Genomic DNA, 143054 nt, shown 5'->3' with positions numbered 1-143054 from the left:
AACCACCCTAAACTATCTCTCGTTTAGTGAACGCATTAAAATCTTTTTTTATATAATTTTGGAATCTTCTAAGTAACTTATAAATAATTATATTTTGGAACTGGGAGAATATGGTATTTTTCCAACAGAGAAAAATGCCAAGTCGACAGCAGCTTGCCATTAATTATCTCAGGTCAACACAATTAGGTTGAGGATCGGCCGGCTCTGCCAGCTCGCCTGCAACTGGATGTGCATATGACCTTGCAAGTTGCAGCGACAGACATAGTATTTCCTTTATCTAATCGTAAGCCTGCAATATAATTTTTAGTCAATTATTGGTTCATCGCCCCTTGCTATTAGCATGTCGATGTAACCCATTAAACTAATAAATCCTAGACTAAACAGATAGAAGATGCTCGCGATGCTACCACACCCCCTGTCATCACCATATTTCCTTTGGACAAGTGGACTAACAAAATCATTTTATTTTCTTTCGAAGGGTCCAATTAATGTAATACAAGTGGAACCAATTGTCTTGTCAAGTGGGATATACTTCCTCCGTCCCTAAATAAATCAACTTGTAGAATTCAAACTTTGTCCCAAAATAAATCAACTTCTATCTTCTCATCGACACTCGGTTCGCAAATCGAAAAATTTTGTTCCTTCAATACCTCTACCTCCCTATCCACCAATACTAATTTGCTATTAATAAGTGATATTTTGGTCATTTATCCTCTTTTTTAATTTTGCATTGTGAAGCTAGAAGTTGCCTCTTTTTAGGACAGAGGGAGTATGTGTTTATCACTGACGTTGACATTTTGTCCTAATGATTCTCTCCGTTTCATATTAAAGTCATTTTGACTTTTTCATAGTTAAACTTCTTTATCTTTATCTTTGATTAAGTTTATAGAAAAATATAGTAGCATTTTTAACACTAAACAAATATATTATCAAAATATATTCAATACTAGATTTAATAAAATTAATTTTATGTTTAAAATGTTGCTAAATTTTTATGTAAACTTAGTCAAACTCCGTTCGAGGTGGCTGTTGTTTGGATGTCCTCGAATAGAGTTAATAGTAGACTCTAGTACTCATCGTATCTTATCTTCTAAAGCCGACGGAACCGCCGTAATTTGATTGGTACAGGTGATGCAGTAATTCACAAATCGAGTTAGCGCGAGACTCTCTCGTGCAGTAACCGTCCCGATGGTTCGGCCTCTCGACCCATCTGGAGCTCTGGGCAATACTTGGCATCAAGCTGGGCTGCATAGCCTAATTACGTGCGCTTAGGCCAAGCAAAATAGGAGGAAAGGAAAAAAAAATAAAAAAGATATACATAAAATCACTGCTGCAGAAAGGGGCATAAGTCCCGATTGATAACCCCCCTATAGTCCCGGTTGTGCAACCGGGACCAAGAGTCCGGTATTAAAGATATCCATCTTTAGTTTCGGGTGAAATAACCGGGATTAAAAATCCATTTTTAGCCCCAGTTGGTGTTACTAACCGGAACTAAATATCGAACCAGGCCAGATCCATTTGCTAGATTTTTCCTTTTTTTCATTGTTTTTAACATCGAATATTGATTTCACTTCATCCCCAAATCGTGAAATCCTAAATCGATCATCACAGATCATAGATCAAAAGGATATCTCCAAATCCTTAAATCGATCATATCCAAACACATCACAAAATCTTAAAAAAATTACATCACAAGTTCTAAAAAAATCATCACAAATACATCACATATTTACATTACACACAAATCAAATACATCTCAGATCTGAATCACAAATTCTCAAAAAAAAAACATCTCATATCCTGTAGAAGCGCAGGCCGCCGCCCGCCGCCACGCAGGTCGCCGCCTGCCGCACGGCCCCGTCGCTGGTTGCCGCCTTCCGCCAGTCACCACCCTCCATGCGGCCAGCCACCGCCTTTCGCCGGCCTCGCTCGCTCGCTCTCGCTAGGTCTGCTCTCGCGATAGAGGAGGAATAGAAAGGAGAGGATAAGGATAAGACAGAGGAATAGGAAGATGAGGAGTTTGGGAGGATAAGTCCTAAGGATTATATATTGTATATGGATTTTTAGTCCCGGTTGGTGTTAAAATGCCCAGCCCCCTAACAGCCTCGTACAGAAAATGAACCGGGACAAAAGATCACCTTGGGCTGATAGAGTTTTAAACCGGGATAAAAAAATCATCTTTAGTCCCAATTTCTATTCAAACAGGGACTATTGTGGCTTTTGTCCAACCCATTAAAGATGGTTTCTCATTAGTGAATATATTTTGATTAAACTAGAAAATGAAACCTGTATCCTGGCCACATATGCTGATGATACTATCAACTTTTTTAGAGTATGATTTACAGAAAGCTAAAAATATAAAATTGATTTTAGCTACTTTTGAAAAATTATCTAGCTTGAAGATAAATTTTCACAAGAGTGAATTATTTTGCTTTGGCCAAGCAAAGAAATGTCATGAGCAATATTCAAATATTTTTGGGTGCAAACTAGGAGATTTTCATGTTATATATCTTGGCATTACTATGTATTTTAGAAAGCTTAGTAATAAAGATTGGTTAACAATTGAACAAAGAATTTAGAAAAAAACTTAGTAGTTGGAAGGGTAAACATATGTTTGTAGGTGGGAGATTGGTTTTGATTAACTCTGTGTTATCAAGTTTAGTTATGTTTATGATTTCGTGTTTTGAGATTCCAAAAGGGTTCTTCAAAAAAATGATTATTATAGATCCCATTTTTTTTGGCAAGGTGATGAACATAAAAAGAGAAATATAGATTGACGAGATGGGAAATTATTTGTCAGTCTAAATATCAAGGGGAACTTGGTGTTCATAATTTACAAATCCAAAACCAATGTTTTTTAAGTAAGTGGTTGTTTAAATTAATAAATAAATAAGGTGTGTGACAAGATATTTTGGAAAGGAAATATTTTGTACTAAATCTATAACTCAAGTCAAGAGGAAATAAGGGGATTCCCATTTTTTGTCGGGTTTGATGAAGGTTAAAAGTTCTTTTCTAAATATGGGTTTTTGGGTTATTAATAATGGTGAGCATGTTAGATCTGGGATGATAAGTGATTAGGTAATTCATCTTTAAAGGACAAATACCCATCTTTATATTCTATAGTTAGAAAGAAAAATACATCGATTGCAAGGGTTATGAGTGCTGTTTTAATGTATCTTTTATGAGAGCGTTAGTTGGTCAAAACTTGATTAGATGGCACAATTTGTGTGCTTCAATTGTGCATGTTAACTTAACAGAGGAGGATGATATATTTAGATGGAATCCTCGTCAAAGTGGTCAATTTTCAGTTCGAAGTATGTATTTGGCTCTAATTAATAATGGGTATATAGACAGAAATAAGTTTATTTGGAAACTTAAGCTGCCTCTTAAGATTAAGATTTTTATGTGGCTAAAAAATCTGGATTTCCTTGTCGCTTTAGAATTGGTGGTTCTTACTTGACGGTTGGCCGCCAAGATATATTGCCTTGGCGGTTTTTAGATTACCCTTGACAGTTTTTGGCCACAAAGAAAACTACGGATTCTTGTAGTATGTACATATTGGGCTTACTGGTGTCACCTTTGCTATACTAGCACTTCTCATTGGGGCCATCATTTTGGACATGAACTTAAGGTAAGATGTAGTACGGGCTCTTAGTTAAAACTAGTGGATACCCTATGCTTTGCTATGGGATGTGTGGATGAGTGCATGTTATTATTGATGTGAAAACACGGCAGCTTGGAAGATCTGCTTAACTCCAGTGCAGGTCCAAGGCTAGCCTGGAGTGTGTCAAGGGCATACCAACTGATTTGATCCTGCAATCAGCAAGAAAGAATAAAAACAGAACCAGTTGCCCGATAGTCGATCGGCCGATAGGCCGATAGCATATCATTGATGGTGTCAGCCGATAGAGTTAGACCAAATCGGCTATGGACTGGATATATCAAAAAATAATAAACTCTAAACACGCCCAATCGGCTATAACACTATCTATAGAGTTTAACAAATTGATTTAAAACAATATTATGAAAGTAGCCGATGTACTTATATTTAGAGCAAGAGAGATACCGTACTAGCTAATACTCTAGTACAAACTTATATAGACAAATTGATCCATATAAACATATCGAACATAAATCAAGCATGAAGGTGTAGAAATCTAGCCGATATGCTTATACAAAACAATCTATCTATGTAAATGGCGAATATACATGAAACATGGGATGAGACATGCATATTAGGTAAGATCGACTGAAAGCCCGATACTATCCTTATTATGCCTAATTGTAGGCTAGTTTGCATAGTTCTAAGCACGACTAGGGATGATGCATCTCAAAGTATGAAAAAAAACATGCAGTCTAGACAATCAAGCAATTATACACTTTTCAGGATGGTAGATGCCTTAGATAATCTAATCTAGCAAGATAATTTAATCGAACCCAGCATAAACCCTAAAGCGAGCAGTAGCTGATAGAGCTAAATTGAGAAGCTAATAATATATTAACTAAGACATATGATAGCAATGACTCACGATATCGAGCCTAACAAGTCTAAAACGGCATGTTAGCCCCAGTAGCACGAACCATTGAGACGAGTTACCTCTTACGAAGAACTCACCGGAAAACAAGAAAAGTAAAATGGGTGGCGATGCATTGAAGCTGTATTTGAGTTGCTCCCGTATTACAATGCTATGGGGTTCATATTTATACCCCGAGTATAAACTTAGTCCTTTATGGACGCACTACAACAAAAACCTTATATAAAGATACTTTTGTAAAGATGTTTTGCAAATTGCCTCTTAGATCAGGAGTTTCATATTGTAAAGACATTTTATAGAGGCACTTTTTAAATTGCCTAGAAAACTTTTACTATATAGACATTTTAGAAATATTTTTAGCACATTTATTAGATTTTATCTTGTAGAGACATTCTTTTGGCACTTTAAACTATGTCTGATATGTAAAGACATTTTCTTGAGACACTTTAAACTCTGTAAAGACACTTCTTAGAATAAAAATATATACTAAATGACTAAATATAAGTATCTCAAGGCAAAAACATACAAGTAATGACTTGTGGTTGAGTAAGTTATTGCCTTGAATATAAGAATGATTTGTGCAATTGATCATGAGTTCAAGGATTGGCAAACACAAGAGAAAATATTTTATTTTTTTACATTGGTTACATATGGTTGTGGTACAATTTAATGTCTCTATAAAATGACTCTACCATCTTATAGACATTTTATAAAATGCATTTTTGTTTGTAGAGACAATTCACCGTAAGGCACTTATTAGGCATATCTAAAAAAAATTAGGCATTTTTTAAAATACCTCTATAGTATCGTAAAGGCATTTGAAAAGTGTTTCTATATAGTACTAGAAAAATGTCTCTACAAAGCATTTTTCTCTGTAGTGACACGACTCAAACCTTACTAAAGTTAAGATACAAACAAGACCATATACGACGGTCTCTTACCAAATCTCTAACAAACCAACTCAATATCTTAATTAATAAATACAATTGCCTTAAACGAGCTCTATCTCTTATTGGCAATGACGGTTATCCCAATCTAGACCCATGCTGAGCCCAAGTCACTTCATATCGGCCGCATCGGCCATCGGCTTCATCAAGCTTCAACCAGCCTCGTACTCTGTTTCGGCCAATATGGTATCCAGTCGATGTGCAATCGGACTCCAAGTTCGGTTCGATTCAACACCAAATCCGCTTCGATTTTCTTCCTTCTTTTCCGAATCTGATGCCAAATTCCGTTGTTAACAGTTATACATTATAAGAATGGTAGATTTATATGTTTAAATAATGTGAAGATAATGATTTGACATTGCTTGCATATTGAGTTCTAAAAACATAACAAAACTGTAAATGATATATGATGTTTGCATGACATTTAAAATAATTGCTAGTGGGTAATGATGTGACATAATTGCGTATGATTTAAAATACTCTAGATAAGTAATTGCTAGTAAGTGAGCGATGTGACGCACTTACATGTTAAACTTTAGTAGGTAATGAGCATCTTATAGTAAGATAGAATATGTCACTTAGAGCAGGTACAAGAGCAGGCTATAAGCTAGTTATAAACATATTTTAAAGAGATAAAATAGGAGAGAGAAGAGCAGCGGGCTACAGATCTATAGTCAACTGCAGCACGGACTCCAAAACGTAATGTGTATATGATAGGTGGGACCAGGTATTAATAGTATAGTAAGCACTATTGTATGAATCGACTATTAAATTGGTTATAGATAAATTGGAGCTTGTAGTTGGCTATAGTATTAAACTTGCTCTTAGATAATACTCTTGCACTCATTGAGACAACGAGACGTTGTAGTCATTAATGTACCAATATTTTTTTATTATTATCGTTAGTTCTTTTTCTCTACAACATGCAGCAAACTTGTATCATGTATACTTGCATAGCAATGATATTTTCCTTTTCTCCCTTCTTTCTCTTTCACGTCATATATGATAATAGAGAGAGGACGCTAATAAACAATTAATGTTACATGTGCTAATGTTCAAAGGTGAGGAATAGAGCAGTCACATGAAAAGAAGGTATATATAAAGTTAACCAAAAGGTTGTCTTGAGGCACAGGCTAAGCCCATATAATTAATGGATGCATAAAAGATTAAAAAAACTGTAGTCTGCTTGATTTGGCAGAATAGGATCATTAAGAGTACTATAATGCGGCATATGTTGCCTCTAAAAATGCCACATTAGATTAAGTGATGAGATGGAGGAGAGAAGTAAGGAGAGAGATAATGAGCCACCATTAAATCAAGAAGCAACCTCCACACAAATAAGACTTAGGGAAAAAAGAATTTGGTGGGTGAGAGTTGACTGTGAGCTTCTTTCAAGTCTTTAAACTACAGGAAGAAAAGCATCGACAACCAATAAGACACAGAGAAATAAAAAAATTGATAATGGAGGAGGTTACAATAGAAGCAAATGAAGGCGTTGTACCTATTTTAGTTCTAACCATGCACTGGGGATTGTACAATACCAAAACAAAGAGAGGAGAAATAGCAAAGAGGCATGCAATCGATCTAGACTGTTTGGTGAAGACAAGATGGATATTTTCCGCGTCGTTGAGTCTATCCTTACGAAGATGTGCAGTGTGATTGACCAAGATTGGGAGCTGGGAGGCAAATTGAAGAATGATCTGATATGCATCAAGGAAGAAATGGGCATGATGAATGCCAGCATCGAGCAATGGGAGGGGAACATCCAAGGGCCGGTGCAGCAGCAATGGGTGCATCAGCTTCAAGACTTGGCGTATGATATCGAAGACTTCATTGATGGCCACCGGATTGGACCTCAAGAGCCGAATCACTTCATGCCTCGTGCTGCGCGCATGATTTTTGGGACGGATCGACGTCCTCAGCAAGTCCTGGACGTGAAGATCTTGAAGGAACGTGTGGCCATCTTACAGAAGTGGCAACAAACGTTTGGATCTACTCAAGCCGTCGGCGGTGCAGGCAACGGTAGCCCACCATCCGGTGGCTTCGGAGGCTGTGAGGCTGATGAGCAGCTTGTGGGCATCGACAACGCCAAAAGGGAGCTCCTATCGCTGCTATCGGCAGCCGAATCCCAGCCAGATCAGCAAAACAAGCTGAAGGTTATATCCATCCTGGGAAGTAACGGGATCGGAAAGACTACCCTCGCCCGAAGAGTGTACGACGAGGGCGATATCGTCGAGCAATTCCATCGCCGTGCTTGGGTTGCGTCCTGGGCGTGTGAAGACTCGGCTAGCCTCCTGAAGGAGATAGTCAGGCAACTTACAAGCGAGGAAGACGGTGCGCAGGGATCAACTAGTTCTACCGAGCAGGCCGGTGGTGCCGGTGCCCCCAATGTTCGAAATCTCCGACAAGATGTCGCGGCACACCTGCAATCTCACAGGTGAGCTTTTTACCAGAGCAATAGTTATTCGCCTACATATGCAAGCTAACATATGGAGATCTGATCTTTATCTATTACTTCTGGGCAAAATGTAAGTATTTGCTAGCTAGTTGTATACTAGTATCTTGATCTATAAACATAAGTAAAACGGTCGTTTATCTAAATGTAGACTTTTCTTCTTTCAAAACGAAAATGGACTCTGCATTTTAATGCTTAGATTAACAGGAAAACAAAAACTTTGAGGTGTACAATGATTTTTTATTTTGTATCTGAAAGTTTAGAATTGGAGCTGTAAAAACTACCGGTTTACAACAATAGTTTGGAAGCTTTGAGGTTGACAATCATATTTGACATTTGATTATTTAGACTGTTATTGAACCATATATATAGGACCTAAATCTTTTTTTTTACACAATCAAGCAAACTTCATGTTCATTTTTTTTAATCTTATGTTTTTGTATGTGAGTAATTTTACAGTTCTTAAGTATCTTAAGATATCTAAAATTTACACTAAGAATTTTGATGCCTTGAGATACCTAGTACTGCAGGTATCAAGTTCTACACTTGAAAAATATGGTACCTCATAATATCTTCTAAAGAACAGTAAAATTATCCTTTGTGCGTTGTGGAATATCCATTGATATATAGTTTTCCATGTCTGTTAGGTACTTAATTGTAATTGATGACCTGAAGAAAGTTAAAGTATGGTCAGATATAGCATCTGCATTTCCAGAAAATAACAAAGGCAGTAGAGTAATTGTTACTACAAGTATTCTGTCCATCGCTACTACATGTGCTTATGGCAGTTGGGTGTACAAAATGCAATGTCTTCAAAAGGATGATTCTGAAAATTTGTTCTGGAATGAGGTTTTCAAGGGTGCAAATAGAATACGTACACCTGACTTGGATAGAGGTTCAGTAACCATTATCGACAAATGTGATGGGCTGCCGCTTGCACTGGTTAGCGCAGCCAAATATTTGAATTGCAAGCGACATGCTCTTAGCGGGAGTGAGTGCAAAAAGGTTGGTCTCAATCTAGGTAATCACCTAGCAAGTGAAGGTTCTTTTTTTAAGGAAATTAAGAGAGTTCTTGCGGAATGCTACGACAGTCTACCTGACCATGGGCACAGGATGTGCTTGCTATCCATAAGCATGTTTCCGAGGGGCCACCGGATAAGGAGGAAAAGTCTGCTTCGCCGATGGTTAGCGGAAGGATTAGTGGTCAGCCAGATCCAGTTGAATGAGGAGGATGCAGAGGATCGTTTCAAGGAATTTATTGACCGGAACATAATTGAAGCAGTTGACATTGGCAACGAATTGGAAGCTAAGCACTGGCGAGTTCATGGTGTTATGCTGGAGTTCATTTCCCATAAGTCCATCTCCGATAACTTCATTACATTCATTGGAAACGACCGGTCCACAATGAGCAGTAATGGCCGTGTGTTACGTCGACTTTCCATTTACAATAGAACTGCTAAAGACACAACAACTGCAGAGAAAATGGAAGTTTCTCGTGAGGTCTCTGACAATACGCAATAGCAGCGTTCCGAACTTGAAAGAATACAAGTCACTGAGAGTACTGGATCTTGAAGAATGCAATGGCATCGATCAAAGGGTTGTCAAGAACCACATATGTGAGTTGCTCTTTCTGAAGTACCTGAGCCTCAGGGGCACTGGTGTTCGCCTTATTCCGAGCAAAATAAAAAGGCTACGGTATTTGGAGACGCTAGACCTGCGGGAGACAGAAGTGGAAATGTTGCCCCTGGAGGTCCTTAAGCTGCCACGTTTGGCCCACCTGTTTGGTAGTAAGCTCGAGATGCCTCAGGAGCTCTCTAACGATGCAGACCTCGACCTGCAGAGGTTTTTCCAACACGAATCTGAACTGCAGGTTCTGGCAGGGTTTGTCATGGAGGATAACAAGGCGTTTGTACATGTGATTCGTCACATGAGCAAGCTTAAAAAGGTCAAGATATGGCGCAAAGCCAACGCTGCTCCTGCCAAGGACCTAACTGAACATTTAGTCGTCTGCATTCAGAGGCGTTTACAGGGCAGCAGACCCCTTGAATCCTTGTCAATTGACTTCGGCGATCTCTCCATAGACTTCCTTGGTGATCTGGCGCCGCCCTGTGCCCTCGAGTCCCTCAAGTTGCGAGGGGCTATGAGCAGCTTGCCTGCCTTCTTCACATCACCGGAGAATCAACTAAGGGAGCTGCACCTTTGGTCAACTGGATTGAGCGGGGAAGCCCTCTCTGCCCTACAAAACCTGCCTTACCTTGTCTATCTGACGCTAAAAGAGGACCGTCGTGGATTTTGGAGCGACACCTTTGCTGTGCAGAGCGGCGGATTCCCAAGTCTTCGGCGGCTGCGCTTTCAGGCCGCCATGCTTCCAAAAGTAGTATTCGAACAAGGATCCATGCCCGATCTCGCCGATCTTCACCTGCTTTGTCCAGAAATTTGCAGCTCCATTTTTTTCTATCGTTCTTTCGATATGCCAAGGAATCTAAGGCTTGGTGTTTGGCACATCGAAAACCTCGTCAGTCTTAACGACGTGGTACTCCATCATTCTGCTAGTGAGCAACAATTGACGGCTTGGAAAGATGCAGCAAGCGCACACAAGAACAGGCCCAATGTGAGGAGGCAACCGCAATAAGGGCATTCCTAGATATTTGCTACTTTCTCTGTTTCACTTTAATACGTTTTGGGTTTTGAATACGTTTATTCATGGATCCATATATATATATGTGTTTCATATATGTATTCAAATTAATATGGATGTTAGGGAATATAGACGAGGGATGGAAATGTCAAAATGTGTGAAACCAATCGTGGTTTTGGTTTATTTGTGATGGAAAATTGGCAGACATTGAAAGTCTTATGAGATTTCTGTGAAAATTTTGGTTTGAAATGTTGGCGATTGTCGGCATGAGTGAGTGCAACTAACGTGGGTTAGGTTGTGATTTTTTGTGCCCAGAAGAGGTTTGCTTGGTCTATGTGGGTGCAGGTGATTAAAGTCAACCTTAGTGGATAGCGAGGACCAGGAAGGAGTAGATGTCTATGTTGGGATACGCGTAGGCTACGATAGCATAAATCAAAATTTTCTATCGCGTAAATTAGGAACCATGCAAGTATTAGATCATAGATCGTTACCACTCGACGCGCTGCGCGGCGGAAGAAAACGCTGAGAAGTCGAAGGAACTCTCGCGAAGTAGCGCGCGTCGATGTAGATGAAGTAGTCGATCGCACCCGCTCGACCTTCTCCTCCTCGTGCATTCTCCTCGCCGTACTCCCACACCGATCAGCACCGCAAACCAGCGGCGCCTCTACCGGTATCCACACGTACAGGGACGGAACGCCACGCGCAAATGTGCTAGCACCCGCGCGCAGCTAGGGTTTTGCTCGAGGAGGGAAGTGACGGCTAGGGTTTCTCACGTGATGCAATGCCTCCGCCGGTCACACCCCTCACGAATATATAGGATCCATCACTCGGGCCTCCAAGGCCCGTAGGACTCCTATTCGGATCCCTATCCGAATTAAGCTCATATTGGATCTCTATCCAATCCCCTTATTCCGACCCATTAAGCGTGCGACCCTGTAGGTTCATATATACTCGATCGGCTGTAACCCGAAAACTCCTTTTCGGTCCACGCGTCAACAGCGGCCCCTAGCAGAATGTATTGACCCACCGGGCATACATAAAGATCATATCGGTTGAACCTCTAGTGTATACTTGTATGAACCCCTTTGCTTCACGATATCGATTAAGCTCAAGGCTAGATATGTGCCATCCTCTAATAGCTCAATCATTCACTCGAACCTGTTGATAGATTATATAACTTATGATTGGCTCATCAATCACCTTTGGCATGGCCATGCACTTCCATAATCTACAACATCGAGGGGCCCAGAGATATCTCTCCATAGGAGGGGCAAATCCCATCTTGATTATTCATATCCCACTACATGTTTCATAGCATACCCGAAAACTACTTTTATAACTACCCAATTACGGAGTAGCGTTTAGCCACTGGTGGAGAAAGGGTTTTTACTCCCGGTTCGTAACCCCCCTGTAGTCCCGGTTTTTCAACCGGGACTACGAATCCGGGACTAAAGATCTTTAGTCCCGGGTGAAAAAACCGGGAGTAAAAATCCATTTTTAGTCCCAGTTGGTGTTACCAACCGGGACTAAAAAGACTAGATCCGGTTGCTCTTTATTATTTTCTTTTCTTCATTGTTTTTAATCAAAATCACAAATCAATCCCGTCCCCAAAATCACAAATCAATCATTCTTAAATTGCTTCCAAATCCACAATCGATCATCTCAAATACTCAAATACATCACAAAATTTCAAAAAAAATTACATCACAACTTCTACAAAATTATCAAATATTCACATCACACACAAATCAAATACATCACACAACAATCAGATCCAATCAAATACATCACACAACAATCTCAGATTCTTAAAAAAAAATATCCGCCGCCTCGCCGCGCGCCGCCGCCTCGCCGGCCGGCCGGCCCTCCGCGCCCCGCCGCCCTCGCACCGGCCGCCGCTGTAGGCTGCCAGCCGCCGCCGTGCCGGCTGGCCAGCCTGTCGCGCCCCGCCGCCGCGCGGCGGCGGGGCGCCGCCTCACTGCGCGCCACGCCGGCCGGGCCTCCGCGCCCGACCGCCCTCGGTCTGTTAGAGAGAAGGAGAGGAGAAGGAGAGGAAGATAAGGTTGAGGAGATAAGGTTGAGGAGAGGAAGAGATAAGGTTGAGGAGAGGAGGAGAGAGGAGTTAAAAGAGAGAAGGAAATATCTCGATCCGATCGCGCATGCCTATCCGATCTCCGCGTCGATCTTTTTTCCCGGTTGGTAACACCAACTGGAAGTAAAGCGTATGGCGATCTTTTTTCCCGGTTGGTAACACCATCCGGGACTATAAATAGATCTTTAGTCCCGGTTGGTGTTACCAACCGGGACTAAGGATTGAAAAGTAGCATGGAGCTTTCAAACCAGGACTAAAGATGTTTTTAGTCCCGGTTTTTAATACAACCGAGACTATTGTGAAATCTGGTCGACCGACCAAAGATGGTTTCTCCACCAGTGAGCAGTCCCTAAGTAAGCTACTACACATGTTGAGAATCATGATAATCTCAGGTCTAAGGATTCAACACCAACACACAATGAGATCACTGATGACACAACACATATGGCTCTTGTAGTGTCTCATGTTGGGTCTATCCAACAACATGTTCACCAACATGTGTCCACACTATTAATTTGGTATCTCTATACCATGATCCATGAGACATGATCATCAATTAATACATGTGCTGATCATATAAACATATTTGTTCCACATATGATATTTGATCAGGGATCCTTTAGAAATAGTAACAAACAACATAAAGAGTCTCTTGAAAGAATCACATATTCATTAACCAATAAAGAGTTATCTATTTCAAGGAACAATGTCGGATAAATATGTAAACATAGTATGTGATACAATCATCTCTATGATTGCCTCTAGGGCATATCATTAACAGTCTAGCACGGTCAGGATGCCATATGACAAGCACTACTACGGAAACCATCTTTCGACCATCAATATAACTAAAATAAATGAGAACTAGCTATGCTTGCAATGTATATTTATTTTAGAATAATTTATTTCCACTTATACTTGGATTTTATTTGACTTTAGGAATTGAGCAAATAAAATAAAGAGAAAATGATAAAACCTCACTCCTAAGCAAGCTTATGGATAAGATGCCACATGTCAGGTATAACCGTCCCGGAAACCGTCATAGGGACCCACATGTCAGCGCCCCGGAGAAGTTTGGAGGCTTGCAGGGCCAGCCCAGGTTCGGCCAAGACGCGTTGAGTGCTCACTCGTCCGTCGACATCGCAATGGAGGATGCAGAGTTCACACCAAGATTGTTGAGTGACTTCGACCTCGACCTCACTGGTGACCAGGAGATGCAAGCCTACCGGATGCTCAAGGACTGGATTTGTTGGAGGTATGTCACGAGGGCCTTTGGCCAATTCTTGAAACCATTAGAGTTATCAAAATGTCGGTTAAGTCCCTTGGGCGAAGCCGTTGGGCAAAGCCGAAGGATGAGGACCACTGGGTTTGCCATCAAGTTTGGGCGAAGCCAGGTAGTGAAGACCGGTGGATTCGCATGTTAGGGAACCTTATGCATCTAGGTGATTGATATTTGAGATATAGTTTAGATGAAGGAAATTCTTGTGTTCTATCTCATGGCAATTGGGGATTTGTTTTTAAAATCAAAAATTCATTTGAAAGCTTAATCCTCATATGACTTTATTCCTACCTACCAAGGTCATACACCAAAATATTAATGATGAACCTTATTAATGTGTATGACTTCCTGTCATTATATTGAGCTTTACCAAATTATTGTGACTCGTGTTAGATCTCTCTCATGCTCTCTCGATCAAGGTTGCACAACCATTATGCTAAGCTTCTACATTGTAAGTTGGCACCATTCCATCCATTTCCGTTACCACTGAAAAAAATATGATGAATAAATTCTCCATCCAATTTATGCCTTCTTCTCCTAGAAAAATCCTTGGAAAAGAAAAAGTAACAGAGGGGAATGCATGGCTATGAAAAATATTGCTCTTTCAAAAATATGGAGCAACATTGAAAAAAAATTAAAAAAAAGAAAGTTTACAAAGGAGAAAATTGGAGAAGAAGGCATATACAAAGGAGAAGCATCTTCTTTATTTCCCATTTTTTCACATATATCATACACTTTCCAGGTGCAATCCTTGATCCGAGAGTATGATCGACTATCTTCTTGAGTCCATTTATTTGGTTTTGCAATATATATATATATATATATATATATATATATATATATATATATATATATATATATATATATATATATATATATATATATATATATATATATATATATATATATATATATATATATATATATATATATATATATATATATATATATATATATATATATATATATATATATATATATATATATATATATATATATATATATATATATATATATATATATATATATATATATATATATATATATATATATATATATATATATATATATATATATATATATATATATGATGCAGGTATGTCCCGAAATTATCCCTACCAAACTCCACATAAACGGCCTTCAGATTAGGGAATAATTTTGGCAAAATATGCATTGGTAAGGATCCACAGACATTGCAAAATATTTGAGTGATTGAGGGTAAGTCATTATGAGGAGAAAAGCTGATTTGTGAAAATTTACAAAACCCAAAAGTCTGAGATGGAGTATGAGAAGGACCGGATTCAAGACTGTTGCATTTTTCAATCGCCCAAGATGGTAAGTCGGAGTAATTCCAGAGTTGTTGGTAATCCTCTTCTTATTTCTTTTGCTCTGTTAATTACTCTGATTATAATAGAAATATCTTTTGATTAACTTAGTTTTGCTTCATGAGAATTATCTCTTGGTTAGTTCCTAATTAGCATGCAGGATCATCGTTCACTATAATCCAGTAAAATATAGTGATTGCTTTAGTGTGTAGCTAACATTAAAGTAAGTTATTAACTGCGTAGACACAGTGTCTAGGTAGTTGATTTTCGGTGTTTGCTCCGCATCCCACGGTAGGTGTGAGGTGGGTGTAGAGGTGGTGATAGCCCTCGAGATCACTGAAGTCCTCCCTGTCCGGGTGCGTAATAGAGCGATATCTGGGAGCGGCGAGCTGGCCAGTGCCCGAGCAGTGGTTCTACACGAACCGGGTGACAGTTAACACCTGGGACAGATGCTCCACCACGTTCCTCTCCAAATAATTCCCAATGGGCAAAACTAACGCCCTTCGCGAGAGAATATCAAGTTTCCAGCAGACCAGGGATGAGACGTTTCCCGAAGCGTGGAAACGTCTGCAGGAGTATGGAGCCGCCTGTCCTCATCATGGGATGGATGACTGGCTCATCCTGTAGAGTTTCTACAATGGACTCACTCCCCCGTCCATGGATCACCTGGATGCTACTACTTCGGGTGCTTTCTTCTCAAAGACTGATACGACCCCTGTAGGGGGATGTCCCGATCTTCACGGTGTAGGATCAAGAACCGATAACTAGCCTCAAAGAGACCAAGATAACTAGCTGCAAACAGCCAAGATAACAGTGCAACCTAATGATCGTACTCGAAGCCAACCACCGTCTCTATTACGGCAACTTGAATCGAGAGTTTTTCCAACCACACTCTAAGTTACCAACCAACACAACCTGGAATCAATCAAGGAAAAACCTCGAAGGGACCAGGAGCACCAATTGGGGGGCGTCGAACGCCACTTCTATAATCTCACAAGGAAATCACAAGAGCAAAGGGGTAGAGATCTCTCTCTGAATTTGTTAGCACACAGCTGAACAAAAGGGGTTCATATTCTCATTGTCAAAAGTCTTCCAAATGATAAAACATAGGGGATATTTATACTAGGAAAGCCCCTCCTAGATGGGGATAAACATGGCTTTTGAAATTCAAGGTAAGTGGGCTAGCTCAAGTGTCTCCATGAGTCATTCCCGAGCAGGTTCAATAGAGCCTTTCAGCTTTTGTGCAGCCTCCACTAAAATAGACATTACTCTCTAATAGGAAGTCGAAACGATGAGCCGTTTATTGGAAGTGAAACTAGACTTGATTATCTTTCGAACCATATATATTATGCATGGAGGAATTTGACTGGCTGGGTCACACACCCCCTTAGAAGTTGAAGCATCTATGCATAACCGGTCTGCTCGTTGTCGTTAACCATCTCCACTTGAGTGAGTGCCACTCCATCTTCTGTGCAATACATCTCATCCTTTATGCAATCATTCATTGTTGTAGTAGCGAAATGATCCTCGGACATAAACCTTAAAAATGCAAATGTACACCATTTAGATAGTATAAAATTCTCATCAATAGTAAAAAACCGATAGCACATCCATGACTCGCATGGAACATGAATAATTGAAGCCGGAAACAAAGAACTAAATTGAAACCATATTGCACATCCATGGCAAGCATGGAACTTGAATTATTTAACCATAACCAGAATCCGGAATATTGATACAAGAATAACGTCGTAAACATAAGATAAACTTGAAATCTAAATGGCATGAACAACCGTTTGAACATAAGCGGTCACATATCACATAGAAATATAATGGAAATAGATAGATAGAGCAAACAATCCATGAATCACACAATTAATTCGTCATGCACTTGCCTTTTAACCTCGACGGCAACCCGACAGACCACCCTCCACACCAGATATCTCCACACCTATGGAGCAAAACTACAAATAAACCATTATATTCAACTAATGATAGTTGCAAGGGATATTTACTAAAACCGAAACCTAGAACATAGAAACTTTGACTGATTTGTATTAAACAACCTACAGCAATTCTGTTACTGTTTTATACATAACTCACAAACAGTCTAACGGAATCTGGCAAATAATACAACTCCGATCATCTAGAAAAAAATGTCTACAACTTTCATGATGGACGAAAAATCAGATTAAGCCTCTGAAGGTCTTAGATTAAGGAAAAACGAATTGATGTCCTCGTTTCCAGACCCGGCCAGCAGTACTGTTGATTCAAACCTTTATATCTCGAAATATATACATTTTGGAAATCGACAGAACAAGACCTACAACTTTTATGTAGAAAGCATATTTTTATTCTGCCATTTAGATGGTCTAATTTGCGCTTGAATGCAAACTTCAGAATCTGCCCAAGAATTCAGACTATCCAGACTAAAACAACCATAACTGGAGTTCTACTCGCCCAATCAAAGTGTACTTTAACAATATGGAAAGCTAAGAAAAACCTCTACAACTTTGTTTATAGGCAGCCTGACTAATTCCGCTATTTAGCCCCTCCGAAAACAGTTCAATCTACTACTATCTAGATTATGAAAAAAAAACAACAGTCATACTAAAAAAATTCATATCGCCTAAACCACTTGAGATAAAATAACTCCCTTTGGTCAAAAGATAGATCACTACATGATCTACAACTTTTATATGGACACTTTGATCAGAATAAATCATTTTGACCACGAAATTGATGGAAAACAGAGGCGCTATAAATCTTCCCACGCCCAGAACTACCCATCCGAATCACAACGCCCAAAACGCTTCTCTAACCCTCCTCAACCACAAATTGAACCACTAAAACCACCCTAGAACAACGGATACATCAAGGGGAAAAGCCTCACCTAGGGTTTGCTCGGAGAACTTGTGAGATTATGATGGGAACGCCAACCCACCACTCCTCCTGCTTCCCTCGTCTTCCTCGATCCGTTTTTCCAATCAGATTCTTGATTAGGGCTATGGTTCTTGGAGATCCATGGAGTAGGGTTACCAGGGGAGAAAAGAATATGTGAGTTCCATTGGTGCCAAGGGGGAGGGTGTGGCGGCTAGGGCCGCAGGAGCGATCCCCCCCTTTTTTATGTTGGTTAAATAGAGAGGCTACTAAAGATCGAACGAACCACATTAATTCAATCCCCGGAACTTCGTTCGGACTCCGATTACTATAAGCTTATAGTCTATTTCGCACTACATGATGAGCCCTACGCATCCACGGTTCCTGATCGCCTATTCGAACAACGGTTTAAAAGTTGAACTTTTGCGCGTTTGTTCTAATTTTTCCCAAAATACACTAACTCGAAACTCGGGGTATTACAAATGTTAACTTGTATATGCATATTTCCCTTCTTGCATGTTTCCTTTCCTTGCATATTTCCTTTCATGCATTGCATTTATAACTTGAAAACAACATAAAAATTTGCAAAATAGAAACTACCAAAAAATATAGGATAGATTTTATTATGCTAGGTAAGACAACCTAGTTCTCCATGTTGAAATGATGAATAGTTGCTCTGTTTTATATCTTTAATGTATGTGTTCATAGTTAAGTACTATCTCAAGTTTTAAGTGAAATTAGCCAACAATTATCCGGGAACCTGAGAGATATGAGTTGCACATTGCGCGATCTAAGCCTAAGTTATTGAGAGATATGAGATAATGAAATAGAGTTGCTATAATCTTGATCCAAGCTTGATATAAATTCCTGATGATTTGTTCTTCAAAATGATAAATTTGAAAGTTCATTATTTGATATAAATTCCTACCATAGCCAAATATAGATTTTACTATTGAAACCTTATACTTGGTTGCTTGTATTTCCATTGAACTTTGTCAAATCTTGTGACTTGTGTAGATGCTTTTCATACTTTATGATCAAGATCATACACCCACATATACACACATGCTAAGCTCCTACATTGGAAGATAGCATCCATGTCATCCACCATATCCATGTCATTATCCACAAATAAGCCCTACATTCATTCTTCCTTTCCAAAGAAAAATCCTTTGCAAAAGCAAAAGAAAAAGGAGGGAAAGGTATGGCTATAAATAAAAAATAAAATAAATAATAAACTCTTGCTCTTCCAAAAGTGGAGCATGATGAAAAAAAATATATAGCCATACTCTCTCTATGAAAACTAAAGGATATTTTGGAGGAAAAGCATAAGCACAAAGGAGAAGCATTTTCTTTATCCACATGTCATTTTGTACCATATATTCCACACACACTTTGCATGATCTTGATCTAAGTATGACTTGCTATATGCTTTAATCTAGATTTTTAGCTTAGTGATATATGTGACTACAAGTATGCCTCATTTGATCCTTACCAAGCTCCACATATTCAACCTTAGTATAGGAATCAAAAGGCAATTTTTTTGGTGATGAATAAATATTCAACCACTTTTGAGTGATTGAGAGAATCACTTGAGGAATATAGTTTTAATTTGCAAAATTTTTGAAAACCATCCGGAATGAAAATTAAGCAGGGAGATAGAAAATGGTACTCTATGATTTGTTCAATTTCTCAATCTCTTAAGGTGGTGAGAAGCGTGTTGTCACGCCCAGAAATTTAGCCCAAATTTCTAGACTATTTTGTGTATTAAATCCCTGTCTAGGACCAGCCAGGGTAGACAAAACGACAAGTAATATATAGTTCCAAACGTACATAAAGCGTAAAATACTTACAGGAGAGGCTCTTAGTCCTCGCACCGAAAAGGAACGACAGCAGCGGAAAAAGGCGATCCTAGCGGGGCTTCAGCTCCACTCCACAGGCAAAACTCAACTGGGGTCTGAGCCTTGGGCTTCTAACTTTATCTTCAACTCAGAAGCACTACACTTCTGAAAAGGGGAATAATAGCAAGGCTGAGTACAACCACCGTACTTAGCAAGCCACACCAACGATGCAGACGTGCAAGGGGATACAAGGATGGCTTGAGGCTATTTGCATAAAGGCGGTTGTAAAACATTTTATTGAGCAAAACAGTAAAGCTATTGAGTAATTAAGGTAACATTAAATCTCCACTGATCAACGCTACACCGCGTTGAACAGGCCCAACCAACTCACCTGAACTACAGTGCATTGAGTCGATTTATTAAGGTGAGACTAATCACGGTGAATCTGGTCGATCGCCCATAACCGCGGGCACGGCTATTCGAATAGTTTTACTCTGGCCAGAGGTGCACAACTGTACCCACAAGACACAATCCACCGGCATGTCACCGTGCCCGGCCGGACACGCCACCATGTCGAGTGATTGTGACAAGACCCTTCATATAACCCGCTCTGACCAAGCACACCACACCTCAGGTTTCACCCCCGCCCCCAGCAGGCAGCGGGCAGTCCCCTCTCCTGCCTAGATGAATCCGGAAGCGATAAAGACCGTCGCAGGGCCCGCCCCGCTCCATCATGCCCACCCTTGCCAATACCGGCAGAAACCCTAAAGCGAGAAGCAGCCGATAGAGGTAAATTGATATGCTAAGACTAGATTAACAGAGACATATGATAAATAGGTAGACAATTATATCATCCAAACCGGAGCAATCCAAGAGGTCGAATGTACTGATGCAGCCTTGAACGATGCTGATGTAGATTAGACAATTGCCTGGGCCGACGGAACATTGGACTTACCCTTTAGCCGGAGATTGAACACTGATGCAGCCCCGCGTCAGGTGCCAAGTCCCGCCGGATGATAAAATAAAGTAGAAAAGGTAAAAGGTGGCGATGCGCCGAATTGTATTGATCGTAGCGATAGATTACATAGACCTAGAGTGTACATATTTATACCCATGGGTTGATACAAGTCCTTGTCAGACAAGAAAGAAACTTTCCTAAAGATAAAAGGAAAAGATAAAGTCCTTATAGGACACTAAACACACTTTTCTAAAGATAAAAGGAAACTAACAAACTATTCCTAATTAATATATAACTTGCCATGCCGCATTCTCTTTGAACTCGGTCTTTTCTGGATAAGCTTCCTTTAGTAGATCAATTTCCTTAACCGAATATAGCAAGAATCCGACAACTGACGACATGACAACTCTCATCGGCTAATCTCAGGACTTCGAAGCCGATGCTGACTCTAAGCCGATGACTACTCTGGGCTTACCAAATTTCACTGTTAACAGGCCCGTCCTCCGCCTACTCTTTATTCTAAAAACAAACATAACTATCGTTGGAATTTATTTTTTATTTTCTAAAAGTCCCATCAACCGTCAGCGGCTCTGCAACTATACTACTATACACCCGCCGGCTGCTTCTCCTTTTTATTGTCATTGACATTTTAAAAATTGAATATGATTATCATTGGGGTTTACTTCTTTTTTACTTTCTAGAAGTCCCGGCAATCGCCTTCCTCATTTGCTTCACGGCCTCCTGTTGTCCCTCCTTTTAAACATCATTAGGATTCTATTCGGTGTTTTATTAACAATTTTATATGTTGTATCAACAGCCACTGCTCTACTCCTCTGTAGGCCATTTACTTAAGTTATCTCGTCATGTGTTTTAGATGGTCTTTTCTTTCAATAGTATTTATTTTTATCACAAATTTTAGCTATTTATAAATTGTATTCCTAATTGAAATCTTATTTTTCCTTTTCTAGTTTCATAAATTTTTTTTCAAATTTTAATTAATACGTATTGTGCTCTTTTAATATTTTTATTTTTTATTTTCAATTTCAGTTGTTTCAAAATTATATTCCTACTTGAACTCTTTTTTAATTTTTCTAATTTTGGGTATTATTTTATTTTTTTCTGAATTTTAATTAATCTCATATTGGGTTCTTATATGGATTATTTTTTTAATATTGCTTATTTTTAATTCCGAATTTCAGCTAATTTTAAATTGTATTCCTACATGAACTCTTCTTTTATTTTATTTTTTTGGCTAATTTTGGATTTTATTTTATTTTTATTATGAATTTTAATTAATCTCATATTGGGTTCTTATATGGAAACTTACTTATTTTTAATTTCGAATTTTAGCTATTTTTAAATTGTATTCCTACTTGGACTCTCCTTTTCTTTTCTAATTTTGGATTTTATTTTATTTTTATTTTGAATTTTGATTAATCTCGTATTCGGTTCTTATATGGAAACTTCTTTCAATATTGCTTATTTTTAATTCCGAATTTTAACTATTTTTATATTGTATTTCTACTTGGACTCTCCTTTTCTTTTTTTTCTGTTTCTCTGATTAATGTGGGAATTTTTAGCCCCCACAGCGAACATGGTACCTCCTTTCAAAGTTATTTTAATAATATAATAGATAGATACTCTTCTTTATACATCTTCGGTACTTTGTTTAGTATGAGTAATGTTCTTATTTTATATTTGTGTCATATTGATTGTGTGGGTAGCCTACCAGAGAGGTGCGGGTTTAATGTCTGATTTATCAGTTGCTCTATGTCATGTGCACGGGTGTAGAGTAATATTTAGTAATGTAAGCATGGTGCTTAGATTATTAAATATCATTAATTGGGCATATATATTGCGGGACAGTAGAGGTGGGCTGCTGATGGTGACAACTCAGTACGAGTATTCCTCCACGTTAGTATATATTCTTAAGACAAATTCCTAGGGAGGGTACTCCTTTGTATTTAGCCCCGGTTGGATGGCCATAACAGGTTGTCGTAAGGAACTCGGCAACCCATGGTGGTCTCTCGAAGTACCAGGAGGACACTGTTAGGGGGTATTGGCCACACAATTGTATACTAGCAGATGTAAACTAGGATTTGAGTGTATATCAGAAGTATAGGAATTGAGTGCTTTCTAATTCTTCTTCCACTTAGTTAGAATTACTTTATTATGAGGATTTGATTAGCTTTGTTTCGTGTCACTCTACCCCTATATATTAAACTTAACTCATACTTAGACTTTGACAATTACAAGTAATATATGTATAAAATACGTTAGCAAAGTCCACTCTTATTATCTTCCCTTGGGATTAAAAATACGATACCTTAGAATACTTCCGGGTGAAATGCTACAATGGTATATCCGTGCGCTCGCGGATTACTTCTGTAATCATAAATATACCAGGACTATTTCTGACGCCATTGCTGGGAATGAATATCTCTAGTAATATCGTTAAGAAATACTAACAGTGCACTAGATGCTAGAAAGAAATGGTGACATAGTGATTTATACTGGTTCAGCCCCTCGGGATGAGGTAATACCCTAGTCCAGTTGTTTGGTGCCTAACCCTCCAGGGGTGTTGCCAATACCCAGAGGATGCGATATCCCTTATAATCCGGGTACCTGCCATCCGTCATGATATGACGGAATAGGTTTCTATCTCTCTATTCTCCGCTACTTATAGTAACAGATTATATAGGCCTGGGCCCATATCACGCAAGAGATCCAGCCTCCGAGTACCATGATGGGCTATCCTGGTACGATAACTTCCACACAACCATCGGAGGGAGCAAATATCACGAGTGTATACAGTCCTCAACGACCAAGGGCGTCCGCACGTGGACGCAGTCCTCAACAACGTCCGCATCTGGACGCTATAAGGAAGAGCGTCCTTCCTATTTCTTTAATTTTGAAACTATGTTTACTACTTATTTAATTTTAGAGTTATTAATTATTACAAATTTACAATTAATTTTCTTGTTATCCATCGATACGTAATGGGCAGTGCTTCGAACTTTATTTAAGGAACTGTCTATATGAGATTCATATGATTTTTTAGGCTTCCATCATGCACTGTCTCAACCTTCCCATTTATTTAAGCAAACTCTGGAATGAATTACATTCGATGCACAGCATAACGTGGCTTAGTAGGTAGGGTATGTATAAAGGTAGAGTCTAATATAAGCTCTCTATACTAATTAATATTACTAGAGATTATCTATAATAGTAGAGACAATAAGATTTCTATAAACCATTAATGCACCAAATATTTTTATTATTATGCTTATTTCCTTTTCTCCACCCTCATGCAACAAATTTTCCATTAATAAATGCTAAGAGTCGACTTTGAGCTGTTATCATGCGTAGTAACGATGTTTCCCATTACTTCCCCCTCATTCTTCCACGTCACTAAATTTATTTGAATGACAATGAAGAGAGCCCGTTATTAGATACTACCATTTGTACATGCCCTAAGCTTATTTATCGGGAAGCTTATTTATCGGGAAGACTGTAAGCCTTCTTAGGCTGCGTTCGGAGATAACTCTTTCTCTCCGCACGGAAAACGGAATGATCCATTAACGCGTGATTAATTAAGTATTTGTTAATTTTTTTTCAAAAATGGATTAATTTGATTTTTTTAAGCAACTTTCGTATAGAAATTTTTTGCAAAAAAAACACCGTTTAGCAGTTTGAAAAGCGTGCGCGTGGAAAAAGAAGGAGAAGGGTTGGAAACCCTGAGTAGCAAACACAGCCTTAATTAATGTCAAGTTGTTGTCCTACAATACTCCCTCGGTCCCTCCCACCTATCGTTGACCTTTGTGATTACTCTATGGTAATGGCACACTCCAACACTCCATTATATTATCGGTCTGATGAGGATGAGGTGTTAGCTTGTTCGTCTCACCCATATCATTTCTTGTTAGGGGAGAGAATCAGATGCTAAACTGTGCGCTTCAACGGGGATGATGAACTCCCTTATACGGAAGCTCGCCACTGTGTCGAGCGAGGACATCGATGTGAGACCCTTGGAGAGGAAGATCATCAGAATTAACTCTGATCGCTTGTTGAAGGTGATCCATCATGTGGGGGACGCCCAAGCCATGGAGTGGATGCGGCAAATCCTGGAGGTGGCCTACGACGTGGAGGATTGGATTGATCTGTGCATCCATCTCCATGGGCGCGTTAGAGCAGATCAACTGGAACGGATAGAAGAATTCATTGTCCGGATAGACAACGTGGAAGAACGTCTGAGCAGGTATAATCTTTTATCATATATTGGACGAATTTGAACCCTATTCTGATTATCCTCCTCTGAGCCAATCACCCATCGGTGATAATCCTCACATGCTCTATGCGATGGAGGAAGACTTGATCCATCACTGTGAACGGAAAGTCCGGCTGAGAAGGGACCTTGTCTTGAATTTGATGGATAAGCTGGTGGTGGATTCCGACCAGCAGCTGAAGGTGCTTTTCATTCTCGGGGATAGGGGTATTGGTAAGACTACACTAGCCAGCCAGATTTATCATCGTACAATTGAAGAACGATTTGATTGCCGAGCTTTCGTTTCTGTTGGTCAATATAGCCTGTCAGATCAACCATACTGAACTGTACATCAAATCAGGCGGCGATGAGCACCAAGTCATTGATAACTTCAGGAATTTCCTCAGAAATAAGAGGTAACTGTTTCACGACTTGTTTTCAATCGGGTCAAATTTTCTCCTTTTTTTTTCTGCTTTCTAAAATTTTCTGCAGTTCTAACAATGAAATCTTACCGAAGATTTGGGTTTGTGGGGTGGGTCCGTGGGTGGTGCTGGACTGCTGGTGGTCTGCCGGGGTGGGTGGGGGTGGGGTGAGGGGCGGTTATATGTGAGGGGATCATTTTTTTCTATAACGCAACCCATGTGTAGTATAGCATGGATGTCAGTGAATCTAGTCGAGGGATGGAGAGGTCAAAACGCCTTATAATGTGAAACGGAGAGAGTAATTGATTTTTCTCTAACCCTTAACCCAAAAGCAGCCTTATGTTGATAACCTAAACCAGTCTTAAGGAAGCCTCCAACCTCGCAATCACCGCGTGCTTATCTATCCTATCAGTGCCATCTCGATCATGCAGTCCTCACTGCCACTACCCACGCTACTTCACCAACCCCAAGCCCCCACTTCCCTCTTCAGCCCCTCATGGTCGCCACCATCCTCGATGCCCTAGATGGCCAGCTCCTACCAGCCAACATTCTGGCTCAAGTCGCCACCACCACCACTGGCCAGTACTAGGGCATTCCTCTCACTAGGCGGAGCTTCACACGTGTCGGCAACACCAGGTCCGCACTCTGCAAGAACATGCCACCACGTTGAGACCACACTCCTTCAAGGAGCTCGTCGCAGCGGAAACTGTTGGATTTCAAATCCTCTCTGCGCCATCTACCAGCTCACAACGCCTTCAAGACGACCTTTACTCACCCCAGTCAGAGCTCAACCTGAGCTTCTCCCCGCGCATCACCTCAGCACCAGTTCTACTCCATGGCCTATAAAGCTAGCCCGGTGAAGGGGATGGAGATGCGACACATCCAAGGTACTCCTGCCACGGATGACTTTAATTACTCCACTCGAACCTGTGTGGCATCATGTAAGAGTGCGCCATTGGTGGCGTCGGGCAACGCATTCAAGCGAGCTCGACCGCCCAAATTCAAGTTGATGGGATCTGAATTCAAGGCGACCCTCCCCGCTCCTTGACAACGCCTTCTATGGCCCATGCCCCCAAATGCCCCCCGGCTGATCTCCACGAATCCCCACGCCTTTCGAAACGTGCATCTCATGGAAAATGAGGACAGGATCACTTGGAAACTAATAAATCAGAACAAGTAAATGGCAGCGTTGGCCTACAATGCACAATTCCTATGCTCAAGAAAGTACAATTTCAACGTCATCATCTGAAAACCTTGGGCACCACGAAAATGCAAGATCTTCACATGGTTAATGATTAGACATGCTCTCAACTAAGGGATAGCCAAACAACTCTCTGTCCCACCTATGCCACCGAACACAAGAGACGGCCCTACACCTTCTAGCGGAATGTAGATACATAAGGAGAGTATGGGGGGCATTAGCAGAATGGATAACATGTCATGACCTAAACCCCACCCAGTGGGAATATGCTACAATGGTGTAGGAGTGGTGGGAGGTAACCGCAAACATGAGAGAAATGCCAAAGCAAGTAGTCCGCAGCTTAACATTGCTAGTCAACTGGGAGATTTAGAAGGAAAGAAATCTGAAGACCTTTCAATACAAGGAGTTCTCGATGATTGGACTAATCGCTAAAAACAAGGAGAAGGCCAAAACGTAGGCCCTAGTGGGGCCTAGAATGTTAGCCGATTGGCTGCCTAGTTCCTAGCCAACCTTCTGGTCCTAATTGTACATTCTTTCTTGCTCCTTTTTCTTTCCGTATAATTTCCTCCCGTTCTATCCAATTTTGCTCATCGATTCATTTAAAAAAAACAAAAGTAAGAACAGATCAAAATTGTACTAAAATCTCCAACAAAATCACTCTGCAACTTCACGCCATAATATTTTTTTCTCTATGACACTGTGAAAGAAAGGGGGATTGATAAACTCATATTCAAAATATGTGAAAATGAAATAAAAAAGGATTGTGATTCACATCAAAAGATGCAAGAACCACCCTATGCATTTTTTTTATTTTACTCAAACTGTTGATGTTTCTGCACAATTTGGTGCCTAGCCAGATTTAAAAAGGTTGAATTGGATTTTTATACCAATCCTACCATTTGTCGCATTACAGCTGCATTTTGTATACAACTATAACAATCAACATGCATCGCTATAATTTGAATTCACTACAATTTCAGTGACATGTGATTCAAGTCCACTTAATCTGAATCTACTCAAAGGATAAAAAGTGACCAGAAAGTGCAGAGATGAATAGTGTCCGTTTTATAGTTTATGGATTTTTTACCAAAGTGGCATAATACTTAGATTTTAACAAGTCAGATTGAATTTGATGTAAAATAATTGTTCTGTTCATTCACAAGAATAATTATATATTGTGGTTGTGGGAGAGCAATATAATTATTCCTATACTGATACTTTCATCAATTCATTAGGTACTTCATTGTAATTGATGATATTTGGACTACAACGGCATGGAAGGCTATCAAATGTGCTTTCGCTGACAACAAAAATGGAAGCAGAATAATAACAACGGCGCAAATCGACAAAGTATCCAGATTATCTTACAGGCATCACACTGATTTGGTCGTTATGCTTGGGGGTCTCAGTGAGGAGGAGTAGAGAATATTATTTGACAACATAATATCAGCCAGTCAAAGATATTTGTTGCCTCATTATCAGTTACATATTGGATTTAATGCACATAATGATATGCTAGGATGCACGCCTTTGGCCATAAGGATTGCAGCTGGTCTGTCACTGTCAGCATATCCTCCTCCTTATTCATATACTTCAGCTTTCAAGCAATATCCCCTCTTACAAGGGATAAAAAGGATGCTGCACATCAGTTATGCTTATCTGTCTTTGCCATTGAAGTCTTGCCTTTTGTACTTGAGTCTCTTTCCAGAAAATTGTACCATCTCGAAAGGTCGGTTGATACGGAGGTGGGCAGCTGAAGGTTTTATTGATGAAAGAGATGAAGGTAGCATCTGGGAAACAGGGGAGAGTTATTTTAACGAGCTTACCATCAGGCAATTGATTATGCGGGAGTTTATTGAGGACAAGACTAGCAACAATATTGATCTGGAAGATGGTAGTGGATTCGCAGTGGGCTGCAAAGTTCATGGTCTGGTTCATGATTTCATTGTGTCCTTGTCCAGTCGAGAGAATATGGTCACATCTGATGCAGAGCTAGGATCCATGCAGCGTGGTGTCATTCGGCGTCTAACCATAAAAAACGACTTCAGCAGTATCCCAAAAGACAGCACCCAGCCGTCAGGCTCAGGCACCATGGATGTACAATCCATAAACAGAGCACTTGCTTCCGCTCAAAAAGGGAAAATTAGATCACTTGCTTTTCTCGGGAATTCGAGGCTTCTCTCTGACGTCGTTGGATTCAAGCTTTTGAGGGTGTTGGATCTGGAAGATTGTAAGAGCTTGGGAAACGAGCATGTCCAAAAGATCCGGAGTTTGTTTCTACTGAGATACCTGGGCCTTAGAGGGACCGGTGTCACCGAGCTCCAAGAAGACATTGGAGAACTCCATGAGTTGCAGACCATAGATGTGAGGAGAACCCGCGTGAAACAGTTGCCTGTATCCGTGAATGAGCTAAAGAAATTGGTGTTCCTCCTGGGAGATGGTTTGCAAGCACAGGCTGGTATGACGGCTATGCAAAACCTGGAGGAAGTATCGACGATCGATGTCAGTGAGAGAAGCTCACTCGACATGGTCTCAGAGCTGCTAGTTAAGTCGAACTAGGAAGGTAGCCCGCGCATACGAGCGGGCATGCACCGTACGTAGGATAAATTTGAGAAACTTATAAAGGCGGTATACCAGCGAATTAATATCTGCAATGTTTTAAAATTATGTTTTTTTCCCATGAATTTTCTTCGTTAGAATTGCATGACGAATTTAATTGTTATTTATAAAATTATCTATTGGAGATTAGGATTGGTATCTTACGGTATAAAAAATGGTACCTAAGACATATGACTCTTGAGGTTCCACAGGGAAAGAGAGAAAACTTAAGTTATAAAAGACATTACATATACAACCATATATAATTAATGGCTCTACCCATTTTTTAGAAAAAAATGATAATTAATTTATTATTTGACGGCAAACATTGATTGGTCATAGCTATGGATAATTCCTCATAGGAAATTGTGATTCCATAGTGAAAGAGAAAAAACTTAAGTTATAAAAGACATTACATACACAAACCATATATAATTAATGGCTCTACTGATTTATATAGAAAAATTGGTAATTAATTTATTAAACATAATATATGACCCTCGAGTTTAGACCATTATTTGTAACCATTAGATATGTAGAAGATCTAACATATTGTGTAGAGTCCAACTAAGCAAATTATTCGTCTTCCCTCACCATGGATGGTAGACATGTTAATTCGTGTCTCCGGCAGCATGCTCACATCATCATACTTAGAAGAAAAAAAAGTGCCCTTCATGTATATACATGTAACTACCTCATGCCCCTCTTTTCATTAAAGAAAAAAAGTTCTATACCCATGCATGCACACCGGGATGCACCGGTTAGCCCTCCAATTTGTTCACTCCATGGACGGTATGTTCCTTTGTTCTAGTGATTAGATAATTTAATAAGTACAAATAAGTATTTGAAATCAATTTTTATTAGTAAAATATCCATAAGGACTGATCTGTAGACACCCTCTGTTCTTCTTCTTTTCTTGGTGTATTAGTTGGATTTAAGCAACGTGATATAGGTATTTTGGGATATAAGTTAATGTCCAACTTCCAAAGGATTAAGGTTTCCCAACCCTCAGCACCGAACACAGCATAAGATCGTACATTTATCCTTAAAAGAAGATCATATATTTTATCAGGGCATTGGAATTAAGTAAATAGCATCCACATATATGTCAAGAGATATAATTAAGTTGGTTGTGAGTCAATAGGTCCATTGATGCTATAATTAAGGTTAAGGTTAGCGGTTTATAAGTTATTTTGATTTTATTAAAAAACTAAGTTGGATATTTTGATTTGTAATGAGAACTTTTAGGATTTTTTGCGTATGGATGTGGGTCCAAAATATAATAATTTTATTAGCAATTAAATATGGTTGGTATAGATATTAAACTATTGATTTAATTAAAAAAAACACAATGGTTCAAACAGATCATAAATTGAATATATAATTTAAAATTTACAGCTATTGAAGATTCTTTATTTATTTATAAAACATACCAAGATCAATATGTATGAGATATATTATCTATACCTATATTTGCAAGTGTATGCAATCTTTGAAAGTATGATAAAATTAACTTACTAATATAGAAGATATTATATACCCTTAAGCCTTAACTTAATTACCATCGAAAAAAGGGAGGCGAGCAAGGAAAAAATCACACAGACTCTTATCATGCGTATGGATGGAAGCATGTATATGTGTTGGGCGGACTCGTACCGCCAGATTGATCTTAAGTTTTTTACTAAAGATAAATCTAATGGTATCTGATGGTAAAAAAAATATTAGGTCCATCAGATTAAATAAAACCAATGGTTAGATCTTCTCCTTTTTCCATAGATTTTCTAGGAATTAATTAGAGCGTTAGGTGTCATCTTTGCACTGTTTCTTGGAATCTCACGTGGCAGTTTAGGAGCTTTTTAGGATGTTTAATGGACTTTTATATAATAGATAGATATATCTACGTGGGTTTGTGAAATTTACTCCATAATATATATTTCCATTTTTAATATTTTGTTTTTATTTGGTTGCATTGCAAAGAAAAATAGTATATATTCAAAGTTAGGAAAGCGTTTTTCTTATATATAGATTTGATAGGTTCACCGGTTTAAACCATCTATATACCTAAATCTAATGGTTTTAATGTTTGTTTATATTTGCTTTTCATGCAAAGCACAATGTTCTATGGTAAAATTTAGGGAAGTGTTTCTTTTATATATAGATTAATGGGTTCACCGGTTTAAATAATCGTTAAAATATTTTTTTAGGGACAATGGTTAAAATAGTTGGTTCACCGATCGATTTAAGTGAAAAGCAAAGGTTAGATGTTTTATTATAATATTTTTTCATGTTAAAATTTTCATCTAGAAATAGGAAGAGAAGGATTGGAAGAGGGGAGAAAGCATGGCATTGTATTACGTACATACATACGTACTGAGGAGAGAAGGGGTGGGTTGTGGGATTTTTTTTTATAAAGATAAATATAATAGTTGAAAATAGTGAGTCTAGCAATTTATTAAACAAATAGCGGATCCACCGATTTATTAGAACGCCACGTAGCGGTTTAGAAACGTTTTGTAGGATGCCACATGGTAATTGAGGAGCGTTCGTAGGAAGTTTAATGAACTTTTAGTATATAATAGAAGATTTTTCTTTCTAACTAATAAAGCGTAAAAAATATGAGAAGGAAGAGTTAATCTAGGAAGAGGGTGGTGTAATAATAATAATAATACATGAGGTATATTATTATTATTTTCATATATAGTAGGTAGTTGTATATGAGATATAAGTACGTACGCTGGGTGGGGTTAGGTTTGGGTGGTTAACTTTTTCTATAAGATAAATTTAATGGTTGTAAATAATGGGTCCATCAAATATAATGAAATCAACGGTTATATATTGGAGTGGCATGTGGCGGCTTAAGAGCGTTTCTAGGATGCCACGTGGCGACTTAGGAGTGTTCATAGAAAGTTTTATGGACTTTTAGTTAATATACAGATCTAATAACGACGTAAAATAATGTGTCCATCGATTCTAGTGAAAACCAATGGTTGGACGTTTCTCTAATTTAAGAGTGGCACACAACGGTTAGAAACATTTATATGATATTTAATGGATTTTAACGCGTTTGATGTCTATTTGTGGGGGTATTCTTTTCTATAAAGATAGGTTCAATTTTAATTAGGATTGGAAAAAGAAAAGAAAGGAACAAACGAAAAAAAAAAGTACTAAACAGATGCACGTACTGCACAGAGGTGGTGGGGCCGGTGGGAGGTTTTTGGTTTTTAAAATAGATCTAACGATGTAAAATAATGGGTCCACCGATTTAAATGAAAATCGATGGTCAGATTTCTCTATTATATTAGAGTGCCACGTGGCAATATGAGAGCGTTTTGAGGGAGCCACGTGGCAGCTTGAGAGCGTTTATAGGGAGTTTAATGGACTTTTAGTATATAATAGATATAATAGATAAAGATGGGCTGAGGAAGCTGGGATTACAGTGGGGTCCAGGAGATGGTGACAGTAAAACATCCTAAAGTTATTATGGAAGTAGTATTGAAACTTTCATTGACAACATCATCCTCGGCAGAGGTACACTTAAGTACCTATTCCTTTTTGATTGTCCAATTGCTCTACTTGAAATACTGCTGTTGCGGTGGGGAGGATATAAAACACCTGAGTTGAGAATTGTCTTGCGTGGTAACCTCATAAGGGTACCAGGAGAATTTGTCGGGATGAGAGAACTCACCCACCTGCATATCAGCGTTTTTGAGGTGAACGAAAGTGATTTCGAAGTCCTCGGAAGAATGCCTAGTCTTATCGTTCTCAATTTGACTTCGGCGTCTTCCGCACAAAGGATCTGCCACATAGACATATATGATGATGGATTTCGGAGTCTAGAGGTGTTCTGGTTCAGGTGTTTGGATGACGGGTGGCTCAGGCTACGGTTCTGGGGTGCAGCCATGCCGCGCCTCCGAAGGCTCAGGCTTTACTTGAGGGCGAATGGACTTCGGCTTCACGGCAACTATTTCGGAATGCGCGACTTCCGTTCCCTCACGCGAGTCCATGTCACCGTCGACTGTCGTGACGCGACTGTTGTGGATGTGGAGGAAGCCGAGGCTGCCATCACATCACTAGTGAAGGATAACCCCAACGAGCCCGTACTGGAGCTCACCAGAAAACTGGATTTTTCACATTTTGGTCCTTTTGAAAAACTTATTTCGCAAATAGATCCCTACAAAAACTTATCCCAAAAATGGTCCTTTTTAGGGCGCCAGAGTGGCTGGCGCCGTCGTTCAACAGGACGGCGCCAGCCTCTTTGGCGCCGTCCCACCGCCGACGTGGCGGGGCGATGCTGAGGTGGCTAGGGGGAGTGCGCCAGAGTGGCGGGCGCCCCCCCCCCCCCCGAAATTTTTTATTTTTGTTTTATTTGTTTGATATTTTTTTCACGCTTAGGGACACACAAGAACCAACCATAGAAAAATTGAACTCAAATGGACGTAATATGTGACATGTAGAATTTTTTCTCTCCTCTCTTCTCTCCGAACTAGTGCAGAGGAGAGAGATGTGCAACTTTTTAATTTTTATTTTATTTTTTTGATATTTTTTTCACACTTAGGAACTCACAGGAACCAACCACGTAAAAAATAAACTCAAACGGACGAAATATGAAATATGTGGCATGTGGAATTTTCCAAAGCTCCACCGAAAAACTTCTCTCCTCGAAAACACAATCTTGCAAGCGGAATTTGGAGGTTTTAATATCGCCGAACCCGGCAAAGCGGGGGAGAATCGGATGTAACATTTTCTGTAGATGTCCGTGCATATATTATTTGCCTGATTCCGAGTCCGTATGAGAAAGTTACGCCTATTTTAATAGATGGCATATTTTGTCCGTTTCGGTAGAGTTTTGGAAAATTCTACATGTCACATATTTTGTCCGTTTGAGTTTATTTTTTATACGGTTAGTTCCTATGTTCTCCTAAGTGTGAAAAAAATATCAAAAAAATGAAATAAAAATAAAAAAATTGCATCTCTATGTACTGTTTAACTTATATATGTTATTTCATGTGGTTATATTTTGAATTAGATTAAGTAATTTCATATAGTGGTAGAGTGCATTATGTTTAGCATGCTGATCAAAGGGTTTTACTAAAGGAGTTATGGTCTAATTTTAGTGAAGGTGCAAAGTAGACTAAGTGGTATGCTAGATATTTTCAGACTTAGCTAAGTGGTAGTTCGAGTTTAAATTTTTTTTGTGGTTGGTTGTATCGTGATCCTGAGTGTAAAAAAACATCCGAAAAAATAAAATAAAAATGACACCGTTGCAACTCCATACAGAGAAACAGGAATGGAGGCGGCGGCGCCAGCATGGCTGGCGCCCTCCTCCTGCCACGTCGGTTCGCGTGCGCCACGGTGATAGGAGGACGGCGCCAGCCACTCTGGCGCCCCAAAAAGGACCATTTCTGGGATAAGTTTTTTTAGGGGTCTATTTGCGAAATAAGTTTTTCAAAAGGATCAAAATGTGAAAAATCCAGCACCAGAAAATGGCCAGATCAGGCGTTGGACTACCAGCTTTCTGGTACAAAAAATAGTGAAGACGTCGTTGACTCTAAATCAGCTCTCTTGCTCAGCTCAACTGCGGAAAGAAGGCTTTTAGGCCAAAAACTTCATGGTCAAAAGGGCAAATTAGATGACAGGGATTCCAGATTAGAGATAGAGCACATGCGGCCTGATCCTGCTTTCACAAAAAAGATTGATCCTGCGACAAGGGAACAAGCCCACTGGAGGATAAGCGATGGCCAGTGAGCTCCAGTGATCACCATAGCGGGAGAAAATCCTTCTTGCTCTCGTGTATACTACTCCCTCTGTCCCCTTTTATTAGTCGCTAGGAATCTGTGCTTGTGAGAGGGGCGTACAACTCCCAAACGATAATTATAAAGGGACGGAGGGAGTCTTTATTGTCTTTTATTTCATGATTTCTTCTTTGTAATTTTCTTTATAATTTGCAATGTAAACCTTTCGATGGCGTATATGACAACAGTATTTTTCATATGTACTACCTTTTTTTTTTTACATATGCAGGCTGTGTTCAGGAGGAGGGGTTGGGAACTCTCTGGCACGTAAAACAAAGCTCGTATTACTGTATGATTGGTTAAGTATTAGCTATTTTTTTTGAAAAATGAATTAATATAATTTTTTAAAACAACTTTCATATAGAAATTTTTTTTTTGCATAAATCACACCGTTTGGCAGTTTGAAACGCATGCGCGCGGAAAACGAGAGAGGTGGGTTAAGAAGATGGGAGAAGAACACAGCCGCTGTTTGACTTTGGATGCAAAATTACATAACTAGTTAACAACCTGTGGGTTGCACGTAGTAGTATTTATAGGACTGTTTATGTAACAAATAGCTGAAAAATTTTGGTTTGTCACCTTTTTTTTGCGACCGTACGATCCGCATCTCCCTTGCAGAATGCGCAAAAAAAATATATAGCATTCTGTTTTGAGAGCAATTTAATTCCCTCAACGGTTTTGAGGGTAGTTTTAAATTCACTGACGTAGCTCGTTGGCTTGGTCAACCCTACCCTGACGTGGCAGCCTAGTTACAATACAAAGTAGAAGTAGACCCACATGCTAAGTGTCTAGAGAGAAAAAGCTATGGCCCACTTGTCATACTCACTACACTCCTATCTCCCTTCCCTCTCCCCCATCGGCAGTGGTGACTAGTGAGGGAGGGAGCGGTGGCAATAGCCACCGGCGGGCACCGGAGAGGGGGCTAGGGGACCGGCGTGTTGCCAGCGCTTGAGAAGGGGTTGGGGCATTGGCGTACCGCTGGCACCGGTTGCGTGGTGATGGAAGGGAGAGAAAGGGGCTCGGGTAATGAGGAGTGGAGCGACGGGTGCAAGCGGCGGTAGAGTAGCAATGAGGAGAAGAGGAGAGGAGGGGTGGGAGAGGAACGGAAGGAGTGGAACCGGCGGATGGAGGCGGAGTAATGGTCACGGCTGCATAGGAGCTCAAGCTCCACGACATAGAGGGGCGCCGCCGCCACGACATGGGACGCGCGATGTAGAGCCCATAGGTTCCGGGACCAGGAGAGACCTCGTGCGCGGTCCGTGTGTGTTAACGACCAAATTTGGTAATTTGAGTATCGGAGATGAAGATTAGATCGAAGCAGAATCCAAGACAAAAATCGTTCCGGAAACAAAGCAAGAATCGGCTAAGTCCGAATCGGCTGCGACCTTAATTGGCACAGTTCGAGTCGGACAGGGTTAGCCGATTGAGCCGATTCTGACAATACGACTCAGTACACGTTGTCGGGTTGAGTTAATATGCTTCATATGGATTGCCACACTCGGATCGAGTCCTGGAAAGGCAATTGTATCTATTAATTAGGATATTTTATTTAATTTCCTTAGAGATAAGCTTGGGCAAAAGTCTGCCGCAAAGACTTATGGTATCTTAGAGTTTGTTAGAGATAAGAGTCGTGTCCGACATGGACATATTTTGTAATCTCGGGTATAAATAGACCCCGAGCCTCATGTAAAACAACAACACATGTTCAATAACAATCTTGGCGCATCGCCACCCTTTTACTTTCGTTTTGTTTCGACGAGTTCTTTCTTTCGGGTTGAGTTGCATCGGTTTCGATCTTCAACTAGAGGTAAAACTTGTTATGGCGGCTTGCGTTCTCGAGATTAGTGCTTCCATCTTTATGATACTCTAATCTTGTTTATGTAATTCGTCGAGTTATCATATATCTTATATAATCTTTGACAATATTGCTATTTAACCTCCAACCGGCTAACATCTATCATTGGAAGGCAGCCGATTAGGTTAGATATCAATGTTGGCTTAGATTATATAAGGTATCCACCACCCTATGAAACAGCCAATAGCTTGATTGTCTAGATATTGTCCCTCTTTTCATACTTATAGCTGCATCAGTTGAGTTTGACCTTATAAGTCGTGATTAGAATATCAATCTCTAGCCTGCCTTTTGGTTGCCGATTAGGGTAGTATCGGGGTTTCAGCCGATCTTACCTGATTTAGCTTTATATTTTATGTGCTTTATTGATATGCTAGATCTGTCCTTTACATTAAGATATTGTTTCATCTAGATATATTAGGCTTTTTGTTTGATATATTTTACTTGTTTTAATATCTTAATATAGAATAGTATCGGAGTATTAGCCGATACATGCTAGATCTATCTGATCGGCTATGCTATGAACATCTATAATCTTATTTTTAATATATATTTTGATCTAAGTGGTTTATACTGTCTCGGCATGGTGACAGATCTATCCCAATCACTTGGTTTAAGTATATATCGATATAAGGGTTATATATTGTTAATATCTACAGCCGATCGAGTAGATTTAGTCTCTTCTCACTTATTTATATCTGCCGATCGATTCAGATATGACATCGGCTCAAAGATAAATGATATGTCATCGGCAACTAGCCGATCGGCTATCATTTATGGATTTAACTGCTATTTTCCTATTTTTATTTCTTATTGATTGCAGGATCAAATCAACTGGCACGCTCATAGATCCGAAAGCAAGATTTTTTGGACCTGCACTGGAGTTAAGCAGATCTCCCAGGCCTCGTGTTTTCGCATCAACAGTGTGCCCACCGTGGCGTCTGCGCGGGGTGTTGCCGCTGCTGCCGCCCAAACGCCAGGAGGAAGTAGATGGATAAGCTCGTCGCCTCGGGCGGAGGGGACCGAGGAAGAGGGTGGTGGTGGCGCTGCTGCCTCAGACCGAGATGGATGTCCTGCGCATCCATGCTCCCACGATGCCCACGCGACGGCTTTGCGGAGCCAGTCGGGGCACGCCGACACTCGAGCGACAACGACGGCCGGCATGCCATGGTCCTGCCGCAGTGCCACCGCGAGCCGGGCATAGTCCGCTCTCTTGTTCCCGTGCCCCTGCACCACTACCACCACTACTACAAAAACCCTCATAGGGATCGGCCTTATAGGTGCCGGTTCCTTTAAAACCGACACCTATAGGCCTTTTCCCACCTCCGCACGTGGAAAAAAAATAAGAACCGACACCTTTAAGGCATTATTATAGGTGTCGTTTCATTAGTAATAACCGATACCAATGCTATAGGTGTCGGTTTTTTAAAAGAACTGACACCTATAATATTTTATAGGTGTTGGTTTTTATAGGTGTCGGTTTATTTAAAAGAACCGACACCGATTTTTATAGGTGTCGGTTTATTTAAAAACCGGCACCTGTAACCGACACATATACAAAAACGAGCCGACGAGCCGAGCGCCGTCCTTATCTACTCGATCAACTACTCCCACCCACGTCGTTGCGTCCTTATCCACTCCCTCTCTCTCTCTCTAGCGGATGCCCGGCGGCGGCGGCGGATGCCGCGCCCTCCCCTCCGCCAGATCCGACGGGAGGGGAGGCGGCCGGGCAACGGGCGGCGCGCGGCGGCGGAGCTGGTGCCCTCCCCTTTGCTGGATCTGGCGAGAGGGGAGGCAGCGGGCGGTGGGCAGCGGCGGAGGTGGTGCCCTCCCTTCCGCCGGATCTGGCGGGAGGAGAGGCGGCAGGCGGCGGCGGAGGCAGCGCCCTCCCCTCCGCTGGATCTGGCAGGAGGGGAGGCGGCGGGTGGCAGCGGAAGAGGGGCTCGTCGGCGACGAAGCGGATGGTGGAATTGGGATTTATTTTAGATGTTTTGGTGGATTTGTGGATTGGAGTATGTTCATACTGTGATATGTGATTGTGAATTGATTTTGGTGGCGATTTATGGATGATTTGGGGATTTGGGGATTTTAATTTGATTTGAGAGCAACTCGGGCGATGACGTAGTGACAGTGTTCAGTGAGCTGAGCCGAGCTGGTTTTTTTTGGCTTGAGTAAAGCTAAAGGTGCCGGTTTTATTTTGTTCATAGGTGCCGGTGGCTAGTATTGGCTGGATTTTTCACATTTTGGTCCTTTTAAAAAACTTATTTCACAAATAGATCCCTAGAAAAACTTATCCCATAAATAGTTCTTTTTGGGTGCCAGAGTGGCTGGCGCCGTCGTCCAGCCTCTCTGGCGCCGTCCTCCTGCCACCGTGGCACACGCGAATCGACGTGGCAGGAGGAGGGCGCTAGCATGGCTGGCGCCGCCCCCCCACCCCACCCCTCGCCTCCATTCCTATTTCTCTATATGGAATTGCAACTTTTTTATTTTTGTTTTATTTTTTCGGATGTTTTTTCATATTTAGGATCACGATACAACCAACCACAAAAAAATTTAAACTCAAATGTAATATACTTATATACCACTTAGTTAGAAGCCTAGAAATAGCATACCACTTAGTCTACTTTGCACCTTCATTAAAATTAGACCATAACTCCTTTAGTAAAACCATTTGATCTGCATATTAAATATAATGCACTCCACCACTATATGAAATTACTTAATCTAATTCAAAATATAACCAAATGAAATGATAGCCATAAGTTAAACAGTACATAGAGATGCACTTTTTTTATTTTTATTTTATTTTTTTGATATTTTTTTCACACTTGGGAGAATACAGGAACCAACCATAGAAAAAATAAACTCAAACGGACAAAATATGTGACTTGTAGAATTTTCCAAAGCTCTACCGAAAAGTCATTCGGGTGCCATTTATTAAAATAGGTGTAACTTTCTCATACGGACTCGGAATCAGGCAAATAATATATCCACGGACATCTACAGAAAAGGTTACATCCGATTCTTCCCCGCTTTGCCGGGTTTGGCGAGATTAAAACCTCCAAATTCCGCTTGCAAGATTATGTTTTTGAGGAGAGAAGTTTTTCGGTAGAGCTTTGGAAAATTCTACAGGCCACATATTTTGTCCGTTTGAGTTTATTTTTTATATGGTTGGTTCTTGTGTGCTCCTAAGCGTGAAAAAAATATCAAAGAAATAAAATAAAAAAAAAAGTTGCACATCTCTCTCTTCTGCACTAGTTTAGAGAGAGATGAGAAGAAAGGAAAAATTCTACAAGTCACAATTTCCGTCCATTTGAGCTTATTTTTTCTATGGTTGGTTCTTGTGCGTTCCTAAGCGTGAAAAAAATATCAAAAAAATAAAAGAAAAATAAAAAATTTCTGGAGGGGGGCGCCAGCCACTCTGGCGCCGCCCCCCCCCCCCCCCAATGCCACCTCAGCATCGCCCCGCCACGTCGGCGGGGGGACGGCGCCGGAGAGGCTGGTGCCGTCCCGTTGGACGACGGCGCCAGCCACTCTGGTGCCCCAAAAAAGACTATTTCTGGGATAAGTTTTTTTAGGGGTCTATTTGCGAAATAAGTTTTTTAAAAGGACCAAAATGTGAAAAATTCAGCTAGTATGGGTGCCGACCAATAGGTGTCGGTTAGAAAACCGGTACCTATACCCAGTTGTGAACCGGCACCTATGGCTCTGTAGTAGTGCACACACGCTGCTCGTCGTCGACCTTGCCGATCCGCTGCTCTGGTCGACGTGCCCGTCCATGGACCGCACGATCCCTTGTAGCTCCAACATGTGTAAGGTCGAGGGAAGGTGCGCTTGCGCTGTGTACCCGTGCAACCCTGGTGAGTGGGCAGTGCTCTCCGCGAACACCATCGATGGCAAGAACCCGTTGTTCCCAGCCAGCACGCACTCGTGCTCGGCGCCGCCGTCTTGTGGGTGCTTGTCACACCCGGAGAGTTTCCCCTTTTTCGTAGTTTCTAATTCACCAATAAATTGTCTATAAAAATTACTTTGATTAACCAGGAGAAAACCCTAATTAACAATGTATTAATAATCGAAAATGTCAGGGAGAATTTTTTTTTCGAATTCTCTTTGCTCTAAAATCATTAACGGGACTTAAAGTGGAATATTCAGAGCATCGGAATTAATGTTATTAATTTGAATTCCCAGGATTTGAATTAATAATAATTTTTCTCCCCACCTTTGGTCGTGAATCGTGCCCGATTCACTCCTCTCTTCGTCTGCGGTTTCGTTTTGCATAACGAGCCGAGTCCGAGTCAGTTTCCGGTTCCGTTTTCATTCTTTCCCAAAACGGCACCGTGTCCTTTTATTTTCTTTTCCTTTTTCCGGTAACCTTTTTCCTAATCGGATTTTTCCTCTCCCTCCCTATCTCGGCCGCGCGCGCCCCCTCTCCCCTCTCCAGCCGAGTCGGATTCTTCCCCCTCCTCCCCCCAATCCTAGTCCTTGTAGGACCCACCTAATCCATCTATTTTCCCCCTATATAAGTCTTCATGCCCCTTAATTTTTATTATTTCCCTCATATTGCAAAACCCTAGCCCTAGCCGCCGGTCGCCCCTAGCCCCGCCGCCGCCCGCCGGTGCCTCCGCCTCCCGCCGCCGCCGTCATCGCCGGTACTCCGTTCTCCTTCTCCATTGATGTGTTTGCCGCTGCAACCATCAATTCATCTATGTAATCTATTCCGTTTGTTTCTCATCTACCGTCGCCGTCGTCCCCGTGGGTTGCCGCTGGATCGTCGTCACCGTCTCATCCTCGCCGATCGTCTCGGTTTGGTGAGGAACCTTCTCGTGATCTCCTAGTTTAGGTGTTAATTCTTTTAGCGTCGTTGTTGTAACCCTAATAGTGTTACCTGTCAAAACCCTTGTAGTGCCGCCGCTCCTGTGCCTCGCCGCCGCTGCCCTAGCTACGCCGCTGCGTTGCCGCCCCTATCCTGTGCCGCGCCGCCGCTCCTGTGCCGCCGCGCCGTCGCCCTTGTGCTGCCGCCGCCGCCACTGTTGCGCCGTCGCCGTCGTGTCGCCTGTTAGCGGCTGTTAAGTGCCCAATTTATACCACCAACACTTGTATAAAGCACAGATAATAAAACATCCAACATAGTGATAGGGATTATTTCTAACATATTCCACGAGTGTTGGTGAATATTCGATGCATGTCATAAACCACCGAAGTTGGGAGGAAAATCAGACTAAAAGTGAAGGAGAAATCTATCCATGCAAGAATGGGCTTTTAAACTGCGCCAAAGAAACAATCCAAAATTACAATAAATGGATAAGGCAGAGCGTGGAGCATTAACATGCCAAATCTACGTGGCATGTCATATTAGATAAGACCAGGACCAAACGAGACTTTGGATCGGAATAATATAATAAACCAAGTTAAGGGATCTCAATGCACAATTTGTAAGTTCGTGGATCTAAATGAAACATGCTTATAAGTTTAAGGAATGCTGGTACGATATACTCTAATTTAATTGTTTATCTACTAGTTGTCTACTATTTCACTTACACTTATCATATCAGGATCTTCCTCGCTTTGTTGCTCGATAGCAAGACGCTATGCCTAACAAAAAGGACACGATTGTATTACGCACAGTCGTGCGATTGTCTAAACGCACTACCCCTTCTTTCCGTAATTACTATCATCAAATTAACTAAACTGAACCAAACTTTACGCACTTCCCAAACCATAAGCCCTTGGCCCCTTGCCTCGTCTCTCTTTGTCGCAAGCCAAACGGGACACAAAATTCCTACAAAACAATACAATATCAGTGCAACATGTACACTTTATACTTATCATCAATCTCTTTTGTTTTTGCATAGTATCAACTTTTTTTTAAAAAAATAATTGTTGCTAAAAAGAATCTCCACATCTGCTTTGTGGTGAGATATAACTAGCACTAGGTTATTTATATCTAAACCAAAGTTACTTCTACATCAAACGGATATTTCATTATCAGAAAACACAAAGTTACTTCTATCTAAAATCAAAAGTTATTTCTCTTTATATTTTGCGCACAGTTTATACCAAAACCACATGCTATATCCCTTTTAATAAAGGAAAAAGTACGAATTACCCCCAGAACTATCACGGTCATCCGAATTACCCCTAAACCCAAAAACCAGTCATCGTTCACCCTGAACTTTCAATACCGGACAAAATACCCCCTTGACCTAATCCAGAGCGGTTTTGTCCTACATGGCGTACGCGTGGCAATCAAATCAACATTTTATTTATTAAAAAAGTGGGACCCATCTATCATACTCTCTCACCTCTCTTTCCCCTCTTCCTCTCTCTCTTCTCTCTCTCGCCTGACTCTTCCTCTCTCTCACGCGCGCATGGCATGCACAACAGTGCAGGGATGGGCGGTGGGCAGGGACGGTCAGCGCGGTGGGCGGGGGTGGTCGGCACGGCGCGGCGGTGCGCACGGCGGCACAGCGCACGGGGGCACGCACGGCGCGGCGGCACTACGCACGGGGGCACGCATGTGGGCGCAGGTGCGCACGGCACGCGCAGAGGGGCGGGCGGCGGACGGTGGACGGCGGTGAGGGACGCGGAAACGAGAGCGGCGAACACCGAGAGTGAGCTGTCCAACCCCTTCCACCCCCTCCTCGCCTGCCCGCCCCACCACTTTGCCCCCGACCACTCCCTCCTCCACCTCCGCCACCGCTGCTCCCCGCCGACCCGCTGTCAGTCAAGTGGGAGTGCCTCCCGCAGTGGTCCCACGCCGAGACGGCCGCCTTCCTCACCTCCGGGGGGTGACGCAGCCCCCGTGATGCCGGCGGTAGGTTCGGGCGGGAGGGGAAACCAGTCGGCGCCATCGTCCTGCCACCATCGCCGCCGCGCACGCCAAGCGCCGCCGTTGGCTCCTCCCACTCGCTGCCACCCCCGGAGTTCCTTTCTGCCTCCCCAATCCCCTCCCCGGCTGTCGGCCCTCTTCTCCGTCGCCGTCCATCCTCCGTTCCTGGTGACCAAATCCTCCCGGAGTTCGCCGTTACCGCCTCGTCGTCTCGCGCCGCCACCACCGCCTCTATGTCCCGGGGCGCCGCCCACCGCTCGCCGTGCGCGCTGAACACCTACCACCGTTCGACCGCGCGCGCGAGAGAAGAAGAGTGAGAGAGATGCTTTGCCGCAACCTCCACGTCCCCGCGCAAGATGCTCTGCCGCCTCACCGGCGCCATCTCGGGCGGCCTTGCCCGCTCCCTCTCCACGTGCGCTACGGCGCCGACGCGGCCCCCGTGGTCTGGTCCCCAGGAGGCAACCACCGTCGCCTGGTCGGCCTCCGCCTCCATCGTCGGCCGCCAGGTCTGCCTCAGCCTTAGCCGCTAGTTCTGCGTCCGCCTCAGCCACCGGCCACCCGGGCGAGCTTTGCCTCAGCCACCCGCCGCCCAGGCGAGCTCCGCCTCTACCGTCGACTGATTGGTCTGCCTCCGTTTGCGGAGCCGCCTGCCTGAGTGCGTACACGGGAGAGAGAGGGTGACAGGTGGGCCCAAGGAAGCTATTTTTATTTTTATTTACTAACTAGATTGCCACGTTGGCGCCACATATGCAAACTCAAGTCAAAACCGCTCGAAACAGTGTGGAGGGGGGGGGGTAAATCATCCGGTATTAAAAGTTTAGGGTGAATGATGATTGGTTTTCTGGTTTATGGGGTAATTCGGATGACCGCGATAGTTCAGGGGGTAATTTGTACTTTTTCCTTTAATAAATATGATACAATGTTCAAGATTTATTACCCACGTTGTCCGGAGTAAACTAGAATCAGTTTTGCTATAATTTGTCGATAAATTTCTTTAAAAAAATTGTCAGATGTAAATATAATGTAATTGTAGTATAATTGCATTATAACTTACATGTATGTAACTACAACTTGCATGTAACTTTTGAAAATATTGCGATAACATGCTATTTTTACAAAGCGGAGGTCACTAGACTAAATCCCCTCACTTGCGCATGTTGTGATTTTTTCTTCTCCACTTGCACAAACATTAAAGCAAATCTAATGGTTTTAAAATTAGATAAAAGTTACATATTAGTTACCACACTGTAGTTATACATGTAAATTACTTTATTATTATATTAATATATATTTATCGATAAATGTATAGATAACAGTATGGATAGCCAAATGTCCGGCCCGGACATGGCCAGGCCCAGGGCGAGATCAGATGGGCCGACACGACACAACCTACACGTGCCAGGCCGTGCCAGTCCACTTGCTGCACCATTGGTCTAGGCATGGTCTAGTAAGACTCGGGTCAGCCGGAAGGCACGAAAACCCACTGTGCTCCTTCTTGAAAAAAATCTATTTTGCTTATCTAATATCTTCTAGAATAAGTCTATTTTAGTTCTCTCATCTATTTAACTCCGACCGGACCGGCCAGACCAGCACATCGTGTCGACTGTCGAGGCAGCGGCCCAGGCACGACTCAAAGATCAGGTCGTGCTGGCACGGAGCCACGGACCCAACACCAGTCGGACTGTGCCAAAACCCCGTCCAAAAACCGATTACCCCGGCAATTAACCCCGTCCAAAAACCCAACCCCCGCCGCCATGCTCCGCCTCCTCCGCCACGCTCGCCGCCACTCCACCTCCTCCTCCTCCTCCGCCGCCGCCGCCGCCGTGCCCCTCACCTCGCCGGCCTTCGCCGTCTTCGGCGCCAACACGGGCGTCGGCAAGACGCTCGTCTCCGCGGGCCTCGTCGCCTCCCTTCTCGCCTCCCCCTCCCCTTCCCCTTCCACCGTCGCCTACCTCAAGCCGCTCCAGACCGGCTTCCCCGATGACTCCGACGCGCGCTTCGTCTTCGACCGGGCCCCCGCGCTCCTCCGCCGCCTCCGCCTCGCCGGCGGCGGCGCCTCCACCCGCCTCGTCGCGTCCAACCACACCCTCTTCCCTTCCCCCGCCGTGGATCCCCTCCCCGAGCGCCAGGACACGGTGGTGAACTACGGCGGTGAGGAGGGGGTGGAGGAGAAGGCGCTCGTGTGCAGGACGGTGTACGCGTGGCGGGAGCCCGTGTCGCCGCACCTGGCGGCGGAGAGGGAGGGGATGCCGGTGGAGGACGAGGAGGTCAGGTGGCTCGTGGACCGGTGGCTGGCGGAGGAGGACGGGGGTGGGGAGGTGTGGAAGGTGCTCGAGACGGCCGGCGGCGTCGCCAGCCCTGGCCCTTCTGGCACGCTCCAATGTGATCTCTATCGGTGCGCGCGGTTCAGCTTCTGATTTATGTCATTCTTCATTTTTGGCTAGTCGTAGTGAATTCAAGTACTTGAATGTGTATGCGTTCGTTCAAGTAGAAATTAAATTGGGTACATTTGATTACTTTAGCATGTTTTGTTTCGTGCATATTATTCATTCAATGACATTTGCTTGGTCGAGCTAATTGATGTGATGCTTGCGCTGTATAGTTCCTCTACTTAGGAGAGCTCAACGCTAGCAAATTTCATCTGCCTCTTACAGATGTAAGAGAGTAATGTGCACGTTGTGAATGAACATATTAGCTATGCTAAATTGTGGCGAGCAATCTTGTTGTTTTAATATTTTGTGAGGTTTTATGTTCTGTACATGTTAGGATTTTTCATTTGAGTAGTTGATATTCATGAGCTGAGTAAATATTCATGTCCTACATCAATTTCTATGTTCAATTTACACTACTGTACACAGTGGCATATCCATTTGTCACTTCTTTTAATATATGTTTTATTCGTTCATAAGTTATCACCTGTGGTGAACTGGCAATGCCACCTAATATTTCTTATCATGCATTAAAGTACCGTAGATACCTTGAATTTCTTAGAATGATTTATGGAGAACCTTGTAATATGTCAAAGTTAAACTTTGGTATCTCTACATGCTGGTTTGCTTTACTTTCTGGTGTAATTGATCACATACAACTCTTAACAGGTCCTCTAGGTTACCTGCAGTTCTTGTTGGAGATGGTCGTCTAGGTGGTATTTCATCTACTTTATCTGCCTACGAAACTCTGTTGCTCAGAGGATATGATGTGGGCTCAGTTATTTTGGAAGATCGTGGCTTGTCGAATGACAGATTCCTGCTCTCATACTTGAGAAAGAGGTGATTAATGCCTTTCTGTTCTTTGTCAAATCACTCTGAAAGTGTGCAGGAGCATAGAAGCATCTCTTTTATTTTAATTATATTATCCTGTTAATAATAATTATTTCAGTCTTTCATTTGGATATATGATAAACCTACTGCAACTTGCTTGTATTGTTTCTGTATTTCAATGTATGACTGATTTGTGCTATTTCTGTTATTTAGGGTACCTGTGCATGTCCTGCCACCAATTCCTGAGGATCCCAAAGACGACCTAACTGATTGGTTTTCTGAGTCATCCTCAGCTTTTAGTTCACTTAAAGATAGTCTGCAATCTTTTCATTCACGAAGAGTTCAAAGGCTAAACAGTATGCAGAGAAAATCAAAGTATTTGTTGTGGTGGCCTTTCACTCAGCATGATCTTGTACCTGTAGATTCTGTTACAGTTATTGATTCGCGTTTTGGTGAGAATTTCTCAGCATACAAGGTTTGCCAAGCATCTAGGACTATTTTGTAAAAAGGAAAATTATGATGAAAATCTAATAGAATTTTAGTTACATTGTTGCTCATTCTTTTGGTGCAGGTTAAAGACAAAACGATTGTTCCCCAGTTTGATGCATGTGCTAGTTGGTGGACACAAGGACCTGATTCTAACTTACAGGTTATTGTCTACACATCTTCCATCATCCGTGAAATTTCTTGTCTTCTCGTTTGCTAAGGGAACTATTGTTAGTAGTGTTTTATTTCTAAAGCTCTGTATGTTGAACTTTTGACAGGCAATTTTTGTAGCCTAAATTTCTCTTTGCTCATTAGATTGAACTTGCAAGAGATATGGGTTATGCTGCTGCAAGGTATGGTCATGTGATGTTTCCAGAGAATGTTCATGAACCTGCTCTTCGTTGTGCAGAACTTTTGCTTGGTGGTGTTGGTAAAGGTATGTGCTGTAACTTCACTATGATTTTGCATAATTATTATCACTGACAAATTCTAAGTACAGCTGTTGTTTAATGTTACTTTTATGTTACTATACAAGTCACGTTGTTGAGAAACACTTCATTCATTAGACACCTTCTCTTGTATGTTAGATTGGGCTTCTCGAGTTTATTTTTCAGACAATGGATCTACTGCAATTGAAATTGCTTTGAAGATGGCATTTCGTAAATATGCATGTGACCATGGGATTATAGTGGACAGCGAAAAAGATATCAGAAGTGAAGGAAGTGTTCATTTTAAGGTCTGTTCTGGTTATATCGAATATCCTTGTCAATCTACTTTGTTTTTTCAACTATATTAAAGTTCACTGCAAGAAATTTTTTTTTTCCCTATAGTCCATAGATGTTGAATCGACATGATCTCTATATGCATTGATGGCTTGATGCACTGTTGTTTCTTATGCTTTTAGTTGAATGCTGGGCAATATCTGCATAGTAACTTCAATAATCATCCAGCTACTCGAATTTGGCAATACATTTTCTAAACCACTAGTTATTTTGCATATTTTCTTAGTGACAAATGAACAAAGTAGATTTTTTGCACATGTTTGTGTGGATTTGATGTTTAATTCATTATATTTTCTATGCAATGATCAATGGTGTGGAATTGTTTTTATTTTTATTTTTATTTGACATGATGAATGTGTGCATTGACTGGAGCGCAGCATCAGTCTTAAGTGTGTAATGCATGCTAAATTTACCTTTTGATTGATTCAGGAAATGCATTTAAAATCGAGTAAATTGTTTAGGAATGAACCCTTTTTGTAACAGTGCCCAAATTTCCACGTGGCAGATCGCCACTGTAGAATAGTACAGGCATCAATTTTCCTTATTTACCTATACCTGTTGGACCCCTACATGCATTCTATTTTCTTCCTCCCTGGCTCAGTGCGCTCCCTCTTCCCCATTCCCCTCCAATTCTTATGCCATCCTTGCTGATCTCGACAATCTGTAATGCTGATGTCCTTTCATCCCTCTGTGTGATCTGATACAAGTCTATTTAAGTGTCCATGGAAGATCATGGATGGACATGGTTAATGCATACTGCAGTAGTTGATGGTTTCACCATTATAGCTATCAGGGCCAACGTCTAGGCCCACCAGAGAGCGGAGTTTTCCAGCGACATAGCTATGTTCCTGGACAGCTGTAGGGCCAGCAGTTTTCACCCCTCTAGATGCTTTAACTCTGATTTAGTGGCCTCTTCTTCCTGCTTATCCTCCTGGCGAGTTCTTGCAAGGCATTAGAAACTGTTGTATCTGAGCTGCTCCTTTACATTTCCTGATTTCACAATACCTCATCACTTGCCACGTCTAGCAGATTTTTCATCTGTGCTGTGGTCATTGGCATGGCTTAGATATAGCTCTCATAAAACGTGGTGAATGTTGTGGTCATCTACCCATCCACACTGGCAGATATTTTGTATCAGGAAAATCAAGTTAGTAGAACCAGAACTCCAAAAGACTGAAATATGGAGTAAAACTCAAAGTATCATGAAGTAGTTACACCTCCAGCTCAACAAGTAAGCTGATTTCTGTGCACTATTCTGTTCTTTTCTTTTCTTATCCACCACCATGCTCATTTGATCACAGTGAACTGCCTATATTAAACTGACTCTTGGGGAGAGGTGCCCCACAAGGCTTTGAGCTCAGATCGAGAAAGCCCCGAACACTGACTACCAAGGTGCTTTTCGTGTATGACTCTGAAAGCAGCTATCTCAGCGAGGATCTTTTTTGGTGGGACCCAGGAATCGAACCCTGGTTAGCAGCCCCATAACTAGGTGGCTTACCGCCATGCTATTCACGTGTTCTCAGTGAACTACATATGCTGACCTTGCATTTTTAAAGGAAAACCTGTATTTACAGTTCATCTCACCATTTTGTAGTTAATACTAATATGATGAAGAAATAATGCAATGTGGAATTCTTGCTCCATGTTTCTTCTTTTGATATATGCATTTTTAATTGAATCCTCTCTAGGTCCTTGCTTTAAATGGTTCCTACCACGGGGATACTTTGGGTGCTATGGAAGCACAAGCTCCATCAGCTTACACATCTTTTCTTCAGCAGCCATGGTAACCATGAATTTCATGTGCATTGATGTATCTGTAGCCTTCTTAAGTGATTTGCTATAGCAACTTTGTTTATCTGTTTATATGGCCTAGTAGAGATTTCTTATCTTGTCGTTAAAGCATGGTGCATATTTTTTTCCTGTACTGGAAGCATTATCATTGAATTTTCACTTCTGAAATCAATAAAGCTGAGATCATTCACTTGAGTTTTGTTCTGTAGGTACTCGGGGCGAGGACTTTTTCTAGATCCTCCTACAGTGTACATTAAAAACAAAAGCGCCAACCTTTCTCTTCCCCCATCGATAATGCATGATCAACTGAGTTCTTGTGATACATGTCAGTAACACAAATTTTACATGAAGTTATATTTTATATAGGTTCTTATCTGATTATTCTTTTGTTGGGACTGCAGGTTTTTCCTCATTAACTGAAGTTTTTTGCAAGACCAGGGACACATCGTCTGCTGCTAATGTATATGTTTCATACATATCACAACAACTATCACAGTATGCTATGTCAAATAATTCAGAGCATATTGCAGCATTAATTATAGAGCCAGGTTACTATAAATATTCCCTGTTTTGAGTACCTCTTTTCCAATATATGATGTCACTCATGCTGAATTTAATCTCTCTATATTGTCTATTCTGGTACTTTAGTACTTGTTATGTTTGGACTATACAAAATCTGATGCTGATATTTTCTGGCAAATGTGTGCCCACAGATAACTTTGCTTGTGCAATTGCATTCACATTCACTATTTTAAATCGGACTAAGTATTTGTGTGTTAGGGTGGGATGTACTTCAATAGTCTAATTTGGTTGCCTCTTTTAATTTGTGTAAACTCTAATATAGGATTTTAACATCATTAACTCTTATTCATGCAGTAATACAAGGTGCAGGGGGAATGCATTTGATAGATCCCCTTTTCCAGAGATTACTTGTCAAAGAGTGTAAAAATCGAAAAATTCCTGTCATATTTGATGAGGTATTTACAGGATTTTGGCGTCTCGGTGTGGAGGTAATGTATAAAATATGTTCTTTTGGATGATTATACCTTAAAAGTTACTCCATCCATCCAAGTTTATATGGCTCACAAGTATTCTGTGATTCAAACTTAGTAAGCTTTGACGAATTAGGCCAGCTTTGTACAGGTTTAGATGTTTAGTGACATAAAAGTGTCACCATCACATTATCATTTCAATGCACTTCCATGTTTTGGTTTTCTTAGTAGTAACTGCAAGATAAATTTGTGGTGAAACTACACTTCAATGGACTTGTGCCAAGTCAAACGACATCTTATAGAAATGGATGGTGGGGGTAACTAGTGTATTCAAACTCTTGACTACTTTCCTCTCTTCCAGTCTGCTTCAGAGTTGCTTGGCTGTTTTCCTGATATCTCTTGTTATGCTAAATTGATGACTGGTGGCATTGTACCATTGGCTGCAACTTTAGCTACAGAGCCTATTTTTGAAGCCTTCAGAAGTGACTCTAAGGTATTCATCTAATTATCATGAATGTATTTTTGGCATGCACAAACAGTTCATTAACGATTTTTATGATGTTATATCAGAGAGTATCACAAGGAGTCTACTCTTTTAGGTTAACATTGACTTATCTTTTATCTGACCCAGCTAACAGCACTCTTGCATGGCCATTCCTATACCGCGCATCCCATGGGCTGTACCGCAGCAGTAAAAGCTATCCAATGGTATAAAGATCCCTCCACCAATTCAAATATTGATCTTGATCGTATGAAGCTGAAGGAGGTAATGAAAATTTGTTCACTCAATTACTTTTTGTATATTAGAGTCACCAGAGTCAGTTGTTCTGATTTATCCATTTGACCAAGAAATGGTTGGCTGTTGGCACTTTGCTAAGAATGTCCTCATTTTGGTCTTAATATAAGTGTGTTATCATATATTAATATATTACTATATAATATGTTCAGTTTATAATTTGCTCATTAAAAAGCATCTGTGTGTTATGTCCTTTATGATGTTTGTATTTCAATCTATCTTTCATATAGAAATATACAGTACTCCCTCTGTCCCACTGAATAAGGCACATGCCTTTTTGAAATTCAACTCTTCAAATATTTGACCAACGATTAGTCTAATATAAATTAAAGTTTAGTTGATAAAAATAATATCATTAGTTGACATTTAAATTTACTTTCACATGGTTATGATGTTGTTACAAACATTGTAGATATGAGAAATTTAAATTCAAAGATTATTTTTGAAGACTCTGCCAGGTTTGACAGAGGGAGTAATACAATTTCCAGGAACACCTCTTTTTTGCTAATGCTATATACAGTCAATTTATTTAAGTATATTGACACTTAAAAGTTCACTCTGGTATTTGCAGCTATGGGATAGTGCACTAGTGAACCATTTATCGTCCCTGCCAAATGTGAAAAGAGTGGTGTCCTTAGGAACTCTGTGTGCAATCGAGCTAAAGGCTGAGGGATCAGATGCTGGGTATGACAATCTTGAGTCATTTATAGCTGGTGTCCTTCGCTGATATTATTCTATATTTTTTTTATATAACTGCTCGGTTAAGAGCACCCAATGGGCAGTTTAGCATTCTGTGTTGTGCTTAGCTTCTAGATAATTTAGTTTCCTGTTGATATTCTATGCTTGTCCAAAAAACTAGTAATATCATAGTTTTAAGATCTAGTTGCCAAATAGTTAGGAGTTGATGCGACCTTTATATGGGGCATATGACTGTTCATTTAAACAAAAAAAAAGGTAATTGACGTATTTGGAAGCAGTGAAAATATCTAGCATCCAATGCAAAACTGGAAGTTTTTTTTATAAGAAGGAAGTACCTCTATATTTGCAGATTTGCTTAGCAAATAAAATATTCAAATACCTTTGCCCCTCTCATAACTGTCTAGATTCTTAATTTAGCTGGTTAACCCTCAGCGTGGGTACACAAATCTCTCCTTTGCCCTGCACATATTATCTTTTCAATATAATCTACGCTGTTATGTAATACCTTTACCCTTTCTCGCTCCAGTTCTTGGTACTATTGTTGTATTCCACTTAACATGTTTGGTTCTGTTATTCCTGCAGGTACGCATCACTTTATGCGAGTTCCTTAATCCGACAACTTCGTGAGGAGGATAACATCTACGCTCGGCCCCTGGGTAATGTGATATACCTTATGTGTGGTCCATGCACAACTCAAGATAGCTGCACTCGCCAGCTCGCCAAAGTGCATCGTAGACTTCAAAAGTTGAATTGAGTTCGCCACTAACAATAGTGAGCAGAATAATGAGGTATCAGACAGTCCCATAAAATAAAAGGGTTTGTGTCCATGCCATTATAATTTTCGCGTTGAATTGAGTTTGCCAATAATATTTAATGAGCAGAATAATGAGGTGTCAGACAGTACCCGTAAAATAAAAGGGTTAATTGTATCCATGATATTATAACTTTCACGGTTTTGAAATATGTCATTACTATTGACATAATTGGAACCATATAAAAGGTGGGGTGTGAGACATGCTATCTGGTTATGTTCACACGAGTTTGTGGCCATCTGTAAAACTGGGTATTTTTGTGAAGTTTTCGATACACGCCAATATGCTGTCATCGTTTTGATTGAGCCTGGTGGTTCCTAAGGCTTAATTTGGCAGAAGGATCCAGCACCGATGATTTTGATGTAATTTAGTGTTTTAGCATTAAAGCAATTTGGTTTGTCCAAAACAAAAACAAAATGAGAACTGCTCTTCTGCAAGGACAATAATGGTTTTAGCGGGGAAACAATCAAACAAGGACGCTGTGTTTGATCCAATCATTCAGTGTTGCTTTGTTTGCAGTTGCGGCCACGGTACGTTAGTTTTTTTTACACGTATTGTGTATGTTATGGATGAAATATGATTTAAGATGCAGAGATACTTACAACACTAAAAATAAACCTGTGTCATTCGGTAAAAAGAATTTGCGTTACTAAAAAAAGAATGTTAAAAACAAACAAACCTGTCATTCAAAGATTTCGAGGTAAGAATTTGAGTTACTACAAAGGAGAATTCGAGGTAAGAATTTGAGTTACTAAAAAGGTAATAAAGATTTCGAGGTACTAAAAAAACTGGTAAGAATTTGAGTTACTAAAAAGGTAAACTAAAGTACTTTTCCTCCGTGCACGCTTTTCAAACTACTACATGGTGCAATTTTTTACAAAAAGTTTCTATACAAAAGTTGCTTAAAAAAATCAAATTAATCCATTTTTGAAAAAAAATTTAGCTAATACTTAATTAATCGCTCCGTTTTCCGTGTACACTGTGCGCGCTGGGAATGGATGGAGCCGAACACAGCCTAAAAAGTAAGACACGCCCAGTGGGACTCGAACCCACAATCGCCTGATTAGAAGTCAGACGCCTTATCCATTAGGCCATGGGCGCCTTGTTGTATTATTGGAGTTTTTATATTATGTAAATCTATTAACATCATAAAGTTTTTATTTCTTCAGGATGTAGTCGAAATGGAACAAAAATAACTAATAGAAATAAAATACAGAGTGTGTCATTCCCTGGAGAAGGTATGAACTTTGTGATATAAATTAGGACCAGATAAAAAAAAGACTTTCTATATAGATAGAATTCTCGCCCCTTCTCTAACAGTAGTAGTAACAATAATAATGAATGATATAAATGTTTAAACAAAATATTACAAAGACACCAGCAAGAACAATAAACAGGTCTGAACATTTTTGTACATGGCTTCCCCAGTGTCCTGTCTCTCTGCAAATGAGCAAACCTAGCCGACCTAACACGGTAACACCACCCTTTGTATTGCACAGAATCCATTTGTACCTGGGTTTTTTTCCCCCATCACATATAAATGGAAGACACAAACTATTCAGAACAGAATGTGTAATTTGCAACATTAGAATCATGGAACTTGCTTGTTCATGCTAAATTCTTTTCATGTCTGAGGCCGGTTGTAAATTAAGCTTCTTGTTGAAGATGTTGCAGCTGCTTCCTCAGTTCCTTTCTCAGGATCTTCCCTGACGGCGCCTTGGGGATTTTGTCAACGAAGAAGACCTCCCGGATCTTCTTGTAGTAGATCACCTAAAACCACATATAAATGAATAATTTAATGAAGGAAAAGTAAAAAAAAAAACAATACTCAGCCATGGTAAAGTGTTCTCTTTTTGTCCTATGAATAACCATGGTAAAGGAATTTACCTCCTTTGCTACGAATTGTTTGACATCATCTTCACTCAGCTCACTCCCTTCGGTTTTCGCCACGAAGGCGACTGGTATTTCTCCGATTTCAGGCTCAATTTGTTTCCTGCAAGTGGCCAATCATATCATGAAAACGCCATTTCAAGAACTGATTCATTCAAATCCATGTCAAAACTCTGCAACATTATCTATCAAGCAAATTAAACCTTACTACATTTTCAGAACAGGAGCTAGTTAAAGACATACCCAACAACAGCAGCATCAGCAATGCTTGGATGGGTGATGAGAAGGGCCTCCAGCTCTGCAGGGGCTACCTGGAAGCCCCTGTATTTGATGATCTCCTTGAGCCTATCCACGATGAAGATCTCGTCGTCGTCGTCGACGTAGCCGATGTCGCCGGTGTGCAGCCACCCTTCTGCATCAATGGTGTTCTTCGTGGCCTCTGGGTTGTTCAGGTAACCTGAAAAATAACGGTTTTTTTAGCATGTTAATTTTCATGGAAATTAGTACAACGAATAGGTGGTTAGATACAGGTGATCACTCATAAGCATAAGCGAAAAATTTAAAATTTAAAATTTAATTTTATGGTTTTTTCATCGTAATTTATTTTTTAGCATTTGTTTTTAGTCACTAAGAACACATATACCCACAAACTAGTTTTAAATCACTAATGAGCCATGTCCCTTATGAGTATAAGCGAGACGATGAGGCTATAAAATTTCAGTTCTGATATTATTCCAAGGACCTTTCGTTGTCACTGTCACTGTTTCTTTTTTGAATGCGAGTCACTTGGGCTGGGAATATTTGCATTTAAACTGCAACTTGAAAAATTACTATTAGCTACTGATATATATTTAATAGTACATTTGCAGTGATGCAACTGAAAGTGACAAATTTGACATCTCTCATTTTCTAAACTTTACCCAGGTCTTGGACGCCATATATTAGTAGTGTGGAAATTAAACAACAATTGTTTGATTGTTTCAGCCTTTCAGACCTTCCGCTCTAATACAATGACGAACAGCAACATCCTTACTCTGTTAGACCTATAATTGTGTCCTAAAAAAAAAAGACCTATAATTGTGAATACGGCCTTAAGAACTCGCATAATTCCATTGATATCGTTTGGCAACAGCGCTACCGTTTGGCCTAGAGCTGATAACCCGTTTTAATTTATGAGTGAAACTTTTATATTTATGCCATTAGCAATTGAAAAACCAATACTAGGAAAGAAACTACATAAAAAACAAAATTAACTCCAAAATTAATTTTCAAAATTTTAATTTCAGCTATGGCTTATAAAGTTATAGGGCGAAAGATGGGAGGCGAACATTAATAGCGCGATGGAATTGCTAGGAATGATTTGAACCAACGGCATCGGATATGTGACATGCCAGTGCACGCTAGTTGAGATCTTGACATCAAAGTTGCATCAACATAATTCGCTAGCTGGAGCATCTACTCAATTAGGATTACAATATCCTACCTACTGTGGACTTCTTGCACAATGACCCTATAAAAAAGCAACACTACAACATGTATTATCATTTCTCCAAAGCAACACTTTCTTTTACTTCCATTAGAAAGAGAGGGCCATCCATATTTTTGACCTTGTTTTATTGCACATCATCTCCAGACAACTACTTGTCATAATTCAGGTTTAATAATAGTCAAAAAGAAATCCAGATCAATGGCTTGTAGTATAATTTTTTGTGTAGCTGGTTATCCACTGGTGATTATCATATGTTTTCCAAGTCAGATTTGATCTAGAGATCTGGGCCAGTGGTAGTGTAGTACATTCTCTATTGCAGGGGCAAAACATAACTGAGAAGTCAACAGTTGAACATGCCAAGATGTTCAGGGATCTTCTGTACCTTTCATGATCTGTTGCCCCCTGATGCAGATCTCGCCGGGCAGGTTCCGGCCAAGCGACTTCCCGGTGTCGGGGTCGATGATCTTCAGCTCGGCGTTGCGCACCACCGTCCCGCACGCACCGGACTTCACCTTGAAGGGCTCCTTGGCGAATGCTAGGCACATTGACAGCACTGGCCCTGCCTCAGTCATTCCATACCCCTGAATGCCACATAGTGGGCAGCAAAGATCATCACCACATTTGCTTAATTAGCTGGACATGCTTAGAATATAACATTTTTGTAGGACTAATTTGATATCTATGTCATATAGAACAAACCAAAGGTGAATTTAGTGCTATGTATGTGGGATTTAAAATAATACTACCATGTTATTGCATTGGGGAATAAGAATACTTCTTTTCTTTTGAGTAAATGGCAAGCTAATTTTATATCATATCAGTTAGCTAGGATTTTTTTTAAAAGAAAAACTAGCTAGAAAGATATTATTGGCCTCAGATGTTGACTTGAGCCAACTTAGCTTATTAAATAGTCATGCCATCATGTTTGTGTGTGGGAGTGGAGCTCCACTTTACACACACACACACACGCATTAAAAAGATAACATATATTGGCAACTATACTTTCTAAGCATGTCAGTGAAATGAAATCTGTCCTTAGTTTCATTAATTGTTTTCATGTCCTTTTTATAAGTTTATAATAATAATAATAACAATGGTTGTGTTTAGTTGGATCCAAAGTTTGGATTTTGGTTGAAATTGGAGATGATGTGACTGAAAAGTTGTGTGTGTATGACAGGTTGATGTGATGGAAAAGGATTGAAGTTTGGATCTAAATTTTGGATCTAAACACAGCCAATAATGTAATGTCCATTTTGTTTATTTTTTTTAAAAAACAACACCTATTGCGTATATATTGTATCAAAACCTAAATAAAAACGTGAAAAGAAGGGCTTCTTGAGTCCTTCACACGTTAAGATTTCCCGCCATTGGATCTGTACACCAGCCAAATGGAGGGCTCAGATTACACGTTGACCGTCAGACGCCAAAGTCAACATGGAATCCGAGCCGCCCATCGGATGATCCAACGGCGCACAAAAAATGACAACCAATTCAACCAAAAAAAGGAAAATATTTTTCTTGTATTGTACCTGTCCGAGCACGGCGCCGGGGAGCTTGGCCATGAACGCGTCCTCGATGTCCTTGCCCATGGGCGCCGCGCCGGAGAGCACCATCCGCACCGACGAGAGGTCTCGCGCCGCCGCCGCCTCGCTCTTGGCCACGGCCACGACGATGGGCGGCACGAGCGGCGCGATGGTGACGCGGTGGCGCTCGACGAGGTCCATCATGGCGGCGAGGTCGAAGCGGCGCATGACGACGATGGCGGCGCCGACGCGGAGGCCGCACATCATGATGGTGTTGAGCGAGTAGATGTGGAACATGGGCAGCGCGCACAGGATCACGTCGCCGGCGTGGAGCCCGATGTTTGGGTTCTCGCCGTCGACCTGCTGCGCCACGCTCGTGCTCAGGCTCCGGTGCGTTAGCATCACCCCCTTGGGGAGACCCGTCGTCCCCGACGAGTACGGCAGCGCCACCACGTCGTCCGGGTCGAACACCTTCTCGTCGTCCTCGTCGCCGGCGAGCGGCGACGCTTCGTCCTCCGACATGAGGTCGTCCCAGAAGTGGAGGCAGCCGTCGCGGCGCTCGTCGATGAGGACGACGGTGAGGGCGCCGTGGGAGTGGGAGGGGAGCTTGTCGGCGGCCATGGACTCGGTGATGACGACGGTGGCGCCGGCGGCGGCGAGCTGGCTCTCGATCTCGTGCGGGGTGGACATTGGGTTCGCCGTGGTCACCGCGGCGCCGACGCGCGACGCGGCGAAGAAGGACAGCACGAACTCCGGCGAGTTCCGCAGCAGGCTCATCACGACGCCGCCCCGCCGGAGCCCCAGCGGCGCGCGGCGGAGCGCGGCGGCGAGGCGGCGGGACAGGCGGTCGACGTCGGCGTAGGTGAGCACGCCGCCGGTGGCTCCGTCGATGAGGCATGGGCGCGCCGCCACCTCCGGGAGCCGCTCGAAGCAGTAGCGGTGGAGCGGGAGGGTGTTGGTGATGGCGATGTCTTGCAGCTTCGACCGGAAGATGATCTCCGGCGACGCCTCCGTCGCCGGCGCCGCCGACTCCGGCTGCTGCTGCTCCATGGACCCCATCTGTCAGTGACACAGACGAGGCAGCTTTGCTTCGTGTGTTTTGGGCTTCTGAGTTTGGAGGAAACGATGATGATATGTATAGAAATGAGATTGGTGAGGGATGTATTTGTAAAATGGAGGAATTCCAAGGGGCTAAATGAAATAATATGGCATAATAAGCTTAGCTGTTCGATTGGAAGTCAAACATGGAATGGAGATTAGTAGATGTAACATGTACAAATTGTTAGTTAAGTATATGCAATATGGTCCTAGATTATACTCCGTATGTGTTTGACTTCTATCTTAGATGAATTAATTGATCTGGATTTTTTTTAAAAAAAAGTTGAAAAAGAGTGATGTGATATTATTTATGCTCTGCACATCATACTATGTTTTACTTTTACATGTACAGAGATTTTGTATGGTAGATTTTGGTGAAGAATAACACGACACTGTCAAACGCGTGTGACATGTGAACTTAGAAAAGATAACCTATATTTACGAAAATCTTGATTATAGCTTGGAAAAGAACAGTTTTAAACTTTTCATCATGAAGTTCTGGAAATTAAGTTTCTGGTTCGATATGGCTCAGCAATCTAAGTTCTGGAAATTAACTTTTCATCATGAAGGCTCAGCAGTCAGCACTCGAGCTATAAAGTCTCTGTTTTGGTATTTGCGTGTGAAATTATATAGAACATCGAAATTATGGAAAAAATTTCCGTTTGATATCTGCATGTGAAATTGTAGAACATCTTTCAGTTTGATGATGAAATTTTGGAAAAGAACTCCGTTTCGATAGGTTTCAGTTTTTTTAAAAAAAAACTAAGAAGACTTACTAGCTAGGAACTTCCACTTTCGATCTACTGTTTCTTTTTTTTTAATAGTGTAATGAAACAGCCCGGTCTTTACTCAAATAGCCAATTATTACAGAACGCCGTTCTTGTTCATATTAGCAATCGACCCGCTACACATCCTGGAGAGAGCGACTGAGGATGGGCACCTCACACGCCTCAATGGACGACCGCCAAGAATGAGAACCTCGTTACGCCTCAATGGACGACCGCCGAGAATGAGAACCTCGTTGTACGCGGACGACGCTGCCATCTTCCTCTCCCCGACACAACAAGACGTCTCAGCGCTGGCACACATTCTTGAGTCCTTTGGTGAGGCCACGGGCCTAAAAATAAACTTCCACAAAAGTCAAGTTGCCCCCATACGTTGCAACGACATTGACCTTGACGACATCCTTCTACATCTTCTGGCAAAGAAAGCTGCCTTCCCAATGACATATTTAGGCCTTCCATTGGCGCTCTCCAAGCTACGTAAAGTCCACTTCCAGCCCTTTGTGGACAAGGCGGGGGCAAGGCTTCCTCACTGGCAAGGGAAGCTCCTAAACCAAGCTGGCAGATCCACCCTTGTTAAGACAGTCCTAACCTCACAACCCATCTACCACCTCACCTCAATTAGACTTCCTAAAGGAACTTTGGAAGCGCTCGACAAAATCAGGAGGAAATTCCTTCGGGCCGGTGGCGACAACTTGTCCGGAGGTAAATGTAAAGTGAATTGGGATCGGGTCTGCTGCCCGAAAGAACTGGGAGGACTAGGCGTGCTCGACCTGCATCGCTTCGCGCGCGCCCTGTTGACGGTCGATATCGATCAGTTTCGACCATCAATATCACTAAAACAGGAGAGAACTAATGATGCTTGCAATGCATAAATATGTTAGAGTAATAATATTCCACTAGTATTAGGTCTACTAACCTTTTGCAGAGAATAATCATAAAGTGAAGGAGAATCGACATCAACACCCACGATAAATCAATCGGACGATGTCGAGAACCAGACTTGTGTATGAATGGGCCAAGAACTCAGAATTGACACGACAAACTGGGCCAAAATTCACAAGTCTGCAGAGAAGAACGACAGAGGAGGCCACCAGCCAAACCATGGGCTGGTTGGGCCAGCCCCAGGTTCAGCCGAACCACCAGGTTCGGCCGAACCCCCCTCATCGCTGCTGGAAGCAGGGTTTCTTCTGGACGGTGTGGATTAGCTCCCAATGACGGTTGGAGGGTATTTCCGACCATTCTAACCGTCACAACAGTCATTGGGAGGCTATATAAACCCCTCACCTTCTCACTTCACTCACACACCTCAAGTAAGAGCTCTCTCATTCCTCTCAAGTTTAGTTTAGTAGTATCTAGCTGGTGGAATAGAATTAGAATAGGAATCAGGAGTCCGGAAGTCTTCGGAAGAGTTCGGGTATGGCTTTAGTAGCTTTCCTTTCCTCTTTTGTAAGCTTTGTAATTTTATTCGAATACGCTTCTAAATACATTTATGGTATTGAAATACTTTCCGAGTATATGAGTACCTACTTTACATTATGTTCTGGTTATACTGAATATACGGCTAGCTTATTTGGGAGATGCTTTGGTGCGGGTATAGTGTTTGCTTATGCAATTAGTCTATGTCATGACGATGATATTAGAGTAGTATCTGGTAGTTTAGACGTGGTGTCTAGATTATGGGATATCATTATTTGGGGTTATATATTGCGGATGAGAGGTGGGCCGTTGATGGTGACAGCTCGGTACGGGTATTTCTCGGCGCCTATATATAATCCTAAGTTAATTTCCTGGGGAGGGTATTCCTCCGTATTTAGCCCCGGTTGGATGGTCATGATGGGTTATCGTAAGGAACTCGGCAGTTAAGGGTGGCTTCTCGATGTACCAGGAGGGTATCGGATAGAGGGTATTAGCTAGTATACCAGTTAACTAGAATGTATGTATACTATGTATATTAGAAGTATAGGAATAGATTCTCTTTCTTTTTTCTTTCCACCTAGCTTAGATTATTTATTATGAGGATGAATAGTTAATGCTTGTGTGTCACTCTATCCTTGGATTATCTTAACTCCTGCTTAGAATATGATTATCACAAGTAATATATAAATTATTAGTTGAGTTCTCTCTACAAGATCTTCCCACGGGATAAAATAAATACGATACCCTTGGAATACTCTCGAGTGAAATGCTACAATGGTATATCCGTGCGCTTGCGGATGAACTCTGTAACCATAATATACCAGAAGTATTTCTGCGCCATTGCTGGGAATTATATTTCTACTAATGTCGTTAAGAAATACCAACAAGCATTTCTGGCGCCGTTGCCTGGGAAGATTTATGATAGAGATTACTTAAACTAACGCATTATATTTACCTCTGTATAATCATTTTCCTTTGCAGGCTAACCTTGGTTATTTTCAGTTTTTATTGTGAAAACAAGGTAGTGCATGACTGGTTTCAACCTGCCGGAAAACTTCAAAGAAAATCTAGAAGCTTTCTTCCGGAGCGTCAGGCCGCGGGTCGCTGCTCCGCAGAAAACTTTACCGACAGAGAAACCAGCCGTACCAGCGCCACCAACCTTCAAGATTATAGTCAGCAAGACTTTTCGCGAGTTCGCTGCTCCCTCTGTTGATAATGTGGCCGTCGGGCCGCAAGTTAACATAGGAGATGTGGATTTCGATTTGAAGTCTAGCCTCATCATGATGGCGCAGGCTAGCCCGTTCTGTGGCAAGCCTAATGAGGATGCCAACGCTCATCTGCAGCAATTCCTGAAGATATGCAGTACGTACACCATCAAGGGCATCAGTCCCGACGCCGTCAGGCTGCTGCTGTTAACGTTCTCTCTCCTCGGGAGAGCGAAGCAGTGGTTCTATGCCAACCGTGCTGCTATCAACACCTGGGTTAAATGCTCTACGGCATTCCTCTCGAAGTTCTTCCTGATGGGCAAAACCAATGCCCTTCGTGGACGAATTTCCAGTTTCCAGCAGACAAGGGACGAGTCCATTCCGGAAGCATGGGAACGACTGTAGGAGTACGTGGCCTCCTGTCCTCATCATGGGATGGACGACTGGCTGATCCTGCAGAACTTTTACAACGGGCTCACCCCGATGTCCCGCGATCACCTAGACGCGGCAGCTGGAGGAGCCTTCTTCTCTATAACAGTTCAAGGAGCCATTGAACTCATAGAGAAGATGGTCTCCAATATGGGTTGAAGCGAGGAATGACTCCAGACCCGTCAGCGAGGCATGCACACCGTCAAGGAGACGGAGTTACTTGCTGCCAAGCTGGACCTCCTCATGAAACGCTTGGACGACCATGAGAAACGGCCACAAGGCACCGTCAAGGCCTTGGACTCACACATCACGTGTGAAGTCTGCGGCGGCACGGGTCATTCTGGGAACGACCGCCCGGAAACCCGTGAGGAGGCAATGTACATGGGCAACAACAACAACGGGTATCGTCCACAAGGAGGTCAGGGGTGGAACCAACCACGCCCATATTATCAATGAGGTAATAATAACGGTAATTTCTCTAACCAACCCTCCTTGAAGGATCTTGTTTTTGCGCAAGCTAAAACCACTGATGCGCTAAGCAAAAAAGCTTGCTGCCAATGATAAGATCTTAGAGAACATAAATGTCATGTCAAGCTAGATGGCTTCGCTTCCGCATTTCAAAACCAGCTGAGCTTTAATAAAATGATAGAAACCCAGTTAGCTCCGTTGGCATCTTTAGTCCCTGCAAATGAATCTGGGAGGATTCCGGGGCAACCCGACTCCTCCATTGAAAATTTTAAGGCGATCACGACGAGGGGAGGTAATTCCACTCGTGATCCGCCGTATCCTAACCCTACAGGAACTAATGGGATGCCCAAGGAAACGCCATCTACTGATTCGGCTGACAAGGAGACTTAGCCAGAGAAGACCGTGCCACGGGGGGTACTGCGACACACGGTTGTTGCCATTCCCTCAGCGGAGTAGGAAACCGTCAGTGGACGAGCAGTTCGCTCGCTTTGTTGAAGTGATCCAGAAAATTCACATGAACGTGCCGTTGTTGGACGCTATGCAAGTACCAACATACTCCTGTTATCTTAAGGACATACTCAAAAACAAGAAACCGCTCCCAACAATGGAGGTGGTCAAGCTGACGGAACATTGCAGCAACCTGATACTCCACAAGCTCCCGGAGAAGAAGAAAGATCCGGGGTGTCCCACGATCACCTGGTCAATCGGGGCACAACAATTCACCAGGCCTTGTGCGACCTTGGAGCCAGCGTCAGCGTCATGCCAAAAGACGTCTTCGACAAGCTCAACTTCACGGTGTTGGCACCAACACCAATGCGCCTCCAACTGGCTGACTCGTCAGTCCGTTACCCGACGGGGATAGCGGAGGAGGTGCCAGTCAAGATACGGGATTTCTTCATCCCGGTTGATATTGTGGTGCTAGATATGGACACGGGGAAAGATACGCCGCTCATCCTAGAGCGTCCGTTCCTTAGCACCGCAGGAGCCAACATTGACGTGGGAATGGGGAGCATCCGTTTCCATATCAATGGGAAGGAGGAAAAGTTTGAGTTCCAACCGAGGACGGAACAATGCTCCATGGTCAGAATCAAGTACGGGCCGAACCCGCAGAATATTCAAGTGGTCGAAATGGAGCCACCCAAAACGGATAGCCTGGTAAAGTTCATGCAGAACTTTCTGGAGAAGGAAACAACAATGCCCAAGAACCGTTATTGGAAGACGCCGGTAAAATCACCTGTACTGGCCAAGAAGTTAGAGCAGCCGGCTTAGAGGAAGCTGTCTACCGCATCGAAATCAAAGAAGGTGTGGAAGGAAAAGCCAAAGATGCCCGCTCCATCACCTCCGGAGACGGGTGGAAAATCCGCGAACTGAAACGGAAGGAGGTACGGTCTTGCACGTCGGACTTTAAATGACGTGACCTTCGCCAACATGTAAATTGGTATTTATCCGCATATTTGCTTTCAACAATTTGAATTTTTGCATCAACACATATTTGAATTTCAAATTTGCATTTAGGAATTTTTTGAATTTTGAGGAAATTCTTCAAATGAATTTTTCAGAGCAAGCCAAAATAAAATTTTCAACAAAAATTTACTGTGCCACGACCACACTGACCGTTGGAATCCAACAGCCGAAAGTGGGGCCAGTTGGGCTCACCAGGAGTTCGGCCGAACACCTTGGTTCGACCGAACCGGCCAGGCCAACGGTCGGCTGCCTCCTCTTTTGAGGCAACGGCTAGTGGGCCCCACATGTCATTCTTGACCGTTGTGGGTATCCTATAAAAGCCAGCCAGCCGAGAAAGGGAATTCCACCCCATTTCAACACATTTTTCATTCCGTCTCTAAAGTTTGCTCTCAAGTTCATTTAAGCTTTGATAGTTTTCCTCAAATTCAAATCTTTAGTTGCATACATATAAGTTGTTTTGGTGAAACTAATCGGCGGGTGAAACTCTTGTCATTTCTAACCCCCGCCTAGTTAGCCTGTTCTTGGTCCATTGTGCAGTATGAGAAGGCGACTGTCTCGTCTGTTCAAGGGGTCGAGCTCTCCATCAAGTTGTCATGACGAGTCTAGTATTCGTTCATCAACCGATGTCTCGATGGAAGACGCCGACACTCCGTGACAACTCCTGAGCGACGCTGACCTCGACCTTGTCAGTGATCGGGAGAGACAAGCCTACTACATGCTGAGCGACTAGGAGTATGCTCACACGCGAGAATACTCACCGGAGTTGCTGAAAATGATAGGTATGGATGTTGAATTTTGTTCTATTTGGAAAGCTGTTGGTTGGCAGAGATTTGCTGTGGTAGATGAGCCTGGTTCTCGTTTGCTTACTTTGCAATTTCTGTGCACTTTGAAAGAAATAGAAGATGGTATTTCTTTTCGTTTTTTCCATAAGGAGTTCACGCTCACATGGAAAGGCTTGAGTACACTTCTTGGTTTTCACGATTCCTGTAAAATTGATCTCCAGAAAGGAATTTCTGGGTTCAAGAAAAATAGGTTTTGGGAAGATATTTCTGGTGCTCCAATTTGCAAGAAACCTAGAACGAATGATATCCATAATCCTACACTTAGGCTCATGCACAAATAGATTGCTATGACTTTGTTTCCTAGAAGTGATCTGAGACTCATTAGGGGAGATGAATTAATTATCATGTTTGCCATGGTTAGAAAGATCAAAATTTCTCCTGTGAAATGTATGATAAGGCAATGGTTAGAAAGTATAAAGTTCTCTGCTCCTATTGAGTGCACTTCTCTGATTACTCGGATAGCGAAAGGGCTAGGGGTCATTAGCGACCAGATTGCTTTTATCTCAGCCGCTCGTCCGCGTATTGATGAGGCTTATCTAGTACAAGGGCATATTTGAAACATGAAGCAGATGGATCTTTGATATACTTTTTCCCCAGTTGTACAAATGAAATCCCGTTGCCAAATGCAGGGTATCATTTGTACAACTGCCATGAACTAACCATTCCCCTGCAGACCATAGAAGAATCTTGTGCAGGTGGAACATACAGGGAGACGCACAACATGACAAGGAACAAACAAGGAAGTTCATCATCCTCGACACCCGTGCAGATATATGAGGCAGGTTGGGCACTATCTGGGGATGCACCTGGATGGACCCAAGCTCCACGCCATAGTATCGGAGTCTCAACCTGGGCAAGCGCCAGTGAGGACCGGTGGCATGCGCCTCATGACATCCACTGGGGGACAATCAACCTTCCAGATCAAGTGGTGTGCCTCCATCTCCAAGTGAATGGCGCTCAAGTTCCTCCCGTTGGGACTTGGGTGAAATCACTAGGAGAATGGACACCCTTGATGCGCAGACGGGGGAGATCCAGTATGACCTCGCGGAACACATAGCTCAAACGCAAGAATGACAACAATCTGCTGATGCTCAGTTCGCCAACATCAACAACATGATGCAGCAACAGCATGATGACCTTCAGGCGTACTTTCGCTTTCAGGGGTTTAATCCTTACCAAGGACCATGAGCGAAAGCCAAACTTGGGGGGAGACTTCGCTCCCCCCACTGAGGTAACTTGTATCACATTGCATATTTCCCTTTCCAATTGCATAATTGCCTTCCAATTGCATCCTATAAAACTTGAAAACAACATAAAAATTTGCAAAATAGAAAATACCAAAAAAGATAGGATAGGTTTGAGTCATGCTTGGTAAGACAAGCTAGTTCTCTCTGTTGAAATGATGAATAGTTGCTCTGTTTTATATCTCTGATATATGGGTTCTTGGTAAATACTCTCTCGAAGATTGAATAAAAGTAGCCAACAATTATCCGGGAACCTGAGGTAAATGGGCTGCACTTGCTGATCTAAGTCTAGGTTGTTGCGAGATATGAGATAGTAAATATGAGTAGCTATGATCTTGGTACTAGTTTGACTTGAATTCCGGATGTTTTGTTTTTCAAAATGATAAATTGAAAGTTCCTCATTTGATATAAATTCCTACCAGAGCCAAAAATGTGCTATCATGATTAAACCATATACATTTTGGTTACTTGCCATTCCATTGAACTTTGTCAAACTCTTGTGACTTGTGTAGATACTTCTCATACTCTATGATCAAGATCATACACCCACATATATGCACATTCTAAACTCCTACACTGGGAGCTAAGCAATATTCCATTCCATATCCATATTTCCACCAAAATAAACTCTCCATGCTTTCATGTGCTTTCTTCTCCTAAAAAGAAAAAAAATCATTTTGAAAAAAAAAAGAAGAAAGGACGGAAAGGCATGGTTATGAAAAAAAAAGTTATGCTTCATCAAGCATGAGCATGATTGAAAAAAAAATGTAATCATGTCCTCTCCTAATCAATAAAAGAAGGATTTTGGGAGAAGAAAGTAAGCACAAAGGAGAAGCATTTTTCTTTCATTTTTCCTCATATACCATTTCCACTATATACCACACACACATTATGCACGATCTTAATCTTGAGTATGTTTAGTTATCTGCTTTAGTCTAAGTTTTTGACTTAGTAATAAATGTGAATGCAAGTATGCCATGATTGATCCCTACCAAGCTCCACATATCAAAAGGCATCATTTGGTGAGGAATTCAAAATGATACACTTGGAGAGACTGAGTGAATCATTTGAGGAACTTGGTTTTCTTTGCAAAATCATTTGAAAACTTCCGGAATAAGAGTTGAATAAAGATTGGGTGACTAGTGCTCTAACTGTTGTTCTGTCTTTCAACAGCCCAAGGCAATGAGAAGCAGTGTCTCGTGGGAATCAGGGGTAAGGGTAAGCCACCGTGCCAAAGATTATTTAATCTGAGAGAGAGTACATATACCTTGCACCTGTATCTTTGAGATATGCAGCATAGTAGCAACTCCTGATCAACAACCAAGTATTTGTTTCCTTTCGTCCTTCACTCGGGACGAGCAAAGGTTCAAGCTTGGGGGGTTTTGTTGACGGTCGATATCGATCAGTTTCGACCGTCAATATCAGTAAAACAGGAGAGAACTAGTGATGCTTGCAATGCATAAATATGTTAGAGTAATAATATTCCACTAGTATTAGGTCTACTAACCTTTTGCAGAGAATGATCACAAAGTGAAGGAGAATCGACATCAACACCCACGATAAATCAATCGGACGATGTCGAGAACCAGACTTGTGTATGAATGGGCCAAGAACTCAGAATTGACACGACAAACTGGGCCACAATTCACAAGTCTGCAGAGAAGAACGACAGAGGAGGCCACCAGCCAAACCATGGGCTGGTTGGGCCAGCCCCAGGTTCAGCCAAACCTGGTGGTTCGGCCGGACCCCCCTCATCGCCGCTGGAAGCAGGGTTTCTTCTGGACGGTGTGGATTAGCTCCCAATGACGGTTGGAGGGTATTTCCAACCATTCCAACCGTCACAACAGTCATTGGGAGGCTATATAAACCCCTCACCTTCTCACTTCACTCACACACCTCAAGCAAGAGCTCTCTCATTCCTCACAAGTTTAGTTTAGTAGTATCTAGCTAGTGGAATAGAATTAGAATAGGAATCAGGAGTCCGGAAGTCTTCGGAAGAGTTCGGGTATGGCTTTAGTAGCTTTCCTTTCCTCTTTTGTAAGCTTTGTAATTTTGTTCGAATACACTTCTAAATACATTTATGGTATTGAAATACTTTCCGAGTACATGAGTACCTACTTTATATTATGTTCTGGTTATACTGAATATACGGCTAGCTTATCTATGAGATGCTTTGGTGCAGGTATAGTGTTTGCTTATGCAATTACTCTATGTCATGACGATGATATTAGAGTAGTATCTGGTAGTTTAGACGTGGTGTCTAGATTACGAGATATCATTATTTGGGGTTATATATTGCGGATGAGAGGTGGGTCGCTGATGGTGACAGCTCAGTACGGATATTCCTTCGCGCCTATATATAATCCTAAGTTAATTTCCTGGGGAGGGTATTCCTCCGTATTTAGCCCCGGTTGGATGGTCATGACGGGCTATCGTAAGGAACTCTGCAGTCAGGGGTGGCTTCTTGAAGTACCAGGAGGACATCGGATAAAGGATATTAGCTAGCATACCAGTTAACTAGAATATATGTATACTATGTATATTAGAAGTATAGGAATAGATTCTCTTTCTCTTTTCTTTCCACCTAGCTTAGATTATTTATTATGGGGATGAATAGTTAATGCTTGTGTGTCACTCTACCCTTGGATTATCTTAATCTCTGCTTAGAATATGATTATCACAAGTAATATATAAAATATTAGTTGAGTTCTCTCTACAAGATCTTCGCACGGGATAAAATAAATACGATACCCTTGGAATACTCTCGGGTAAAATGCTACAATGGTATATCCGTGCGCTTGCGGATGAACTCTGTAACCATCATATACCAGAAGTATTTCTGCGCCATTGCTGAAAAATTATATTTCTAGTAATATCGTTAAGAAATACCAACACGCCCTTCGTGTCAGATGGCTTTGGTTTGAGTGGCAAGAGCCTGAGAGACCCTGGCTAGGACTGCCGGTGCCCTGCGATGAGACTGATAGAAAGCTCTTCAATGTGGCGACGGAAATAACTATTGGAAATGGCGCGCTAAGGCTAAGTTCTGGAGCTCTAACTGGCTCAATAATCAATCACCCCGAAGCCAAGCGCCGCTGATTTTTCAGATTTCCAGGAGAAAAAATAGGACAATAAAAGATGCTCTCACCGGGAACAAGTGGATCGCAGACCTGCAACCACAGCTCTTCACAACTACGCAGCACTTTCGAGAATTTATCAACCTTTGGGCAGCCCTGCATATACTGCAACTCCAACCGGACACCGAAGATACGATCCGATGGCGGCTCACAGAACATGGCCACTACACGACCAAATCAGCCTATTGGCTACAGTTTGAAGGTTCTATCCCAACACTCCTTAAGAAAATCGTCTGGGACGCATGAGCACTGCTAAAATGCAAATTTTTCTCGTGGCTAATCTTCCAAAACAGAGTTTGGACAGCAGATAGATTGCAAGCAAGAAACTGGCAAAACCAAGTCATATGCCCGCTTTGTCGCGCCGAGCCGGAAACAGCAGTCCACCTCTTAGCCCACTGCCGCCTCTCCAAAAGAATATGGGACGCTGTACGTGATTGGTCACTCCTTCATATCCAACCATCAGAATGGGCCAATGTTGAAACAGTACAAGATTGGTGGATTCAAATCACCTCAGCACAAAACATGCCAAAGAAAGCTCTCAAGTCGATAATTATACTTGTTGCATGGGAATTATGGAAGGAGAGGAACTCAAGGATCTTCAGGAACCTTGCAAACACTCCGGCCTCCATCATGGCAAAAATAAGAGAGGAAGCACACATGTGGGTAATAGCGGGGGCAAAGTGCCTAACAGAGCTCTACTCGTTATGTGAGTAATCCCTTTTACTCCCTTGGTCTGGGATGACCCTAACTCCCATTTTCTTGTATCTATGGACTCTACTTCTCTATCAATATATAAGGCAAATTTCTTGCCTTCCTTTTCAAAAAAAAATTATTATAGAACTCACATGAAAAAAATTCACACAAATTTCACGATAGCAGAAAGAAAGCTAAGCAAACACAAACTAATAGATACCAACAGAAGAAAAAGATCCCCTAATTAGTGAATTCTATTATAGAACCTCCACCCAAAGTTGGCAAATAAATGCACAATTGTCGTCTCAAGTTTACAACATTCATCATTTATTAGCTTGATATTTTCATCATGCCTTTGTAATTGAGCCCATCCCCGAAGCCAATACGTTGCCCTGAAAAGCATCTGCAAATAGGATTTTGATGTTGTTTTATCAAAAACCATATTATTTCTACTAAACTAAAGAGCCCAACATACAATGGAAGCTCCAAAAAGAATAAGTTTTTTTTATTTTTTTACTAACAACCACAAGCCAATTTCCAAACATATGAGATATACTATATGGAGGATAAAGTCCAAAAGAGAATTGTATAGCTCTCCAAAGAAATTTAGATAAATGGCACTCAAAGAATACATGGTATATAAAGTTCAGTTTTGCTGTTTTATAAAGTTCAAATCTGGGAAAAAAGTTTTATATTATATGATAGTAATTCCTTAATCGTCGAAAAGGACAGAGGAGAGTTCACTGGTGTCGAGGAAGACAAGCACTGACTAATGGGTCCCTGATGGCAGCCAGATAAGGAGGAGGATTTGAGCAAGCTGGTTTCAGTCGCTAGAGTTGTGGGCCAAATTAAGCAGATGGGCCGAGCCCATGATGAGAGTAAAGAAGGTTTTCAATTTTATTTCAATTGAAGTAAGTCTATTTTACCTCCCTCAATTCTTGTCATTCGTCAAATCGCATCCCTCAATCGCAAAACCGGGTATATTGTCTCCCTCAGGTGTTAAAACCAGTGCAAAATAACTCCCTTGGTAGTTTTTGACAGTGGTTTTGCTCACGTGGCAACCTAGTGGTTCGCCTGCCACGGCGAGCGCGGGGGGAGGGGCTCATCAACCGTGATGCCTCCTCTATGGTCGGCTCTGCCGACAGTGATGGCTGCTACTCAGCGGTAGTGTCAGGGTGCTTGAGCTCGTCATGGGAGGAGACATTGGCGGTGGCTTGAGGAAGATTCCTCGGTGGTGGAGGAAGAATAATAGAAATGCAACTTACATGTGGGCCGTCACATATTTTTTTTATTTTTTCAATAACTAAGCTGCCACGTCAACAAAACCATTGTCAAAAACCACCAAGTGAGTCGTTTTGCACTGGTTTTAACACTTGGGGGAGGCAATATACCCGATTTTGTGGTTGATGGATGCAATTCGACGAAGGGCAAGAGTTGAGGGTGGTAAGAAATAAAAACTTTTATAAGTTTCATGCCTACCGTGAAACAATGTGGGATGCCTTTTGTTTATTTTTCTGGTAAGTATTTTATACATCCAACTTATTAGGTTCACCATTCGATTTCATGCAATCAAAAATTGCAAAAATAAATAAATAAATAAATTGTGCTCATTAACCTATCTAATATTTCTAGAGATGTTATACAAATGGAAACCTAAAATGTCAAAAGCGTTCCGCGTGAAAACTTGAAAAGGCCCTTGGGTAAAAATTATCATTTCTCCTTTCTTCCTATGGGGCGAAACACGAGAGAAGAATGCAAAAAGAAAGGGAGATTAGACACAAAAAGGTTCAAAGTGAGCATCCTATGGAGTGGGAAATAAACTAGATAATCTGTTATATATCATCGACAAAGCAAGAAATCTATAATATGCCACTAACAAAACTCAGTTCTATAATATGCCATAGAATAACTCATTTTATGCCCTTATATGCCATTGCCACTAGTCAACCGTTAGAGAAAGAAAGGGCCTGTTCAATTAGTTGTCACTTTCAACCTTACAAAATTTTAGCATTACCAAATTTCTGTAAGTAGCAAACTAAACACACTTCAACCATTGCTACCTTACCAAATTTTAGTATTTCTAGAAGCTTCCTCCCTTAAAACTGTATCATAATTTGGTAAAGGCATAAAAACAAACAAAGCAAACACTATCAAAATTTGGTAATGTCAAAATGTGCCAAAATTTGGTAAGATTGATTTAGGCATCCAAGTGAGCATGCCCAAAATATCCATTTTATCCCACCGGATCATCAACTGATTCCATTGGTATGATCCACTATTTTTTTTCTCATTGATGGAAAATAGAAATAGCTTTCATTTTTATCATCCGACTTTATTTGATGCAACATGACATTGTGTAAACTCTCAATTTTACCCTATGGGTAAAAATGGTCATTATTCTCTCTTATATTGAGGCCAATCCCATAGTCATAGAATATGAGTTAAGAAAAGGTGAGAAGGATAATATCGCTTGTGGATGAAAATAGGTGTCAACAATTTCAGACCGCCGTTTCTACCCTCTAGCACCCACATCCCAATCTAAGAGAGAATTTCCTCTAGGCAATCGGATGATATCAGAAGGCCTTGGCTGGGAAAACTATGATATCGAATATGTCCTAATTCCTTCGGGGTATGCAAAGTGGGTGCTGCAATTCTAGCCAAACACTCTTTAAATCTAAAAGGGGATGGGGAAGGTACTGATTGTATCTATGGAGCTATTTTCAACTCTTTAGGACGCTACTCCATTTCTTTGCTGAAATCCTTTTTGAAGAGATGGAACCCAGGCGCGAACACTTTCTTGTTCGAGAGTGGTGAGCGTACTGCAACACTCTTAGATATGCATCGGATTGCGGGTTTGCCATTAGACAAAAAAATTTATGAGGAATTTATTCCTACACATCATGAACTGGATCCCCTTTTACTGTTGTACCCAAAACCGAAGTGTTTATCATGGCTTCTGAAGTTATGGGAGGAGTTACAAGTAGGGGGTGAGGTGTTGCTCCAAGAGTGGTGTGACTACTTTCATAACCGTCTGGGAGGTCCACCTCTTCCTAATGATATTGAATCTTCACTTATCTACAAAATGACTTTTCTAGCACTATGGCTTTATAGTTTTGTCGTCATCAAGGGAGGGCCACGTATTTGGCCTAGGGCATTGGTGATGGCATCTTAGATAGCTATGGGGTGTCGATATGCTTTAGCACAACCTGTTATATGTTCATTATACTAGCACAAACCCTATTGGCCCTTCTTATATGAAGTGGTGTTAGCCTATTCATCATGTTATAAGTTGGAGGGAGTTTATTTGATTGGTATCTTTGGTGGTAAAGCGAAAAGCCCCTTGGTCCATTTTACAGTCATGGTTCTCGGAAACCCATGATGATGAACATAATGTTTAGAACCCCCAAGCGTTTTGGTCTTGAAGAAACCTTTAAATTTTTATGCAAAGATGCCAACATCCATTGGTTTTATGCAAAGATTTGCAAGGATGGTTTGATTATCCATTGGTTTGAGATGGTCCCTTGCAAATCAATCGAGCACACCATCTCAAGCTTGGCTTAGTCATATTGTTTTGATTATCTATTCGTCAGGGTTTGCTTCCTATTAGGCGTGTTGACCTTAAACTCTGTCACCCGGAATGGTTGGCTCAGGGCACAGCTGCATTACAGCAAAAAGAAGATGAGCTAGCTAGTCTTCGCACCAAATTGGCAAATGGCACTGGCTAGGGAAATGGATATCAAACTTCTGCTAGTCAAAATAGCCACCAAACCATGGCAACCGGCCTCAGCCTTGAAGCAATCCAATGGATGGTTAATGAAGGAGTTATGACCTAGTATATGAAAACACATTATTCCATGCGTTCAGGGTACATCAAATCATACCCGCTAGATGTTGATCTTGTGTCTTTTCCAAACAACTACTGCTGACCACAATTCAACAAGTTCAATGAAACGTGATCATCACATAAGCATGTCGCTCATTTCCTTGCCATGCTTATTTGGTTCGCATTCCCCTATCAATTGGAGTTAGTTTCTTTCTCAGGTAGTCATGAACTAATGCTACTAGAATTTAGTCCATGGATCTCTCCAAACATGGCTGCTAGCATTTTCTGCATCTCTCCAAATGTAGAACCTCTAGTCTGAAAAGAGTACAGTACTGAACATGTCCTAGTAGACCAAGACACATCAAGCTCTAAATAACGCATACGCGATGTACACTGTAAGTCTGGTCGCCATAAATAGACAATCGAAGACAAACACCCTCAACTCAATAAGATAGTAGTAGAAGAACCCTACGAGTACCACCGACACAAACAAAATGACGGTGGCGATGAACATTAGGGCCAGTAATCTCCTCCTCACTCATGGAGCGATCGCTGACAACTCTCTGGTGGCTAGCTTTGAGCCGATAGCGCAACAAGGCAGGCGAATATGCTAGGGACGAACATCGCCATCACTATGAAGTCTTGAAGAAGAGCCACTTGCTAGTAGGTGATGAAGGGGGCAACACAGTGTGAATGCAGCTACGGTGGCATGATCTTTGTCCCAAGCAAAAAGAAGCCAAGTTGTACCATCAAGATCTGGAACTACTTAGTCACACCGTGCTAGAAGTGCCATGGTACTCTGGTCTATGCTATCTAAAAAAACAGAAGATAAAAGAATTAGATGCGCAAGCAATTTATCCAGTATATGTGACAAATTATAAATGGATTAGAAAGAACTTTAAAGAAAAAACAGCAGAGCATGGAGCATAGTGAATAAAACTAAAACACGAAAAGAGTAGGCACATGCCCTCACAGGTCACATGCCCCATGCTCCAAAAATTTACAACCTTGCCTATAGTTAAAAGTAATTATAAATATATTAATTTATGTATAATTTAACACCAGAATGAGTTGAAATATATTATTTTGTACACAATTAATCACCATAATTATCATGCAAAAAAAAGATAATTTACTCTATCTGTACATGTACAAAGATTTTATATGGTAAATTATCAGTGAAGAATACAACGATATTGTCAATGCGTGATGTGTGAGTGAAATCAGAAAAGATATAACCCAACATCATACAAATTTTAATCATGGATGGAAAATAACAGTTTCACTTTTTTCATCATGAAGTTCTGGAATTAACTAATTAAGTTGTTTGCTTCGATAAGGTTCATCACTCATTCCTTGATGATCAAGTTATACCAGCATTTCTTTTCCTTTTATATTTTCATGCTCCAATTCTGCAAAGCTTCCATTTCGTTGGGTTTCAGTCCAGTCCTTAAATAAATACTTAAAACCATGAAACAATTAATTTTTCTGTTGATTTCAGTTTTGATTTTTGCATGTGAAATTCTAATACATTATTCAGTTTGATACTGAGATTATATAAAAAAAATGCGTTTCAACAGGTTTCACTTTCTTTACTAAGAATATCACAATTAGGAAGTTCAACTTTTTATCTTCTATTTCTTTCTTCAGAAGTCCTAGTTTTGTTGTTTTAAATCTCAAATAAAGGAAAGTTGATAATAATAATAATAATAATAATAATAATAATAATAATAATAATAATAATAATAATAATAATAATAATAATAATAATAATAATAATCACTTAACAGACAAAAAGGGAAAGATGAGAGTTCATTCTATGCATGGTATCCAGGCAAGAGATCGAAGACAATCACTGACTAGTAGAGTTTGGTTTCAGGAAATATATTTGGGCCAAGGCCGTGGTGAGAGGAAATAAATAAAGAAGGTTTTGTATTTTAATCTAGACAAGCACAGGCTTGGAGAATTTTTACTCATTGAGAATAAGTTCTAAAAATTTTGTAAGTTTTACAATACACCCGACACTGTGTGGGGTATGTTTTTAATTCCAGGTACATATTTTATCTATACTACATTTGACGATTGCTTCATTGCTAAAGCATTGTTTTTATCTTATTTGCTTCACAGTTTGATTCCATGCAAATTTAAAAGCTTTCAAAAATAACAAATAACTAATTTGAGCTCATTCACATATCTACCTACTCCCTCCATCCCATAATATAAGAGAATTTGGGTGGATGTGACACATCCTAGTACAACGAATCTGGACAGACCCTAGAATCCCTTATATTATGGGATGGAGGGAGTATATCTATATTCCTAGAGAGGTACGGCCTAAGCTGCCATAGCTATCCACACAGCTACTTCTACTGTTGCACTGTTCATGGTTAGTAGTAGTACATGCTTTACTTTACCGTTTGCTTGGCCCTCTTCATAGATGCAAACTCTTTGGCTTTTGCATGGCTCCATAGCCTGTACAAGGGGTCCATCATAGGTTGGACCAATCATCAGTGATACAAGAGGCAAGCTGTTATGTTGAAAGCAAAATTCAGTTGGTTTGTAGTTTGGGCCATTTGTCAGTGAGATATAAATACCACAATGCATGTTGGCCGGCGTTTGCATTTTGTAAAGAGCCCTTCTCTTCCTTTTAAATAATATAATAAATTGTTGGTCATATAACCATTGAGATTTGAAATGATTGCATGTATAACGTATAGAGTTTGTAATATGTGTATTCTATTATGTTTTCGATGGTGAGAGGAACAAACGAGTCCAAAACTAAATATATTTGAACAATTTATCATATAACAAACTTATATCCTGTTTGGAATATAATAACATTTAAACAAAAATATTTGAGTGTTTGTACATGGGCCGCAAGACATATTAAGTCCGTTGTGTGTCAAAATATAATATTGCAAGTTGTTTCTTATAAATGTGATGTTTGTACTGATTTTGACATTTCAAATTTGCCTGAATTTTCTTCCCCGGCAAAGGCTACCAACTTCTATTTATTTCTTAGAAAAAGCTTTCCAGATGGTCATGTTTACTTATATATTTAGGTAGTGAACTTATGAAAGGAAATTAAGTAAAGAAATCGCATTAGTATTGACAAGGAAAAGGTGATCGAGGTATCGAGACAGAACTTGAAAAACTTATTTTGTAGAGTAGAGGTCTGAATTTAACACATACTATTTGTTTGAAACTGGGTGATAAGATGTAGAAACACATCTCGGGCGAAAAACATTAAACATGTAAATTACGAACACAAGAATGTGTGAGGCTGATTATTTGGATGATTCACATGTATAATGTCAATTCTATGCAAATAAAAGGAAATAATATGTCAATGTTGGGTTCTTTAAAACTCCTAAAAAATATAGAGAAAGGAATATTTAGTGCCAAAAAGATAGGCGTTAGTTATTAAAAAAGATCATATAAAGAGAAAAAAAACATTTTGTCGATTACTTTAAAAGCCCTCAAATGGTCATTTAGATTGAACACATTTTTCCTAAAAAATAATTTATCCATGAAATAAATATATAAATATCCCATTGCTTTAGTGTCCTCACTAATCTCATGCGATCCCGCGGCAACGCGCGGGACGTTTTTCTAGTATAACTAATATGTTTAGAGATGTTATACAAATGGAAATATCAAAAGCATTCTGAAAGAAATAAGGTGCAATGCTTTTTGGGAAATATAGCAAATTTTAACATTAAAACTTTATCCTAGAATATAATAGTTTTTTCACCTACATTCTCTTCGTAATCAATCACAATTTTCCACTATTCGAATTCTTCACCTAACTCCTCTTCTCAACTACTAATCTTTTCCCACTTAATTATACTTACTTTCTTAACACCAGTGTGTGACTAAAAGATCCTATATTTTGAGATGGCTGTAGTAGTTTTAGAACTGCTTTCTAGAGCAAAGACACATTTTTTCAGAAAAATCCAAAAATCACTTTCGGAGAAATCCAAAAAAATCACTCTAGGACAAGTCTGAAAATGACCAGATCAAAAACTTTGATGCAGAGTCATTTCAATTTTTTTGATGCAGAGTTATTTTCTGAAATTCTAAAAATTAAGTCCGGAAATCACTTTAGGACAAGTCCGAAAATAATCAAATCCAAAATTTCGATGCACAGTGATTGTTGACGGTTGTTATAGACCAATTTCGGCCGACAATATAACCGGAATTAAGGAGAACTAGCTATGCTTGCATGCATATTTTGTTTAAGAATAATCTATCTCCACTTGTACTTGGAATTTTATTTGTTTGCTGAGAACTCTACATATTTTGTTTAAAAATAGCTGAACAATCAATCACCGCCCGTCGAGAGGTAGACTCATGGGTGGATGGGCTTACATATCCAATAAAATAACATCAAATAGGCCCAACCACCACATCACGGAGAATAAAGCCCAACAAAAGACGCACCTGCCAAAAGTGGAGGCCGGATGGGCCAGCCCAGGTTCATCCTGGTCTTCCACGTGCACGCTCCAGATGCACTGTCATTGTTGGAGGGTGTTTCCAGCATTTCCAACTGCCATAACCGTCATTGAGAGGCAATATAAAGGGGTGCTCATTCAAGAAGAAGATCAAGAAGAAGATCAAGAAGCTCTCTCAAGTTTAGTTTATTGTTCTAGTGCGAGTGGAGTAGGAATAGAATACATAATAGTTTTCTTAGTCCTCGAGTCTTTAGGAGATTTCGGGTATGGCTCTAGTAGCTCTTCCTTCTTTTGTGAGACTTATAGTATAATGAAATATTCTACTTTATATAATTTCGGTCTTTTACTTTATTCACATTTCTCAAGTACCGACTTTAGTTTGTACTTGTCTCGATATAATTGTGTAGCTAGCTTACTAGATATATGCATTGGTGCGAGTTTAATGTTCATGCAAATGATTGATCTATGTCATCTACAGAGATGTCGAGTATAATCTAATAATGTAAGTGTGGTGCTTAGATTATTCGATACCATTAATTGGGGTTATATGTTGCAGGTCAGTAGAGGTGGGCTGCTGATGGTGACAGCATAGTACGAGCATTCCTCCATGTTAATATATAATCCTAAGACACTTTCCCGGTATGGTCATATTCATTACCGGTCGGATGGCCATGACGGGTTGTTGTAAGGAACTCGGCAATCGGGGGTGGTCTCTAGAAACACTAGAAGGGCATAGCTAGGGGTATTGGTTGCATGATTGTATACTAGTAAGCGTAAACTAAATAAACTATATACAAGAATTATATGAATGATTCTTTTCTTATTCTTTCTCCACTTTGCCTAGATTATATTTTAGTGAAAAGTATCTTGGTTCTTTCTTTTGTGTATCAACCTTGTCCTACCCTTTGCATTAATTAACCCCTGCATAGACTTTGCTCTATAGAAGTAATATATGAATTATTAGCATAGTACTTTCTTATCATATCTTTCCTTGGGATTAAATTAATATGATACCTTGGATTACTCCCGGGTAAAATGCTACAACGGTATATCCGTGCGCTTGCGGATCACATATGTAACCATAAATATACCAAGAATATTTCGGTGCAATTGCTAGGAATTATATTTCTAGTAATATCGATGAAATATCAACAATGATTTTAAAATCACTTTATGACAAGTTTGAAAATGACCAGTACCAAAACTTTGAGCGCAATCATTTTCGGAAATTCCCAAAAAAACACTTTTAGACAAGTCCGAAAATGACCAGTACCGAATTTCGGCTCACAACCATTTTCGGAAATTCCGAAAATCACTTTCGAACAGGTCCGAAAAACACCAGAAGTGAAAAATAAGGAATGAGAATCACTTTTAGAAAATATTTTGAGCACCAAACTCATCCCTAGACATCAAGGCAACATCCCCTTGCTTTCCTACCAACTCAAGAGCAAATAGAAAAACTATACCAATACGAATACCTTTACGCCATCTTCTTCATTGCCTTGATCAATGCTGAATGGCCTTTGGCTTGATGTTCATCAACAAATCACATCCTCATGTTCTTCGACATTACATCTTACGCTGTTTCTTCACCAAGGGTTGATCCTCAGCAACTTGTGCCATCCATCCCATGGCCTCGATCGGTTCGTCGGTGTTCAGCCAAGCACTTGCTCCTCCAGCACTGAGTTGGGTCCTTTGGCGTCAAGCCTCCGCTTGCCCTTCTCCCATGCATGGTCCATCGCGTAGCCAAGTATTGCCAACTCTTCACCACATCTAGACATCTTCCGTCACTTCTAGGCTTGGATCATAGTGTAAACCTCATTGTATTACATCTTTTTCTTCATCATCTTCATCGGCTCTTCATCGAACTAATCCCTTCTTATACATTCAATAAGCGCATTAATCCCTTAATTGTTTGTCATCAATTAACCAAAACTACAAATCTTATCAAATCATGTTTAAAGTATTCATAATGGTAAAACAAATCATAACAAAATAAATGATACTTACAAGATTAATGGTCAAACTTCTGATGTGAAAAGTTAGCAGCACCAAATATAAAAATATGGAGGGAGTACGTCATTTAAATTGGGTCCATCCATATCGGCACGGCACCTGCTTTGTTTCAAGCTTCGACAGTTACAGTAGTTGACGATGGGCATAAAAATCTCCTTCTAGAAGGATAATTGGAGTGTTGTACTAATGCGTGTGCACATGCATATAGACTTATATGGAGTCTTTAGCCCCCTGTCTGCTCATTTATGTAGATAATCCGTGTTGTTTTTGTTATTGCTATATATCTTTGACTTGATTATTCAGTTGCAAGCCAATGAGGAAGTAATAATAAGTGGTACAGTGTGTGTGTCTATATATATATATATATATATATATATATAGATATATATATATATATATATATATATATATATATATCCTCTGAAATGTGTCTTTCTCTCCTTCATTATCCAAAAATCCTGTGAAATGGACATCCAATGCTAGGTTCATGGTCACACCTCTTTGGTTCAATGTGTGTAATGTCCTTGTCACAGTTAAATTTGTTGTGATTTTATCACCTCTTAAACACAAAAGACAGAGATTTTGCTTGGTTGACAATACACGATAGATGTTGGCCACTGCAGATACAGATGCATGAAGGGCGCGGATAAGCGGGAAATAAAATATTGTGCGGGAACTGGAAAATAAATTAATAAGTGGGTTTTTATATGGATAGCGGGACTACCCACTTACATCCCTAACTGCACATCAACAGGTACAGTAAACACGACCTTATTATGCTGCCAACAGAGAGTGACAATAGGAAGGGGGAAAGTGTTTTTGTATGTTCTTCTTCCTTCTTCGACCAATTTGCTCCATCGAGATCTATTAATCAGAGAAAAAATAATACTCCCTCCATATTTTAATGTATGACGCCGTTGACTTTTCGACCAACGTTTGACCATTCGTTTCATTCAAAATGTTTGTGCAAATATAAAAACATTTATGTCATGCTCAAAGAACATTTGATGACGAATCAAGTCATAATAAAATAAATGATAATTACATAAATTTTTTGAATAAAACGAATGGTCAAACGTTGGACAAAAAGTCAACGGCGTCATACATTAAAATATGGAGGTAGTATTAGCTTCTCAATCTAACGTTGAGAAGCAACTTCACCGCAATGGTACTATGGAACTTATATTGTAGAAAGTCGTCGTGTTGACGAGGGATCCCAGTAATCAGTCTTCAGAAATGTATCTAACAGTGTCAGTTTTTAGTCGGCCATATCATGGAGGACTTTTTCCAATGGAAGCAAGCAGGGATACCTATATTGAGAAATGGAGCTACCAACATTACAGTTGCATGCAGATCGACTTGTAGCTGCAGCCAATCTTTCTTCAAAACAAATCAAATTAAGGTCGTCAATCATGATCTGATTTGGAAGAAATGTTCAGATCTTCAGAGAAGTCATATCTTTGGTTTATTACCACATCGAGGAGCTAGGAATGTGTTTGCAATGGAAGCAAAAGCAGGATCTACTTAATTAAATTGCGTTGAGAAATTGATTGGGTTAGGGTAGTTTTTATATCGTTTTGTCAGTTTTTATTTGTTCAGATTTTTTGGCAGCCTTTCCCTTTCTTGATCTGTTATGTACTTGACACGCGGATCTCCTGCGCGTTCTAAAAATTGAGAAAAATTTCAAACTCTCCATCTGTTGCTTGGTTAGGAAAAAGAATGTCAAAGCTCAACCATTTCATTAATTCATTTGCAGCCCCTCATGTGTTGTGCCAACCAAACTTCTCCACGCTTGTTTGTACAAATTTTCTAGAGTTTAGGTTCGATCAATCTCGTCATGGGAGTTATTCAACGCTTCCTAATTTATATGACCTAATGGGAGGATATGATGGCAACTCAACAATACAAAGTCTTATACAATTATAAAAACTTGTATATAGCCACTTATTAATTGGACACGCTCAGAGGATATATTTGATGGAAAATTTTGATATATGCCACATTAAATATGCTATTCGAAAATAAAAGATGGATAGATATGATATATATGGCACTCCAAAAGTTGGTACCTTTGATATACGAGAACTCATTTCCGATCCGTAGGAGAGGGGCGATGGAGGAGGAAGGGGACTGGTCGTCAACGGCGGAGAAAAGCGAGCGATGGCCGGCCGCCGCCGCCGCCGTGAGGGCAAGGGAGAGAGCAAGAGGGGAACATCGGTCGAGTGGCGGCTAGGGTTTAGGGGAGGTGGAGCCTGGAGGGATGTTCGGTTTCGCAAAAAGACCCCTCACTTTACGCTTTTCAGAGCGCACTTCTGTTTTCTGAATTTTCTCTTCTTACCATAAGATATTTCATATTTCAAAGGGCCGGGGCGTAAGAATACATGGCTGAGGAATGTACGTCTAGGGATCTATAATAAATTATCGGTAAAATCGAGGGTTTTTTTGAAAAATAACCAGATCCCACAGCTCGGCGCTCGCTCGCGAAATCTGGCTACCTGGGCTTCGGGGCGCGACGTGGATAGCGCGGCGATCGAACACGTGACTCCAAATCGCTGTGGGAGCTTCAGTTGGGGGCAGGTTTTAATTTATCTGATGTAGAAGGAGAGCAGGAAGGAGAAGAAAGGCTACAGAGTGTTTTAGAGTTTAGTATACCACTCGATGTTTAGTATACCATAGCCTATCAAATTCGTGCCTACTCGATGTTTTATTGGGAATTTTACTACTGTTCTGGTTTGTCAAATTCCAATGTGGCATCTTGTAATAATGAGGCTAGTCTCAGGACCTAAGGGTTTAGGGTATCCATTAGGTAAAACCCACGTTTTATCATTTGTTCCAAGAAAACTATGTGTTGAGGGTAAAGTGTCATATGCTCCCTCCGTCCCATTTTAAATGCAACCATAAGTTTCCGCACCTAACTTTGATCATCCGTCTTATTTGAAAAAATTTTATAATTAGTATTTTTGTTGTTATGAGATAATAAAACATAAATAGTACTTTATTCGTGACTTATGTTTTTAATTTTTTTAAATAAGACGGACAGTCAAAGTTGGTCGCGGAAAACCATAGCTGCACTGAAAATGGGAGGGAGGGAGTATAAGTTTGTATTATCGATTTTGTTAGTATATCTTTGTATAATAATCATGAAAAATATGAGATATTATATATATACACACATATATTAGCCACAATTTAACTAGTGTCGGTTATCGTAGTACGACGATGTGTATGTATCTACAACCAGTTAGCATGTTATTATTATTGACTATTGTGTTGTATTTTCATACCCATATAGTGCGAGAGCTAGGAAGATAAAGTACAGGATATGTGCAACTTTGACCACTATTTTTCTATTATAATACAACAATAATATCTAATAAACTATTATAGTTTAAAATTACTTAACTAAAATCTACCCATATGATTTTTATGTTTTTAAATTAAATATTTTTGAGAGATATTTATAATTAGAGTTTTAAAAGTTAATTTATTATAAATTAAATCAATGTACCCATATGATTTTTATGTTTTTAAACTAAATATTTTGAGAGATGTTTATTATTAAAGTTTTAAAAGTCTAATCATAGTTAAATCTATGTACGCATGTGATTTTTGTATTTTCAAACTAAATATTTTGAGGTATATTGATGATTAAAGTTTCAGAAATTTGAACGAGTCTAGTCAATTACCACTACTTGGAAAACCATTTTTGGAGTCAAGGCCCTTCCATTTGTTCAGGTGGGCTTTTTTTTTTTTTGAATCACACATCCACCTGCGAAAACAGGAACGGGAGGTGAGATGTTTGAAAGTCAACTAACCATGTATTTAAACTCGGAGGGGAGTATACAAAAGTTTTTCATCTTTAATTCAGCGGCTGATTATTATTATATTAAAAAAATCTGATATGGTATGCCACGGGCACATATCAAATATTCCGATCTGTACCGTACACAAGCATCTTCCCATTATTTCTGATAAATATTTTACATTTTTACTAGAAGTTTATCATTCAATGTTTACTTCAAGAAGGTTTCTGGACGAAAAGAATGTATGACGACCATTCTATATGTGAATTCGCATGTTAGATCTTACTTGTTGATGACCAAGTATGGGATTCTGGAGATCGATAAGTCTTCAACGAGCAGGAAAATTCACGGAGTTTACTTTCTTGAAGGAGAGTAACGTTGACGTTTACCCACAACTACAGAAAAGATGATCGATGCTGGTTGGGAAATGGGAACTGACCATACGTATCGAATTTCTCAACTGGCACCTAGTAGATAGCGGGTTTTAGAAGGACTCAATGATACCAGTTTAGGAACCAGCACATTTAAAGTTCAAGGAATGAAAAAAAAAAGGCATCATCCGTAAGATCATCATCATCCAATCACAGATTAATCATTAAAAACAAAATCAATATGAGTACAGAGAGCTTCCATCGCTATTGTTGCCGTCATCGAGATAGCCACCCCCGTGGTTGCGGCGGCGGATTCGGTCACCCCCGAGCATGCAACGGCGCATTTAGCCACCAGCAAGCACACGGCGCCAGATCCACTCACTGTCGGTCTTGCCAATGGCAATTGAGGCGGCGTCGATCGATCAGATGGAGAAGAGGAGGAAGGAGGGGCGGTGGAGAAAGAATATATGAGGAAGACGCGGGGCGGATGTGGCGAGTTCACAAGTAGATAAGGACACTGGCTCGGTCGATCAACTTAACCGATTTTTTTTAATTATATGTGTTAGCTTTTAAAGAACCAACCCCTATAATAATATAGGTATCCTTTTTTTAAAAAAAAACAAAATACTAACCTAGAACAGACACTTATATGTTCTTAAAAGTACCGGTTTTTAATCCCTTTCACCCTGTGGAGTGGGAAACGGTTAATAGCACTCCATTCGATTATATTACAAATAATTAAGGTTTTATAATGCATGCAATCGATGCATTTATACTTAACCATTAACTTTGAATTTTACCTCGCATTAACTTTCAAAGATAGTTATAGTTTTCTTAAAAATAGTTTAATGATATATAATCAATGACCAATCATCAAACTAATGTCTTCGTGACCGCATCACTACCCAAAACATCTTCTCTTTTAAAATAATGAATATCAAACTTGATCTTTATTTCACTCGAAGCTACAACACACAAAATCCAGGTAAAAAAACAAAAATAACTAGAGTCGTTGGGAAGCATGCTAATGTTAATGTTAATTTAGAAGGTCGTTGATAAAAGAGTGAGGTGCACATGCGGTCCTTAAACTTGTACGGATGTGTCATCTATATCTCTGAACTCTCAAGATGTATTTCTGGGTTCCCGAACTTGTCATGAGTATCATATAGGTCCAAACGAACTTCAACCCGCTCCGTAAAATAACGTAGCATGCCACGGTGACGCTTACGTGTGAATGGGATTTACATGTCAGTCACATAGAAAAATATAAAATTTAAAAAGAGAAGAGAGAGGAGAAAATGATGTTTTTAATTTTGAAAAAATAAATGAAAAGGAGTGGAGAAAAAATATGTTCTTAATTTTTTTCTATATGTGAATGACATATGGGTTCTAATGACACGTAGTCGCCACTGTGACATGCCACATCAGCACAAGAAGCGGGTTAGAGCCCGTTTGGATCTATATGTGATCCGAGAAAAGTTGAGGGACCTAGAAATGCATTTTGAGAGTTCAGAAACCTAGGTGACATATCCACACAAGTTTAAGGACCGTCCGTGCACTTTACTCTTGATAAAATGAGCGTCTAACATGGAATCCTCCGGATATTGAACCTAAGCACTTTTGCTTCAATCGAAGCTACATCCACTTATTACATATTTTTTGACACAAATAAGTCTAAATACAAAAAAAACAAAAGAAAGGTTAGGTCGTTAAGTCGTCGGCAAACATGCTTTTTCGTCGATAAAATATAGCCACACATTACCACAAGTACACGACGACACAATCAACATATCCACCTCACCTATGATTAGCTTAATTAGCTCCAACGACAACTAACGAAGGCATATCCATATGCATCGCTCTTCTTCTATCTAGACTACAGGTCAACAAACCCCTTGCCCTATTTCTACTTTTTTTGTCGATCACGCCATTGATCACCTCCAAGCTTAGCTTCGAGCTCCAGATTGTTAGATGCGTGCATGGCGATGGAGGCGGAGGAGGAACGTGACACGCTTCTGCGCCGGGTGCTGATCAGGGCGGCGCGAGCGGCGAGAGCCGCGGTTCGCATCGCTGCTACTACTACCGCATCGTCTCCTTCTTCCCCGGCACTGGCGGCGGCGCTGTCACGGACGCCGAGCCTGCTCGACTGCATGGACGGCGACGACGACAGCATCTTCTACACGCCGGCCTCCTCACCGGTGGTCGTCCACTACCCGAGGCGCGTGCAGGTGCAGCAGCAGCAGCAGCCGTCGTTGAGCCCGTCGCCGGTGGCCGCGGCGGCGGCGGCGGCGGACGACATCGATAGGCGCGCGGCGGAGTTCATCGAGAGGTTCCGGCGGAACGAGTCGCTGGAGCTGCGGTACTGCGCGGTGTACTCGCCGCTGACGCCCGCCAAGCCGCCCATTTCGCCGGACACGTACTTCAAGCTCTCCGGGGCTCATCACCATGGCGCGGTGGCGGCCGGTGGCTCGCCGGCGCCGGCGCCGAGCTCGCTGAGGCCCAGAAGGCCCAGTGGCATGTCCATCAAGTGGCCCACGGCCGGAAGGCCCACTGTCCGAGTCTAGCGCACGTACGGCATATCTTTGGGACGCTCCTATGATAGTTTCGTGATTAAATTGGTATTAAACTTGTAGTTTTGTGATAATTTTTGTTTTTAAATCTGTAGTTTTATAATACTTCTTCCTAAATCGGTAGTTTTACGATAAATTTGTTGCTAAATCTGTAGTTTTATGATACATTAGTTTAAATATGTAGTTTTGCGATAGTTTGGTCGATGTATTTGTAGTTTTATGAAATTTACTCTAAAAATTAGTTTGCACTTCAAATAAATTGTATATTAATAAAAAATTAGAATGCCACCAATTTTTTTAACCGATTCATTCATAGCATTTGCTGATTGATCCTAAGTACTGATAAGTGGTAAATCATACTCCCTTGGTTCATACCTCCGTTCTAAAAAAACTATGTTTTTTATCCAAAAATTTGTCTCAGCAAACTATAATTTTATACTGAGATCTAATATACCTCTTTAATACTATATTATTGTTTTCTTTTCATTTTATACCTCTTTAATACTATTTTATTGTTTTCTTTTCATTTTATACCTCTTTATACTATTTTATTGTTTTCTTTTCATTTTAGCTACTGAACCAGTACTATACTCCCTCCTCTTCCTCCTACCTAATCTAAATTTGACTAGCTAAAACTATAGGCTTTAAAATATTGGCGGTTGTTAAACCCCATTTTGACCACCAACCTTAAATTGGGTAAAAAGACGTTCAAATGTAATAGTTTGGTTTAGTTTAATCTATTCGTATAGTTTTGTCGTGTGTTAGCTATTTTACCGAAGTCATCCAAATAAAGCTGAAAATGCATGCATTTGGAAAAAATGGTGCCGAACAGGCTAAGAGGCCCGACAAACTGGATCGACCATGCTGATCAGGCGATCCATGCTGATCAGCCACCCTAACACGACAAGTGTAGAAAAAGTACATGTGAGGTCCCTCGTCTTGTCATCGGATTATGAAATCATCCTCAAACCATAAAACCAGATATATGTCATCCCTTAACTTATAAAACCAGATCATTTTGGGTCCTCAAGCGGTTTTGATCCCGGTTTTATCCGGCGTGGCAACTGAGTCAAGCGTGGGACCCACGTGGGCCCCACATGTCAGTGTCCACGTCATCCTTTACTCTCTTTCCCACCTTCTCTCCCTTCTTCCTCTCTTCTCTCCCTTACTCCTCTCTCTCACTCTTCCGGTCTTCCCTGGGCAAGCTGGCCAGCTGGGCGTGGCAAGGTGGGACGGGAGGAGGGCGGTAGCGGCCGGTGACGGCCGACGTGGTGGCGGTGGCAGCCGACGACGAGCGGCGTGGGAGAAGGAGAGGCAGCGGCTCGGTGGTGGCCGGTGACGGGCAGCGTGGGAGAAGGAGAGGCGGTGGCTCTTCCTACCACCACAACGGCGCTATCCACTACTCCCTCATCGCCGCGGGCTCCAGCTCCGATTCCCTCCCCTCCCTCCTCCGCTGCATCCTTCCATCCTCCCCATCCGCCGAATCCCTCCTCACCGCATCCTCTCCGACGGTTTGCTTCCCGAAGTGGATAAGGAAGAGCCACACGAGGCTAGCGGCGCAAGGCGGGAGAGGAGACGACGCGACAACTGGCGAGACCGACACTGGCGCCGCCCGAGCTCCTCTAGTGCCGCCCAACGACAGCAACGCTTTCCCGGTCGCCGCCTTCCCAGACGCCGCCGCCGTCGCGTTCCTAGGCGTCTCCGGCGACCACGCACTCACCGTGTCGGCGAACGCCGATTCCGGCGGGATGCAAAGCTTGGGACCCCATCGGCGGTTGGCGAGACGGAGGTGGTGGTCGATGAAGGTGTCGAAGGAGAGCGCGGCGGCCCAGGCGGAGGAGAGGCTGTGACACTGGAGCACTGACCTGGGTGGGATGCGCGTGCCTCGCTCGCCTCCGACGAGGCCGATGCCGTGGCAGACTGTGCTGAGGAGGCTGTGGGGCGACCGGGCCGCGGCGGAGGAGCAGTCCTCCCGTGTTGTCGTCGTCGCCGCCGCCTTGTCGCCCACTGCCTCCTCCTCTCCCGCCTCGCTCCGGCGGACTCCTCCCCATCCGTCGGCCGGCTTGCCCTGAGAACAGGAGAAGAGAAGAGTGAGAGAGAGGAGAAAGGGATAGAGAGATGATGTGGCAGCCTGACATGTGGGGCCCACGTAGGTCCCACGCTGACTTAGGCGCCACGTAGGATAAAACCAGGATCAAAACCACCGAAGGACCTATTGTGACTGGTTTTGATTAGTTAAGGGACGCCGGATATCTTGTTCTGCGGTTGGCAGACGATTTTGTAACTCGATGACAAGTTGAGGGACCTTCGGTGTACTTTTTCCACCAGTGTATACTTTTCCCTACCCCCTCTATCTCTCTCCTCTTTTCCTATTTCTCCCGACGAGGAATCAACGGTAGTGGTGGTCAGCGAGCGTGAACTTGCCAACCCATCCGCGGGAAGGCGGCAGCTATGTTACCTCGATACGGCGATACGGATACGGATACGCGATACGTCGATACAGGGATACGGTATTTTTCAAAAAACAAGGATATGGGGATACGCTTATATATTTTTATATATATTAGAAATACAAAATATTAAGGATTTTTTTAAGAAAATAGCAATATAATACTAGTATTAGTGCAGTTGCAGTCCATTCCATGACCATCCTCTCCAACTCTGCTATAGTTGACGAAGCGATTTAAGGCTCCCCCCCCAAAAAAAAATTGTGTGTAATAAAGCGCAAGACTACAAATAGCATACAAAGCGCAAATTAATAGTTCAATCAACACAGTTGCTCTTGATGGATGTGCATCAACATTAGCAGCCGCACTACCCTTAGAATTGCTAGATGCACTAGCACAGACTGCACAGTAGCATTTGGAAGTTGGATCTAACAAAAACGATAGTCCTTGACTACTTATCCTAAAATAAAATAATAGAGGCATTGCAGATCAAGCATGGAACACTAGAGGAGTGGATTTATCTCAAGTAGTGAGGGAAACAAATAAAAAGCTGCATGGGTGCTTCGATGCAGCTGGTGCTGTCTTGCCTTGGGCGGTGACGGCCCTGGTCGGCTGCCACCCGGCCTCTAAACTCGTGGCGGAGGTGCTGTGCGGCTGTGCATGTGTTGCAGAGCAGGTGCTGTGCTGCCGGGTGCGGCGACGACGCAGTTGCTACCCAACGTGTGGTGGCGACATCGAATCACTGCATCGGGATGGGAGACGACGAGACGGCGGCTCTGCATCGAATCACTAATACGTACGGGATACGTATCGGATACGTCCGGATACGTATCCCGTATCCGTCACGTATCTGATACGGATACGCGGCCTAGAAGCCGTATCCAGGTAACGTAGGGCGGTAGTAGTGGTCGAGGGCCGGCAAGGAGGGGCCGCGGTAGTCCATGGTGGCATAGGAGAGGAGAGGAGAGGATGGAGGGGAGGGAGCTGGCGGGTAAGCCATCCCATCCATGGTAAGGTTACAACGGAGGTGGGCCACCATGACCAACGTGTCGCCGTATTCCTCCCGTGATGCGCCTCCCTTTCTTGGCCACCATCGTCATGGGCCACGTCGCGTCGGTAGCAGGCTAATCGCCTGGTAATGAACTCGACCTGCAAGATGAATTAGCAGCCAGCCAAGAACATGTGGTCAATAACTCAATATCAATGCTAAAATGTTGATCCTATTCTTGGCAATTCTTTGAATTAATCCTCAAAAGAAGACAACAACTCAGAACTGTATGCATGCATTCCGACAGATCGATCAAAATATACAAAGCTATGCTTATGAGAAGAGAAATGTTGGGTTTACTCCCACATCGGTAATTGATGATGGGGGAGCACGACTTAAAAGGTGGAAGCGGTCCTAACCCATCAGACTAGCCTTTTGGGTTGTGTAGACCCAAAACCTAAAGTTGTGGCTCTCGTTGGGCCTGTGGTGAAGCAGGTCCAATGTGACCTGGGTGGCCCACGATTGGTGGGCCGGGCTGCGCACTGTAACAAGTAGGCTTTGGTGGTTTGACGGATTCTGCGGACGGCGATGGCGCTAGAGAGGACAGGCAAGGATCCGTTATGGACTAAACCACCACCAAAACCGTTTTGTGACACAAAATGAACCGATATTAGTAATTGAGAGATGTTGTATATTCCTTTTTTGCGATTGAGGGACAATAATCGAACTAGACCCATACTTGAGAGGTGCAAGTGATTTAGATTTGGTTGCAACTTTTGTGGCCCAAAACGGGTTCGATATATCCATGGATTTGCACTGGATGGTAGAACGGGTTTGCTTAGCCCAAAATGGTTTCCACTCCCATTGTTCATCAATCCCCAAACCCTTATGTCTTCGTCGACAGTCAATTTCACGAGTGTGGCGCCTCACATCTCGCTCGACGCGCCGCCGCCATCAAGTGGCTCGCCACCTCCCTCCTCCCCACATCGGTACTGCCTTGCTCACCATCTTCCTCTCCGTGCAAGCTGCTGTCGCCGGCGGCCACAATGTCGCCATGGAGTAGTCCATCTTCGAGGTGATCGAGTCTGGCCTTGGCGTTCTCGTCTTCTCGATGATGATGTGTGCTGATCGCCACCGACGGCCAACGGACAAGGACGAGGACTAAGCGATCTATGCCGGTGGCACCTAGCCACCTGGGGCCTGAGCAACCACCGGTGGAGAAAACATCTTTAGCCGGTTGACCAGATTTCACAATAGTCCCGATTATATTAAAAACCAGGACAAAAACATATTTAATCCCGGTTTAAAAGCTTAGAGGTACTTTTTTAAAAACCGGGACTAAAGATCTATTTTTAGTCCCGGTTGGTAACACCAACAGGGAAAAAAGATCGACATACACAGAGTGGCTGCGCGTGGATCGGATACATATCTCCTCTCCTTTTAACTCCTCCTCACACAGTCACACCCTTATCTCTTCCTCCCCACCTGATCTACAGCAGAGGGGCGTGGAGGGCTGGCCGGCCGGCACGCGGCGGCTGGCGGCCTCGCGGCGCACGGAGGGCTAGCCGGCGCGGCGGCGGCTGGCGGCCTCGCTGCGGCGCGGTGCGTGGAGAGCCGGGCGGCCGCCGCGGAAGCGGGCGTAGCAGCCGGTGCGGCAGCGGGCGTAGCGCCGGCAGCCGTTCATTTTTTTCTGAGAATCCGTGATTCGGATCTGAGATTTGTGTGTGATGTGAATATATGATGTATTTGATTTGTGTGTGATGTGAATATGTGATGTATTTGTGATGAATTTTGTAGAAGTTGTGATGTAATTTTTTTAAGATGTTGTGATGTATTTGGAGATATCAATTGGAGTATTTGAAGGCGATTCGGGGAGGATTGATTTGGGATTTTGAGATGGGATAGAGTGAATCAATATATTAAAAACAATGAAGAAAAGAGTAAAGTAGCAACTGGATCAAGCCTCTTTAGTACCAACCGGGATTTAAAAAGGCTCTATTTTTAGTCCCGGTTGATGTTACCAACTGGATTTTTACTCCCGGTATTAAAGATAGCGATCTTTAGTCGTAGTCCCGGTTGGAAAACCAGAACTATAAGGGGATTACGAACCGGGAGTAAAAACCCCTTCTCCACCAGTGAACGGGGGGTTACGAACTGGAAGTAAAAACCCCTTCTCTACCAGTGAACGGAGATCGTGCCGGCCGGTGGATGCTGGATCTTTCGCAGTGCCCGCATCGCACCAATGCACCATCGTCCTCGTAGAAGTCGACCTCCGCTCAACTACGAACAATGTAGGTTTAAAATCCGAGAAAAATGAACGAAATAACCAGGAATGATTTTAGAGCGGACTTATACTCCTACTTTTATCGGTTTACAAGCCAATGCCTGAAAGCAGGAAGCGATGAATAAAGAAAAACATCTGGACTAATTCGAAATTTTGTTTGAAAACTTAAATTTGGGTTGTAGTTTATAAGATGACAAGCTGCGCCTACCGGGTTTTCGGTGCATTGCTGCAGTGTGGCGTACATGTATTTCTAGCATTCTCTGAAATGTGCAACAGCGGGGTTTCATTCAACAGGAGTGAACGGTACATTTATTCGTCTCTTCAATCCCAACTAATTATTAATGGTACCATTATTTTTTCTTTGCAGAAAAATATGAAGTGGTTCTTTAATCCATCCTCACTGCCAAGCTGTTGCTGGTAAGTTTGCAGTCGATTGATCTTCAATTGCAGTTTGTTCTGTCGTCCAAGCATTGTTTGGTGGGAGCACGCAGTTTCCTATTTCTGTAAATTATTGAACAAGCACTAATAAGATAACCATTTACTTCTTTTACTACTTGAAACAGAAGTGTGCAATTTTTCCTAAGGAATTAATATGTACATTAGTAGCAGTAGGGCATATATATCATGCACAGTAAAATGAGAGAAAACTCACTTGGTTGCTGGTTGACAATAGAAGCAGCACCCGCAAAGTCACACGATCCGCTAGCCCGACCGGTGGTCTGGTAAAAATTGTTGAATGCATAGGTCGCGTGTGCCACCTTAGTGTCAGGATCAAAGCACTGTGCACCTGGTTGAATGGCGCTGCAGTCCGCACAGCTACCACATGCATAGTCTAGTGCATTTTGCAGCCGTGCGTCCCCGACCTCCGATTTCGCAACACACCAACTTGGGTTCGGATCACATATGCCTATATTTCGGGAAACAATTCACAAAACAAATAAACAATGAGATGGAATCAAGATATGAATGCACATTTGCGAAAACCTCATTGATCTTAAAGATTGAGAGCAAAACATTACTTGGTGATGGCTTGAATACGATGGAAGCGGCGCCAGAGAAGTCGCAAGTGCCGCTAGCCTGGCCCTTGCGTTGGTAGTAGTCATTGAATGCGTACGATGCATGTGCGACCAAGGTGTTTGGCTCAAAACACACACTGCCCTGTTGGATAGCGCTGCAGTCCGCGCCGTTACCGCACGCAAAGTCCAACGCTGACTGCAATGCTGCACTCCCAACATCTGCTCTCGCCACACACCAACTCGTCTTTGTAGGACAAGCTCCGCCACCGCCACCGCCCCGAAAGTCAACCTCATACACCTTCTGACCATTTGGGTAGAACAAGCCAAAGTTTCTCTCTATGGTTGGTCCAGGCTTCTCGTTTTCATTGAAAAGAGAGAAAATGTAGGCGGAGACGTCACGCATACCGGAGGCTCCGGATACAACACGTCTGATAAGCCCATTGTTGTACGCTTGGGCGTTGGCTATCGTGGCCACCGAGTCCGTATCGGCTGCAGCTAGCATGGAAGATAGGGGAAATCTACCTCCAGAGGGGTGCCCTGATTCCGAAGCTTGCACACTAAGGATTCCATCTCGTCGAGCCATTGAGACCGTTAAGCTACCACCAGAAACCCTGTTTATCGCGGCGTAAACAGCGTCGAGCTGAGCATCAAAGAGGCTGAAGTACCTGATGTCGGTATTGCCATCGAGCACACCAGCATTAGGGCGGAACGTCGCGAACTCGAGAGAGATCTTGTCCGGCTGAGCCACGTACGCGAAGTACGGGTAGAGATTGACCATGAAGAACGAGCCGGTCTGTTTCAAGAAGTCGATCATGGGCTTCATCACCGATTGCGCGATCTCATCCTTAAACTCCCCCGCAGATGGAGGGGACGACTGCTTGAGCGCATCGAAGGCAATCGGCGTGGACACCTTCACGTCGTTCGCCAGGTTCAGGTTCTCCAGCGCCCTGTGCACGTTTCGCATGGCCGAGACGAGCGCCCCGGTCAGCTCGGGCCTCTGCCTGAACACCTCGTTCCCGACGGCGACGCCGCTGATCAGCGTGCCCCGGCTGCGGTACGGCGCCACGTTGCTCGCCACCCAGTCGGTCGCGCTGCGCAGGTCCTGGCCGGCGGCAGCCAGGTCGGCGTTGGGTATCGCCACCATCACCTTGATGCCGGTGTTCGCCATCGCGGCCAGCACCGTCGGGTCCGCGTCGAAGATCCTCACCGCGGAGATGCCGTTCGCCTTCAGAAGGCTCACCGCCGCCGGTGGGTCGATCAGGTCCTTTGCGTCCCTCCCGTAGCACACCCCGATCTCGCCCGCATCTGCATTGACGAGCAAAAGGAATTTTAGCATCGTTTGGCGTTGCCGATCGATCAGCTACTACTAGTCCAAAATCGAAAGCGTTTCTACGTTTGCCATGGTTACCTGTACGGGAGATGGAGAGCAGCAGCAATGCGGTGGCAAGGAGGAGGGAGCAGAGGAGGTGAGTGAGTACCATATGTGCTCTGATAGTTTGATCAAGACGAATTTGATGGTTGGGACAGGACTGAGGTGCAGGAATTTATAGCAAGCTAGAAATTAAAGCAACAAAAGTCATGCCACGACAGAGTAGAGAATGAAGAACTTGATACCTAACTGAGTTATGAAGGAAAGCACATATATGCCATTAGCGGGGTAGGGGGCATAATTATGTACTGCTTCAGCTTATCATTGCGCTTGTTTATCATCATTAGGTGAAAGCCACATATACAAGCATAACGCATCATAAGCACGTCCGTGCGGGAGTGTGTCACTAACACATGCTCGAAGAAACCCAAGGTAGCAACAAATGAAATCCATCCATTTAGCATAGATCATTTTTTTGGAAGAATCTATATTTCACCATTGACAGATCATCAGTTCTACAACCTACCTTTAATGACGAAGTGAACGTAGCTGAACTGATCATTAGCTTCCTTGTGGTGGAACTTGCTTACCTGGGTTCAAGTCGTAGATTTGACACGGGTGCTCGCATTTCACTGGTGGAGAAACCCTTTGTAGTCCCGGTTTGTAACCCCCCTTTAGTCCCGGTTTCCAAACCGGGACTACCAATCCGGGACTAAAGATCGCTATCTTTAGTCCCGAGTGAAATAACCGGGACTAAAGATCGATCTTTAGTCCCGGTTGGTAACACCAACCGGGACTAAAGATGGCTCAGCCACGTGGCCGGCTGAGCCTTACCAACCGGGACTGAAGATCGAGCTGACCCATTTTTTTTTACATGGCCCTGTTGCTGAACCATGCATATATATGTTTCAATACATATATATGCATACATATATATATATATATATATATATATATATATATATATATATATATATAATATTATATTATATGTATATATGGTTCAGTACATATGTACATGCATAATATATATGTATTTATACAAATATATGTTATGCAAAGGCATATGTGTGTGTGTGTATATATATATATATGACCAAGATATATTTACATTATAGAAAATGTGTACACATGCATATAGAAACATATGTAGTCATGTATTAATTACAATCCATTATATGTCCTAGCTAGGTACGATTTCGACGTAGTAGTAGTCGCTAGCTCAGAAGCTAAGGACCGGTGAATTGTGTTTCCGTCATAGTAGAATTCACCCTTGGGATCAAGGATTTCTTTGTTGATGGATCCCATGAGTTGTGCTTGAACCGCCGCGATAAATTCCTTGTGTGTGGTCAGGTTATCCCTCATGCGAATAAACTATATGAATGTATGAAATTGATTAGTAATTAAACAAGAAATCGTTACGTAATGAAATTTTGAATTTATTTGTACGTACATCGAGCTCTCTTGTGGTGATGATTTGGTCTGCAAGGCAGTGGCAATACTCGCACACGTAGTAGCCGCACAAGTTAGTTCCCTGCTTTTGCTTTGCGCACTACAAATAAATGACAAATTAACGGCGTGAGATCTAATTGAATCGGAGAAATATAAATGTAGAGCATGTGTACTCACAGGAAATTTGAACCTCCGCCTAAGTCTTTCTCTCCAGTTGCCGCGGACCAAATGACGGAACCGATACCAAGCCCTACATGGAGTTTAAAGATATGATTCGTAGTAGAAATAATTAACATAACAAGAATTTCTTAATTAACAGAGGAACTTATGACAGTATATGTCTATAAGTTCGAAAACCTTGTCAAACGTAGACTCTTTTTTATCCATTTAGTCATATACATTGACGGTGCAGGCCGACAGGTCGAAGAGTAAAAGCACCCAGTGGAATCTGCAATGTGCGTGGGATGCATTACATATGAAACACTTAGCAAGTTTGTACGGGAATGAAATTTGGTATGTAGGAAGACAGTAAAATTAAACTAACTCTATGTTGTACGGCAACAGTATGAACGTCTTGTAATGCTGCGTCTTCAAGAGATGGACGAGTTTGTCCTCTGTTTCTTGCGGATATTGGTCGAGCATTGCGACGTTTACTCTCCGAGGGTCGATGAATCCAGTATCGAAAACCCTCCGCCGTCGGGCCCTTTGAATCTCCATTCTACAACGATAAAAGGGAGTATTTTATTTTATATAGTCTACTTATATACAAGGACCTAATTAATTAAAGGAGACGTAGTAATTAAGAAATATAACTGAACGAAATACTTACAAAATCCAGCAACTCATAATAGAGACGTCGAGGGCGTCCAGCTGGTATAGTTCGTAGATTCCCTTGAAATTGATCCAGAGAATGTCATCTCCTTGCAAGAAGTCCGGGTCCCTGATCCTCGCTCCGATCATCTCTCTACCGGTGGCGCTCATCTCCATGTACAGCTGATGGAACTTGTACATTTGTGTGGGTAGGGACTGCACCAGCTCGGGCTTAACAAGCGGTTTACCGAGTTCGTACATGTATTTCAGTTCCGCCTTTTCTATTGGTTCAACTCCTAGCAATTGATCGTAGTTAGACCGGTGTCAGTAATAAATTCTTCTATCGTCATGTCTTCCCCGGTCACCAACGGCTCGATCTCCTGGTTTGGTTGCTCTCCAAGCTGAGGGACTGGTTTGGACTTTGCAGAAGATGCTTTCTTCAGCGTTCACTCATAGTCCGATAGCTTGATGGCCTCCTTGACAGGTGCAGACATACCCCTGAAGAAGTTCCTGACACTCGGGTCTATAGGAATCTTCTTTTCTAGACTTCGAGGCTTGAATTGTCTCTTGACTTCTGATGCCACGTAAGCGTCAAGCTCCTCTTGTGTAGACCCCCATTTTTATAACAGGAATCAATCGTATAAACCGTACCATTTCCCTGGATCAAGTAGTCTGGTACACACGAACTCATAGCTGAAATATCAAGTGCACATACACGAGAGTCTAGTACGAATTATTACATCATAAGCCCGCAGGCACAGTCTTAAATCATCGGACCGAGCGATCCAGAATACATTCCAAAAACAGAAGTAGGTAAGGCAGCGGAGTTAAGGCAGCGGCACGCCATTGCCACAGGCAACGACCGTAACTAAGACCTACTGAGCGCCATCATCCTCATCACTCTCCTGGTAATAGGCATAGGGATCCTCCGAAGCTTCATCTCCGGCCTCTGATTAAGTTTGAATATTGCAAGGGTGAGTACCAACCGTACTCAGCAAGCCACCACAGCAATAATGCACATGACAGAGGAATTCAAAGGATGGCTATGGTTCTTTTGCGCAAAGCAAGTTTTGTAATTCTTTTCACAAGCCTAAGACCTAGCATAGACTGATCAAGTTTTAATACCAGTGTTCACATTAAACAACGATGGTTCTGTCCACCATCCATTGTGATCCCAAGGATAGCTTCCCGCCATTGAGTCGTCATGGTTTTCTGAGGACGTCCACATTCCCGCCTCTCAGGAAGTGGCTCCATCAGCATAAAAAAAGTCATCATGTAATATCCCATCCCACACAAGTTAAAGAATTTAGAGTCTAGCCAAGTGTAATACATGTCCCGGTGCTCAATAACCGCGAGCACGGCTATTCGAATAGATTTGGTTTACTCACACTGCAGTGGATGCACACTTTACCCGCACTCCGCGACTGCCCAACACATGAGCCTCGTCCCAACATATGAGACGCGTCATGGCAAAGCTTTTCGATAACCTCGCATTGGCAGTACCCGCTCCATGAACTTAAATCCTCATGCACTCTAGGCGTTCATGTTTCTAGCAGTGAGAGGAGTTCTGGCGCTCCTGGGAAAGAGAAGTCTCACACACATATTAAATTATGGTTCAAGTTAAGTTCTCTCTCTCACACACTCATGGCAGTCCTACCAATGGCGACACCGATGTAGGGCTCGCCTCTCGGCCCTACCTCAACGGCTGTCCTACCGTAGCGCACCTGCCTCACTCAGGGGTGAACCATCTATGCAGGGATACTGCCTCCGCTCGGCTATCTAGTCCGCTAGGTCTATACCCATACGAGAAGTGCGGTTGTACGAGGGGTCGTTTCATGCTTAGCTTCATGGCTCGGTCCTTAATTGACCGGGGACGGTACTAGCCTTTTCCAGATACCACCCAAATCCTCCGTCCGCCCCAGTCGAAAATAATTGTTTAATTTTATTTCTCCTTTCACAAATCATGTCATTAACATCATGGCAATGTGGCGCTCATGTCTCCACATGCCGCATCTCAATTACCATCCCAAAGGTAATTGCCCAAGCATATAGCATTTGATAAATATGAGTATGCATGATTCTAGAATAGCATTTCTAAGCAATTGTCATAATTGACTAGGGACTCATACGTAAACATGGTTACGAAGGAATAAGGGGCAAACAATAATCAAGGCATGGCATAATCACAAGTAGGATGTTCATCATTGCATGCAATTTTATTTGTAAACAAAACAATTTCGCAATTGGGATCAACATGTTCAATGGAATAGTGATGACTTGCCTTGCTCAATGTTCTTGCAGGTCTTGACCTTCGCTTGGATCCGCAACTCCCTCGGTCTCTATAGTTACGTGCGAAAATTGATTTGAATTCGGTTAGAATTCAAATAAAAATCCAAATAAATTCCAAATGAAAGTCGAATGCGAAAGTCGATTTCTTTATATTAACTTTATTATTCGCGAACTAAGGCAAACCCAATTTCGATTCAAACTATTTTGCGAGTATAAATATTTTGTTGTCATAAGTTTTTAATTTAATCTACCCGAGCATTATATCCATATAATAGGTTAGAAATTTCTATCGCGAGCTAAATATCGGACGGAATCCTAGAAATATTATATGATTTAATTTAGCCTATGACTAACCGATTAAATATAATATACGTCTAAAATTCCTAGTGATTAAATCCTAACTTCTACCGTGAATCGATTACTTATAGAGATTATCCAAAACTAATCTATAATAGTCTACAAAAATTCATCTAATTGTTTAGTCGTTAATTCTTTTAGAAATTACCAAGAATAATCTATAATTTATATTAAATTTTGCAATTCTATGACCATAATTAATCTATAATTAAATTCTAATTATTTTAGATTTTCTTAAACTATTAACCTCCTTAATTTCTTCCTAATTTTCTATTTATTTTTCCTTTCCTTTTTCTCCATTCTCTCTTCTCTTTTTCTTTCTTTTTCTTTCTTTTCTCTCTTTCTCTTTTTCTTTCTTTTCTCTCTTTCTCTCTTTTTCTCTCTGCCGGCCTCTCTTTTCCTCTCCCTCTCTCTCTCGGCTCTCTCCCACCCGAGCGGCGGCGGCGGTGGACGCGAGGGGGAAGGAGAGCGGCGATGACGGTGGCGGCGACGGTGGCGCACGGTGGCGCGGGAGCGGCGGCACGGCGGCACGGGAACGGCAGCGCGGCGGCACGGGAACGGCGGCGCGGTGGCACGAGAGCGGCGGCGCAGTGGAGAGGGAAGAGGGGAGGAAGGGTGAGATGGGGTGGGGGAAAATGGAGAGAGGGGGGGTATTTGTAGAGAGGGGAGAAGGAGAGGGGGAGGGGCGGCGGCGTAATGGCGACGCGACGGCGGCGCTCGGGGCGGGACAACGGCGACGCGCGGGCGGCGACGCGATGGCGGCGCGGGGCTCGGAGCGGCGATGCGACGGGCGGCGGTGCGGGGCTCGAGACGGGCGACGCGACGGGTGGCGTGGGGCTCGACGCGGCAATGGTGACGGCGCGCGGCGATGGGACGGCGACGCGGCGGGTGGCGAGCGAGCGGCGTGACAGGCGGGGCGACAAGACGCGCGCGGCGGCACGGGGCTCGGTGCGATGGAACGGGCGTCGCGGCAGCGGCGCAGGGCGACGGCGAGGGGACGGCCGCGCGGCGGGGCGCAGGCGCGAGGGGACGGGCGCGCGGCGGCTCGAGGCGCGAGGCCGACGGCGACACGACGGTGACAGCGCGGCAGCGGCGGCGGCGCGCGCAACGGGCGGGCGACGCGGCGCACGCGGCAGGGGAGGGGGCGGGGCTAGGGGGACCACGATCGAACACCTATGCCGCAATGAACAGTAACTTTCCCTATTTATCCCGATTTTAGCCCATTTTCTATTTAAATATAGCCCTATAAATTCTAATTTTTGCATAAATGAAGTTTACTCCATATTTGTGTTATCCTAACTAAAAATTCACCCTAATTTAATATCACTCATATTTTGTTTATATAATTTATTTGAATTTTTAATTAGGGTTAATTCTCATTCCATCGTACTAAAATTTAATTATTGCTAATATGGTCGCGATAATATTTTATTTATTTCCAATCCCACCTAATCTTTATTTTAATTTATATTTTAATTATTTATTTAGCCAACTTGATTTTTAGGGTTTATTCCTAGTTAGTTATTCATTATTCGCGATTAATAAATTCCGAGATCAAAATCCAATGAAATAGGCGAATAAAATCGGCATGATGCAATTTATTACTTAAAAAGTTTTTGAAAATCCATATTTTTGGTGTTTTGATTTCGTTGGTCGAATTTTCAGGGTGTTACATCTTGCGTGCAATCGTACCCCGGGTCCTTGTTCTTGGCGGCGTCAACTTTCGCCTTCTTCGTTGCCCTTGCGTGGGCAGGCGGTGGAGCTGGGGGGGCCCTTGACTTTGAAGGTGTCGGAAGAGGAGCTTGCGGAGGAGTAGGTGTAGGAGCCCGAGGAGGAGTCGGTGCAGGATCCTGAGGAGGAGTCGGTGCTGGAGCCTGAGGTGGAGACGGTGCTGGCGGAGCATGAGGAGGAGACGGTGCAGGATCCTGAGGAGGAGATGGCGGAGCCGGAGGAGATGGTGCATGAGACGCCGCTTGTCACCCAGGGAGGATGATGTACCGCCTGCGCCATAGAATAATGGCATGGCTTGTGTCTCGTAGATGCGTCTCACCATCTCCTCCAGGGTAATCCAGCTCGAGGTCCTCGTACGCGCCTTCGACCAACTCAACTTCGACCTTCGAGTATCCTGCTGGACTCGGCCTGCAGTGGTAAGTACCTGAAGGGTTCGTTGGGATGGCCATGCCCGACGCCACCTTCAAGTTGTGAGAGATTATTTATTAGTAATCAACATATATAAGCAGCAACTACCGGAATGGCTAAATCTAAAAATATAAACTACGAGCTTACCTTTATTGATAAGTTCTTGAAAGGAATATGCAGCTCACATGGTGTCCGCTGAGTGATGTCATCAACGGGACAGGTCGATTCGTCCTGTGTTTGCATGGCGTCCATGCTCTGTGATCCTACCTGTCCCGTTGAGGCGCAGCTGCTACGGTTTCCTGACGGGCTCACCATTGCAGGAGGAATGGTCGGCTGGGGATCATGGGACTGATGTGCGGCCATGCATTCATCAACCTTCCCTGCCACCTCCTCTTGCATGCTGAGCTCGTAGCTCGATACCCGGAACTCTAGATCTGCAATCTTCGCCTCGGTATCTCTCTTGCTCCTCATCTGACTCCTGTACGTGTGGATGTCCTCCTTAAAACCAATCTTCCAAGGAATCACCCATTTCCCTCGTGTTCGTCCTGGATGCTCTGGAGTCTGCAGGGCGAGTGTCAGCTCGTCCCTATCTCTGTCCGGTCGGAACGTGCCCTGAGAGGAGGCTTCCACTGCATCTGTTAGTCGTCGCGCAGCCTCTCGTATCTGATCGCCGAAGACTAGTGAGCCATCAGCTAGGTTGAGCGTTCCACCGTAAGCATAGTACCAGAACTTCGATCGTTCCGGCCAATTGGCGGTTGCCGGTTCGATACCCCTCTCAAGCAAGCTAGCCTCCATCTCCTCCCACTTCGGCATCGCGACGCTATAGCCTCCTGACCCCAAGTGGTGATGATACTTCTTCTTGGGGGCATTTTCTTTGTTTCTTTCCATCATCGCCTGCCCTTGTTCACCTGTCTTATATGCAACGAACTCGTCCCAGTGATCCCTTAGCTTTGGGAATGTGTCGAAGTTCGGTGTCTGCCCCTTCAGGATATACTTCTGGTACAGATCTCCCTTGAAGCTCTGAAACTGTTCTGCCATTTTCTTCAGAGTCCACCTTTTCACTTTGTCCTCTGTACCCGCAGGAAGGGTGAATGTCTCGAGCATTGTGGTCCACAGCATCTCTTTCTCCGAATCTGGGACAAAGCTCTCATGATCTCCGCGTGCCCTTGTTCTTCGCCAGTACACCGTACTGACAGGCACGTTATCCCGCACAACCCAACCGCTGTGACGTACATAGTTCTTGGCGGCTTCGGCCGGGGCACTAGGACGTCCATCTTCTTCCACTTCCGTTATGATGTGCCGACCCTCAAGCTTCTTCGCTGCACCTCGTTGCCCGCGTGCCCTCTTCTGTCCAACGGAGGGTTGACTTCCACTAGCCTCCTCCTCCTGGTTCCCCTCCACATCCCTTTCCACGTGCCCCTGGTGGTTCCCCTCCGCATCCCTCTCCACGTTCCCTTCCTCGTTCAAGTACTGGTTTGGATCCTCGTTCCCCTCTTCTTCATTCCAGTACTGGCTGCTTCCCTCCGCGATTGTATCGTACAATATCTGTTCCTCATCGCGGTCAGCCATCTGTTGATACAAGAAACATCTGCTAAGTCATGAGACATTTATGTTTTAACAATCTAAGTCATGTATGCTAAGTGTAACTATCGTACATTAGAACCCTACACAACCTTACGTGCTAAGTCTAATTACAAATCGTGATATAAGCTAAGTCTAGGTGACGTATATTATACAACCCTAGCTAGTCAATAATTATATACTAAGTCTAATTACAAATAAAATAATCTTATAATAAAACTCAAATAATATTACATGCTAAGACTTAAATAGTCATGTATGCTAAGTGTTTCGTGCGTATATGCTAAGTCTAATTAAGACTACAATAGTCAATTGCTAGGAGTCGCACCAATTCTGTAGTCAATAATTACATACTAAGTCTAATTACAAATAAAGTAATCTTATATTAAAACTCAAATAATATTACATGCTAAGACTGAAAGAGCTAGTCATGTATGCTAAGTGTAACTGTCGTATATGCTAAGTCTAATTAAGACTAAAATTGTCAATTGCTAGGAGTCGCACCAATTCCGTAGTCAATAATTATATACTAAGTCTAATTACAAATAAAATAATCTTATATTAAAACTCAAATAATATTGCATGCTAAGAATGAAAGAGCTAGTCATGTATGCTAAGTGTAACTGTCATATATGCTAAGTCTAATTAAGACTAAAATTGTCAATTGCTAGGAGTCGCACCAATTCCGTAGTCAATAATTACATACTAAGTCTAATTACAAATAAAATAATCTTATATTAAAACTCAAATAATATTAGAACACTACACAATCTTATATGCTAAGTCTAATTATAAGTCTAATAATCTTAATTGCATTACAAATATAACAATCAGCACGAATTCCTTCTAGGGCTAGCTCTTCCACTCCAGCTTGAGGGACGACTCCGACAACACGTCTTTTCTGCAAGATACAAAAAGATGTATTAGGATAAATGCAAAGTAACATATATATATTGCATTTCACATTCACGTTCGTTCGCTCATTCACGTTCCCTCGTTCACGTTCGTTCGCTCGTTCTCATTCACGTTCGTTCCCTCGTTCTCGTTTGTCTTCATTCGATCGTTCTCATTCACGTTCGTTCCCTCGTTCTCGTTCACGTTAATTCGTTCGATCGTTCTCGTTCTCGCTCTCGTTCGTTCGATCCTTCATCGTTCTCGTTCTCGCTCTCGTTCGTTCGATCGTTCTCGTTCTCGTTCACGTTCTCGGTAACGTTGACGTGTTTGTTCTCGTTCACGTGTTCGTTAACGGCGGTGTGGCGGCATCGGGCCGGCGCGTGGCGCGGCGGCGTGGCGGGGACGGCGGCGGCGGCAGCGTGGCGTTGCATGCGGCGGCGGCATTGCGCGGCGGCGAAGGCGGCGGCGTGGCGTGGCGGCGGCGGCGTTGCGCGCGTGCCGGCAAAGGCGGTGGCGTGGCGTGCCGGCGGCAGTGTGGCGCGGCGTCGTCGTGGCGCGGCGTCTCATGGCAGGCGGCGCGACGGAGAGACATCGAGATCGGAGAGATCAAGATCGATGAAGGGAGCGAGGCGGCGGCGGCTCTCACCCCAAAGATGCGGCGGCGGCGGAGGAGGCGGAGACGGCGGCGAGGACGACGAGCTCCTCGAGACGACGGCGAGATACGGCGGCGTCGGCGCAGGGATTTGCCCTAGGCAGTGGCGGCGAAGGAGAGAGGCCGAGAGAGATCGATCGGCCGAAAACGTCTAAGTGTTGGTGGAGAAGACGAGGGCGCACCGGGAATATATATACCCCCAGATCTTTAGTCCCGGTTGATGAGAACAACCGGGACTAAAGATATCTTTAGTCTCGGTTGTTGAGAACAACCGGGACTAAAGACTTTTCTTTAGTCCCGGTTGTTCTCAACAACCGGGACTAAAGATCTTTTCCCACTATTTCCAAATTCTTTTTAAACCCGGTTAGGGTTAAGAACCGAGACTAAAGATTATAGCACTGCATATTATTTTCGCTTACATATGTGTTTCTAAAATAGAAGTTAATGCATTAACATTATTAAAGTACAAAGATTAATGACAATTACTTCGAAAAATTATTTTTGTCTGTAATAAATTAAGTGGATAAATCGTAATAAGCAAATATATGACTTAAAATTAATAAAAATTCCAATAATCATATATACTTAGCATATGAATGATATTATTAAATTGGTAAAAGCTCTAATTAAGATACGTATGTACATACTGTATGATTTAAAATTAATAAAAATTGTAATCATCATATATACTTAGCATAGGAATTGTATTAAATTAAATGTTAAAAACTCTAATTAACATATGTAAATGCCACAGGCATGATTTAAACCTTTTAAAAATTCGAATAGTCATATATAAGTAGCATATGAAAGATAGTAAATTAAATTGTGAAAAACTCTAATTAACATCTGTAAATGCCACATGAATGATTTAATACTTTTAAAAATTCTCTAGTCAATTATAATTAGCATATGAATGATAGTAAATTAAATGTTAAAAACTCTAATTAACATATGAAATTGCCACTTGCGTGATTTAAAACTTTTAAAAATTCTCTAGTCAATTATAATTAGCATATGAATGATAGTAAATTAAATGTTAAAACCTCTAATTAACATATATATGAAATTGCCACCTGCGTGATTTAAAACTTTTAAAAATTGTAAGTATCACATATAACTAGCATATACATGATTTAAACTTGTTGAAACCTCTAATAATCATGCGTAATTAACATATGCCATACATCAATTGATTTATATGGATAATCAATACATCCAAAATAGTTTACATCGTGTACACAATAATTACGGCATTACATCAGCGGTGACGGTTGACCGCACGTACTTTCTCCTCACTATTGTTCCCTCCTTGTGATCGCTGCGTGAGTAAGGGGTGTCTTCATTTGATAGGAGGATGCTAGGGTCAATCGTCACCATGAAAGGGGGTTGCTCATCCAACTGATCGTAATGCTCGTCAGTCTTGTCGTCAACTCCGACGATTTTTCTTTTGCCTGGGAGAACCACTTGACGCTTAGGCTCGTCAGGCCCTCTGCCCTTCTTTCCTTTGCTAGACATGTCCTTCATGAAAAAGACTTACGTTACATCATTGGCAAGGACAAAAGGTTCGTCCGAGTATCCAACCTTGTTAAGGTCAACAGTTGTCATCCCACTGTCATCAATCATTACGCCTCCACTAGTCAACCTAACCCATTGGCACCGGAACAGAGGAACCTTGAGAGGACCATAGTCAAGTTCCCATATGTCCTCGATGGCACCGTAATACGTGGCAGTTGTTCCATCGTGTCCCATGGCATCGACACGAACAGCGCTGTTTTGGTTCGTGCTCTTCATGTCTTGGGCTCTCGTGTAGAATGTGTACCCATCGATCTCATATCCCTGGAATGTCGCGATCGACCCAGACGGTCCCCTCGCCAGGAAGGCAAGTTGTTGGTTGATCGACTCGTTACCCATGAGATGTTGTCGTAGCCACGCGGGGAAAGTATCAATGTGATGCCGTGTAATCCATGCATCGGACTTACCGATGTTCCTGGCGCGAACTAGAGCCAAGTGCTCCTCGATGTAAGGAGCTACCAATGAAAAGTGTTGCAGAACAGTGAAATGGGCTTTACGGAATAAATTGTTGTCTACCGTCATTATTGCTTTTCTTCCGAGAGTTCCCTTTCCCCGTAGTCTCCCTTCATGGCGTGATTCAGGTACCCCGATTGGGCGAAGGTCTTCGATAAATTCTACACAAAATTCGATGACCTCCTCTGTTCCATAACCCTTGGCGATGCTTGCCTCTAGACGAGCACGGTTACGAACATACTTCTTCAGAACGCCCATGTACCTCTCGAAAAGAAACATGTTGTGTAGGTACACAGGCCCGAGAATACTGATCTCTTTCACAAGGTGACAAAGCAGATGCGTCATTATATTCAAAAATGAAGGTGGAAATATCAACTCAAAACTGACGAGACATTGTACCACTTCATTCTGAAGGGCTTCTAATCTATCCGGATCGATGACCTTCTGCGAAATTGCGTTCATGAATGCACATAGCTTTGTTATTGTTGCCCGGACATTGTTTGGAAGGTTACCCCTTATTACAACTGGTAGCAGTTGTGTCATCAACACGTGACAGTCATGAGACTTTAGGTTTGTGAAATTCTTCTCCTTCGTGCTTATTATTCGCCTGGTATTCGTGAAGTATCCAGACGGTACCTTTATGCTCTCCAAGCATTCAAATATACTTTCCTTCTCTGCCTTGCTAAGAGTGTAGCTGGCTGGACTCAAGTAATGGCTTCCTTTCTCCTTTGGTTCCGGGTGAAGGTCGCCGCGTTGTTCCATATGCTTCAGATCATTACGTGCTTCCAGTGTATCTTTCGACTTTCCGTATACACCTAGGAAGCCAAGAAGGTTTACGCAAAGGTTCTTAGTGAGGTGCATCACGTCGATTGCGTGGCGTACGTCCAAGAATTCCCAATATGGTAACTCCCAAAATATAAAGTTCTTTTTCCACATCGCCGCGTGACCATCTTCGCTCTCTATAGGCTGGCTTCCAGGCCCCTTTCCGAACACTACTTTAAGATCTTTAACCATAGCAAACACTGTTTTCCCGCTGCGATGTTTAGGCTTCGTACGGTGGTCGGCCTTATGTTCGAAGTGCTTGCCTTTCTTCCGTACCGGATGGTTTGCTGCAAGGAATCGACGATGACCCATGTATACAACCTTCCTACAGTGCTTAAGATACGTACTTTCTGTTTCATCCATACAGTGAGTGCAAGCCTTGTACCCCTTGTTGGACTGTCCGGATAGGTTGCTAAGTGCAGGCCAATCGTTGATGGTTATGAACAGCAACGCTCGTAGGTTAAACTCCTCATGTTTGTCCTCGTCCCACACAGGGACACCTTCCTTCTTCCACAACAGTTTAAGATCTTCGACCAGTGGTCTTAGGTACACATCGATGTCGTTACCAGGTTGCTTGGGGCCTTGAATAATAATCAACATCATTATGTACTTCCTCTTCATGCATAGCTAGGGGGGAGGTTGTAGATACACATCGTAACGGGCCAAGTGCTATGGTCGCTGCTCATCTCTCCAAAAGGATTCATGCCATCCGTACTCAAACCAAACCGTATGTTTCGTGCGTCCTTTCCAAATTCTTTAAATTTTCTGTCGATGTTTCGCCACTGTGAACCATCGGCAGGGTGTCTCAGCATCCCGTCCTGTTGACGCTCTTCAGCATGCCATCGCATCATTCTAGCATTCCCCTTGTTCCTGAACAAACGCCTTAGCCGTGGTATTATAGGGAAATACCACATCACCTTAGCAGGAATTCTCTTCTTTGTTAGCTGCCCGTCAACTTCTCCTGGATCGTCTCGTCTAATCTTGTATCGTAGTGCTTTGCAAACAGGGCATGCTTCTAGGTTCTCATACTCCTCACCGCGATATAGGATACAATCGTTCGGACATGCGTGAATCTTATGAACTTCCAGTCCTAGCGGGCAGACTATCTTCTTAGCCTCGTACGTTGTCTCGGGCAATTTGTTTCCCCCCGGAAGAATGTTCTTGACGAGTTTCAATAAATCGCCAAATGCCTTGTCACTAACCCCATTTTTTGCCTTCCATTGCAAGAACTCCAGAGTGGTATCCAACTTTTTGTGCCCCTGCTCGCAACCTGGGTACAACGAAGTTCTGTGGTCCTCCAACATCTTGTCCAATTTATGGGCCTCCTTTTCACTTTCGCAGTCCTCCCTAGCGTCCTGCAACATCTGATCAAGATCATCCGCAACGTCGTTACCATCAGCAGCTATTTTCTCCTCGCCCGTTTGATTTCCTTCAAATCCAACATACTGAGCAAAGTCCGGAATATTGTCGTCTTCCACTTCATCTTCTTCCATTTCAACACCTTGCTCTCCGTGGGATGTCCAACATTTATAGCTTGGCATGAACCCCGACTCAAACAAGTGGAAATGAATAGTCCTGGATGCAGAATACTCCTTCTGATTTTTACACTTATTGCATGGACAACAAATAAAACCCCTTTGCCTGTAAGCTTCGGCCACTCTCAAAAAATAGTGCACGCCGTCAATAAACTCTTTGGACTGCCGGTCAGCGTACATCCATTGCCGATCCATCTACATGAGTCAAAAAAAAGCGTACACAAATAATTATTCTTACAATAATGACAGTCATACAATAATTATAAGATATCTTTATTCATACAAAAATCATAAAATATTACACCAAATAATTCTTAAAAACTATTTGTAAAGTTTTAAACTAATTTTAATGTGCTTTACTTCTTTTAATTTTCATTTTAGTTTGTTTTCTATTATTTAAGATTAACTTTCACTAGAGTTTTCCTTCTCAACTATTTTATAAAACCTTGTTTAGCAAATGAACTAAATTTCTATATATTTTTTCTTCCCCACACAAATTTTCTCTCTCATCAACTTACAACTATACTTTGGAGACAAAAAAGTGTGCAAAACATAGGTGCAAATGTAATATGACAAAAAAAACATTGGAGGATGAAGTTGCAAACCTTTTAGGCACCTCCGATTTGTATGTAATCACCAAAATAAATTCAATAGAAATTTTGGCATGACCTCCCCTCTTTTTTGAAGAAATTTTGAAGCTTGCTCGGGCAGCTGGAGGAGGAAGAAGACATATATATAGGGGTGGGACTTTAGTCCCGATTAGTAGCACCAACCGGGGTTAAAGATCACCGGGATCTTTACCAACCGGGACTAAAGTTACGATCTTTACCGGGACTAAAGATCCCGGGGGGGCCTGACATGCCCTGACAGCATTCGAACCGGGACTAAAGATCATTAGTCCCGGTTGGTGTTACCAACCGGGACTAAAGATCAAATATGCCCGTTACCCTTTTGAACCGGGACTAAAGATCATCTTTAGCCCCGGTTTTTATTGCATCCGGGACTATTATGGAAATCGGCCGACCAACGAAAGATGGTTTCTCCAGCAGTGTTTACGGCAAATTATTCTTTAGTAGTAGGTGATGTACTTCACATCAACAACGAGGCACCGTGGTGATTTCGTCAATTTCAATATATGATAGATAAATATTTCGGAGATGCTCATAGAGGCATGATGTTTGTTTACAGGGGGTGAGGGGTGAGTGTGCATGTGTTATAAACGTCTATATTTGTATTGTGTTTCTAAAAACATTAGTTGTTCTACGAAATACCACCGGACAAGCATTTTTCTTGTTCCAAACCACAGACTATATTAATATTATTGATACTAAATATTTAATAGTGTATTAAATAGATTGATTCTTTATTAATTTAATAGCTTATTCTTGTAAAAAAGGTCCATATCAATTACATTTATTAATTATTTATTTTAGAGTAAAACACATAACACTTGAAATTGAGATTCTAATATGGATACAACTTCATAATTATAAAGTAAATTTCACAAAACTACACGTTTTGTAGTCCAAGTTGCAGAAAACCACACACACTTTGACACTTGGCACTTAAGTACATATATTTTGGTAGTGTAGCTTCACAAAACCACACTATGAATGAATGGATTCACCCGCGAGATGACGTGACTGTTTCACCTAGGATGAGGACATGGCATCCTATTACCAGCCATCGCATGAAATTAATAGGATGCAACGTCCTCATCCTTGATGGAACAACCACGATATCTCATGGGTGAATACATTCATCGATAGTGTGGTTTTGTATAACTAAACTACCAAAATATATGTACTTAAGTGCCAAGTGTCAAAATGTGTGTAGTTTTCTGTAACTTGAACCATAAAACATGTGGTTTTATGAAATTTACTCTAACTAAAATGCTAAGTACTTTTAAATTTATAAAAAAACAAAGAGTTTAATTTACAACAACATATTATATTTAGCATATTCTTTTGATAAAAGAACTAGTTTATATATTGATTTTGGAAGCACAGTATAAGTGGTTTTCATGTTTCGATAAATATTTGTGGTTGTATTCATTCCGATTTATATTTGCTATATATGTATCTTTATTCAGTAATATTCAATCAAGTTTCTTAATTTTATCTGAAATTATCGTTTACTATTCTAATTTGAAAAGAAATATGGTTAGGGTAGTTTCTGTTTGTTTCTAAGCCATTTTAATCCCTAGTGGCGTTGCCACAAGCCCACAAAGAGTGATGCTCTGAAAGTCTGAAGTTTGTGAGGCAGCAACGGTAGCGAAGCTTCAAACCAGCAGTGCCTAACTAGTAGAGGCTGTGTTTAGATACAAAAGTTTGGATCCAAACTTCAGTTCTTTTCCATCACATCAACCTGTCATACACACACAACCTTTCAGTCACATCATCTCTAATTTCAACCAAAATCTAAACTTTGGATCCAACTAAACACAGCCAGAGTGGGGCACCGTGGCCTGGAATGCTGTGCCGTGTGCCTCTTCTCTTTTCTTTTCTTTTCTTTTCTTTTTTGCTTTTCATAGTCTCAAAGATTACAGATGGTTCTTTATCTCAATGATGGTTAGTAGAATTATATTCCACGGTTCATAAATTCCTTCCTTGCTTGGAACCGTATGTAAAATTTTTCACCTTGTCACATCAAATGTTTGGACATATATATGGAGTATTAAATATAAATGAAAAAATAATTAATTACACAAATTACGAGTAAATTGCGAGATGAATCTTTTAAGCCTATTTGTGTCATGATTTGACAATGTGGTACTATAATAAATATTTGCTAATGATAGATTAATTAGACTTCATAAATTCGTCTCGCAGTTTACAGGCGGAATCTGTAATTTGTTTTGTTATTAGTCTATGTTTAATACTTTAAATGTGTGTCCGTATATCCGATGTGACACGTCAAAACTACTTTATACCCATGGATCTAAACACCCCCTTAAATATACTGCTACTTGCTATACTCGTTTTCTTTTAAACCTTGCGTAAGGTTGTAGGCTGCATGCTATACCTTAAATAATTAGATAGAGCTTAGGATCAAGTGCAGATAAGAGTTTTTTTTTACCGTTTGGTATATATTTAGGGCCTGTTCGGTGGCGCTAGCTGCAGCAGCTGCTGATTCATATCGTCACTTTTGTTTTACGTTCGCCCCTGATTACACCCTCTTCCAATATGAGCAAAACGCACCTCCTGCAAAAGGCCGATAAAACAAAGTGTCGACTATGCCATGCCGGCCCGATTCTTCTTGAGCCGTGCCTGGGCCGGGCGGACCGAATGGCCATCTATAATCACATAGCCTTTTTGCAAATCTTTCCTTGACAGGTTGGAAGGGTTCACTCTTCATTTTACCCTCTGGGATAGGAAGTCTTCTAGGTACTTCTCTTCAAAAGTAGCTCCCTCAACTCCTAAAATTTCTCTGTCCCTAGGGCAAGAGATGTTAAACTAGTTAGGCTCTGATACCAATCGTAGAATCGTAAATGGTCTTTCCCACCCCAAAAGCTAGCCAATGAGGTGAGGGGCTCCCCTATTTATATATTAGGTTTCTTACCCTTCCACAACCAATGTGGGACTATTTAAAAAACAACACTTATAGTTGGCAATAGGTGATGGTTATTAAAAAAATCGACACATATATTATAGTTGCCGGTTTTGAAAAAATGGGTACCCATACAAAATCGAACAAAGCCAAACTGACACCCATTCATCCTTATCCACTTCCACCCAAAGGCTTCTCGCCTCCCTCTCCCACTTGCGGTCTACCTCCTCTCCCTCCCCTTCCCCTTCCCCTCCTGCGTTAGTCTACCCTGGCTGTCTGATGACAAGGTCTTAGAGCTTGGTGTCTGCGCCCATCCACCCCCGCCACTTCAGGCCACTTCCCCTCCCCACGCACAAGGAGATAAGGCCAGAGGCAAGGGGGAGCACAATATGGAGATGGAGGCAGTGGTGGCGGCCGGTGGCGCTGTCGACGGTGATAGGGTGCCATTGTCGAGCACGCCTGGAGGGACAACAACGAGTCGGCGTCGTCATCCCGCTCGTCGCTCTCCCGCGACGGTGTCTTCCTGCCGGAGCTCCACCCAACGGTAGCAACACCTCTCCTAGCCCATATGTTTTATTATTTTGAAGATTATAGGTGCCGGTTATACTGATAGAACCGACACCTATAATCTCTATAAGTGCCAATTTTAAAACTGGCACCTATGCACCTATGCAGTTAGGCCTCGGTGCTGACGAATTGAACCGGCAACTATGAGAGTAGTGAACATCCCATATCTTCTTTGAGCTTCTTTCGAGAAACCACTCAGAGGATCCTCAGATGGGTACGATCAACGCATTCACGATGTAGATGACGCACTGCTACATAATTGCTTTTCGCAAGCAGGCATTTTCACTAAATTATGAGATATGATTCTGTATAAGACTTGCTATATTTCGATTCATGGTAATTATGATCACTAAATTATGAGTCAAACAAAGCTGGAATCACTTTATTTGGAATTATAATTAATCTTATATGCATTTTGGAAATTGTTATACTAATTATGGATATTTTTATGTTACATAAATTTAAAGGTATATTATGTACTAATTATTCCGGGTTATAATTCACAGAAATAAGGTCCATAATCTTGTGATCCTAACAAATTTTAGTTTAACTTTATTAGATCTAGAATGGACTCCTTGTCAATTTTAGAAATTTTGCTACATATTATAGAAATTATTTGTTATTCAAAATTTAGAGGTATTTTATGTACATAAAGTGCAAGGTTTTAATATGCAATATTAAAGTGCATAATTTTGTAAGGCCATGTTTGTTCAGCTTAAGATTATTGTAATATAGATTATTGAGACAGATTAATATAAGCTGGATTATAATAAACTGATATAGAATAAGCTCTAAGTTATTTGTTTCTTTGGATTGTTAGCTGTTTGTTAGCTAGTAACTACCCAATAATCTAAAAAAAAAGCACCTTTAGAGTGGATTACTGGATTATAGTAATCTGGCTTATAAATTATAATAATTTATCATAATAAGCTATCTGTTTGTTTCAACTTACTTGTAATAATCTAGATTATAATAATCTTAAGTTGAATCAAATAAGGCCTAAGTCTACTTAAATTCGGTTCATCCCAAAAGGAGCTAAAATGAATTTTCTATAGATTTTACAAGTCTTGCACAAATTTTAGTTGCGCCAAATAGCATTCCTGGGCCTACTCCTTAAGTATAGGAGCCTTAATTTTATGGAGGACTCTACCCATCAGACGTCCGATGCCTCGAAAAAAATCGAACGGTCAAATGTTGCAGTTGACCAACAAGTGAAACATTAAGTTATATATGGTGAAATAAAAAAAATCAGCAACTGAAACATTTAAATATTTTATGAAACATGGTGAAGATACACGTTGAAACATGTCGCTATCACACATGAAACAACAAGTATTAACGGATTGAAACATTTGTTTTTCTTTTATCATAATATAATCATGCGATATCTTGTTGTAAAGATTTTATTACAACGAATATAACGATATGATCGGATCATATATTGGATAAGTAATTTAAGAGAAAAATCATTTTGAAGTTTGTTAAAATACATACATGTATGCATGGATGAGGCGGAGAAAGAGACTAGTAACAGGTAGTTTCAAGAACTTTGTGAAACATATCGAAACACACGCATTGAAATATATCACTATCATGTATGAAACGTTTAGTTTTAACGGTTTGAAACACATGTTTTTTCTTTTGACATAATATAATCATATGATATCTTGTTCTAAAGATTTAATTGCAACGAATACAACGGTGTGATCGGTTCGTAGAACGGATAAGTAATTTAGGAGAAAAAATATTTAAAAAGAGGAGGAAAGAATAAAAAGAAACAACTAGGCATGCATTTTGCAGTGAGACAGGGTTTATCAGCATTTTCCGAGAAAGTAGCGAATAGCAAGTAAGTAAGGACTAAGCTATATGCGTCCGACGTTTTTTATCTCATCGGGCGTTCGAAGTGAAGCATTTTCGTAATTTTATCCTGGCCCAACTCAAACTGTTGGTCGGCGAATGGTTTAAACCCATATCAGGCCCAACTCTTTTCTCCGTACTTACGGCCCAAACAAGGCCCAAAAGGTTTCTGCTTTCAGCCTTCTTCATGCCAAAACCCCAATCCGGCCGGCGACTCTCCGACATCCCGGCCGGCGACCATGGCGGCGGCGGCGGCGGAGGTAGCAGCAGCGGGAGGAGGAGGAGAGATGGTGGTCGTCCGCCTGCCTCCCCTTTCCCAGGACGACCCCCTCTTCCAAGACAAGAAGGTACCGTACCATACACACGAGCGAGCGCGAGGAAGAGAATCTCTGCCACGATAGTTTGTTCTTGTGTTCATCTAGGATTTGGTTTCAAAGGGATTTCTCTTGTTCTGTGTTTACTTCACTCGTGGTAAGAAGGTAGGAGCAGCAGATGGAGAAAAAAGAAATAGGCCCCCTTTTATCCGCTGGTTTGGATCTTGCGAAATGTTTTGGTTAAGTTAGCTTTAGTCGATGCCATGCTTGATATAGTGTAAATCATTACTACCATTGCAATTATGAATGTTCGAATTAGTGAATTAGGGATTTTGACAGGGTATGGAGTTTCTTTTGCGTTGCTCTTCCCGCATACCCCGGTTTGTTGCGTTCCTACATGAAGATGATAAGTTCACTTTTAGTTGATTTATTTAAGAGGCAGTTAATCTAGAAAATTTGGAAAAATGTTGATATATTCCACTTGAAGTGTTTTTAGTTTTCATTGGTTGAGTTAAATCTTTGAAAGTTGAACAAATACACAAGTGGCAAGGAAGAAAAGCAGATGCTCTTATCTTTTGTAATACCATACAATATCTTCTACTCCCTCCGTTTCAGGTTATAAGACTTTCTAGCGTTGCCTATATTCATATAGATGTTAATGAATATAGGCACATATATATGTCTAGATTCAGTAACATATATATGAATATGGGCAATGCTAGAAAGTCTTATAATATGAAACGGAGGAAGTAGCTTATATTACAGTTCTAAAATCTCATGTGGAAGGTCAAGTAGATGAATTAACACATGTTTAGTTTCTCCGTTTGTTTGATTCTCATGCCCGTTGGAATCTGCAGCTGCAGACATCTCGAAAAATTTTAGTAAGTTCATTTCTTATATAAATGCAGAGGATATTGGACAGTAGAAACTTATCCTGTCTATTTCAAGTTCCAAACTCATGTTCTGCTGCTGATGCCTTCAAAGTACTGGATAGGATAATCCAAGCTGCTAGGATAGCTCATATGGATGAGGTATTACATGTTTTATCCTTCACTATTCTTTTGGAAATAAGAGAAAAAGGTTCTAGAGTATTACTCTGTTCTAATATCTGACAAATTTAGTTTGCATTGATTTCCTACAGCTTGAGCTTTATTTTACTGGAGACGATGATTTCGGGCCATTATCTACAAGGAATGAACTTGAATCTCTAAATTTGTTGCTCAAAATTTTGAACACGTTGCTTCTGACTGCCAATGTTGGTGCCATGGGAGTTTTGCAAGTCCTACGTGATGAAATACTTATTAGGCTCAGATCTCTTGAGTTGGAAGACAATGACCAAATGGTAGTTCAAATACGAAACCAGAACATGGAAGATTCTCTTCTGAAATGGGGGGAGCAACATGGTGTTAAAACTAAATTGCAAATAGCATGTAAGTGTCCAGACAAGTCTCAGATAGTGTGCCACACTCTCCATTCTTTACTATTATGGATCATGATTGCTCCATGCTGAATCCTACTCATTTATACTTGAGAAGCTTTCTGTCTTTTACACTGGAATGTAGAAACAAGAAAAAAAAACTGATGACAAGAAAATCTGGATGATACAATCTTTCTATGTATAATAAAGTTTCTCCTGTGTTTTGATAATCAAGAATTTTCTGATTGTTTTTGAAATATTTGTGTTGCTGTGGTATTTATGACCATGCTATAGGCTGTATAATAGACAAGTTGATATTAGTTAATTTAGTTGAATTATTAATGGTAGATGATGCAGAAATGCTAGAGGTGTGTTTGTTCACTGTATATCAGGATTCTTAGTTATTTACTCCATTTTTCCCCATATAACCAATTTTAGTTAACTACTAATTGATGTGAGCATGTGACAATTGATGTTTTATATAATTAATTATACATATGTTTATCTGATTGAAATTTTAGTTTTTGAAGGAGCTGGGAGAGGAATGGTAGCTTCTGAAAACATAGATGTGGGGGATATTGCACTTGAAATTCCAGAGTCTTCTATCATATCTGAGGAACTTCTCTGCCAGTCTGGCATGGTATGAACTTCCTTGGTAATCCTATTTCCACATTTCATAAGCACCCACTATTCCCTTCTGGTGGCAGAAACTAGTTCTGGCTAGCATGGAACCCTCTGGGAAACTAAAAATTGCATTTTTACTTTCCCATATTTTCAGTTTGATTGTCAAAGTGAAGCTATCTGACTCGGTTAAATTGAAACACGTACGCTTGGCATATTATATGAAGTGCAGATTATGAAAAGATTACTGCTGAAACTCTTGTAGATAGACCGATGTTTTGACATTTACTTCCTTGGTCATCATTTATAGATATGTTTCTATGATTTGCAGTTTCTTGCATTAAAAGATTTAGATAGCATCACCACTGAGACTATGCTATTGTTGTGGAGCATCAGAGAGCGGTACAATCCATCTTCAAAGTTTAAGATATACTTCGAGGCACTCCCAGCAAATTTCAATACAGGTATTTGTAGTTCATTCTCTTCTGAAAGAAACTCTATTTTCATCTTAAATTCATTTCATCTGTATGAATTTCCAGGGCTGAGTTTTGGAATTGATGCACTTGCTGCATTGGAAGGAACCCTTCTTTTTGATGAGTTAATGCAAGCTAGGCAGGCAATATACTGTTATGGTATTGTTATATTAATTCTTCAGATCACTATTCAACTGGTATGACCTGTTAGTTATCTTTTGTTTCAGCATTTGCGCCAGCAGTATGATGAGTTATTTCCAATGCTGTGCATAAAGTTTCCTGATATATTCAAACAAGACGTGTATACCTGGGACAATTTTCTATGGGCATGTGAATTATGGTATTCTAACAGTATGATGGTTGTATTAAGTAGTGGGAAATTAACAACTTGCTTGATTCCTATTGCCGGACTTCTGAACCACTCGGTTTGCAACTTTATCCCTGAATTGATTCCAAAATTTTCTTTTAATGGTCCACAGGTTTCTGTCTCATGCCTTACTTTTTTTTTCTGTAGGTTTCTCCTCACATTCTTAACTATGGTCGGGTAGATAAAGTTACGAAATCTTTGAAATTTCCTCTGTCTAGACCATGCAAAGCAGGGGAGCAATGTTTTCTCAGTTATGGGAAGCATCCAGGATCTCATCTTATCACTTTCTATGGTTTTCTACCAAGAGACAACCCTTATGATGTTATACCTTTAGGTAATGTGTAGATTTCTACTTAAGTAGTGATGTTTCCCTTGCTTTTCTTGTCATGGCGATGGTGGAGGAGCTGGATTTCTTAACACTGTGTTCTTACTAAAGGGCTTAGCTTGATGATCCTATTTTGATCTAACAACCTCTTGGCTTTCAATTGTGGAGCACCGGGGACAATTTCGATGAATGATGATGACTCTTAAGCATTCTGTAAATTCAAGTAAATATAGACATAACATTGTTAGGATGTGATTGTCTACAGATCTTGATACATCTGTGGATGAAGAAGACAGTTCATCTCCGTCCGTAACTACAAGCCAAACCAGTCATATGGTACGTGGGACATGGCTGTCCAGATTAAGAGGACCTCCGACGTATGGGCTGCCTCATCGCTTGGTATCCCATCTCCATGCCATTCTAGGTTGTAATCAGAACGAATCCGCTCCAGAGGCTGATGTAAGGATGTTTCTTTATTCTTCCTGAATGGTGTGTGAAGCATGCCATATGCATGACAAAGACCCCAAAAATGAGACCTGCAGCTAACCCCAATCACTTGTCCGTACTCAGAACAAGGAAAATGACAGGATGGTGCTCGAAACACTCCTCTCCATATTTACTCCCATGCTTGAAGGATTAGGCGAACCAGATGACTTCGACCGGTGCTACCTCATGCTTAAACACCTCCTTTATCACTCATGGAGTGCCTGACATCAGCATTGCTTACATGCTACTATCTTTGTTTGGTTTCTTGCAGGGAGAACGCATGTTGGGACGTCAATCTCGCACTGGACTACAAAGATCTACAAAGAAGGATAGTTTTGTCCATTGTTACTTCGTGTACCTCAGGCTTGGCCATGCTTGATTCCTAGTCCGAACTCTTTAGTGCTTCATCATTGGATGTGCAAGACCACAATTGGAGTTTGTTGGGAGTGACTCAAGCTGACATGTGGATGGTGGAGCTGTTGCACATGGGTTACCTGCAACTGACTGCAAATCTGTTCTTTCCTGGATAGGGATCCAAGGACCAGTATGGCATTTGACCACCAGTCCCAAGTGAAGATGCTCAGCTCACAGCATCAGATGTCTGATCCGATGATTACGCGAAATCCAGTCATCGATCTGTGCCCTCTGTGGCTTGAGATTTAAGTAAGTTGCCCCTGGTTGTTACTGCAAACCTGCTGCTTTTGGTGGAAGAAAGCTACTTCTGAACTAATTTATTGGGGATGGAGTAATGTCTCTTCGACCCATAACGCCGACATTTCAGCTTATTATTTATAAGATCATATTGCTGATCATGGAACTGCACATGGAATTTCTGCTAAATTAGTTTTCTCCCATGTGGTCCATATGCTAGAATAACTGAACACTGCATAAAAGGATGCTCCTTGAGTTGTGTGCTGAACCTGCTAGTTTTTTTCCCTTTTCTTTTCCTTGAGTTGTGTACTGAACCTGCTAGTTTTTTATTTTTCTTTTTTTTCCTTGAGTTATGAACTGTGCCTGTTACTTCCTCTATTTCATATTATAAGTCACTTTGGGTTTGCGCTAATTTAAATTTCATCAAGTTTGATCAAGTTTATAGAAAAATATAGCAACATTTTGAACACAAAATAAATATACTATCAAAATATATTGAATGATGGATTTATCGAAACTAATTTAATGGTGTACTCCCTCCGTCTCAAAAAAAAAAAAAAGGCAAAATATGACCCTCCTAGTACAATGAATCTAGAGAACCTTTTAACTAGGAGGAGAGGTGACCCTTCTTAGGTTGTCTTTTTTTTGGGACTGAGTGAGTACATGTTACTATGTTTTTCTATAAATTTGATCGAATGTTTGATTTAGGACAGGCCCAAAGTGACATAATATAAAATGGAGGGAGTGGTTTTTTTTCTTTCTTTAATATGTAAGTTCTTAGATCAAACCTTATACAGAACACTTGTCTGGATCTGAAGTTACTGTTCCTAGTGGGGATATTTTTAATGGCAATGTTGCTTCATTTTTGCTGTTGTATAATAATTAAGTGGGACATGATTCAGATGCCCACTTTCGGCGATCCCAGTTTTGTGTACGCTACAATAACTTCCATATCATGTCCTTCTCAGAAGTATCATCAAATCTTTAGGCTTGGTTTAGTTCCCAACTTTTTCTTCAAACTTTCAATTTTTTCATTACATCAAAACTTTCCTACACACATTAACTTCTAACTTTTCTATCACATCGTTTCAATTTCAATCAAACTTCTAATTTTAACGTGAACTAAACACACCATGAACAAATTATGTTGAACTGTGGCCTGGCAGTATGGTCTTTGCTGTCTTCCTTCATACTACCATGTGTGTTTTTGTTCGTGCCGGTATTAACAAACATAACATCTCATTTTAGGAAAATTGACTGCAAGTAATCAGTCTTTGGCATTTCAAAAATTACTCCGAATTTGTAATGACGTGGTACAAGAAGAATCAAATTGATAAATTGAAGTACTTTTAAGTATGTTGTTGCGATAGACAAGCAAATGATTATTAGATGCAACAGCAACAATAAGTACCTCATCACCAAGACAGGTCACCGAAGCAACAAGTTTGTTTTTATGGTTGGTGCCTTCAAAGCAAAATCTTATTAAAAATTATTGGATCTTAAAATCATATCTGCTCATGAGTAGTATGTAGTACATCCTAATGATCAAATCATGCCAGATTGCCAGCCTTGGAACAGGATAAGTAAATGTATAGTACTGATTAAAAACCTCAGTTTTTTTTTCCTAACAGCTGTAGTTTATGCGTTGTCTAGGTGTGAATCCTATGCAATTAATGATTTGCCTATTTAAATAATGAATATGATATACAGTGGAGTACTACAAGCAGCATTGTAGTGATTTAATGTATGAACATTGCCAGATTTGAAGGCTTTTTATGCTGAACTTTACATTATCCACTTCGAAACAGGGTATTTAATGTTCTTTAATCATAAAACGTATCAGATGACCTTCAAACTTCAAGCCCAGGTATTTTTTACCATCTTTAATTTTAAGTATATGCATGATTGCCGGCTCACAACCAAACTGGTGTGCAATCTGCCGTTTTGAGCTTTGACTTATACGCTGCTGCCAATATTGATCATTAGAACTGATTTTATAATTAATTTGTATTTTTTTATTGGATTCATTACTCAGCCTTGGCTTTTGAATTGCTAAAGAGTGCACAATTAGTGTCAAATATTTTTTTTTTAAAAAAAGAATACCTTTCAAAATTGGGGCATTTAACTATTTGCCACTTTTAATTTGATGTTTAGCTATTTGCGCGTCTCATGTGTCTATAAAATGTAGGTCTAGTAAATAGTAGCAAATAGTTCATTGTCATATTTAGGAGCGGCAAATAGTTAAATAGGAGTATCTCTTTAAAATCATTCCTCGGTTCAATAAAAAAAAGACTACTCAAAAGAAAATGACCCTTGCTTGAATTTCAGTGGTCAAAGCAAATGCTAGGTCAGTAATATAGTAATAGCAAGAAATGTGAAAAATGTGGAAGAGAACATTCTTTACAGACAAGAATACTAATGGCAGAAATTAAAAAAACTGAAAAAAGGACAATATAAGAGGACATCTGGGGCCCACATCTCAGTGTAACAAAAGGGGTGGCTGGCGCGTCAGCGTCCAGACCATCCGTGTGCGTCCGTTTAATGGCCCCACCAGTCAGTGTCTCTACAGTCGCCATCAAAAGCAGCCTCTAGTTTGTTGGCTTGCTATTTTTGCCTCTGTTGCGCTGGCGCCGCACCTGCTGCCAACGAGAAAATTGACATTGTGCCATCCTCAAAAGTGGGTTTCGCTCAAATGCCACGCTGGGAGTGGGCTTCGTTAAAATGCCACTTTCAATCGAAGACTACACGCTATAATGCCCTAACGGACAAAAATACCCCTGTTACTACCTTCTTCCACCTCTGACAAGGGATGCCTCGCCGGCTCACCTCTGCCGCGCCCACCTCATCCGCCTCCACCTCCGCTCCCCTTCCTCCCCGCCTCGACCGTCCCCAACCGACGACCCCGTGGTCACGCTCCACGCCATCCGCGCCGCCGACGCCGACGTTGGCGGTCTCCATCTTTCGTGCCAACCCGTCGTCCCAGCCACTCCCGTTCTTCCAAGCGGCGGAGGCGCGCCCGCACGGCGGAGTCGTTGGTGGGCATGGCCATGGCGAAGGCACGGCGCGGTGGTCATCAGAGGTGGAGGCGACGACGGCGGCGGCTGGGACGGGTGCGGGGGCTCGCGGAGGGCGGGGCTGGGATGGGGGCGATGGGAGGGGACACGGGGAGGGGAGCCATGGGAGGGGTCCCCGCAGGGGCCTGTGGCCTGTGGTTCTCCATGGAGGAGAGCTCGCACGAAGGCGGATGGTGGCCGCCGGCGAGAGCTGATGATGGAGGGAGGAAGAAGATGAGAGGAGGGTAATTTGGTCCAAGATAGTATTTTAGCATGTAACCATGTGTTGAAAGTGGCATTTTAATGAAGCCCACTCCCAGCATGGCATTTGGGCGAAACCCACTTTTGAGGATGGCACAATGTCAATTTTCTCGCTGCCAACGGCCGACACTTTATATATTCAACTTTCGTTATTCTATTGGCTTGATATGGTTGTAGTAGCATTTATTTTGCTTACATATACGAGATCCTAGAGAAGTATAATTACTTAATTTTATACCGATCCACCAACGTTGCCGCTTTACAACGTTGTGATGTCTCAACTTTTTTTTTCATACACATTCATCTTACTATCAATGAATACACCTTCTACCATTTAAATAATAATTAGCTGCAAATGCATACGCATGTGGTAAATCTAAAACTTAAATCCAATGAGCATGTTCCATCACCAGGAATCTAACAAGTTACAAAAAGTTTCACATTTCTAACTAGTTGAACTTTCTGTACAAAGGAAAAGGTTTCATGGAAATGGTTTTCATAGTCAAATATAAACAGCACCTAACATATCCTCATATGTTTAACAAACAACAGTGGTTTATTTTTCTCTTAAGAAAAACAATAGCTCTTTGCTGAAAATAATGAAAATTATTATTGTTTTTAAATTATACTAGTAACATGGTTTTTTATAGTTTGATCAAATGTAACAAAGCCTTAAACTAAAAGTTACACCGCCAACAAAATTGAACATTTGATTGTTGTTTGGGCAACACCGCCGACAGCAGAGGCATGTCCAATTTTAATTAATTGCAACAGTGCTTGTACACAATTTACGAGAGATGCAGAAGATGGACGTTTCCATTTTGTTTGCAAAATGTTGCATTTGTACTTAGTCTATTTTATCCTTTTAATTTTCGGCGATGTCTAATTTTTTAATGTTTTGTATTGTGTGTATGGTAATTTATGAGGCTATACATATTAAATTATGCATGTTTTGATAACATAGATCCCACTTAGTTATGTGACTTAGGTCTATGCAATGGAACTTATTTAAATAGAGTTTTATGTAGGCGAAAACCACTATCAAGTCATAAAATTTACTACTAGAAAGTAGAGTTTGAAGTGCCAAACTAAAAATTTACTATAAAATAGGGTTTGAAGCACTAATTCATCGGGTTTTAGAACTTAGTAGTGTGATAAGTAATCAATAGTATCTAAATTCGGGTTGAAATTGGACTACAAAAAAGTTTAAAGGCCAAGGCCCCTTTGATTTGCATGAAAGCATGAAAATTATAGGAATGTAGCAATACTTCGATTGTATGGAATAAATTCCTATGAAAACCCTTTGAAATAAAGGATTGAATCTTATTATATCCTCTCCTTTAAAATTTCTATGAAATGAGCAATCCTATGGAGATGTTTTAGCAAAATTAGCAAGAAATCCAACCTCTTGGAAAAATTCCTTTGAGTTTATCTCACTCATCCCCATTTCTTATAGTTTTCTCGTAGTACAATTAAACGGCCATATTCATATATTTTTTCTATGTTTTGTAATTCTTTGTTTTTACATTTGCACTATCAAAATCCTGCGTTCCATTCATGCGATTAACGATGCCCTTAAATATGAGTTGTACCCTTTAAATTTTGTGGGAAATTGGGTAAAATTTTCAATCTAACTCACCAAACCCATCTTTATCATATATAATCTTCAATGAATATACATAGCATTATGAGTTTTTTCCCCCTCTAGCAAGGCAAGAGGCACACAAGTAGAATCACTTTTTTTTTTCCTCGCCAATTGCACAATCCTAACGTTTTCTTTTAAGTTGTGCGCTGTACTATTATTTTTCACAGAACTGTGAACTGTGTGCTGTGCCTGTGCATCAGTCATCAATCCTGTAAAAAAAAAATCTCCTAAAAAATATGTAAAAACAACACGCATCCTATACGTCAGAAGAAAAAAAATAAGAAAGAAAGGGAAAAAAAAACAGCGGCTTGTAGGGAAACAGGGATCCCGAAGAAGGCACCCGAGTCCGAGAGAGAGAGAAACAACACCACCACCACCATCACCAACGACACCGAGACGGAAGGAAGAAGGAGAAGAAGGCGAGAGAGAGAGTAGTTCACTTCCCTCCTCTCCTCTCCCTCTCTTCCCACTCTCACGTCTCCTCTCTTCCCCTCCGCGAAGCAACGGGGGGCGAGGCGACGGCAGCGGAGGAGGAGGAGGAGGCGGCGGCGGCAGCCGAAACCCCAAGAAAACGCCGCCCCTTTTTCTTTCTTTCTTGCCTTGCACAGCCTCCTCCTCGATCCGTCGCGCGTTCGTCGGGCGAGATCCCTCCTCCTCCTCCTCCTCCTCCTCCTCCTCCGGTTTCCCCCGCGTGCGAGATTGAGCCTGGAAGCCCATTCAGCGGCGGGGTTGGGGCGGCAGGCGGCTGTGAGGTTCTTGATTTGATCTGTGGTTGTTGTTGAGGTTGTGGTTGGGCGCCATGGCGGCGGCGGGAGGGCTGGAGCAGTGGCAGAAGGACGGGTTCTTCCAGGCCGCCGAGGAGGTGCAGGAGTCGGCGGACTTGTCAGTGCTTCTTCTCTTCCTTCCTTCCTTTTCTTGTCCTGTCATGTGTGTTCATCTGGGGTTGAACCGAGATTGGATTTTCATGTTCGTTCGTCGTAGAGAGATTTGATTGATTTTTGTGTGTGTGTGTGTGTGTGTGTGTTATTTACTTTGGGAAGATTTGATTGATTTCAGCGCGTGACTGCTGGTGTATTCGGTGATGCGTTTCTTCTTGCTCGTGTGTTTTGGTGTTATATGTGTTTGTTAGGGGATTATGGGTGGTTGTGGCTGCAAATAAGATGAGGTTTTGATGAATGTTTGTTGGTAAATTTTCTTGGATGGAGTCTTTCCTGGTTTGGTTGGTGAACTACTGTTAACATTGTGCAGTACTCTGTCTTCTTTGTTGACGTCAGTGTGCGATATCAATATATTAGAGTTATTTAATGGGGATTTTATTTCTCTACTTATGAGATGCTATGAATTTTTGGTGATTTATCCATTCTGGTTTTGATTTATCTCTTCTATATTTATATGGTTTGGTGGCGGGTGTGTTCCCCAGTCAAATTGTTATATATTGTTCAACTAGACAATTTGTGCTTGATATATTACCATATGGAGAATGATTATTTATTAGCTGTTAAGGATGTGGAGGTTTTTCCTAGTTTGCCATGCCAAGTTCTTAACTTTGGTGAATTCTTCTTTCAGGATGGAATCTATTTATAGAACTTGGATGCGGGAACGCGATAGCGGAGCTAATTTAGAGGAGCTGAGCGATTTGCAAAGGGAGCTGAAGACAGCATTAGGAACTGCAAAGTGGCAGGTGTGTTTTGTCCTAACATTTAGTTGTTGACTTACTCCTACATTCATTCTATATTCATTCATGTGGTAGACTAGTTTATCCATTGTCTTGCTAATGGTTGGTAGTGTCCGCCTTGCAGTTGGAGCAGTTTGAGAGAGCTATAAGCATGAGCAATGATAAGTATTCTTTGGAAGAGGGTACATTGGCCAGGCGTCGGCAGTTCGTTGTAGCAATGGAGGACCAGATTTCTCAAGTAGAGAAACAAATAAATGATTACTCGATTGACAATGATAGGCGAGGGCTCAACTGGGTAAAGTTAGATGATGAGGAACGAGATGATCTTGTGGCTTTCCTTTCAGCACCTGCACAGTTATCTCAAGATACAAAGAAAAGAGACAACACTTACCATAGTCCATCAAAACAAAAGAATGCGTTGATTGGCGCGAATGATCCCAGGGACATGGCTGCAATCAGTAAAGACCGACATAAAACTGAAGCATTATGCAGAGAAATTTCAAATGGTCAGAGTGAAGCTTGTTGTCTAGCCGAGCAGTTAAATGGTCACAGTACAAGCCCGAGTTCTGGTGGTGAACACTGGAAGATCGATATTTCTGATGATAAAGACGATGATAGAAAATTGTCCCCTAACAAGGTCGAGGCATCAAGTCAGGCAACTGCATTTTCTGGTATCATGAAAACCACCGAATCTTTCACAAGAGTAAGATGGTTGAGGAATAGCTTGTGGAAAGCCAAGAGTGATGAACATCTTCCGTTAAGATATGATATGCCAAATCACTTAGACTGGAGGGTTATAACCTTATTAGCACAGGTATAACTACTAACCCTGCTGAGAGGAGTTATTGTAGATGAAAGAATTAAAGAAATAAACCCCCCCCCCCCCCCCTGTTTTGCATTTACTTGGTACCTTTGACTGAAATGTCCTCCACAAATACTTGACACAATGCTATCCCCAATGCAAACATTACCATTTTACCCTTCTAGCTGCCTAGAGAAGGATATAAAGTCCGGCGTGCGCGCCAAATGTTGCCTCTTTTAAAAATTTAAACTATTTCTAATCCACTGGTTATTAGCGACAAGGGGTTATTGTTAGTGTGTGCACCCAACTAGCATAGGTACCAACAAGAAGACATAACAGTAGCAACTGCATCTTTTTCTCCCGGAGGTCAACACAGGTGCATTTTCGCCGTTCTCTTGTCACAAAATACACGTGTAGCAGTAAAAAGTGCCAAGTAAATGCAAATGGACGGAGGATAAAGTTTCATTATGCTGTCTAATTTGATTTAAATAAACAAGTCATATGACTTTAGACTTTTAGCTAATTTTCAACATATGTGCCCTTTGTCATTTTCTTACAGAGGTTTAACGGGCTTACTGAAAGAAGCAGGAGTTGTTTCAGCGGTTGGAAGGAAAACTCTAGAGTATCTGGAAGGATGGGTGGACTTCATATACAAGGGCCGCAATACAACACTCAGTTTGGTCGTTCCATTCGAATAACCCTTTTACTGGTGTTGAGCATCTTTCTGATTGGTTAGTGTCAAACTTGCCTTCCTTCTACCTTTACAAATGCATTTTTCACTCCTAGATTGTATCCACATTCAGAATAGGAAAGAGTAATTGATACGTTATGATTTTGGAACATCTTTTGTGTTTTGTCCTATCCTGCACCGATGTCTCCATTTGTGCAGGTTTTGCATGCCTATCGAACCGTCATATATCTGTTTTATCATCATAAATATACCATATACTGCTTCAGATACATATACTTTAGGATGATTTCATGTTTCTATATGATATAAATCATTGTACTGTTCTATCCATTCTAATAATTTAATTATGTCATATGCAGTGCCATTTCTCGTGTACTCAGCTTGACAATGCTCATATTGGTGGCTGCTGGTGAAGGAAAAAGTATCCGTTATTGTACTTGCAAACCGTGGTTGGTGTTATTCACATGCTCAGATGAAACAAACGAGCGGGTAATTACAGATGGAGCTGTACATAGGAGGGGAAAAAGAAACAAAACGGGAACGACTTCATTTGTGGAGAGGAAAAAGAAACAAAACGGGAACGACTTCATTTGTGCAATGCAAAATTTCCAAGATCAGAAAACGTGTTGTCACCAGCAGAAAATCATCCTGAGATGGATCCATAGTTAATGGCTATTTGGAGTCTGTTGTGATGGATGATTCATTGATTCCTGCCAATTTCTCCTTGCTGCTGTACCCTCACCAAGGCAATTGTAAAAAAAAAATGTAGAGCTGTTGGGAAATGGATTTGAACGACTATTGTGAATGATTTATACAATTTGTGGAAGTGAACAGTTTCGGTGAAATGAACTGTTTGGCTGATCTGAAGGCATTTCATCAGAAAAAAACATTCAGAAGCATGCGAGATTCTTTGTCCACAGGTGATTCTGTAACACCTTGTTCCCCCCTAATTCTTAAACCGTACTTGAGGATTTGTAGATAGTATATCGCCCTTGCTTGTCTTACCATTAGCAGTAGTATAATTAATCTGGAAACGAAGAGTTCATCTGTATAAGAACATTTCTGTATAGATAGCAGTCCCAGCTTGTGTATGGCTTCTCTGCTCACTTCTAACACTCACCACTCGTGTCAGTCCTACCTAGTTGAGGCAGAAAAAGAACACACTTGTAGATCAGAGATGACAATGTATCGGATAGTACATCTAGCTCGGGTATCCTATCTATTAATGAGGATGTAGTACAAAAAATTTCAACTTGAGTCACCCTATAGCTAATATTTTTACTTTGGACTGGTAAGATCACCTTTGTAACACTTTGAATCACCCTAAGTCACTTCTCTAGCTGTATCTACTAGTCTTGCAAAGAATAGTCTACACGCAAGTTCAGAAAGATTACTTGTTTACAGGTGTCGATATGCTTAAAGTCATTGATGTGCTCAAGAAAAGTTTTTTTTGTGTGGTTCAAAGTAATCTAATCCAAAGTGGAAAGATGGGTTAAAGGGTGATCCAAATTAAAACTTTGATAATAAAAGGTGATCCTAAATGCAATTTACTCTAAAAATAATTAAAAAAAAAGCCTTTTGTGCGTGTATGATATCGCGTTCGGGAAGATAATGTTCAATGGATACTAATTACGGTAAATAAAATAGATATTCCATGATAAACTGTCCAGTTTGCAAGCTCTAGGCCTTGCCCAATAGCAGTCATGGCCTCATAGCCCACGTAGTTAGGGGTAGCAATGTTCTCGTCTGCGAGGGCGCCGGTGCCGGCTATGTCCTTCGTGATCAGGGAGTGAGGGGGAGGATCCACCACCTTCCCCCTCCCTCCCTCTCATCCTTTTTCCTCAAACGCAATCTCCTCTCCATGCGGCCATTAAGGTGGAAGAGTTCCGCAACGGCGGGTGTACGATAGGGTAGGCTAGTTCCTCCCATCTTCGCTCTCGCAATCAGTCCTGATGATGGAAGGAAGCAGAGTTGACGGATGGGATTGCGGTGGCAAGGTGGACTAGATCTGCATCTCCCAAGGGCGGATCCCATGTGATTCATGGGTATTCACCTGAATACCCATAGAATTTAAAAAAAAAAATAACTATATATAGGTATGTTATGCATATATACATGAGAAATTAGAAGGAAGTGCAGCATGTATAGCCCAAATGAAAAGAAGCCCATTTATTCGCAGCAGACCATACATTCCTCCCCATCTTGGCCCAACGAATAGGCCCACTGGCCTAAAAACGAACAAAACCCTAGTCCCTATCCCCCGGTCAGCCAGTCCCCACCCCTTCTGTCGTCCCAGCCCCAATCCGCCGCGCCTCCACTCATCCCCACCAACGGGCGACGGGGCATCGAGAGCTCGACGCTCGGCGGCGCCGGCCGCCGGCTCGGCGTGTCGCCAGAATCGCCACCAGCCTCATCTCCCTGAACCCTGGTCCCTGGGCCTGCTGCTGCGGAGGCGGCGCGGCCTGCGACGCCGCCGCCGCCTCCTCGGGGACGGGTGACGCTGAGCAGCTGAGGTTCGCACGGACGGCGGCGGCACTGCGACGCACGGCGGTAGCCGGTTGCGGCGACGCACCCCCGCGTCGGCGCGTCCCCTTGGTCCCTAGACGGCTGGACAGTGGACTGGCACTGGTAAAATAAATCCTCTTGTCAAATTCCCCAATCGATTGGCCATTGCTTAATTGCTATTGCTTAGAAGTTAAATTAGTCAGAAATTTAAACTGTAGGTCTTGAAATTTGAAAAATGAAGAAGAAGACAATAGATTTGAAGTCTTTGTGGGAAAGGTCAACCAAGTCTCAGAAAGTAGCTTCCACCTCTGATCCAAAACCATTAACCATTGAGAGTGAAGTTCAGATCCCAGAAAATGCCCCTTCTAGTCCTATTCAGCTACAACTTGAAGCACCCAATGCCCATGATAGTGATATGTCCCCAAGTGTGCAGTTGGAGATAGACATCTTGACTATTGTGCTACTGTTTGTACCTTTAAGGCTTTAAACATGTCATTACCACTCCTGTATGATTTTCCCAGTCCAATTTTTTGAGTTCTGTATGATTTTTTTTCAACTTTGAATACCCTTTGCTCAAATCCTGGATCCGCCACTGGCATCTCCTTCCCTCTCACTTTGAGGCGGGGAACTCCGCTTGGGAAGGTTTGTTCAGTGATGGAATTTGAAGCAAAGACTTAGAAGAAGATTGAAACTTTGTCTTCTAGTTTTCTTTCTTAGTTGTCTAGCTTTTTTTTTTCTTATCTTTTTTCCTTAGTTTTGAGGCTTGGAGTTTAAGAACTCATGTAACTTCTGTGTATATTCACTTATGGATATATGCTGGATTTCTATCTATTATCTAAACGGCAATATTCCCGTTTGGGTGGGGTCGGTGAGAATTTTATCCCATGGGTTTAGGTTGTGTTCATTTCAGGAGGATGGGAACTAATCCCTCACGCACATAAAATGGAGCGGTTCATTAGCACGTGATTAATTAAGTATTAGCTAAACTTTTTTTTAAAAATGGATCAATATGATTTTTTAAACAACTTTCGTATAGAAACTTTTTTAAAAAAACGCACCGTTTAGCCATTTGAAAAACGTGCGCGCAGAAAACCGGGGGAGTTGGGAACCCTAGAAACGAACCCAGCCTTAATGGGGTGGTCCCTAAAAATATGTGCGCGCAAGCTTAGGGATGAATTTTCGCATGCAGGGACCAGATAGTAGAAGTTGTGAAATATTCTTACCGTTTTTTAATATATGATACAATTGACTTTTGGTATCACCTTTCATTATTCGTTTTACTAAAAAAAATTGTGCAAATCTAAAAAATATAAATAATGCTTAAAGTTCCTTAAGTGATAAATAAAACCATAACAAAAGAAAAGAAATTTACTTAAATTCTTTAATGAAACGAATAGACAAACATAATATAAAAATATCAACGACATTATATATTATAAACCGGAGGTTGTATATTATAGTTAATTATAATGTAAAATATAAATTGCGTTACATATTAAAAACAGAAGGTAGCATCTTATAGCTAATTATGTAGCCCAAAAGGCCTAATAGACATATGAGTATATAATACAGCATAAAACAGATGGCCATGATGCCTCTTCTTCACCTCGATTAAGGATCGGGGACTTGACCCAGATAAGACACAAATATTAGAGAATAACCTAATATTAAATAATTAAAAGTGGTGATGCTTCGATGATCACCCTGGGCGTTTCTCACTTGATCCAGGCAAGGGTTGGATGAAGCTTACCAACTCAACTGTCCCATTGCCAACCCTGTGCAAAACAACTATACTGGTGTAATAATGCAACGAACAATGCACAATGATGTGCGCTTAACTGCTACTAGTATTAGGCATATTAGGTGTTGCTATGCCCTAATCCAGTTGCATTATGGATACGTTGCATACTTGCATGGTTGAATGGCTATTGCTTACGTGGTGTATACGGCTGTTGGCTGTTGCTTTGACATAAGTATTTGCGATAGAGATTATCCGTGTTCAAATCCATATTTGACAATTTGACAATGTTGATGTCCGACTCTGATTCCCAATATAAAATATGGGTTAGGATATGGAAAAGAAAAATTTGACCGAACCTGATCTAATTTTATCCCGACTGAGCCTGGCCTCACGTTGTGCTTTTTAGGCCGTATTAGGTTGTTTTAGGCGTTTTTAGTTTTTTTTTTCAATTTCTTTGATTTAATTGTGCATATATGATAATTCAGAATCAAATCTCTAGACATAATTGCGGATAATAGTTCTGATATTATATTAATTGTAATTAAAATGTTCCCTAAATGTATTAGTCTTCCTCCTCCCCTGAGCTATATAATCCGACTTCCTAAGTCCACGCTTCTCGCTTATTCCGTCTCTCGCTCCGCGTGCACAACACATAGTGCAAGCAACATTTCCGTCCAACGCCGTTCATTTGAGTCCCGTACAAAGAGGGGTGAAAAATTGAGACTTTTTAGCAACTTGTGATTGCGCACGATATCTTCGTTCTCTTCGTTCACGATATACGTGCTAAAATCGTTTGCACGTCGAATTCAAAAGCTACCTCAGATATCGTCGGAGATCTCCTAGGCAAGTGAGTGATTCCACTTCTACCACTATTAATATGACATTTACGATTTTAATGATTTTTTAACTTCAAACTCTATTTGTTGTGTTGATTCTAGTTGTTATTGTTATGCAACTATGTTGTTACTTATGGCCATAATAGACTAGAAATTATTTAAGAAGTAGTACTAGCAACCAACACTAGCAAGAGTTGGGCAGGCGACGGAGAAAAAAATAGATAGGCAAGAGAGATACACCCTCTATAAAAAAAGAATAAAATGTTAGTTATGAATCTAGACCGGTGCTTGTCCAGATTCATAGCCATGATTTGAGTTTTTTAGAACGGAGGAAATATGATTAAAAATGGAAAAGGATAGGTTAATAATATGTGGGACTTAATATTTTCTGTTAGCTGAGCTTGCTTGGTGGCTGTGCGGTTAGCAAATGCTATCGTAAGGATGAGAGGATGAGATGTTAGCACCGATATTTCTTAGATCTGGGTATTTATTTGTAGCTCCAGAAATCCTTTGATCCAGATCTGGATATGATTGATAACAGTTGGATGAATCAATTTGTTTTTTATTACAAAGAAAATATAAAATTCTAAATAATTGTAATTTAACTTACAGTCGTAGATCTCGATCTAAAAGCTATGGTATGCATGCTTGTACCTCGAGTAATGCTAAGAGCAGGTACAATATCAAGTATCTAGAAGAAAAGAGAAGAGAGAAGACAACGGGCTATAGATTTATAGCTAGCTGCAACATGGACTTCAAGACATTATGTGTGTATGAGATGTGGGACTGGGTATTAATGGTGTGGTATATTTTTATAGTTAACTATTGTATGAATGGGCTATTAGATTAGCTATAGATGATTTAGAGCAGGCTATACTAATCGCATTGAACTTAAAGGGTTAGGCCGTGTTTTTTTCCCAATCTCATGCTTTTTTGGGCCAGGCCGTGTTTTCCCCCACTTTTTGGGTGTTTGGGCCGTGAAAAATAAGCCCAATCGGGCACGACGAGCCGAGCCGAGTCGATAGATCGGCTCATGAGCTGGTCCACAGAGCCATCCTCTCCACAGTGGCTGGACCCGGTCCACGGGTCGGCTCGTGCACCCGTCTCCTTCCTCTACTCCCCCTCGCGCCCCAGATCTCACCCAACCACCTCACCTCACTCCCGATCAGATCCGAGCCCTAACCCTAGCCTCTCGCCGGCGGCGGCGGCGGCGGCGATGGCGTGCCTCGCGATCTCCCTCCAGCCGGTGAACGGCCCGGACATCCTCCTCCAGACCCGATCCTGGTTCCCCGTCTCCCGCGCCCTCGCCGCCGTCTCCTCCTTCCGCCTCGCCCGCCTCCACCTCGCCCGCGGGAAGCAGCAGCAGTTGTCATCGTCGTCGTCGGCCGCCGCGGCGGCGGCGACGCTCGAGGCCATCGGCGACGACCCGCTCGCCGCCGGGTCGGGGCAGCTCGTGGTCGGGGTGGAGTCGCAGTACCGCGTCGTGTACCGCCTAGTCAACTCCATCTACGTGCTCGGCGTCACCACCTCCTCCGACCACGCCTCCCCCGCCGTCCACGCCTTCGCCGTCGCCGACGCCGTCAACCAGGCCGTCTCCGTCGTCGTCGCCGCGTGCCGCGGCGTCGACGTCACGCCGGAGAAGGTGCACCGCAAGTACCCGGAGGTCTACCTCGCCCTCGACCTCGTCCTCCACGGCGTCGGCTCCGTCCGCCTCTCCCAGATCCTCGCCACCATCCATGGCGACAACCTCGCTCGCATGGTGAATTCATCCCCTGACGCCGAGGCGAAAGCTCGTGGCGCTGATCCCTGGCCCGCCGTCGAGCACCTCGCCCACGATCGCCATGCCGCTCGCGATGGCTTCACGGGCGCCTCGTTCGAGCTCCCCCAGGAGACCCTTGCTGCCGGTGACGAGTTCTCCGCGTCTAACATTGCGCCGGCGGCTGCTGCGGCTACTGGGGATGAGCCTCCACCGGAGGAGGCAGCTCCCGTGGAGAAGGACCCGTTTGCAGCCAGTGAACTGGTTAACAATTCTGAGGAGGCGTTGGTTGGTGGGTTCAAGAAGAACAAGGAGACCGCCATTGTGGTTGCTGATCCCGCGGCTGCGCTTGCTGGGTTGGAGGTCACGACCTTGCCACCAGCTGAGGCGACTAAGCCAACATTTATTGGAGTTGAAGGGTTTGAGGGTGACTATGGTGGAATTGAGTTTGGCAATGAGGAGGCTTCACTGGCCGAGGCATTTGAAGGGTTCAATGCGCCGTTTGGGGGTGGATTGGATGCTTCAGAGTTTGTTACCACAACAAAGAAGGACCATAAGGATAAGAGCATCACTGGTCTTGAGCTGCTAGCCACTAGTGCTGGACAGGGACCAAATGCACCTGGTGGTACCCCGCTGGAGAACTTGTTGGTGACAAAGAGCACAGAGATGACAGCCCCTGAGCTATACATCGTGGAGGAGGTCAATGCAGAATTTAAGGAGTCTATTCTTGCACGGGTTGGTTTGAAGGGTACAATCTTTCTGCGAACGTTGCCACCAAAGAAGGCGGCTGGTAAGGAGACAGAGTTCTCATTTCGTCTTGAGGGCACATCTGGAATGAAGAAGGCCGCGTTGCAGAGCACTGTGTTGAGCAACCTCGAGAATGGGATGTTCCATGTCCGGACGCCATCGAAGGAGGAACCCATCCCCATCATGAAGTACAGCTTTCTGCCCAAGCACTCACCTCTCCCTTTGAGGATGCGCCTTGTGAAGCGACATAGCGGAACATTGCTCTCAGTGATGATTCAATACGCATCAAACCCAATGTTGCCACAGCCGCTGAGCAATGTTACGTTCATTGTTAAGCTTCCTGTGGACCCAACTCTGCTAAATGTTTCACCCAAGGCTGTGCTGAATCGGGCAGAGAGGGAGCTCAGGTGGCACATCCCAGACATTCCCCTGAAAGGACCTGCTGGACGTTTGAGGGCTCGGATGCCTGTAGATCAGGACTCAAAGGATGGTGAGCTAGAGGTTGTTGGGATGGTGAAGTTTGCTTACCAAGGGCCATTTACATTGTCTGGCATCAAACTATGCCCAGCCACTGATGGCACGGCTCAGTTTAATGAGGCTGGCCACACCTTCTCCAGTGGGAGTTATCTGTGCATCTAATTGGTACCTTCTTTGTATTGTAGTTGTTACTTTACCCTTGATTTGTTCGGTTTGCTTCTAAAGCAGGTTGTGAAATTCCTATTGTATGTAGTGACGCTTGTTTGTTTTTTGAGGCTGGAAATTACATCATGTTTTTGATTTGTCTATTATTACATATTACCAGGATATGGTGTCTGATTTTTTAAAAAACTTCATGCAACTTGATACAAATTTCATGACGTATACAATGAAACAGTATAATGTTGTGGCTCACTTTCAGTTGCACACTATTGAAAGATATGATTGCTTATACTTGAGAAATCTTGTTGTTTGATGTAGCTCTTGCAATTAGCTATCATTGATCTGAAAATATTGTGGTGGGCTATGTTCTTCTAGCGCATATCCACCACAACTTTATTCACTAGTTAGCAGATGGATCCTTTCACCAAAAAGGGAAGACTTGCTGTCAACTAACCAAAGATATGTTAGCATGAGTAGGATCATATTTGGAAAAAATAATGTACCTTATATAAGGTTCTGACCAACTGTTGGCAGTGGATTCGATTTTAGTTTTTTTTTCTCCTGAAACCAAACAATGTTTTACTCCCTTTTTAGACCACTGAGTTTTACATAATCTGTTATAGGATATAAGTGAAAACTTTCTATCTTATTCAGTTACTCTACTTGATTCTTTTCTTCTCGTGATACTTTAGACTACTGAGTTTTACATATTGATTATTTTCATGATAAACTAGGACACCAAAGTGTGTGCATTAGAATGGGTTGTCACTTTACCCTGGTTTTCTATTGGTGGCCAACCCACCGATCCTCGGCTTGTTCAACTGCTTCCTATTGGAGTTCTGCTCACAACCATTTGTAGCTAAAATCCTAGCAATGGTGGCTGTCTCCCTCTCACTGCTTGCTTCTTCTCTATCAGATGAGCACCTCCTTCATTCTTACAGGCTGCAACCCCTCCCCATCTATTAAAAGTTGCCCAGGACCGTTACCTCTTCCTTCCCTCTGCTCTGCCGTGCTTTTTGCTCTGCTCTACTACTTTGGGAAGGGAAGAAAGGAGGTGCATAGGCTTAAGAATTGGCTGCAACAAGGTAGATATGTACTACAAAATTTGGTGACATTGTATAGGCTAGGATGTGTGTAAGGTGTCATCTTGACTCACACCTTAAACACCTAGGGTCCTAGGCATCTGAAAGGGGGTGGGCCACCTTGATTTGCCTTGCGAACAGTAGATTAAGCCCCTAACTATAAATGTGAAAGTCCCATATAACCAATGAGTAATTTGAGCATTTCGACCTCAAATATTTTGAAGTTGCATACATACCAATGTAAACTTGGTTGTTTGCAACAGTGCCATGCCAAACCATAGCTGAGCAAATGTGACACGTTGCAATATAGATTAGCTCAAAAAAATGCAGTTACTTATATTTAAATTTAAAAGTAGGATATGATAAACTGATAACTGATAAAAAAGACCTTCCTGAGCTTCAGAATCTGATCCTTTTTGTGTTGGCATCATGCTTACCATTGGGCTCTGTGACAACTTTGTAGTGTTGGGGCTATGTTTGCACATGGAATTACATCACATATCACATTTTGTGGCGTATGCTCAATGGCAGATTTAGTGACAAATGGTATAGAGTATACATGAGTAGCGCTACCAAATGTAGACATGCGAAGAAATAAGTTTTCTCACTCAAGGTGTTGGTATAGCATAATGTATATTTGATGTTTATTTTATCGGTTAAATCAAATTGTGCTAACATGATCCCAAGTCTTCCACTGCCATGCTTTTTGGTTATGGCCACTTCCAAGGGACGAGCGCATGCATGTCTGGTTCTGGGAACAGTTTAGAGTGCATGCATGTCTGGTTCTGGCAACAGTTTAGACACTGTTGCCCTCATCGTAGGCGGAGGCAGCGACAGCAGTGGCATCGTGGGAAGGAAACGAAGGCGTTGCGATCTGATTCGTGAAAGGTGGTGTTGTCTTTGTCCGGTGTGGTGCAAAGAAGCACAGGAGGTGGTGGTTCCTGGGAGGGGCAGGAATGGTGCAAGGCAGAGAGATGGGGGAGGTTGTGCTCTTGGGTAGGCTGCATTGGGCTAATATTAAGGTTGCAGAGGTTCTTTACTAGCTCTGGTCTAACTTCGGGCTATTCTATCAAGTAGTCCAAACAGGCTTCTAGGGTACTATTAGGGCATGGAACTGTCCTTTTTCTAAGTGGTTCTGGACAGGGCCCACCCCTGGTTGATGACAATAGGATGGCACAACAATCTACACTAATCTTAGGTTTATTTTTCTTTCATAACAATGTAAGAAGTCGAGATGTAAAAATGCTTCAAGTCTACCTATGTTAGGATCTTTATGGCGTGTCGTTCGGGCCTACAATATAAGGTCATGTTGCAGCTGAAGGATGAGCTGCTCAAAAGAAAGGGTGTTGTGTTATGGGTATTAGGCCAAGCGGGAGAAGGGGACACGTTACTAGTGGCATGCAGGGCTATAGCATTAAAATTAATTAATATTGGATTAAGTCTTCCTAATTTAGAATTTAGAGATAGCTTAAAACTCACGCGCATCTGTATATATGTGTGTATATATAGAAGAATTTAGAGATAGCTTAAAACTCACGCGCATCTGTATATATGTGTACATGTATATATAGACGGGGCTATCTATTTCAATTAAGCACTGAAATCAGTCTGAGTCCCATCCATATTGCAGTTTTTGTTGAAAATAGGATTTGTGGTTGGGGATACAGCACTACAGAAGTTCTAGGAAGAATTTGCAATTCTTCTGTGGAGAAAGCAGAAGAAAGAGAAACAGTAATTCCGGTACGTGCCTTTCACTTGCAATTCTTGCATGGAATATTCAACTTTGCATATGAACAGGATTCAATATTTTGGATACAATTTTTTGGGTTATTTTATCTCCTTCTTGATACGGACTTCTTTAGTCCCCCCAAAAAAAAATCAGATTTGTTTAATTTAGCAAATTTATCAAATTCAGCTAAAGTTTGTTCAACTGTCAAAATAGTCCAAAAATTTCTGAAATTTTGAAATATCTCTAGTTGTACTCAAATATACCCACCTGCCAATTTTTTTAACCCACGGGCTTAATAACTTTTAAGTTGTAAATACGTACACCCCCTTGCCAATACCCACGACACAATTTACTCTTTCTTAAATCTATTCTACTTCTAGCTATTCCAACAATCACTCACTTTTGCTTATTGTAGGCCATTAGCAACACGGAGAAGATGGGAGAAAAACAACAGAAATCAATCCCTAGGGACAGAAAAAGAAAAGGCGAGCTAGATCCAGCAGCAGATTATGTTAAGGATCTTTGGGATGCTTTCTATGTGACTGCGGAAAGCACACATGTACAAGTTGAAACCACAAAATACATGCTTTTGAAGTCAATCTTTGTTTAGTTTGTATTCTAATTATATGTTTTGGACAGCTCGACACATCAGAAGTGAATAATAAAAAACAGTTGGACAATTGCAACCACGATATTCATGTTTATGAAGATCTGGGCCATGTATGCCATGAATGTGGTTTGGTCGTGAGGAAAGCTGACTCATTATTTCACTATCAGTGGAAAAAGGTTCGTAATTTGCTTAAGTTATGAGGTTAAATTTTTGTTCATTTTGCAAAAACAAGATGCTCTATATATGCTTGTAACTACAATTGGTGAAAAATATGAGTGTGCACACCTTTTTTGTTTTTCTTTCTTTAAGAGGAAAAGCACACACCTTTAGGGAGTTCTTTTTAGTCCCCCATTAGAGATACAGACCCTGCAAATTAATTTTCGACATGAAACCTCCATGCCTACTGTTAGCTATACATTTGCATTGTTGTACACATCACCCTTCCTCCTAATATCTCTTATGCCCATGGTACAAGTGGAGCAAATTAGATGCTTTCAAAGTCATGACAGTGACGATGGAAGAGGATGTCAAAGTGAAGAAGAATTTGTGAAATATATAGTAATAAAAATGCTAACAATGTTTTAGAAAAACTACTTAACTTCTATATAACTTCCATTTCCTCAAAAACTTCTGACTTGTGGTAGTATATTTGTCAGTATTGTGGTGGATTTATTTACTTGTTTCCTTTTCATTTAGTGCAACTTGGAATACTTTCATACACTATTATCAAGTTTTACTTGGCGATCTTGAAAATTCGAATGTGTAACATTTAGATAGAAGAGTATATAATTTGGAAAAGTGTTTCTAATGTTCACTTCATATCAGGCTTCAAGGAAAAGAACAAATGTGAATGAGGTTTGCTTGAAGAAGGTAGGCTCTGATGCTATTAGTCTCTCTGAAGATTTCATATTTTCAGATATTGCCATTCATCCAAGACATGCCAAGAATATCCGGCCTCATCAGTTGGAAGGATTCAAATTCCTGGTTAATAACTTGGTCACTGATGAACCTGGAGGCTGCATTCTTGTTCATGCCCCAGGTTCAGGGGAAATATTTATGCTTATCAGTTTCATTCAAGGCTTCATGGCAAGACATTTCACTGCAAGGCCCCTTGTTGTGCTTCCTGAAGGGATATTAGGTACATGGAAGAGAGAATTCCAGCAGTGGCAAGTGGAGGACATACCACTGTATGATTTCGATTCTATTAAGGCTGACAATAGAGTAGAGCAACTGGAAGTCCTAAAATCTTGGAGCTCTAAGAGGAGCATACTCTTTGTTGGATCCAAGCATTTCACCCAAATTGTCTGCGATGATAGGGATGAAAATGCTGTAGCTGAATGCAGGGACACGCTTCTTATGGTCCCCAGCTTGTTGATACTTGATGAGGGCCATACACCTAGCATTGATGAGACTGATATGCTACAATCTGCGCGCAAAGTGCAAACGCCATGCAAAGTGGTCATGTCTGGTACACTCTTCCATAATCATGTCAAGGAAGTGTTTAACACCTTGGATCTTGTACGCCCAGGTTTTCTCAAGACGGAGACATTCTGGCCCATTGTTACACGTATGATGGGTCAACTAGAAATATCAAGTGCCAGGAGTATAACAGAGATCTCTGAGTCAATGGAAGATACCCTGCTGAATGATGATAACTTCACAAGAAAAGTTAATGTTATCAGAAGTCTTGGAGAACTAACCAAAGATGTGCTTCACTACTGTAAGGGTGAGGACTTGAATGAATTTCCTGTC

The 143054-nt window shown here is 41.8% G+C and overlaps 9 protein-coding genes, 2 long non-coding RNA genes and 3 other non-coding genes across 23 annotated transcripts in view; 7 read left to right on the top strand and 7 right to left on the bottom strand.

Annotated features, from left to right (window-relative positions):
• Positions 1-7020: 7020 nt before the first annotated feature.
• LOC9267026 (disease resistance protein RGA4-like) lies at positions 7021-10818 on the top strand. The gene is made up of 2 exons (XM_015793404.3): positions 7021-7919; positions 8585-10818. Exons 1-2 carry the CDS (start codon positions 7090-7092, stop codon positions 9456-9458), a joined length of 1704 nt encoding a protein of 567 aa, XP_015648890.1. The 5' UTR covers positions 7021-7089; the 3' UTR covers positions 9459-10818.
• A 4951-nt stretch (positions 10819-15769) lies between these two features.
• Positions 15770-15876, bottom strand: LOC112936266 (small nucleolar RNA R71). The gene has a single exon (XR_003238393.1). It is a non-coding gene; the product is annotated as a small nucleolar RNA R71 (small nucleolar RNA).
• Positions 15877-16324: 448 nt separating this feature from the next.
• LOC136351279 (uncharacterized) lies at positions 16325-18370 on the bottom strand. The gene is made up of 3 exons (XR_010734245.1): positions 18165-18370; positions 17167-17235; positions 16325-16810 (listed from the first exon to the last, which is right to left on the bottom strand). It is a non-coding gene; the product is annotated as an uncharacterized lncRNA (long non-coding RNA).
• Positions 18371-24753: 6383 nt separating this feature from the next.
• LOC9272267 (disease resistance protein Pik-2-like) lies at positions 24754-29517 on the top strand. 6 transcript variants are annotated; one of them, XR_010742902.1, is made up of 4 exons: positions 24774-25208; positions 25320-25448; positions 25537-25630; positions 28073-29517. XR_010742902.1 is itself a non-coding variant. In XM_066312905.1 (3 exons), the coding sequence occupies exon 3, from the start codon at positions 28350-28352 to the stop codon at positions 29394-29396; it is 1047 nt and encodes a 348-aa protein (XP_066169002.1). In that variant the 5' UTR covers positions 24754-25448; positions 25537-25630; positions 28073-28349; the 3' UTR covers positions 29397-29517. The 6 variants fall into 5 exon arrangements, 5 of the variants coding, with proteins under 5 accessions (XP_066169002.1, XP_025875845.1, XP_015648744.1 ...); XM_066312905.1 differs by having other exon boundaries at positions 24754-25448; XM_015793258.3 differs by having other exon boundaries at positions 24854-25208; positions 25320-25630.
• A 16057-nt stretch (positions 29518-45574) lies between these two features.
• On the top strand, positions 45575-53806 carry LOC4345056 (bifunctional dethiobiotin synthetase/7,8-diamino-pelargonic acid aminotransferase, mitochondrial-like). The gene is made up of 14 exons (NM_001422509.1): positions 45575-46303; positions 47007-47177; positions 47382-47643; positions 47740-47817; positions 47970-48090; positions 48242-48390; positions 50125-50219; positions 50437-50552; positions 50629-50775; positions 51104-51237; positions 51581-51712; positions 51851-51985; positions 52587-52699; positions 53297-53806. The coding sequence occupies exons 1-14, from the start codon at positions 45663-45665 to the stop codon at positions 53466-53468; spliced, it is 2466 nt and encodes an 821-aa protein (NP_001409438.1). The 5' UTR covers positions 45575-45662; the 3' UTR covers positions 53469-53806.
• A 748-nt stretch (positions 53807-54554) lies between these two features.
• Positions 54555-54627, bottom strand: TRNAR-UCU (transfer RNA arginine (anticodon UCU)). The gene has a single exon. It is a non-coding gene; the product is annotated as a tRNA-Arg (tRNA).
• Positions 54628-54788: 161 nt separating this feature from the next.
• LOC4345054 (probable 4-coumarate--CoA ligase 1) lies at positions 54789-59537 on the bottom strand. Its single transcript, NM_001422510.1, has 5 exons — positions 58435-59537; positions 57288-57486; positions 55660-55873; positions 55414-55519; positions 54789-55296 (listed from the first exon to the last, which is right to left on the bottom strand). The coding sequence occupies exons 1-5, from the start codon at positions 59485-59487 to the stop codon at positions 55174-55176; spliced, it is 1695 nt and encodes a 564-aa protein (NP_001409439.1). The 5' UTR covers positions 59488-59537; the 3' UTR covers positions 54789-55173.
• Positions 59538-63262: 3725 nt separating this feature from the next.
• Positions 63263-63369, bottom strand: LOC112936251 (small nucleolar RNA R71). The gene has a single exon (XR_003238378.1). It is a non-coding gene; the product is annotated as a small nucleolar RNA R71 (small nucleolar RNA).
• Positions 63370-75376: 12007 nt separating this feature from the next.
• On the bottom strand, positions 75377-83719 carry LOC9268865 (uncharacterized). Of its 3 annotated transcripts, XR_003243795.2 has the most exons (5): positions 83569-83719; positions 81494-81598; positions 80962-81358; positions 79473-79578; positions 75377-75842 (listed from the first exon to the last, which is right to left on the bottom strand). It is a non-coding gene; the product is annotated as an uncharacterized lncRNA (long non-coding RNA). The 3 variants fall into 3 exon arrangements; XR_001548138.3 differs by lacking the exons at positions 75377-75842; positions 79473-79578 and having other exon boundaries at positions 80829-81361; XR_001548139.3 differs by lacking the exons at positions 75377-75842; positions 79473-79578 and having other exon boundaries at positions 80829-81358.
• Positions 83720-94228: 10509 nt separating this feature from the next.
• On the bottom strand, positions 94229-96494 carry LOC4345052 (glucan endo-1,3-beta-glucosidase GIV). Its single transcript, XM_015793643.3, has 4 exons — positions 96387-96494; positions 94982-96283; positions 94615-94869; positions 94229-94463 (listed from the first exon to the last, which is right to left on the bottom strand). The coding sequence occupies exons 1-4, from the start codon at positions 96457-96459 to the stop codon at positions 94360-94362; spliced, it is 1734 nt and encodes a 577-aa protein (XP_015649129.1). The 5' UTR covers positions 96460-96494; the 3' UTR covers positions 94229-94359.
• A 20587-nt stretch (positions 96495-117081) lies between these two features.
• LOC4345051 (uncharacterized) lies at positions 117082-121942 on the top strand. Its single transcript, XM_015792922.3, has 11 exons — positions 117082-117223; positions 118099-118221; positions 118332-118620; positions 119129-119247; positions 119560-119692; positions 119768-119844; positions 119929-120126; positions 120216-120402; positions 120659-120852; positions 120964-121055; positions 121151-121942. Exons 1-11 carry the CDS (start codon positions 117116-117118, stop codon positions 121263-121265), a joined length of 1635 nt encoding a protein of 544 aa, XP_015648408.1. The 5' UTR covers positions 117082-117115; the 3' UTR covers positions 121266-121942.
• A 4857-nt stretch (positions 121943-126799) lies between these two features.
• On the top strand, positions 126800-130502 carry LOC9268458 (uncharacterized). Its single transcript, XM_015795539.3, has 5 exons — positions 126800-127371; positions 128056-128170; positions 128289-128978; positions 129526-129697; positions 130017-130502. The coding sequence occupies exons 1-5, from the start codon at positions 127289-127291 to the stop codon at positions 130040-130042; spliced, it is 1086 nt and encodes a 361-aa protein (XP_015651025.1). The 5' UTR covers positions 126800-127288; the 3' UTR covers positions 130043-130502.
• Positions 130503-135882: 5380 nt separating this feature from the next.
• Positions 135883-138027, top strand: LOC4345049 (uncharacterized). Its single transcript, XM_015794905.3, has one exon. It carries the CDS (start codon positions 135956-135958, stop codon positions 137879-137881), a length of 1926 nt encoding a protein of 641 aa, XP_015650391.1. The 5' UTR covers positions 135883-135955; the 3' UTR covers positions 137882-138027.
• A 2114-nt stretch (positions 138028-140141) lies between these two features.
• LOC107277180 (protein CHROMATIN REMODELING 35) overlaps positions 140142-143054 on the top strand; it is a 4217-nt gene continuing 1304 nt past the window's right edge. Inside the window, exons 1-4 of one of the 3 annotated variants that reach the window (XM_026027531.2) lie at positions 140142-140703; positions 141108-141251; positions 141332-141478; positions 142128-143054. The exon at positions 142128-143054 is cut by the window's right edge and continues 794 nt beyond it. In XM_026027531.2, coding sequence (XP_025883316.1) covers positions 140515-140703; positions 141108-141251; positions 141332-141478; positions 142128-143054 — 1407 coding nt within the window. In that variant the 5' untranslated portion in view covers positions 140142-140514. Of the gene's footprint in view, positions 140704-141009; positions 141252-141331; positions 141479-142127 lie in introns of those variants that run through there. The other 2 variants (XM_066303392.1, XM_026027532.2) reach the window with 2 other exon arrangements.

This window comes from Oryza sativa, chromosome 8 (genome assembly GCF_034140825.1).
Source record: "Oryza sativa Japonica Group chromosome 8, ASM3414082v1".
Taxonomy (NCBI): Eukaryota; Viridiplantae; Streptophyta; class Magnoliopsida; order Poales; family Poaceae; genus Oryza; species Oryza sativa.
The sequence above is the reverse complement of the archived record's forward strand: the minus strand, read 5'-3'. Positions and strand labels throughout refer to the sequence as shown.

Bases quoted from the DNA above. Each gene is read 5' to 3' on its own strand.
- LOC9267026 (XM_015793404.3), top strand. From the start codon at position 7,090: ATGGATATTTTCCGCGTCGTTGAGTCTATCCTTACGAAGATGTGCAGT. The intron at 7,920-8,584 runs GTGAGCTTTTTA...CATGTCTGTTAG, and splicing joins GCACACCTGCAATCTCACAG to GTACTTAATTGTAATTGATG.
- LOC9272267 (XM_066312905.1), top strand. From the start codon at position 28,350: ATGCTAGGATGCACGCCTTTGGCCATAAGGATTGCAGCTGGTCTGTCA.
- LOC4345056 (NM_001422509.1), top strand. From the start codon at position 45,663: ATGCTCCGCCTCCTCCGCCACGCTCGCCGCCACTCCACCTCCTCCTCC. The intron at 51,986-52,586 runs GTAATGAAAATT...TGGTATTTGCAG, and splicing joins ATCGTATGAAGCTGAAGGAG to CTATGGGATAGTGCACTAGT. The intron at 52,700-53,296 runs GTATGACAATCT...TTATTCCTGCAG, and splicing joins GCTGAGGGATCAGATGCTGG to GTACGCATCACTTTATGCGA.
- LOC4345054 (NM_001422510.1), bottom strand. From the start codon at position 59,487: ATGGGGTCCATGGAGCAGCAGCAGCCGGAGTCGGCGGCGCCGGCGACG. The intron at 57,487-58,434 runs GTACAATACAAG...TGTGGCATTCAG, and splicing joins CCGGCGCCGTGCTCGGACAG to GGGTATGGAATGACTGAGGC. The intron at 55,874-57,287 runs GTACAGAAGATC...GTTATTTTTCAG, and splicing joins GGGGCAACAGATCATGAAAG to GTTACCTGAACAACCCAGAG.
- LOC4345052 (XM_015793643.3), bottom strand. From the start codon at position 96,459: ATGGTACTCACTCACCTCCTCTGCTCCCTCCTCCTTGCCACCGCATTG. The intron at 96,284-96,386 runs GTAACCATGGCA...TCGTCAATGCAG, and splicing joins GCTCTCCATCTCCCGTACAG to ATGCGGGCGAGATCGGGGTG. The intron at 94,870-94,981 runs GTAATGTTTTGC...CCCGAAATATAG, and splicing joins CGTATTCAAGCCATCACCAA to GCATATGTGATCCGAACCCA.
- LOC4345051 (XM_015792922.3), top strand. From the start codon at position 117,116: ATGGCGGCGGCGGCGGCGGAGGTAGCAGCAGCGGGAGGAGGAGGAGAG. The intron at 119,845-119,928 runs GCAATATACTGT...CTTTTGTTTCAG, and splicing joins AGTTAATGCAAGCTAGGCAG to CATTTGCGCCAGCAGTATGA. The intron at 120,403-120,658 runs GTAATGTGTAGA...GATTGTCTACAG, and splicing joins TTATGATGTTATACCTTTAG to ATCTTGATACATCTGTGGAT.
- LOC9268458 (XM_015795539.3), top strand. From the start codon at position 127,289: ATGGCGGCGGCGGGAGGGCTGGAGCAGTGGCAGAAGGACGGGTTCTTC. The intron at 127,372-128,055 runs GTCAGTGCTTCT...TTCTTCTTTCAG, and splicing joins GTGCAGGAGTCGGCGGACTT to GATGGAATCTATTTATAGAA. The intron at 129,698-130,016 runs GTTAGTGTCAAA...TGTCATATGCAG, and splicing joins GTTGAGCATCTTTCTGATTG to TGCCATTTCTCGTGTACTCA.
- LOC4345049 (XM_015794905.3), top strand. From the start codon at position 135,956: ATGGCGTGCCTCGCGATCTCCCTCCAGCCGGTGAACGGCCCGGACATC.